General features: G+C 42.1%; 2 protein-coding genes across 2 annotated transcripts; both read right to left on the reverse strand.

The window, feature by feature from the left end:
* Positions 1–14,601: 14,601 nt before the first annotated feature.
* LOC120528503 (tripartite motif-containing protein 16-like) lies at positions 14,602–37,823 on the reverse strand. The gene is made up of 6 exons (XM_039752679.1): positions 37,195–37,823; positions 32,936–33,031; positions 19,698–19,931; positions 18,396–18,555; positions 16,086–16,151; positions 14,602–15,272 (listed from the first exon to the last, which is right to left on the reverse strand). The coding sequence occupies exons 1-6, from the start codon at positions 37,771–37,773 to the stop codon at positions 14,731–14,733; spliced, it is 1,677 nt and encodes a 558-aa protein (XP_039608613.1). The 5' UTR covers positions 37,774–37,823; the 3' UTR covers positions 14,602–14,730.
* Positions 37,824–44,715: 6,892 nt separating this feature from the next.
* LOC120528509 (tripartite motif-containing protein 16-like) lies at positions 44,716–58,221 on the reverse strand. Its single transcript, XM_039752686.1, has 6 exons — positions 57,614–58,221; positions 55,803–55,898; positions 54,571–54,804; positions 52,705–52,864; positions 50,370–50,435; positions 44,716–46,311 (listed from the first exon to the last, which is right to left on the reverse strand). Exons 1-6 carry the CDS (start codon positions 58,190–58,192, stop codon positions 45,770–45,772), a joined length of 1,677 nt encoding a protein of 558 aa, XP_039608620.1. The 5' UTR covers positions 58,193–58,221; the 3' UTR covers positions 44,716–45,769.
* Between the last annotated feature and the right edge of the window lie 85,958 nt (positions 58,222–144,179).

A 144,179-nucleotide genomic window follows, 5' to 3' on the forward strand; every position in this document is an offset into this window, starting at 1 on the left:
GCTATTGGCAGATGGCTGAGAAGCTACCCAATCAGAGCAAGCAGTTAAGCTCCTGTGTGCTGAATGGCTCAGCGACGGAATGGCGAATTTGATTCCGCAGCGTTAACCAGGAAGTCTCGTCTTGCTCATTCAGCATCAACGTGTTTCGCTGTGTAAAGAGTTAACTTTTGTGCTCTTTTGTGTTCATCTTTGTGTGTAGTCAAGCCCTTCATTATGGCTCCAAAACCATCTGCTCCTGCTACTGCTTCAATGAGGCTACGATTCTTTTTATTTAAAAAGTAGGAAAGGAATATAAGATCTACGACGCAGTGTCCTTTTTAACCAGGGTGCAAAACGAGTTGTAAGTGGATGTAATAAGGCAGTAGTCTGGATGGAATCTGCTTTAGGGATTTGGATTGAAGAAGAACAATGGCAGTGCTACACAGTCGCCTGAAGAGGCTCCTTTAGAAGGGCTGTAACGCTCTCCTTTGTTGTGCAGTAAAACGAAACTCATCTTTATCAGACAAGTCATCGTGTCATTATTGGTGAGTAACCATAATTAGTTTTCTACTTACAGTCCTCAGTACATGTACGTATGTTTAGTGTCACTGTACACACATTTACTGTATACTATTTTTCTTGTATTGTACGTATTTATTGCTGGTGGCCTGTCTATCGTAATGGCTGTAACATACGTGATATCTTTAAAATAATATTTAGGTTTTACTGTATATAAACAGTGTGTTTATATACATAATTTCAATGAATCTTACCCTAATATCTAAGAGAATACAAAGGGATTATGCTGTATAACTGTGCGGGGAATATTTATAAAAAATGTGGAAGAGTTTATAAGGGCTTAAAATATATAAAAATAACCATACAAACATTTTCTACTTCGCGGATTTTCACCTATCGCTGGGGGTTTTGGAACGCAACCCCCGCGATCGAGGAGGGATTACTGTACTGATTACAAACCATTAGTCAAACTACTGGGTGCAACGACTGGAATTTCTGGAGTGAGTTGGATGAAGTGATGGACAGAAAGTGGTGATTGGAGCAGATTTCAATGGACATGTTGGTGAAGGGAACAGAGGAGATGTGGAAGTGATGGGTAGGTTTGGTCAGTTGCGGCTCGCGTATAGGCACTGTGGAACAGCAGCACCCCCTATTTCCACTTGAAATACTTGTACACTTGTACAATATATAATCTTTAAGCTTAATGTCAGTAGTCATCCCCCAGTTTATGAAAAAGATACAAAAATCTTTGTATGGAACTTTGCGCTTCACAGTTCCAGCAGCGTGGTGTTTGGCTGTTGTGTGCACAGGAAGCTGCACGCTAGGCTGCGAGGGAGAGATAGAGAGAGAGAGAGAGAAAGAAAGAGAGAGAGAGAGAGAGAGATAGAAAGAGAGAGAGAGAGAGAGAGAGAGAGAGAGAGACAGAGAGAGAGAGAGAGATAGAGAGACAGAGAGAGAGATAAAGAGAGAGAGAGAGAGACAGAGAGAGTGAGAAAGAGAGTGGAGAGAGAGAGAGAGAGAGAGACAGAGAGAGATAAAGAGATAGAGAGAGAGAGAGAGAGAGAGAGAGAGAGAAAGAGAGACAGAGAGACAGAGAGAGTGAGAAAGAGAGTGGAGAGAGACAGAGAGAGTGAGAAAGAGTGGAGAGAGAGAGAGAGTGAAAGAGAGATAGATAAAGTGTGAGAGAGATAGAGAGAGAGAGAGCACCGTCGCTCCTGCAGTGCCGACCCTGGCGTGCTGGTGTGTGTTTTTTTTTTTTTTTACTCCGTGTGTGTTGTGCTTAAAAACCGTGTACCATATTCTTGAATGTGATAAAGTGTAGAATTAGATTATCATCCTGCTTCCAGCTAAATTTGCAACCTTTAAAAAACTGCCTTACTGAAATTCAGTCAACATCAAATGCAGATCAAACCATTGCAGAAGCAACAGGAATTATAAAATACCTGATTGATGATAATTTCAAGTTGTGGTTAGAGCTTTTTCATCAGATTATGCCTCATGTTGAAATAATTTACAACCAAATGCAATCTCGAGAAATGAGTGTGTTTAAAGTTAATGAATATATAACAAATTTCAAAACTGCTATTTTAGAATTAAGAAAGTCAAAGTACTGTGAGAATCCCTCAAAGACACTCATGGCAGAAGCTAAGGAAGTGTGTGACTGTATATGTGTTGATATAATGGACAGATATTCTTCCACTAAACACTTAGTAGCTGCTAAATTGTTCAACAAGAAATGCTTCACCAGTTTTAAGAATGAACATCCAACAGAAGAGATAGTACTGACCACTGAAGCATATCCCATGATTGACAAAGAAAAGCTTGAAACTGAACTAAAAGTATTGTATCGTAGGTCTGATATTCATGAATATTGCAAATTAATTGAGCTGCTGAAATTTATCTTGGAAAATAATCTGGATGATGTTCTTAGTGAAATTGTGAAACTGATAAAAATCCTCCTGACAGTTCTCATGACTACATCAGAGGCAGAACGCTGCTTTTCAACATTGAGAAGAATTAAAACTTTTCTAAGAAGCACTATGAATTCAGAAAGACTAAATGTCCTTGCAGTGCTTTCAATGGAGACTCAGTTGTCATCCAGAGATCAAGGAGAAAATTGTTGATCTTTTCACGCAAATTAAAACAAGAAGAATGGATTTCATTTTTAAATGAACAGATCAAGCTTGAACTGTAACAATTTAGGTTGTAGTAAGTCAAAAAATTTGATTTTGTTCTTTTAGGATTTTATCAAGTTTCTGAATAAATTTTCTTTTTATACATGTTTGTTTCCTTTTACACAATTTCAAAACAAAAGCTAAAAATTTTCTGGACTAGCACCCCCACTAATTTTAGCTACAAGCCGCCACTGGGTATGGTGTCAAGGAGAGGAATGAAGAAGATCAGAGGACAGTGGATTTTGCCAAAAGGATTGACATGGATGTGGTGAATATGTATCTTAAGAAGAGGGAGGAACATAGGGTGACGTACAAGAGTGGAGGAAGATGCACACAGGTAGATTACATCCTATGCAGAAGAGTCCATCTGAAGGAGATTGAAGACTGCAAAGTGCTGGCAGGGTAAAGTGTAGTTAAGCAGCAAAGGATGGTGGTCTGTAGGATGACGTTGGAGATCAAGAAGAGGAAGAGAGTGAGGGCAGAGCCAAGGATCAAATGGTGGAAGTTGAAAAAGGAAGACTGCAAGGTTGAGTTTAGGGAGGAGGTGAGACTGGCACTGGGTGGCAGTGAAGAGTTACCAGACAGCTGGGCAACTACAGCAGATGTAGTAAGGGTGAGCAAGAAGGGTGCTTGGTGTGACATCTGGACAGAGGAAGGAGGAAAAGGAAACCTGGTGGTGGAATGAGGAAGTACAGGAGAGTATACAGAGGAAGAGGATGGCAAAAAAAAGTGTGATAGTCAAATAGATGCAGAAAGTAGACAAGAGTACTGGGAGATAAGACGCAAGGTGAAGAGAGAGGTGGCGAAGGCTAAAGAAAAGGAATATGATGAGTTGTATGAGAGGTTGGACACTAAGGAGGGAGAAAAGGACCGGTGGGCTACACAGGGGCCAAGCTGGGAAAGACGTGCAGCAGATTAGAGTGAAAAAGGATAAAGATGGAAACGTACTCACAAGCGAGGAGAGTGTGTTGCGAAGATGGAAAGAGTACTTTGAGAGGCTGATAAATGAAGAGAACGAGAGAGAGAAGAGGTTGGATGATGTGGAGATAGTGAATCAGGAAGAGCAATGGATTACCAAGGATGAAGTTAAGACAGCGATGAAGAGGATGAAGAATGGAAAAGCTGTTGTTCCAGATGACATACAGTACTTGTGGAAGCATAGAGGTGTTTAGGAGAGAAGGCAGTGAAGTTTTTAACCAGATTGTTTAATGGAATCTTGGAAAGTGAGAGGATGCCTGGGCACCACAGATGTGATGTTTGCTCTGAGGATGTTGATGGAGAAGTTTAGAGGAGGCCAGAGGGAATAGCATTTTGTCTCTGTGGACCTGGAGAAAGCATATGACAGGGTGCCTCGAGAAGAGCTGTGGTATTGAATGAGGAAGTCGGGAGTGGCAGAGAAGTATGTAAGAGTTGTACAGGATATGTACGAGGGAAGTGTGACCGTGGTGAGGTCTACGGTAGGAGTGACAGAGGTGGGATTACATCAGGGATCATCTCTGACCCTTTCTTATTTGCAATGGTGATGAACAGGTTGACAGACAAGATCAGACTGGAGTCCCTGTGGACTGCGATGTTTGCTGATGACATTGTGATCTGTAGTGATAGTAGGGAGCAGGTTGAGGAGACCCTGGAGAGGTGAAGATATGCTCTAGAGAGGAGAGAAATGAAGGTCAGTAGGATCACCAAAACAGAATACATGTGTGTAATTGAGAGGGAGGTCAGTGGAATGATGAGGATGAGGGAGTAGAGTTGGTGAAGGTGGATGAGTTTAAATACTTGGGATCAACAGCACAGAGTAATGGGGATTGTGGAAGTGAAGTGAAGACAGGGTGGAATGGGTGGAGAAGAGTATCAGGAGTGATTTGTAAAAGACGGGTATCGGCAAGAGTGAAAGGGAAGGTCTACAGGATGGTAGTGAGACCAGCTATGTTATTTGGGCTGGAGAGGGTGTCACAGGAGACGGATCTGGAGGTGGCAGAGTTAAAAATGTTAAGATTTCCATTGGGCATGACGAGGATGGACAGGATGAGAAATGAGGACATTAGAGAGTCAGTTCAAGTTGGACGATTGGGAGACAAAGTCAGAGAGGCAAGATTGCGTTGGTTTGGATATACAGGGAGTGCAGAATTATTAGGCAAGTTGTATTTTTGAGGATTAATTTTAATATGGAACAAACACAGTGCTATCAGTCAATCCAAAATGTTAATAAACCTGAAACCTGAATGTTTCACAACGGAAATGTGAGTGTGAACATCATCAGGGGAATACATATGTGCGCACAATTATTAGGCAACTATTAGTGTGCAGATTTATTATGCAACTAAAGGAAATATGAAAATTTTCCCATCTCACTTGTTTATTTTCATCTGTTATAGTGAGAATAATAAACAAACACCTCAAAATTTACAAATAAACATCTCTGACATTTCAAAAAAAATAAATCAATCAATCAATCAATGACCAATATAGCCACCCTTCTTTCCAATAACAGTCATAAGCCTTTCCATTCATGGAGTCTGTCAGTTTCTTGATCTGTTGACGATCAGCTTTTGTGGAGCAGTGACTACAGCCTCCCAGACACTCTTCAGAGAGGTGGATTGTTTTTCTCCCCCGTAAATCTAGCGTTTAAGAAGTGCCCACAAGTTCTCGATAGGGTTTAGGTCAGATGAGGAAGGGGCCATGTCATTATTCCTTCATCTTTAAGGCCTTTACTGGCTGGCCACGCAGTGGAGAACTTCGATGCAAGTGATGGAGCATTGGCCTGCATAAAAATCATGGTCTCTTTCCTGTATCACTGTTTGAAGAAAGTGTCTTCGAAAAACTGGCTTTAGGTTTGGGAGTTGATTTTGAGTTCATCTTCAATGCAAAAAGGTCCAACTAGCTCATCTTTAAAAATACCAGCTCATACGTTGGAGTGGAGCTCTGTGCCCATTACTGATCCACAGGTCCATCCATCTGGTCCATCAAGAGTCACTCTCATCTCATCGGTCCATAAAACCTTTGAAAAAAATCTGTCTTCAGATATTTCTTGGCCCAGTTTTGACGTTTCAACTTATGTTTCTTGTTCAGTGGTGGTTGGGTTTCAGCCCTCCTTACCTTGGCCATGTCTTTGAGCACTGAACACCTTGTACTTCTGGGCACTCCAGGTAAGTTGCAGCTCTGGAATATGAAAGTACTGGAGGATAATGGGTTCCTGGTAGCTTCACGTTTGATTCTTCTCAAATCTTTGGCAGCTAATTTGCGTCTTTTGTTCTCAACACGTTTCTTGCAACCCTGTTGATTATTTGCAACAAAATGTTTGATGGTTCTGTGATCACACACCAATATCTTAGCAATTCCAAAAGTGCTGCATCCCTCTGAAAGACTTTTTACAATTTTTGACTTTTCAGAGTCAGTTAAATCTCTTTTTTGGCCCATTTTGCCTGAGGAAAACTATCTGCCTAATAATTCTGCACACCTTGATATAGGGTGTTGATCTCCTTAGGCCACACCCTCCCTCATTACACAAATACACATCACCTGACGTGCTTAAATCCAATAAGCATTCAAGTTAATACAGCTTGGAGTTGGAATATACGCATTACAAATGATGATACGGTCAAAATACTCACTTGCCTAATAATTGTGCACACAGTGTATGCAGAGGAGAGATGCTGGGTATATTGGGAGAAGAATGTTAAGGATAGAGCTCACAGGCAAGAGGAGATGAGGAAGGCCTGTATTGAGAGAGGACATGCCGGTGGTTTGGGTGTGACAGAAAAAGATGACAAGGACAAGAAGATATGAAAGAAGATGATCCACTGTGGTGTTGGCTAACGATACTAGACAAAAGATGAAGATGCACAATTTCTGATTCACGCTCAGACAAAAGTTCAGATGGTCCAAGTATTTAAAGACCAAGAACAATGACAGACCAAGACAGTTCTGCACTTGAAGTAGCAGTAAAATGAAGACCATAAAGAAATGTGTATCCGCTGAGAGGCTGAGTTTATAAATAGGCTTAGAATTTTGGGCAAAACAGAGTTTCTGAATTAGGTGGAGGAGTGATATGTATGGGGAAAAATAACTAGTCTCCCTCCCAATCTCCACCCCACTCCAGACGTATCTTCCATTGATTAAAACAGAACTGGAAGTCTTCTTGCTTGATGCTCTTCAACAGGCTTGCCGTTTCTGTCTTCACTTCATCCATGGAAGATAAATGTCTTCCCTTCAGGTCACTTTAGATTTTCAGGAACAAGTAAAAATCACAGGGAGATAAATCGGGCGACTAGGGAGGGTGATCGAGGGAGGACGGGAATGTTTTTCTCCGTCAAACTGCTTTACAGAAGAAGCATTGTGTGCAGGAGCGTTGTCTTGTCTTGATTCTCTGATTTTTTTCACCTGACATTGTCGCGGCACCTCATGTAGCGATTATTGTACAAATACCAAGTGGGCTCTTCACAGGATATACCTGGGCAGTTGGCATTTTGAGAGGGCCTGTAGGAGGGGATGATGGAGTTCTAGGATTCAGATCCAGCCGACCTCCAGACGGTTGTCCAGGAAAGCCCCAAGCCCAGTCTGGTTATTATTGTGTCTTACCTCTTATAATAAAAACATACGTTTGACTTGAGTCCGTAACAGCCGGCATCAATTTTGGCTACTTGTAAAAGTCAGCGCTTGTTTTTTTATTGTTCAGTTTTATTCTCGCAGTGACATTCACGTGGTACAACGAATTCGCCTCTCCCTCTCTGAGTTGATGGCATTTATCTCCATTCTTTTCACAAGAGTAGCGCTGTGGCTGACGCCTGTTCAGAACTCTATGTTGTACCGGCAATCAAAGATACGATGCCCCGTGACCGTTACCTGACTATCATGCAGCATTTGTGCTTTGAAAACAAAGACAACCATAAGAACGTCTGGAAAACAACAGATTTGCTGCGATTTTGGACGTCTGGCAACGTTTTGTTGAGAACTGTGTTCTGAGTTACAACCCAAGGCAAAGACTTCCCGAGTCTGTGGTCATAAAGCTTATGGAGCCGTTTCTGGACAACGGCAGAGCCGTAACAACAGACAGCTTCTTCATGACGCTTTCACTCGCTAATTGACTGCAGCTCTCTGCTTGGCATCATAAAGTAAAATGGGACTTCCACCGGCAGCTAAAGTCACTTCAGTACGCGAGCGAGCAAGTCGTCACATTAGTGTTTAAATCTGGCAGCGCCATGCTGACCATGACACAGAATGTGGGACATTTTATCATTTGCAGGCTGAAACAGCCCCTCCTTTAGTAGGTAATGGTCTGCCTGTCAAAATGGACATTCAAGAAGCAATTGGTTTGACAGGAGATGTTGAATTTGATGAAACCAAAGCATTGCCAGGTGGTGTTGGGGTATGCAATACAACATTTTAATGACAAGACACAGTACTTTAATTATAGCAATGAGGAAATGAAAGGTTTTATGCAATTTGTGTTAAATATTTGCATTATTGTTTGGTGGCTCCAAAACAATGGAACTGAGTTTAAAGGGTTAATAAGTCCTTCTCTGCAATTCAGACTTAGGGTGGCAAACTGGACGGGGGTGGTTGGGAATTGCTTTAAAAATACAGATGTAATGAACCCCCTTTAGACCCTCTTAACCTTCCTGTTCACCACTACAACGGAGGTCTCAACTTATTCAAGAAGCAAACGGGGACACCAATGGAGACTTAATATCAGAAACAAAGCCTTCTGGGAAAGATGAAAGCAGTCAGTCTTGATAGACCGACAGCAATGGACATCAACAGGTCAGATTCAAGTGACACCTTAAGGAGACATCAGGACACTTCTGTCACTCTGTGCTCCTACATCACGTGTCAATGGCCCTTAATGCTAAGTCTTTATAGTGCCTTTCAGTACCGCTGCTCCAGTAGGACCACATGATTGTCTGACTTATCAGGTGACATTCAGTGACACTCAGGGGCCACAGCAGTTGTTGTGACATGCAGCTGTGAATCAACAGTGACCCCTGCTGGTCAGACAGGTACTCGCTGATATGAGGGCAGCTACCAAAATCTGAGCTGCAATTGCTGACATTTCTTTTGTGTTTCCAATGGGAGCCCAGGCAGGTGAAGTGACCTGCTCAGGTCACAGGGTGTCAGTGGTGGGATTTGAGCCAACAGCCTCAGGGTTTGATGTCTAAGGCCATAGCTACACACACACGCACACCGTGATGGGTTAGTCACAGTTTAAATCAAACCCAACGATAATGGGGACCCTGACAGACGCACTTTACACAGACTGGTATCAGCTGGCACGCTGCTCTTTTAGGGGTCCTGAGGGAATTGAAAATGAATCCTGGGAATGTGTGTGTGTCTCAAGTGAACCTGACAGTGATGGTGAAGTCAGCTGGCTGACTCATCTCCTTGAGTTTGGGTGATGGTGACAAATCTGAGACCAGAGAGGAGGAGGTGCAGTTTAATGTCTAATGTGACATCAAGTGACTCAGTTAAACACCAAACTGTCAGAATGGGTGACATCTGACTGACCATTAAGTCCTTGTCTTCAATGGAGGGGCACAGAATGTCTGGTGAGTGGACAACCGTCTAGTCCCATCTGTCACTCTCTGCTCCTACATATAGTCACTATTCAAGAGCTCTCCATACTGAGTCTGTATAGCGCCTTTCAGTTGTGCTGATCCAGCAGAGCCACATGCCTGTCCTACTGAACAGGTGACATTCAGTGACACTTGGGGGCCTCAGTAGTTGTTGGGGTGTCAGCCTCAAAGACATGTGGCTGTGAATCAACAGTGACCCCTGCTGGTCAGACTGGTATTTGTAGGTATGACGTGTCACCGACCCTCATTATGAAACACACACCTGATTGGCTACTCAAACCCAATAAAAATGGAGACCCTGACAGCCGCACTCGCCCCGCATTCTCATCCACAAATTCAATCACAGAGGTGCTGACCCCCCAACCCACCAATCCTGTAAAATTAATTTCACTGCAGAGATTAATTTCACTGAGATATATCTGTTTAAATATATATATTGGTTGATATACATTGGTTTAAATATATATATTGGTTAAAATACTCGTACATCAGTTCAGATAGATCCGTTCAGATATATACATTGGTTGGGATGTATGGGCAGGCACAACGCGGCCACCCATGTTTAGCCTCTCCCTTTCACTTCATCATAGCTTCAACACTGTTGTAATTATTGTGCACATTTTATACAAGTAGCATATGTCTGTCTGTCGCGTTTTGTTTCGTAAGCCCTATTTGTTGGGGGTCCTCGATTTCAAAGCACTTTTTTTCCTTTCATTATTTAAAACACTCGCGCAGATACCCGCCTCTTCGCCTCTCTCCGTCCCGCCCCAGCTCATTGTACCCGCCTCACTCGCTCCCTCTTGTCCCACCCATGACAGATTCTTCTCAAAAGCTGAGTTACCAGAAAGCATTAAACGCAATCACAGTACGTCCCATTTGTTCACCTCATGAGACTCTGGTTTATCATTGGTGGAAAGCCGCCCGGTGATTTCTGTTATTCCGCATTGGCAGCATTTCATTAAAGGGCGATCTGCTTCAGCAAGGAACTTAGTCCTGTTTGCTGAAAGGATGTTATGGAGGAAAACACTGGAATAGCGCTGTTTCTTCTGAATGTTTATCAGTGATCAGGGACCAGAATGATCAGAATATTCCTGCTTCACAAATAACTGATGTCTGTTTTTATTGTAAAACTGAGAAAACCACACACACGCGTACACAACACAAACACTCAAACTCACAAATCGTGTGTCGCACACACTACTGATTAAGTGTATCTGTCACGGAAGATCATTTTGTTCACCCAATAAAACTTTAGTTTGTCAAAGTTAGAAAGCAGCGCGGTGATTTCTATTATTCTTTATTAGCAGCATTTAATTTAAAGAAGATTCACGTCAACAAGGGGAAAGAGTCTCTTATTTTGACAAGACGATCTTTTTTTAGGCTTAAACATTTTTGATTGACTTACAAAACAAAATAGTTATTACTTACCCTCTTTGCTTCAAATTGGCCTTTTAAAAAACCTTTTAGATATAATTTGTTTATGACAGTATAAAATAACAAAAGTAGTGCTCAAAATTATAATGTGCATATCTAACAGGAAGAGGTGGTGGCTTAAGAGTAAGATTGCTGACTCGCAGTTAAATGATCACTGGTTTGTGTCCGGGGGCTTCCTTCCTGTTATTTTATTTATTTATTTTTACAAATTACTTTGAGTAGTAAGAAAGGCACTATAAAAACGTAAGGAATTAATAACAATAATATTAATAGTAGTAGTAATATTATAATTATTATACGTGTGAATGCGTGATCAAATTCAGCCGCTGCGTAGCATGAATAGGAGAATACCACGAGTTCATTGAAATAATTACACAGCAAGGTGCACACGGAATACAAACATAATGTGTATATTATTGAAGTAAAGGTTCATATAAATTAATTATATTCAACTTTTTAACAAGTTGAGAGATGTCGACTGGTTAAAATGCACAAAATTATACATGTATTGCTTTATAGTCCACACATAGTTTATGTATATTATAAAATAATGATATAAAAATCCTATAAAATGGTATAGAATCTGCATCTTAGATGTATTTTGTGTCAAATTTCTTCAAATAAGTTTTTAATTAGTTTGCTTTAAAAAATCTTACAGCAAACATGTGAACCGTTGAAAATCGCTAATCTCATTGCTCGACACCCAGTAACACATTACAAAGACATTTAAAATACAGCTCGTTAAAATAAATGTAGCAATCCATTGTCATGCTAAGTGACAGCTTGCTCTTAAACATTTTCACAGGTGGTTTTTCCTGAGAATAAAAAAGGGTGAAAAAATCCACGGGAAAGGTTTGTCGTTGAACTCAAATTTCACCTCCGCCATGTGAGTCATTAAAACTATTGGAATGAAATATAGTTCTATATATAATTAAATAAATACATTTCCTCTCACACCCACCCTTTCACCCCTGTACATTGGAGAGGAATCTCATTTTCACAGCAGGTGCAATTATCCTATAAAACACATAAGAGTTCTGTGCACCGTTTTCATGGGAGATGAAAACTCATCAAATGTATTTTAAAAACTTTTAGTAGCCTGTGTCATTCCTCATCTGCAGTGGTCCATTACAAAATGAACACCAGGGAGTTACAATTGTGCACAGTTTCTTTAATAAGCCTAGCAGACAGTCTTTTATAGCACTTTCATATCGAGTGTGTCTCTTAATCCCTTCTAGCAGAGGAGACACTTACTTACACAGCTTGGTCTTGTGGAAGACGAATGTTCTCTTCGTTCCCTTGTACTAATTCATATCTGAGAAGTACGCTTTAACAAACCATGTAACAGCATGCTTTGTTTTAGCAAACAGAAAAATATTTGATCAAAGGACTCAAGGTCTGACATTCCACACATGAGTCTGCCTTATCACGTTGTCCCTTAGCTTACATCTGAACGCCATAACAAAAGGAGCCAAGAAATCAAGTTGCACAAGGGGCGTTGAAGGGGCTAAAGGTTTGTGTATAATAAATGTGTTGACTGTTACATTTTATAATGATATTAAATCACGCATTCTAGGGGTATAAAACTGGACCCCACCCAACAGACAGGGTTCAGTAAAGCCCTGACGCTGTCATGTACATTTGATTGTCTGCTTTTCTGAAACTCTTCTCACTGTGACTCTGAAAATAAAGCTGCTTTATAACCGCACCTGCTGTCGGGTCTGAGATTTCGTCCACACAGGACAGAGGGACAAAGAGAAGGAGTGAGAGGTGGGCAGACAGGGAAAGTGGAGAAGGGGTGGACAGCAGCAGTAGAAATGACCAGCCAGCTTCACACATAGAGGGACAAGGTCACAGGGAGGAGAGGAGACGGATTAGAAGTCACGGGCACTTGAGGGGCACTTGGAGGGCACAGCGGGTGTTTATCATTACAGCAACTGGACAGGCCAACTGGGGCAAGACGTAACCCACAGGTCTGCAGAGGACATCGAGCCAAGTCAGACTGTCAGAGACACTGTGTGGAATTCTGGGAAGGTAATGTCACCAACTGGTTATGAAGTGCTGGTAACTCACACTGGCATCTCTTACCCAGCTGTCGCAAAATACAGAGCTGGCTGTCAATTGAATTTAGAATAGAATTAATGAAGCATATGGCGCCTTGGTTATATTTTTATTTTTATAATTTTAAGATTTTCCATAAGAAATTAGAGGCCTCAGCCCCCGGCTTGACAAATCTTTCTTTACCTGATTTCAGTCCCACACATTTCAGTCAAGATCTGCGTAAACACAAACAGCAAATCAAGTGGTGGACTAGAGATGTTAATATTCTCAGCGTCACTACGCGACTGTTAAGGTCACTCTGGTCACTTCATGATTCTTTTTATTTCCTCATAAACCAAACAACTGAAATCAGATTTGAATGACAAGCAGCAGCACACAGACAAGGTCCCGCCATGTAGCAGTGTGTGTGTGGACAAGTGGGTATTGGCACAAAAACAGTCATAAGGAGCAAAAAGGACAAACCTGAGGTCACGTCTCATCTGGGGTTGAGACACCAGGACATTACTGAGATTGCTGGTCGCCTCTGCTTCTTCATACCCACCTTTCACTCCTTAGACCCCCTTAACCTTCCTGTTCAACACTACAAAGGTGGTCTCAACTTACTCAGGAAGCAAATGGGGACACTAGTGGAGAATAATGTCAGAAAACAAAGCCTTCTGGGAAAGATGAACACAGCCAGTCTTGATAGACATCAACAGGTCAGAGTCAGGTGACACCTTAAGGAGACATCAGGAGATCAGGACACTTCTGTCACTCTGTGCTCCTACATAACGTGTCAATGGCCCTTAATGCTCAGTCTTTTTAGCGCCTTTCAGTAGCGCTGCTCCAGTAGGACCACATGATTGTCTGACTTATCAGGTGACATTCAGTGACACTCAGGGGCCACAGCAGTTGTTCTGACATGCAGCTATGAATCAACAGTGACCCCTGCTGGTCAGACAGGTACTCGTGGGTCTGACGAGTCTCCACCAATCACTGATATGAGGGCAGCTACCAAAATCTGAGCTGCAATTGCTGACATTTCTTTTGTGTTTCCAATCGGGGGCCCTGGCAGGTGAAGTGACTTGATATGGTCACAGGGTGTCAGCAGTGGGATTTGAACCCATGACCTCAGGGTTTGAAGTCTAATGTCATGACCACACACACACACACCCACACCCCGATGGGTTAGTCACAGTTTAAATCAAACCCAACGATAATGGGGACCCTGACAGACGCACTTTACACAGACTGGTATCAGCTGGCACACCGCTCTTTTAGGGGTCCTGTGGGAATTGAAAATGAATCCTGGGAATGTGTGTGAGTCTCAAGTGAACCTGACAGTGATGGTGAAGTCAGTCGGCTGACTCATCTCCTTGAGTTTGGGTGATGGTGACAAATCTGAGACCAGAGAGGAGGAGGTGCAGTTTAATGTCTGACGTGACATCAAGTGACTCAGTAAAACACCAAACTCGGTCAGTATAGCCATCATGTGACTGAGGGGTGAGTCCTCATCTTCGATGGAGGGTCACAGAATGTCTCGTGAGTGGACAACCGTCCAGTCCCATCTGTCACTCTCTGCTCCTACATATAGTCACTATTCAAGAGCTCTCCATACTGAGTCTGTATAGCGCCTTTCAGTTGTGCTGATCCAGCAGAGCCACACGCCTGTCCTACTTAACAGGTGACATTCAGTGACACTTAGGGGCCTCAGTAGTTGTTAGGGTGTCAGCCTGAAGGACATGTGGCTGTGAATCAACAGTGACCCCTGCTGGTCAGACTGGTATTTGTAGGTCTGAGGTGTCACCGACCCTCACTATGAAACATACACCTGATTGGCTACTCAAGCCCAATAATAATGGAGATCCTGAAAGCCACACTCGCCCCACATTCTCATCCACAAATTTAATCATAGAGGTGCCAAAATCCAGTAAAAGTCACTCTGACCCCAAAAATACAAACACAAAGGTGACCTGAACTTGTGGGGATATCAAGTGACTGGTGGAAGGTACTGGTCAGTGGTCACATGGTGTCAGATGGCTGATTGTGACACTGGATTCAAGACCAACACTAAACCCTGGATAGAGGGGCTCAGTGAAGGAGGTGTTGAACCTGTGCAGGAGGGTCATTGTGTGTGAGACGCTATAAAATGACAGAGAGCCAGCAGGCCAGTCCAGATACACACCTATTCTGCGGCTGTAGGGGGCGCTGATTTCAGTCTGCTTGTTATTGTGACACACAGAGTACTGGAGAAGAGACATCTGCAAAGTCCAGGACTTGTCGTTGTATCCAAGGCTGCACTCCACGCCATCTCCTTTCCTGCTCAGTCCTTTATATGTGACCCCAATCCTCATCACGAATCCACTGCACTCCACCTCCCAGTAACAGCGAGTCCCAGTCAGAGCCTCTCTGCACAGAACTTGAGACCAGTGGTCAAATCTGTCAGGATGATCAGGATATTCAACTATTGTCACCGCACATGTCACCTTTTTGTTCTCTTCAGACAGACAGATGTTTCTGTTTGTTGTGTTGATGTCCAGTGTGAGGGGACAGAAGTCTGAAAGAAGAGAAAAGAAAATGAGTGAGGAAATCTGGGAGTGTGTAACAGGACTGGGGCGGAGCACAACACGGACAATTAACAAGAACCAATCAGGAGCTGCGATAACCAGACACTAATAGTAAAGAGCTCATCTGATTGGACAGAATGTGTGTGGAATTAAAATAAAATTCTGGAATTATGATAAACACCATAAGGTCACCGTCAAGGTCAGAGTTCAAATGGACTGTCCACATGGACTGCTGGCTTTATTAAATGTCACTTTTTATTGTCACAGTCCACCTCTTTAATTTAAAATCAATCCACTGTCACACTTCATCACAAAGTGTGTGTCCTGGAAAGGAGCAGTCGGCTTACTGGCCTTACTGGGATTTCTGTTATTTATCTATCTATCTATTATATAGTGCCTTTCCCTCTATCTATCTATCTATCTATCTATCTATCTATCTATCTATCTATCTATCTATCTATCTATCTATCTATCTATCTATCTATCTATCTATCACACAGATATGTGGTACCAAACATACATACCAAGATGAGAGGTTTGTGAGAGGTGGATATGGCATAGCTAGTAGGATTTCTTTTTTATTTCCCATGAGTCCACTTGACACTTAAAACACTCAAGTCTAACAGACTGCTTTGGTGCCTCGATGTCCTGAATCTCAATATCCCATAATACACCAGTCACAGGACCCCCGTCACTTTCAGCTCATCAGTCCCACCACACTCACATAATGTTTTCGTATCATAAGCCTGGCCTGAGATATTAAAAGTGAAATGATGATAAACTCCATGAATTGACAGACTCACATTGTAAAAACTCCTCTCTGCTCTGAGGTTCAGGAGACTGTAGGGTGAAGATTGGAGCTTCACGACCTGAAAATACAAAGAAAAGAGAAGAATGGAGAACGTTAAGATGGAGTTTTATAATGTTACATTCTTAGACACTTATTACAAATGCAGTGTAGTTGAATAAAACAACAAGACATGCTGATCAAGTTTGTGTACGGAGCCCACCGGTGTGTGGATGATGAAGTGAGTTTTATTTACCAACATTTTGATGTGCCACAGACACATGTGAGGGTCTCTTCTCTGTGGACTTGACCTCTGCTTTAGATACCAACATCTCAGAGCTCCATGATAAGAAACTGACCGAGTTCAGCCTGCCCAGTCCAATCCACCATTGGATCTCAGATCTTCTTCCAGGTAGTAAACAGTGCTGGTGCAGTTGGGCGCACACATGTCTGACCTGTTAACCCTCGTCACCTCACTTTCTGTTCTCCTCTCCTGTGTTGTCAGTTGACCACAGCTCAGCAGTTCTGTTCATGACAGACATTGTTAGGTTCCATTTATGTTCATCAGTGCAGAACTGCTTGAGCTTACAGATTTGTTTAAACACACAGTATCATGATATGTAGACATTATATAGTTTATAATTTATAAAATCTGTTGATGTGTTTCACCTGTGAACTTGTTATATGTACTTAGTGGGGTGTTCAGGTGGTCCTGAAGTGCTCAGGGTTCTAATGCTCTCCTCTCATTTGTTTGTCACATATTGTAGTCTTTCTAGTTTGGTGTCATTTTGCTTGACTTCTCACCACATCCATAATGGCTAACGTGGTACAACACCCTCATAGTACCACCAAAACACAGAAACTAAAATGCTTTGATCAGTAAAACAATTTTTTTAATATCCGGTGGTGAAATGAGTCTGAGTATAGGACACCATACTCACCGGCCACTTTATTAGGTACACCTTACTAGTGCCAGGTTGGACCCCCTTTTGCCTTCAGCAAGGTGTTGCAAACATTCCCCATGGATTTGGCTCCATATTCACATGACATCATGCAGTTTCTACAGATTTGTCAGCTGCAAATCCATTAAAAGAATCTCCCGTTCCACCGCAACCCTAATTGGATTGAGATCTGGTGACTGTGGAGGCCATTTGAGTGCATTGGACTCTTTGCCATGTACAAGATACCAGTTTGAGATGATTTGAGCTTTGTGACATGGTTCATTATCAGGCTGGAATGAGTCATCAGAAGATGGGTACATGCAGTCATAAAGGGATGGACACGGTCAGTAACAATACTGTCCCTTTTAAAGATCCTTCTCTGTAAACCCTAGAGAGTGTTGTGCGTGAATATCCAGGCAGCTCAACAGTTTCTGAAATACTCGCATCGGCCCGTCTGGCATCAACACCCATGCCAGTTCAAAGTCACTTCAGTCCCCTTTCTGCCCCATTCTGATGCTCGGTTTGATCTTCAGCAGGTCGTCTTGACATCGTCTACAGGGTGAAATGCATTGAACTGCTGCCATGTGATTGGCTGATTAGACATTGGCATTACCTAGCAGTTGAACAGGCGTACCTAATAAAGTGGCCAGTGAGCCCGTGGCAGCATGGCTGAAACAGATTAATGTGAATTTTAAAAAGGGAGCCCATCTGACAGAATGGAAAGGACAGAGAAGACAGCAGAAGTTCATTCAGATTTCATGATATGACAAAGCACTGAAGTTGATCTCAGTTCAATTTCATTTATGTCGTCACTGCTTTCAAGTTCGCTTCATTTGTATGCTGAGCTGGCCTGCCAGTTTAACACAACTTCCTGTTCCTTATTTTATGTTGGTCGTCATGCAGAGCACATGAAAAGAATCACAATGTCAAATGAGAAAGAAGCTTTCAAGGGAATTAATAGAAAAAGCATCCTCTATATATATAAAGTAATAAACTGTCTGATGTCTGACATCTGTGCCAGGGCATAATGTCATCCAGTGTCCACCAGAGGGCAGCAATGACTGATGATCAGAGGGAACTAAAGCACAAAAAGAGAAACTGAGATTCATAAATATACAACATGACTAAAACAGATAGACATGCCATTGTAACATCAACCCTGCTATACATTACTTACCTTAAAAATTCAAGAACTCTGTCTAAAATGAGAGTGTGATATCACTAAACAGGTCTCTCACTGTAAGAGACATTAGAAGGCATTCTTAACAGTAAAGGCTTAGAGACAAATGTAAAAGAGCAGGCCTTCTTCATGTATCTCACTTTCCCTGTGATAGTCACTCTGGTCCTCCTAATGGAGTTTAACAAAACATGAAGAGTCACAGTACCTGATGGAGTCCATTTCAGGATGTCCCACTGGCTGATCTTCTTCAGGCTCTTCTTCAGACCTGACAGCTCCTTTAGCAGGTCCTTAGAAGAAACATCAGCAGTGACAGTGAAGCTGAGCGAGTCTCCATTAGCAGGAAGGACACAGCGAGATGAGAAAGTCTGCATGAGGAGAGAAGAGGGGACAAAGAGAAATAAAATGTAACATTAATAAGAAGGACCTCCTCTGAACTAAACATCAGTGTGGTGGACATTCATCTTGGGTTTAGACAGACAGATTACTTTATATTCCTTTTTTTATTTATTTATAAGAGAATGCTTCATTATAATGGACCATTAGATGATTTTGGCCTTGACCTAGAAAAAGCTTTTCTCACAGAAATCCATAAGAGTCGAGTCATCAGACTTTAGATAAGTGGACTGAGGGGCCAACAGACAGGCAGGTGAAGAACTGACTTAGCAGACAAAACAAGGCATTGGGCTCTTTAATGTACTGAGATGAAGTTAATAAGATAGATAGATAGATAGATAGATAGATAGATAGATAGATAGATAGATAGATAGATAGATAGATAGATAGATAGATAGATAGATAGATAGATAGATAGATAGATAGATAGATAGATAGATAGATAGATAGATAGATAGATAGATAGATAGAGTGAAAGGCGCTATATAATAGATAGATACACATACTATTCAGTATAATCTTACAATTGAAGATCTGCCACTAGAAAGTGTGGGACTTGTCAGAAAGACTTGGGAGCCTTTTGTGCGCTCATCACAGTTCTGTAATCTGCCCTGTAGAACACACTTGTGGGACCACATCAGGACTATTGTGTGTTAGAGAAAAGAGAAAACGGCTGAAAAGAAAGTCGAGAAGAAGAAGAGAGACCAGACTGGACTGTGGGGTTTGAGCTGTGAGGAAATGCTGAAGGATGTGAATGTCATCAGTTAAAGGACAGAGACATGAGGAGGTGACATGACAGAAGCGTTTAAAGATACGAAGGAGTTGGTGTTGCCTTTTCTCAGGTGGTGTCATTTAAAATGACTCTTACTAAGAATAAATGTCATACAAATTTTCTTCCTCAAACAAACAACAGTAGATTTAACTCCCTATCATGTAGATGAAGGCAGAAACTTTGAGCCTTTTGCTCAAATTCTGGAAATTTTAAGGCAAATAAAATTGGACAGACTGGTATGTTCTTACCGTTTGTAAAAACTCCTCAGCTCTCTTGATTTTGAAGTTTCTCAGGTCCACACACCCCAGTCTGATCAGACTCCCTGTGAAGTGTCACTCTCACCTGCAGGAAGTGGAGATGGTCCTTGGTCTCTGAAAGCTCCTTCAGCTCAGCTTCTCTCCTCTTCAGCTCCTCAATCTCCTTCTCCAGCTGCTCCATGACTCCTTCAGCCTTCTCTGTTTCTCTCTTTTCTTGTTCTTTGATCCTCTCAGTCAATTTCTTGTGGGCTTCCTCAATGCAGTGAATCAGATCAGTGAAGCTCTTCTCATGTTCCTCCATCTCTCTTTCCATAGAGATCTGATTGCATAAGGGAAAAATATTGAATTGAGTCACCTAATTAAAAACCAGTCAGAAGACATTTTTGTTGGTATTTTAATGGTGTAAAGGAAAGTTTGAATTAGGAGAATGACAGTAGCAGACTGCCTTCCAGTCAGTATATCCCCTTGGCACTCTGGGTAGTATTGAAAATAAAATTAGTATATTCATGTATTAACATAAATAAATATAGGAATATATGTAAGCATTAACCTTAGTGCAAATATTAATGCAAGTTAGGCCTGCTAAAAAAATGGTTAAAATAAAGACTCATGCCATATTTCTTTTTTAATTACAGCTTAGCTCTAGCTACGAATAAAACCTAGCGAGAGGATCCAGGAAGGGAGAACGATGAGATAACGACATTTCAAGGATGGAAGAAGGGAAAACACCTATTGGCTCTCAGCCAACCTAAAATAAGCGAAGCAGAAAAATAAACATAATTGACAGAGAATAAGAATTATTGATAGTTTTAATAAAAGTTAATTAGGCCAGCTGCAAATGGGGAGTCAGGGGAAGCAGTGAATAGGCTGTTTCTAGCGAGGTCACAATGATAAGATATGATTATATAAACTGTAATTTTTGAACTGTTTGGGGCTCAGCTTCATTTGGCCGAATTGGGTTGAGTCCGTGTTGTTCTTTATTGCAATAAAACGATATACTCTGTTTGACCATCCTCTTGACTCCTGAGGACCTTCATTCCGGGTGAAGACCTTTTGGTGCGTCTCTTTGTCAGATTCAGATGACCCCGACTTGTTGAAGAAAAAGGCAGCTGCGACATCCGGTGGCGGTACGGTGCTCTGGAAAGCGAACACAGATGGTAAGCGATATTTCACTAAAACTTATTTGTGTGAAGTTTCAAAGAACGCCCACACCTCAGACGGAGACAGCGGCAGAAAGCCTCTCTAAAAGAACAAGGTAGGACGAGGAGATGGGCATACAGACTTAAATTGAATGTGTGAAGGCTGTACAGCTGATGTAAATGTGATTGTGTGAATGTTATATGCAGTAAGTAATGGAAATTAAGGTTTAAAACGCTCCGAACCCAGAAGTGACGGGGAACTGCACATGTAAAGTTGTGTACTGAAAGCCTATCAAATAGGCAATAACACCCCTTGCTGTGGCTGTAAATGTTCTCCAGTGGAGTGTGAGCAGGAATTAGAACAATCTAGACGAGAACAGGCCATTCAGCCCAACAAAGCTCACCAGTCCTATCCACTTGCTTCCTTCAAGAAAACATCAAGTCGAGTTTTGAAAGTCCCTAACGTCTTACTGTCTACCACACTACTTGGTAACTTATTCCAAGTGTCTATCGTTCTTTGTGTAAAGAAAAACTTCCTAATGTTTGTGTGAAATTTACCCCTTACAAGTTTCAAACTGTGTCTCCGTGTTCTTGATGAACTCATTTTAAAATACAAGTCTCGATCCACTGTACTAATTCCCTTCATAATTTTAAACACTTCAATCATGTCACCTCTTAATCTTCTTTTGCTTAAACTGTAAAGGCTCAGCTCTTTTAATCTTTCCTCATAATTCAACCCCTGTAGACCTGGAATCAGCCTAGTCGCTCTTCTCTGGACCTTTTCTAGTGCTGCTATGTCCTTTTTGTAGCCTGGAGACCAAAACTGCACACCGTACTCCAGATGAGGCCTCACCAGTGCATTATAAAGGTTGAGCAGAACCTCCTTGGACTTGTACTCCACAGATCAAGGCGCTATATAATCTGTTAGCCTTCTTAATGGCTTCTGAACACTGTTGGGAAGTTGATAGCTTGGAGTCCACTATGACTCCTAAATCCTTCTCATAAGGTGTACTCTCGATTTTCCGACCGCCCATTGTGTATTCAAACCTAATATTTTTACTTCCTATGTGTAATACTTTACATTTACTGACATTAAATTTCATCTGCCACAAATCTGCCCAAGCCTGTCTGCTATCCAAGTCCTTCTGTAATGATATAACGGATTCCAAATTATCTGCTAATCCACCTATCTTGGTATCATCTGCAAACTTAACCAGCTTGTTACTTATATTCCTATCTAAATCATTTATATATATTAAAAATAGCAGCGGCCCTAGCACTGACCCCTGTGGTCACCACTCTTAACATCGGCCAGTTCTGATGAGGTTCCTCACACCATCACCCTCTGCTTCCTGTGTCTGAGCCAATTCTGCACCCATCTAAAAACATCACCCTGAACTCCCACTTCTTTTAACTTGATGCCCAACCTCTCATGTGGCACCTTATCAAATGCTTTCTGAAAGTCCAGATAAATAATATCATAAGCTCCACTTTGATCGTATCCTTTTGTTGCCTCCTCATAGAATTCCAACATGTTAGTAAAACACGACCTCCCTCTACTGACCCCATGCTGACTGTCCTGTCCTTGCCAGGTGTTGCTCAATCTTATCCTTAATAATTCCTTCCATTAATTTTCCTGTGATGTTTCATGTTAACCTTACTGGCCTATAGTTGCTCTGATCTGCCCTGTCACTCTTTTTATATAATGGGATGATATTTGCCATTTTCCAGTCCTTCTGAATCTCTCCAGTGCTCAGTGACTTCCTAAAAATATGTGTCAAGGGTTTATATCTGAACTCACTAGCCTCCTTAAGAACACGAGGATAAATATTATCTGGGCCTGGTGATTTGTTTGATTTCATCTTATTTAATCTGAGCAGCACTTCTCCCTCTACAATTTCCAAATCCCTCAGTACCTCCTTAGTAGTCCCTGTTACTGCTCTGAGGTTATCCACTTGCTCACTTGTAAACACCTCAGAAAAATGTAAGTTTAGGGCATCTGCTATTTCATTGTCTGTATCTTTTAATTCCTGATGAACTTGACCTCCTCCTTAACTGTTCTTTTACTACTAAAATACTGAAAGAATCTCTTGGGGTCTTCTTTCGCCTTATCTGCTCTATTCCTCTCCAACTGTCTTTTAGCCTCTCTGATATCCTTCTTAATGGTTGCCCTCATTTTCTCATACGCTCTACAGTTCTCTTTGCAGTAATTAGTCTTATAAGGAAGGCATCAAAGGGTCCAGTCTGAGGGAAAGCTGCAGCAATATTGCGCTGACGAGCCCCTTCTGACTGTGGCCCAGTAAAAGAGTTAGTCTCAGGTGCGACTGGAGACCTATCGTTACCCTCCCGGATTAGAGACGGGGGTCGGCTACATAGGCGAAAAGTCCTGTTCGGATAGCTCTTTCAAGTTCGGTTTAGAGAAAGCTGGTGGAAGGGATCCGCGTGGAGACAGGTGGTGTGAGTGTGCTTGTACTAGGGATAGATAAGAGATAGCATTTTAGCAAGTACCAGGGTTACATGTGGAGCGCATTTAAATGACGCGGCGAGTGAAGCACAAAGGTAGAGAGTGTAGAGCATGTGTGGCACAAAGGTGCAAAGCTAGTGTAGGGCAAAGATAGGGCAATAGGGCAAGCACACTAGGTGCTAAAAGTACGAGTGGGTACGAGTGTGGAATTTAGAGAATGTACAAAGTATATATGTATATATAAATGTGTATAGCTTTTTGTATATAAAATAAAGGACTGTATTGCTTTGAAGAACATAGAGTGATAAGAAGGGAAACCTATGCGCATAAAAAGTGTCTGTATATAAATTTCATACTGTGGGAGGAAAAGTAGAGCAAGAGCTTACATTGGGCATTAAAAGCAAAGAACTATTGATTAAATGTTTGTTGGTAAAGCAATAAAAAAGAGTTACAACATTAGAAAAATAGTGCAGAATATTTAGGTTTGCACCACTAAATAGCAAAAGCAGCCAAGTGAAGTGTAGGCAGACACACATATATTTTAAATGTCCCATCCCAAAAAGGAATGATCGAGTGAGTGACTGCATGAGCGCCATCTTCTTTGAGTGGTAGTAAAAGTGAGAGTGTAAATGAGCTTTGGACCCAAGTAGTGGGTAACAAAAGACGCAGTAAAGTATTCAAGCACATAATGAGTATAAGTGGGAGTTTGTAACAACATATGGAGAGATTTTTTAATCAAGACAGTGTCACTATTAGGAAATATAGTAATTAAATATAAGAAAGCAGGATAGGTGTAAATTGCAAAGATATATATAAATGTATATAAGAAAAAGACAATAGCAGTGCAGTGTTGAAAGAGTTACCTAAATCCGAATATTTGTGTTTCTTGATTTAGACCCTATTGAAACATTATTATAGCCATATTTATAGTTTGATAAGTAAAACAGCCTTTTGAGAAATGTACGAGGAAAAGCACCAACAGAAAAAAATAGTATAGGATTGCACGTTTTTACGACATGTATTCAGAGGAGAATCAAAGAAGTAGAAGTGCGGTTAATGGGAATTAGGGTTTGGTCGAATCACCCCTACATACACGCTCAGTGGAACGAATTGGAGTTTGCATGTTAAGGACAGCAAGAGGAGAAACAAAAAGAAAAGTGCTAAAAGTAAATAGATTTTTACACAGGAGTGGAATAAAACTAAGAATATTACAGATTGTTGAGGAGAAAAAGAAAAAATAGCAGGAGCTACAGATCACCATACAGGAAGAGTCCTGTGTGAATACTGGAAGGTTGAGACTGAGGGGAGAAATACAGTGCAGATTTATTACTCCAAGTACAAGTTGTCGGAAAGTTAGGCATTCATTTTTTTTATGGCACAAGAGCACATAGCCGAGAGGATCTTGCAAATAACTCGTGGTGTGCATACACACTATTGGGACGAGGATTTTTACATAAACGCAACAGGACAGCCGTGTGAACTAACGGAAGGTGCTATGACAGAAATATCAAATTTGGATGAGGTACGGGAAGAGTGGCGCTATATAGATTGGGAAACTGTGATTGGGAGAAACTGGACGGTGAGAACAATAGGAGCTACTTTGAAGGAATTGGTGGAGTCTAACAGACTTCACTTTATTGTAATTCCTTTTGATGGACATTTAGAGCCATATTTACAGGAAGGAATAAATCGTGGCTTTGAGAGAGGACAGGGAATAAGAGGAGAGGTGCTGATAAATCCTGGTGTTGAACTTAGTAGAATAGTGAGAAGTGTAAATTGGTGTCCAAGAAATGCCGTAGGGAGATACGTGCTGCCAGTGGTCACAGTGAGGAAGGTCCTGTGCAAGATCAAACCTAATTTAAATAGAGATCCAAATTTAAGACTGGCAGTAGGAAGCCCATGGGTACAGGGAATTGAAATGGATGCAAGTGAGTTACCCAGGGACATATTGGGGCGTAAGGTTCAAAGGAACTCATTGAAAAATTATCTCAAAAATGGTATAAGAGATCAAGAGGCCTTAAGACCCTCTGGCCCAGGAAAGGCTCATTTCATTTGGGACTGTGTGAAGAAATTATAAAGCACATAAAGAATTATAAGACAAAAGATGCAAGCGCTAAAAGAGTGGGCAAGAGAAAAACAGAAATGAACATAATGCAAATGTGTGTGGGTGAGGCAATGAAAAGAAGCACGACACCAGAGAGGGTGAGTCGGTGGTTTGACAATGAAGAGACAGGGGGTAGGACTCCATCGGCACCACCGCTGGATATGTCATACGAATTCCCATTGTTAGAAGGAAAAGTAGAGTTGTTAAGGACAAGTAAAGGTGCGAGATGAGGAGGTAGAATTGGAAGGAGAAAAGAACGAAACAGGACAGGATGAATTAGAAGAGCGAGAACTCAAACCGGCTCAGAGACAGTGCCAGGCACACTAAAACAGATGACAGCCTTGTGTGGTGAGAGGAGACGGATGCACCATCTAAAGAGGAGCGGCGGGCTAAAAATAAAAAAAGTTTAGGTTACGGGTGGGTAAAAAAGGCCTTATGGGAATATCAAAACACTGGTGAAATACTGAGGAATTGTGAAAAAACTTATTATAGAACTACTGTATAATGAAGGAACTTGAAAATCCAGGATTAGGTTTTACAGGAGAGTGGGACAAATAGAAAGAGTTACTGGCTAAAACTAACGAGAGTGGAAAAAAGTTGCGAGGAGTCACACCCCGAGGGTCGGGACTGACACACGCACTCGTACCAATAGTGAGTATTCTATTGAGAGACTGTGCAGTGATATGACAGCAAAAAAGGGTGAGGCTGAAGGCAAAGATCGTGGACATTGCAGGCACACATATAATAAACCAGTACAAGAATCTGAAGACAATGAGGATTGGAATGAGGACAGGTCAGATAAAACTGTGAGAAATGGGAAAGGGCAAAATAAAAAGGAAGCATGGGGAAGAAATCAGGCTTCAAGAGGAACCCTGTTGCTGGAGGAACCCCCGAGGAGAAAAGAACCAAACGATGAAGCCAAAGGCTTATAGAGGCAGGTCTTTGATCTGAGCCTGGAGGAATTAGATCGAGTGCTTAGTATGGGAAGGTATGCGCCATGGATGACATGTGACGTTACTACTAGCAGAAGGCTTTGAAAGTAAGGATTTGGGCCCCATGATTAATAGAGCACAGACAGTGAAATGGGAGGACACAGCTAATCCATCACTCCAGCATTCCACAGATAATGATTATTTAAAAATCACCCACCCAGCTTGTGTGAAAAGAATTACTAAAGTGGTGATGCTAACTGCCTGCAAGCAGGCACTGACATTTGACACCTTACAGGTTGCACTTAGACAGGAGATGGAGCGTGCAGTCCTGGCTAAGCTGTGGTCATCTCACGACACTGATGTAGGATTAGTACAGTCAGCAAACTTGGTGAAAATGAAAATTAAACCTGGACATCGCCCACCGTGGAAACTGCAGTACTCACTCAAGCCAGATGCTGAGGAGGGCATTCAGGGCACTATAACTGGATTGTTGACAGCAGGTGTGCTAAAAGAGATGAAGAGTGTTTGTAACACCCCAATCTTACCAGTTCTAAAAGCAGACAAATCAAAATGGAGACTTGTTCATGATTTAATAGCAGTGAATGCAATAATTAAGGATTGGCGAGCCAAGGTGCCCAATCCACACACACTCTTGACGAATGTGCCTGAAGAAGCAGAATATTTAACTGTCATTGATTTGTGTTCAGCCTTTTTCAGTATTCCGCTAGCAGGGGATTGTCAGTTTCTATTTGCCTTTACATGCAGAGGAAGACATTATACCTATACTAGGATGTCACAAGGGTTCAAATATTCACCTCATGTATTTAATCAGGCTTTGAAGACAGATTTAGAAGACTTAATGTTGGAAAGTGTGGTGATCCAGTACGTAGATGATATTCCACTTTGTTCTGTTACACAAGAACAATGTCGTGAGGACTTAATACAGTTGTTTCAGAGGTTAGCAAAGGGGGGACATAAAGTCTCAAAGACTAAACAGTGTAGAATATTTAGGGTGCATTATCTCTCGAGGCTGGTGAGCCATCGCCCCCTCGCAATTGGAAAGGATTAGCAAAGCCCCTAAACCAATCACTGTGGGACAAATGATGACTTTTCAGGCATGACTGTATTTAGTTCTGAGTGGATTCCTGACTATATGTTAAAGACGGCCCCTCTGAGGGATTTGATGAAATCTTCAGGATTGCAGAACCTTAGGAATACACTAGATTGGACTATAGATGCGTGTAATGGAAGGATTTTTCTCTGTAAAAAGCAAAGGTAAGATAAAGAGAGGAAAGGAATCAGGAGAGCAGATGGGCGTTGGTCGCTTCAGTGCAAACCTAGCTGCAAAGACTAATGTTTTGGGAGAAACAGCCAGGAATGTTCTAAAGATACAGCCAAGGCTATGTAAGGAGTTGTTTTTCACTTCGAGAAGCTTTTTTCACATGTAAGCATATTACTGTGTCTTCTAGTACTAGGCACTGCTTTAATCAGGGCCAAGTAGAAGATAAACAATACCGTGTCTTGTGGGAAAGGGGGGTGTGTGCTGAAACTGATCACTTCTGCATACACTGCTTCCACGTAGGCCGCTTTTGGACAAGAACACCTAATTAGTATATAAGGGAAGGTTCCGCCCTCAGTTTCTTTGGATGCTCAACCGTGGGGAAAGGTGCACACCTGTTTGGTATTTGGGACCAGGCACGAGTTGATCCTCTGACGAGACTGACATGCGGGCTCCCTCAGTCTACTGGTCTAGGATGATGGCTCTGGGTCTTTTGATATTACTGTATATTACTGTAAGTATAAGTTTGTTTCTTTAAATATATTACTGTAAGCATATATATATATATTTGTTTCTATAATCTATTGTTACTGCATTATACTATTCATATGTATTTATATGTTATAATTGAATAAGTAAATTTTATTGAAGTATCAGACCTCTTCTCTCTGATTTTTGCCCACTTACTCTAAAGAACCCCTTGAACCATTTTTCCAAATCAAAACAATGCGAATGTGGCATTTGATGCTATTAAACGAGAACTTCAGTCTGAAATGACACTTGCCTTGCCAAACTATAATAAACCATTCCTGCTCTATGTCAGAAATCCGTGCTCTGGATTTTTCAAGGGTTGGCAGCAGTTCAATTTGCATACGACAAAGCATCTGCTATTGCAATGGGCTACCCAGTGCTCATTCTGGTGCCCCACAAAATAGTTGAATTAATTAATCGAGGGACTTTTGTCATGACACCTGGCAGACTGATTGCTGCATCTTTACCGTTGACATATCCAGATGTCACCATCCAGAGGTGTGACACATTAAACATTGCTGAATTTGTTCCAGTAGCAGGAGAGCCACGTGATTGCATTGCAGACACACTAACTTTCACGAAGCTACACCCTGATTTGGAGTCTGGCTCTCTCCATGTTCCAGACCATGTTTTTTGTTGATGACTCTTGTTTCATTGACCACGTAGGTCTTCATGCAGGATTTGAAGTTGTGCAATATGTCAGAGGACAGTTCCAAACACTAATTTCACAGAAGTTCAATCAGCCATGCTCAGCACAATTGGCTGAGCTCAAAGCCCTAACTGAGGCATGCAGGTTAGGGGAACAAAAAAGTGTCAATGTTTTGACTGACTCATCTTATGCACATGGTGTTTGTCACTTCTTTGGGGCTATATGGAAACAGAGAGGGTTCAAAAGGAGTGATGGTTCACCCGTCCAACATTATGATCAAATTGTGCAGTTAATAACGGCAATGCTGCTGCCTAAGAGACTTGCTATTGTCAAATGGCAAGCTCACAAAAAAGGCAATGACTATGTGACCAAGGGTAACGACTTTGCAGATGCTGTGGCTCATCAAGCCACCGACTCTGCTGTTGCATTGCTGGCACCATTGGTTATTATTGAGACAAACACCACAGAAAAAGACATAATTGCTATACAGGACAGAGCCGGGATGGCAGAAAAAATGCTCTGGGACCGAAGAGGGTTATGGGAAACCCCAAACAGTTTGCTTGTGGCCCCTGCCTCACTTTTACAAATGCTTATTAGAGATGCGCATGGTCCTGAGCATTGTGCAAGGGGTGAAGTGCTGAATAAGATTAAAAGTTATGGTTTTTGGTCACCTTATTTACAAGCAGCTGTGGATAAATACCTATCAGACTGTGAGGTTTGTGCAAAGAACAATGTCAGAAAAGGAATCACTGCCCCCATAGGGCACATTCCAGTACCTGAAGGCCCACTTAATCACCTTGTGATGGACTATGCAGACATGAATATTACAATTTCTGGGAAAAGGTACCTGCTGGTGATAATAGACAGATTCAGCAGATGGATATAAGCGATCCCCTCAGCTAATCAAAACAGTGTTCCAATTCTTGGCAAGAGAAGTCATACCGAGGTTTGGCATCCCATCAATGATCAGCTCAAATAATGGGTCAGCCTTCATTGAGAAAACAATAAAGAAGGTACTGCAAACGCTGAGAATAAAACAAAGACTTGGATGTGTGTACCACCCCCAATCACAAGAGATGGGGGAGAGAGCAAATGGGATCCTAAAAATAAAATAGCCAAGATCTGCGCAGACACTGGTCTCAATTGGGTAAATGCTTTGCCAATTGCTTTAATGTTGTATCGTTCACAAACTACCAGAGTAATGCATCTAAAATCGCATGAAATGCTTACTGGTCTACCTATGCCTACACCTGTTTGGAGGAAACCCCTTAAGGGTCCTCCATTAGAGCTTGAAATGCAGCATTACATAAAGCAACTAACAACTATCCACAAAGTTATATATTCACAGGAAAAAAACAAAACAGCCTGTTCCGGAAGAACCCGAACACCCCATCAGGCCTGGGGACTAGGTATACTTAAGGGTCTTTCAAAAATGGTGGGACCAAGCCAGACAAGAAGGCCCATTCGAGGTGACACAAGCTACAGCCACAGCTGTCCAAGTGAGAGGCAGTACAACCTGGTATCATTTGAACCACTGCACTCGGGTCCCAAGAGCACCTCATGGACCACAATGAGATGATGACTATGCTTCTGACGAAGGAGGAGAAGCCATATCAGGAGACACCTCCGATGCTACTCCAGGTGCCACCCCAAGTGATGCTCAAATGGAAGACAAAGCCCAGGAGATCAACTAGGCAGTCAAGATGTCGGTCCAGGATACGTCTACCAGAAGAAGTGCCAGCCAGGTGGTGGTTGTGTGGTCCAAGACTTGGACTCCTTGATACCCTACCAGCAAACTGGTCGAGAAAATGTGCTATGGTAATGGCAGTAAAGGAAGTTACTATAGGATACCTGCAGGAAGAAGGAAGGGTTAAACGAGCATATACACCTGATCCAAGAGTATATCTAGATGCAATAGGACAGCCTAGGGGGATTCCTGAAGAGTACAAGGCACAAAGTGAGATTAAAGTAGGATTTGAATCAATTTTTATCTGGGTAACTAAAAATAAGAACCTAGAGTGGATTAACTGCTTGTATTATGACCAACAGAGGTTTATTAACAATACTGATAGTGCTTTAACTGCCCTGGGAGAACAGGTGGATGCCACTAGCAGGATGGCCTGGCAGAATAGACAAGCATTAGACTGGTTATTGGCAGAGAAAGGAGGAGCATGTCAGATGTTCGGGGATGAGTGCTGTACGTTAATTCCAAACAACACAGCCCCGGATGGTTCCTTCACACAGGCAATGAATAAAATAAAGGCACTCAGAAAGAAAGTGTATGAAAACGCTGGAAGAGATGAAGATTTCTGGGATATCCATGGGTTAGGATTCTGGAAGTGTCTACTTATTAAGGCAGGAATTATTTTACAGGCTGTGTTCATGTTGCTATGTTGTGCATTACTGATTACCCGATCTCTTATCACCAAGCTCGCTGCGAAGCAATTGAGCGTAAAGATTTATGAGCCACTGCCTACCTCAAGGCCAGACATCGCTTTTGTTTTGGACGATATTTTATAGAATGAAGCTCAAAAGAGGAGTCCCCCTGGGTGAAGTGCTGGTTACCGCTCTTCAAGGAAGTGAGGTTACCCTCTATGGTGCGCAAAGTACCTGGGTTGAAGAAAAATGTCATTTCTGTGGAGACCTATTTTCCCTAAAAACAAGGAAAAACACCTACTGTATTATGGACAGTTACTTTATTATTCTTAAACCATATATATGTATTACTCTCTTGTAACCTTCATATATTATGTTATATTCTCATGTTGTTCAATTTTAGATGTACTCATGATTAATTATGCATATTTCTGACAGTTCGGATAGGGCCAGGAAGTCTTTTACTCCTCTCTGCTGATTGATGAGGGAGATGTTTGGCTCCTGTGCCACAAGAGGAGGGGTACGGGTGTTGATGGGTTAAGAAGACCTGTAGGCTCCAAGGAAGATTTTAACCAATGTCCCCTACCTTACTTTTGGAATTTTAGGCTAGATGGTGAGGCTTGATTAAGCCTCAAAGGGAGGAAATATATAGAAAATAAAATTAGTATATTCATATATTAACATAAATAAATATAGGAAAATATATAAGCATTAACCTTGTACAAATATTAATTCAAGTTAGGCCTGCTAAACAAATGGTTAAAATAAAGACACATGCCATATTTCGTTTTTAATTACAGCTTAGTTCTAGCTACCAATAAAACCTAGCGAGAGGACCCAGGAAGGGACAACAATGAGATAATGAAAGCTCAAGGATGGAAGAAGGGAAAACACCTATTGGCTCTCAGCCGACCTAAAATAAGCGAAGCAGAAAAATAAAGATAATTGACAGAAAATAAGAATTATTGAGAGTTTTAATGAAAGTTAATTAGGCCAGCTGCAAATGGGGAGTCAGGGGAAGCAGTGAATAGGCTGTTTCTAGCGAGGTCAGAACGATAAGATATGATTATATAAACTGTAATTTTTGAACTGTTTGGGGCTCAGCTTCATTTGGCCGAATTGGGTTGAGTCCGTGTTGTTCTTTATTGCAATAAAACGATATACTCTGTTTGACCATCCTCTTGACTCCTGAGAGCCTTCATTCCGGGTGAAGACCTTTTGGTGCGTCTCTTGCTTCGTCAATTTTCTCTTCATCAGTAGCAGCATCTTCTTAAGGCACTCGCAGGTCTGTATGGAATATGCAGTCTTAATAAGCGACTCTGTAGGATCTATGAGAGCCACTGGCACAAACTACTGGGGGACCGCACAATTGACCAGTGAGGACCCTGGTAGTGTTACACAGGGTGGTCTTTAAAAGAGCTTCTCCTGATCAAGAAGAAAAATGGGTAATGGGAATAAAACTGGTCTGTTGTAATTTAATTGTGTAAAAATAAAAAAAAATATGTATATATATATAAAGCTGGAATAAGAAAAGTCCATTAGGGAATGTTGTGTCGACTGATCCAACTCAGAACATCAGTGTCACCTTCATTATGAGTTATTGTTAAGTGGAGTGAAGTCACCTTTACTGGAGGAATGAGAAACCTGAGGACATGAGGGTCTTGTGGTCTGAATTCCTAACGACTAAAACATGAAATGCTGTCAGCAGTGAAACGCCATGAAGGACACAATAAACCATCTTCTCTCCTTCTTCATCTCCCTGTCCTCACACATCATCACCACAAACTCTCACAACCCTTTAAGTTTTTTTCCTCTCTTTGATATGAAGTATTATCTTAATTCCACTCACCTTCATCTCCTCCACTGTCCTCCTCGTCTCCTTCAGTTTCTTCTCTTTCTCTTCAAGTCTCCTCCTAATTTCACTCTGTGTCGCCCCCAGCTGTTTCTGTTTGGACACACAAGAGGACACACGGGGGTCTCATCAGAATTCTCTTCCACTTTCTGAGCTCCTAGTGTCATTCTTAATGTCATTTGTTTCACATTCCATGACACAACTCACTATTTTGTCACACTTGTCTTCATATTGGCACAGTACATGGCGATTTAATTAAAGAAACATGAATATCACAAAAACATTCAAAAAAAGGTTTAATTTAACAGTTCAATTCAAGGTGGAGTTTGGGCTTGAAGAGAGCTACAAATAAAGGAGACAGTCTGAAGGCTCACTGGTGTACGAGTCAGTCCTTGAGATTTAGAGGACATCACATTGACAACCAGGATATCAGAGCTTCACACATAAAATCTGAAGAAACCTGCAAACCCAGGAGACCTCAGATGGCTAAGAACTGCAATTGTAGGACCAACAAGGCCATTGTGGAGTTGAGACTTGTGAGAACTTTGTCAAGTGTTTGGTCATTTTATGGAGTCAAGTGAGATAACTGAGGCAGAGAAGACACGAGTGAGTTTGAGGAGTTCAGGAAAAAGTGAAATCTCAAGAGGAGTTTATTGAGCTTAGAGAAATCTGACAATAAATCAAATGGAACATGGAAGCATTATGGAAGTATTATGGAATTTTAAAAAGCTGTAATGTGGATGAACAATGTCCGGTGTGGATCTGTGATAAAGCTCACCAGGTCGGTGTGAAGACGTTTCTCAACACCTTTCCATATGAAGTCTTATATCTCTGACTGCTTCTGGAAACGAGCAGTTAAGGGTTCAATAGCAACTACAAGAAGCATTGGTGATAATGGACATCCCTGTCTGGCTCCATATTCTAAACTGAGAGAGTCACAATGGATCTTTTTATACAAACCAAGACTTGTGAACTACAGCACATTAACTTAATTGACACACAAGCCCAGATCTGCACACTTCAATACACAAGTATCCTTATTCAGCTTCATCAAAAGCTTCTTCATCATCTACACACAACAGAACCTTTGAACACTCAGACACTTTAGGGTAAATAAATTAAATTGGACAGCTACTGAACATTTAAAAGTAGACGTTTATCTTGTTTCCTCCGGATACTCCGGTTTCCTCCCACAGTCCAAAGACATGAAGGTTAGGTGCATTGGCGATTCTAAATTGTCCCTAGTATGTGCTTGGAGTGAGTGTGTGTGTGTGTGTGCGTGTGTGTGTGCCCTGTGGTCGGCTGGCACCCCGCCAGGGGTTTGTTTCCTGCCTTGTGCCGTGTGTTGGCTGGGATTGGCTCCTGCAGAGCCCAGTGACCCTGTACTTAGGATATAGTGGGTTGGATAATGGATGGATGGATGTTTATCTTTGGGGAACCTCATTAATTGACTTATTTAAATAAAATGTAAACTATAGGTAACATAAATATTCAAGGAATGAAAACCACATCCTCCAGAGGCGTTGATAAAACAGATCAGACAAAATGTTCAGACCTTAATGGTGAATAACTAATGTGAAGACACCAGAGGAAATTAAGAGTAAGTGCATTTAAAACTGAAGCCAGAAGCACTTTACACAAAAAACTTGTGGGTCTCTGGAACAAACTAAAAGACATGAAGTTGAAGCAGAAACCTTGAGAACCTTTAAGCAGAACCTGGATGAGATATTGGGGCAGCTTAGGTATTAAACAGGCTTGATGGACTGAATGATCTCATCTTGTTTGTCAGACTTTTATATTTTTGTGTTCTGCTATTCATTTTCAGACCTTCTGGGCCATATTCCCTCTTCACAACTGAATTTATCCTCCTTTTATCTGACCTCATTATATGATGATCATGTAGTGTGGATGGTCGATTTCAATCTTCACATAAATTTGGAAATACAAACATTTAACAAATATTCTGCACAAATGCTGGAGTTGGTGGTGTTCTTTCCAAACTATTAAAGGTCAGAGTCCATGTCACAATCATGCGGTGTGATTATTACTGAAGGAATTGACTAAATGACATTATAACTGCTCACTAATTAGGTGCAGAATTACTGAATTACTTAAAATGATAAGTGGGGATGATGAAACAGCATACAGAGATAAGGTGCAATGGCTGTCTGTATGGTGTGAAGACAAAAATCTATCTCTCAATGTCGACAAAACAAAAGAGATAATCGTGAACTTTAGAAAATCACATCCTGCGCACATCCCACTCAGCATCAAGGGTTTAGTTGTGGAGACTGTTAGGACTACCAAGTTACTCAGTGTGCACATAACTGAGGAACTTACATGGATGCATAACACCTCATCACGAATCAAGAAAGCCCAACAGAGACTACACTTCCTGAGGTGGAAAAAACGAGCAAGTCTTCCCCCTTCCATCCTCACTATATTCTACAGACACCATAGATGGTGTTCTGACCAGCTGCATCACAGTATGGTATGGTAACTGCAACATATGCAATACAATACAATTTATTTTTTCTGTAGCTCAAAATCACACGAGAAGTGCCGCAATGGACTTTAACAGGCCCAGTCTCTTGACAGCCCCCCAGCCTTAACTCTCTAAGAATACAAGGAAAAACTCCCAAAAAATAGGGAAAAAATGGAAGAAACCTTGGGAAAGGCAGTTCAAACAGAGACCCCTTACCAGGTAGGTTGAATGTGCAGTGGGTGTCAAAGAAGGGGGTCAATAAAATACAATACATAGAACAGAACAAATCCTCAATAAAGTATAAAAATAACTTTTTTTACAAGTACGGAGTAGAATTTAAAAGTAGATGATATCACATAATATGATTTGGATTTGGTTTAGAGTCCTGGAAACCTCATTCATCAAGCTGCCTCCCCTATTTGGCCATTCCACAGCTGAAACAGCCCTAATCTGATAAAAGGACCCCTCTTTCCCACAATTCCTGTGATCGTCCATCAGGGATGACTTTACCTTAGGTAGTCAAAACAACTTGGCAGGTGGGCCGTGGCACCAAGTGCCACATTTGAGTACCGAGAAGAGAAACACAATAGGTGAGGGTTAGTATTCAATTATAACTATCATGTTACTTATGTTTTAGTGTTATTGACTGACAACAGAGATGCAGTCTGTACAGTAAATCAGCAGCTCTAGTCAGGGCGTGCTAAACTGAAGTAGTGAGTCTTCAGCCGGGATTTAAAAGCTGAGACCGAAGGGGCATCTCTTATAGTAGAATATATCTGACTAAAGTGCCTGTAAAGGATAGTGAAGACAGCAGAGAACATCATTGGGTGGCCTCTCTCTTCACTACAGGACATATTTTACAAACGCAGTGTCCACAAGGCCTTACACCCCTCACATGGACTTTTCACACCTCTGCCATCCATATTGCAGCACCAGAGTCAGATCTGCCAGGCTGCAGGAGTCTTTTTACCCCCAAGCTGTCAGACTCCTTAACACCATGCTGCCCCCGGGATCTTCCACATGGCCTCAACCACCTCTAAAAACAGAACTTTTATACATGCAAGCCACTTTCCTGCAAAGACGAGTTTGGATAGAGGAAAAGAACTGAAAATCTCATACTGACCTTTAAGGATTTTGACATTCTTGATATCCTTCTGCTGTAAAACATTCTGACCTGTCATTGTTTACACGTCTTAAGAAACTATTGTCATACACTGATTATTTCTGTATTATCTGTATCTATTATTTGTTTATTATATTACATATATATTGACTATATTTACTGTATGTATCTAGATTGCAAATACCATACATTGCATCAATGTTCATATTGCTTACTATATGTCAGTATTGCTGCTACTTCTTTGTCTTGTCTTTACACAATGTCTTGCCTTGTTTGTGTTTTAATTTTTAAATTTTAATTCTATTTTTAATTTATTATTTGCAGTTCATGTTGTTACACTGTGAACCCTAAGCTTCGCAATTTCATCTATTTGTATAATTGTATATGGTTGAGATGACAATAAAGTTCACTTTGACTTTGACTGAGAACATCTGTACTACAAAGCCATTTGAAAATCTATGCATATTGAAAGAATTTTAGATCAAATCCCAAACATCAATATTAATTTACGTGTGACTGTAATGTGTCTCTGAAAGAGGTCTGAGGTACTCCCTAAAGGAACTAACAGATTTCTCTGCCAAACTACATTTATATATCATTTAACTCATTTGTTTATCAGGCTTCCATTTAACACTAATCTCCACTCACCTGTTTTTCTTGTCTTTCCACGTCCAGCTCAACCTTTTTGTGACCGTCGTGTTTAGTCACTCCACACATCAAGCAGATACACGTCTCGTCAGTTTTACAAAACATCTCCAGACTTTTCTGATGTTCCACACAGAGTTTCTCCTTCAGATCACTATCTGGATCAGTCAGCTTGTGTCTCTTCCAGGCCGCTATTTCAAAGTGAGGCTGCAGGTGAGTCTGACAGTAGGAGGCTGGGCAGGTTAGACAGGACTTCACTGCTCTGAACTTCTTCCCAGTACAGAAATCACACTCCACGTCTCCAGGTCCAACATAATTCTGAGATGGAGGAGAACTGATTTCTGTCTTCTTTAACTTCTTGATGACTTCATTCAGCAGAGTGTTTCTTTGCAGAGCAGGCCTTGTGGTGAAGGTGTGTCTGCACTGAGGACAGCTGCACTCTTGGCTCTGATCCCAGCAGTCCGTGAGGCACTTCATACAGAAATTGTGACCACAATGCAGTGAAACGGGGTTAGTCAGGGTGTCCAGACACACTGAGCAGGTAAACTCATCCTGTAATCCACAAAGCTGGGCTTCAGCCATCGTCGGTTTGAGAAGAAGCAGGCAGAGAGAATCAGTCAGACAAACAAGGAAGTGACTTATGAAGAAACGAAAGTGAAAGTTTGTCTGTGCTCAGTGAGAAGGAGGAGGAGATTTAAAGAGAAATCTGAGAATTCACAGAGAATATCTGAGGAGACACTGAGGATCAACTGAGTTTTAATCAAACCCCTTCCAATGAAACACCCCAAATAATGTGTTTCTTACATACCACATTTATTCTTCTTATGGTTAGCTGTCAACCCAGTCATTCAAACTGTCAAGCACTGCTTGCTCGTTGTTGAGATGTGACCACCAATCATTACTGACAATGACTATGTCATCAAGATACGTTCCAGTATACGTGGAATGGGGTCGCAGAATCTGATCCTTCATCCACTAATAAGTCGACTGTGTGCCATGCAGACCAAAGGACGGGTCTGGTGAATTCAAACAACCTATCCGTGGTGGTGATTTTGCCTTTTTGCAGCTAAATTCCTCTATGGGTGCCTGACAGTACCCATTTGTGAGATACAGGGTGGAAATATACAAGGCTTGCTCAAGTCCCTCCAGTATGTCATCAAAAGCAACATCAGGTAGGCATAACCCAAGTCTCTCCAGTATGTCATCAATACGCGACTTCAGGTAGGCATCATATCTGGAAATCTTGTTCAGGCATCAAAGATCTATACAAAACCGAATGGAGCCGTCCAGTTTTGGTACCAGAACAAATGGACTGTGCCATTCACATTTACTCTTGTGAACCACACCCAAAAAGAGCATCTGATTCACCTCTTCATGTATCACAGTCCTCGTTACTTCTGGAAAACGATAATTGCACAGCTGTACCTCAGTCACAATCTTGTGTTTAGCAATTTCAGCCCAGCCAGGCACAGAGGTAAAGGCATTCATTCCAGTCAATGACAGTAACCATCAAATCATCATCAATAGGAACCTCAGTCTGAGTGACTGCAGCACCTCTTTAGGATCATGGCACTCCATCATAATGTAGGATTGTCATGGACCTGTTCTGAGAATCCTAACTTTATAGTTCACAAGACTCCTGTGTTCCTCCAGTATTGCAAGACCCAGTCATTTTGCCAGAAACTTTTGTGGGCCAGATGTGATCTAAACAAGAACCCCATCACCCTTTTTGAATTCACAAAGCTTGTGCTTTCTATCATAATTATGTATTTGGGTCTCCTGTTTGTGTTGCTGATCCTCCACATTAATGGATGACAATTTTGAAATATATTCTCAAAGCGAGAGAGAAGTGACCAGATTAACAATTTATTCCCTGTGAGTGTCAGTGCAAACTCCCATCCATTCTTCCTGAAAAATGTAGAACACCCCTCATGGCCTCCTGTGAAATAATAGTTCTAATGGGCTTAAGGGGGTAGGTGTTTGAGGAGGTTAAAGAAACACTTTGTCCCAGGAGGTCCGCTCATCATGAGCCACATCTGGTATAAAGTCTGTTTAATTATAAGTTTCTCACGTAGCTATTTCATGATGCCAGCAGTAAAAGGGTTACCCTGGTCAGGGGATGAACACCACTGACAGGGCCTTAGCAACAGTCTGGGCATTAGCCTTTCGCAGTGTCCACTTTGGGACATCTTGCTGCATAATCAACTAGCACAAGTATATATTGATAATCATTCTTACTCTTGGGAAATGGACCAACAATGTCTAAACCAACTCTCTTGAAAGGGATGTCCAAAATAGGCATTGGTGAATGGGGAGCCCTTGGGGGTCTATGAGCAGAAACATCGTGACAATCAAGGCAAGAATTACAAAACTGCTCCATATCTCTACCCATATTCAACTAATAAAAGCACTTCGAAATGCAATCCCTCATCTTTACTATGCCAAGATGACCCCACCAAGACATTTGTGTGAGCAATTTTCAAAACCATCTCTCTGTGCCCATTTGGAATTATCAACTGCTCAATCAGTCCACCACCCAAAGTGACTGGAAATCACCCCATACAAGAAGCCATTCTTAATTAAAAAGTGCAGAGTTTTCAAACTAGGGCCTTCAATACAATACAGTTTATTTTTTGTATTGCCCAAAATCACACAAGTGGTGCCGCAATGGGCTTTAACAGACCCTGCCTCTTGATAGCCCCCCAGCCTTGACTCTCTAAGACGACAAAAAAAAATCCAAATTCCATCCAACCATCTATCCATTATCCAACCCGCTATATCCTAACTTCAGGGTCACGGGGGTCTGCTGGAGACAATCATAGCCAATACAGGGCGTAAGGCAGGAAACAAACCCCGGGAATGGTGCCAGCCCACCGCAGGCCCCTGTTTCTCATAGTAATAATCATCTGCAATATGGGCTTGTCCAAATGCAAAATATAAGCTGTAGCCGGTTTATTGCAACCATGTAAACACAGATTGTGTGTCACCTGCTGCTTTCCTAGCCAATGGTTCCCCCAAGCCTGAAGCAGCAGCCCATCTGAGGATACTGAAGGTGCAAGCGCCTGTTGCAAAGAGTCCTCCAACTGTCCCAGAAGTTCAGATGAGGGATTATCTCCATCCTCCCTGACCTAATCAAGTTCAGTTTCCAAGCTGGCTACCTGGTCAGCCTTATCAGCGGTAAGCCCCTCTGCTTCGACCAAAGATAAAGGTACTTTACAGGTGGACAAGACCTGCAGGAATAGGGCATTCCTCCTCCCAACTAAGAAAGGCCAGGGTGAAGAGTTAGAAACGGCAGTCCAAACTTTAAAGTTCCTTCCCTTATATTTCAGTGGGAGTAGTACAATATAATACTCTTTGACATCCCCATGAACACAGTGAATATTCACATGCTCTGTGCTTGTGCAGGGTATCTGCTGGAGCACATTGCGTCGGATGATTCAGAGATCACTACCAGAGTCCAACAGGGCCAGGGCCTCATGTTCAGCTAAACCAAGCAAGACCTTAAAGTTACCCTTTTCCAAGAACTTGGCCTGAAGCAGCAGACTTAGGTCAAGCCATTCTACAATGATTGAGCAGGTGGCAGCCCTAGCTAGATGTTCAGATTGGTCACAGCGAAACCATCTGTGGCTTTGGAATTCCCCATATGGCTTGTTTTGCATGGAGTGCTGGCCAAGGAGCTCATAGCCATAGGAAGATGGATTTATTGCTTCAGGAAATCAAAATCAGGGACTCCCTGGTCAGAAAGGGGCCAAAATAGCTGCCCAGGTGTCTCTGTCCCAGTGCATCAATGTGGTCGTGCATTCAAAACAGAATAGGAAACACTCTGGGTCATCTGAAGGAAACATCTTCACAAGAACATCTCTGGGTACATCTCAGAAAGTGGGAGTGCCTTCAGGGGCCTCATCTGGCTCCGGTTGAAGAGGAACATTCTGTTCTTGTTGGTGATCCATCTGTGCAAGACACCACTCCTGGTACCACTTGTGATGTGTGAGTCACAGAGTTGCTCAAGAGAGACAGAGGTGAGGCCAGGCTTCTGAAAAAATTAGCTTTATTGTCGTGAAGACAAGAACATTCTCAAAGCATTTATCCAAACAGGGGCCGTCACTTTAAACACACACAAAATACAAGCAGTGACGACATCATCCTGCATTATCTCCCTTCTCTGATCAAAAGAAAAGATAGCCTTCCTGCCCAAGAGAGGAGGCAGAAAGTGATTTTCATATTTTTTGTTTTTTCTTTATCATGTGTTGTGAAACAATGTGAGTAATTATACTGTGCTAGCTGTGTAAGCCTGCGCTGTAAAAAGCCCGGGGTCCTAGAAACTATTGAAATCGTCAGAAATAAAACTGACATGTAGAGATGTCCAGTAATCAAAAGGGAGTCTCTCTCCTAGGAGGTTTCATTTTGCCAATGTGCTCACCTCACTTCTACTGTATATTAGCAGCTAAGCGAGTGACTCTTCAGAGGTTTTGTTTTGCTGACGTGCTGGCCTTGCTTGTATATCCTCGGAGGAGGAGGCCTTACCCCCAACTCCACCTTTCACTTCCGGGCTGGACAGACAGACATACACACTTCCACGCATAGATGTTTATATATAAGTTGTGTGACATTTTTTCAATGATTACTTCATGGTTGTTTGTTGAAAACAGATGGAAATTTACCCCAGGGAACTCAGTTTCAGGAGTGCTGATAACAACAGCAGGAGAAAATTTGTGGAGGTAAAAAGGATCTGCAAATGCAGTTAAGTGTGTGCCAGAAGAGAGAGACAGCGGTTCATCACAGGGTACCAACGTTTAATGGCACCGCTTGTGGCAGTGATAGGGGGTCTTTTCTGTAAAAATATGAAATATAAGCAACATTTTCTGAATAGAAATTCAGAGTTGCAACAACGTGGACATTTGAAGTTCAGCAATTTAGGAAAAGTCAAGGAAGGACAGTAGCATGACAGCACACTGATGAATATTTTAAATATTTTAAAGCACAACACCAATTTGCATCAGCAATCACACGTTCTAGCATTAAATATCTCTGATGGTACACCACAGGAGTTTAGTTAAACAAAATATGTTACATCAGGTGTCATTATTTAAAACACCTATCCTGACTGCATATGTGATCATTTAATCACTTACTCAATTTAGACTCTTATTTATTTGCATTTATTTCAGTATTTCAGTTTCTGTTCAGATGTTTGTTTTACGCGGCGAGGTATACTTTCTGCACCTTTACTGCTGAGCTTTTCCATGTGTGATAAGGAGAGTGGCGACATGAAAATCATCTCATATTGCAGCTCTGTAAGTCATGTGACTGACCGCTTGTTATGGTGTATAAAATCTGTACATTTTGGTTTAATTTTCCATTATATTTTGTTCAAGAAAAGACAACAGATGAACTACATTTCGGACAAATCAAGGCATATCCTCTTCCCTTACACCTCACTTTTATAACAGTTGTTCATAGCATAGTGCTAAAATGGTTTTACAGCCTGGGAAAGGATGCTGAGCCAATACCTTAGGATGTTGATTACTTTATGGATGGACATCTGGGACAACAATTTGGATTACAGCCTGGGAAAGATGGACATGGTGATGTTTTAGGCACCATCAAAAAACTTTATTATCTGGGGAAAGACAGATTAAAGAGTTTGAGCAAAATTCATCAATCATATTGACAGCCAGCCAATCAGGTGCATGTGTTGTGAAACCGTGGCATGACATTTCATTTGAAAGCAACATCAGAAGAAGAGAAACAATGATGGAGGAAGAGCGATGTCAGAGAAGACACATGTGACCAGTTTTCATCAGCTCATCAGTTAACAGCATTTTCATGAACATTAATCGCTAAATCAAACACCACCCTGGGGCATTCATCCTTGTCATTTGTACATTTTTTTGTAAGCTTTTTCTAAAGACTATATACAGTATATCCAGACTTTCCAATCTACCTATTTTACATTATTCTTTGTTCCAGTGGTATTATTATTATTCTTGTAATAAATATCATGCTGCTTTTAACTTTCTATGCTTTGTCTTAATGTTTATAGAGTGATTGAAGTAATAAGGTAGATTTCAATGAGCACCTGGTGCAGCCGGAGATTTGCCATTACCTTTGTGCTGCGCAGTTTATTAAGGCTAAGGGTGAGAGCTCCACTCAACAGTAGGGAACAGGACATAAAGAAGGTATTCTTGGCTAATAAATGGCCTATAGTCGAGAGTGCTGAGTCTTTGTATGTTTTAATGTATTCATGTAGACCAACAGTAATATATAGGTCTGAGATATCACTTAAACATTGTATGTTGTTCGTGCTGATAATAAGTTAGACTCCTAAAGTGCTGAGAGAGTGACAGGCTGTGTTATTCCTAAAGCACTTGTGTGGTTTAAAGTGCTAGGGGTTAATAAGTGTGTGTGTGTGTCGTTCATGGGGCACTGTTGTGGTTAGGGTCTGTGTGTATGCGTATAGCTATGTATGTGTGTGTTCATCTTAAAGTGCAACAGTAGACCAACCCGATAATGAACTTGACCAGTACACTTACCTTTGAGGGAAAACAGGTAAAGGGTAAGTAGAGGGAAATACTACGATAATACACTGCTTTACCCTCTTGGGCTCTCATTCACGTTAAAAATGGATTTATGTTAGATATAATATCATTTAGGTGCTTCTGTTCAGGTGTTTTAATTCATGTGCTTATCTTTTAGTCTTATAAATCAACCTGACCTTTCCTTTGAATGTATTATGGGGAATGGTCAGCAGGTGTTCTTGACTAAAATCTAAAAGTCTCCATTCCTTGTGAATGTCTTGATTCTCATTTTCTGGTTTCATGCCTGTGTTTAAGAGTTTTAAGATTTCTTTTCATGCCTTTTGCTCGGACAATTCATTTTCCTTCTTTATATAAAGCTTTGTTTAATATGCAGCGTGGCTCTTCGAACTACTAAAGCAAACCCATGTGTGCTCATCACGAGGACATGAAGGACGTGAACTAAAATGGAATTCAATTATCAAAGACAGAGAAGGTGTCCAGAGTGCTCAGCAACTTTTAAATCAGATTCTGACCTAAATATGCCCACCATATTTGTGCTGTGCCCACACTGCTGACCGACATATCCATTACACAACTGCCTGTTGTTCAACCCTGATCTCCAGAAGCCTCCAATGTAAGCTTGAGAGGACTTCAACCAACACAACCATTCAGAAGGCAGGACGGCATGTCTGTCACCCTGCAGAATTTGAATGAAGTGTAACTGTCACGTGGACCAGAGTGATCAGAGAGACCAATGGCTTTATGAAGTCAAAGGCAGTGGGAGTTGACGTAATGGCTGAGGTGAAATAACAGAAGAGGGCAGAAGGGCTTAAGTCAGCAGTAAAGAGCTCATTGTGTGGTGGCCTGTCTTAAAGAATCAAATGCTAGTCATGCATCGGGACATGGACTTCATCAACAAAGAATAAAATCTGGGATCATGGGATGACCATAAGCATGTGAGGAGTTTAACAGGATGAAATCAGACAAGAAGAACCAAATTCAGCTTTCTTTATTTAAGTTGTGTCACAGCAGCACAGACGCACAAGTGGCCCACCCATCTGATTCAATCTGACTGTTTCACGAGGTTGTTGGTCTCTCCCTTTATCCCCTAACACTCTCCTCTATCGCCCTCACTCCTTTTTCACTTCATCCTCTTCCTTTTACCACCTCAGACTCCATGATGATGAACTCCCAGGAGCCACCTGCTGGCGAGGACTGTAATGAAGGGTGCAGGGACTGTCAGCCTTGGGCCTTCATTGAGTTCTTTACACAAAATAATGTCAGGTGTTACACCTTTCAGGAGTCCTGAGGAAATTGCACATTAATCCCAGGAATGTGTGTGTCAAGGGAAAGATAGAAGTGTTCACAAATACTAAATGTGAGTGACACTGAGGACCCTGACAGTGACAGTGAAGTCAGTCAACTGATTCATCTGGTCAGTGTTAGGTGATGGTGACAAATCAGTATGGCCAATGCCTGACTGACTAATGAGACCTTGTCTTCATACATTCACACTGAATTAATTCAAAAGTGACAGATCACATGAGTGACCAACAGAGGGGAAGAAAATGCCCAGTGAGGAGGCAGCACTATGGTCACTTCTGTCACTCTGTGCTCTCCTACATTTGCTCACTGGTCAATGGTCCTTGGTACCTTAGTGTCTATCATGCCTATCAGTACAGCTGTTCCAGCAGGACCACAGGTCTGTAATAACAGGTGACTTTCAGTGATGCGCAGGAGCCATAGCATTGTTAGGGTGTCAGCCTAAAGGACATGTGACCGCTTGTGGTCAGACTGGTATTTGTAGGTCTGAGGTGTCTCTGCGACACAACATGACACATTTATGATTGACTACTCAAAGATTAAATCACACACAAATATAATGGAGACTCTAAACGCTGCACTCGCCCTTCATTCTCATCCCCAAATTCAGCCAGAAGTGCAACCTAAACCACCACCTCCACCAAATCCATCATTTAAAATTAATTTTGACCGCAAACTACAAACACAAAGAGGACCTGCACTTGTAGAAACACTAAGTGAATGGCGGAGAGTACTGGTCAGTGGTCTCCTGGTGTCAGAGGGCAGATTGTTACACTACAGTCATAATCAAGCCCAATCCCTGGATAGAGGGGCTCAGTGAAGGAGGTGTTGAACCTGTGCAGGAGGGTCATTGTGTGTGAGATGCTATAAAAGGACAGAGAGCCATCAGGCCAGTCCAGATACACACCTATTCTGGGGCTGTAGGAGGCACTGATGGCCATCTGCTGGCTATCATGATACACAAAGTACTGGGAATTAAAACACTGCAAACACCAGGACTTGTTGTTGAAACCAAGGCTGCACTCCCGGCCCTCTCCTTTCCTGCTCAGTCCTGTATATGCGACTCCTATCAGCACGTTGTCTCCACTGCACTCCACCTCCCAGTAACAGCGAGTCCCAGTCAGAGCCTTTCTGCACAGAACTTGTGGCCAGCAGTCAAATCTGTCAAGATGATCACGATATTTGGCTTTTGTCCTCCCACATGTCACCTTCTTGTGTCCTTCAGACAGACGGAGGCGTCTGTGTGCCGTGTTGATGTCCAGTGTTAGGGGACAGAAGTCTGAAAGGAGAGAAAAGAAAACGAGTGAGGAAGTCTGGGAGTGTGTAACGGAACTGGGGGCGGAGCACAACACAGACAATTAACAAGATCCAATCAGGAGCTGCGCTGACCAGACACTAATAGTAAAGAGCTCATTTGATTGGACAGAATCTGTGGGGATTTAAAATAAAATTCTGGAATTATGATAAACACCATAAGGTCACTATCAATGTCAGAGTTCAAATGGACTGACCACACGGACCGCTGGCTTTATTAAAATGTCACTTTTTATTGTCACTGTCCACCTCTTTAATTTAAAATCAATCCACTGTCACACTTCATCATGAACTGATTTTCATTTCCTCACAATAAGTCCCTGATCCATGATCTCCTCCGTCCATTCCCAGTCTTTTGTTCTTCCATTTCCAGCGGCCTACTAAACGTTTAGGGGTCACACCCTGCAGGTCAGAGCTACACGGAGCACGAAATTAAAAAATAAAAATAAAATAAGAACTGACTGAGAATAAAATGTTTGTAATGAATTGACATAAACTTGTGACTGATGACTTGATGATTTACTGGGCAGCAAACAAGACGGCCATCGAGTGCTGAGAGACATGAAGTTCATGAAGAAAGTCGTCATGGAGTGAGCTGAAGCGACTCAGTCATTAAAGGAGTTGATTCATTCAGTAGACATTAATTTTAGAATGAAAAGACTTGGGTTCAGAATAATAAGAAATGTGAAAAAGAGGAACTGAACTGTGAATACTCGATTCAGGACAGCATGATGGCCAAGGGGTTGGAGCTGCGGCCTCACAGATTGAGCTTCACGACTTTGAATTTGGTGCCCAATGGTCGTCTTTGTCAGGTCAGCGTGTTCTCCTCGTGTCACTCCTGGTTTTCTTCACACAATCCACAGACGTGCATGTTGGGTGAATTGGTGGCTCTGAATTGGCCTTCTGTGGTTCTGAGCATCTGACTTAACACAATGCAGCTGAACTGGATTAAACCGGTTTGACAATGTTGTGTTAAAAATCACTTCAATATAAACCCACCACAGCCATGATGGTCCTCTGATTTGAATGAATCAGTCCATGAAGACAATCAGCCGCCACTCACTGAGTTACTGATGGAATTTTATTGAATGACACAAATCAGTAAACTTATAAAGTGGGCTGAGGACGAGTCAGGGGGGAAAATGTCTGACATTTTGAAAGTTTGTGTCCTGGAAACGAGCAGTCGGCTTACTGGTATTTCTGTTATTTCAGTAAAAGTTACAAATCACCATTTTTATTTTGTATCACAGACTATCTATCTATCTATCTATTATATAGTGCCTTTCCTCTATCTATCTATCTATCTATCTATCTATCTATCTATCTATCTATTAATTATATAGTGCCTTTCATATTTATGTCGTATTCTGTCTTTCTCGTTGCTCTATCCATCTCTCATATCAGTTTTTTCCAATCTCTTACAGTATGTAGTGACTTTAATATATCGATATTATGTCACCTATCACGTCTGTCTCTCTAATGTTTGTGTCACCAACATGCTCCCCCAGTAGTTTTTGTCCCTTTCCTCTTTTTAAAAAAGAATGCTAATTTTCTGTCAAATAAGTGTAAACTGAGCATAGTGATTGTCATCCGCCATTCTTTATTCCACAGAGCAGACTCTTTACTTTTCATTTCAGATGCACACAATAAAATAAATGGTAATGGCGTGAACACAATTATTAGGACCCTCACCTAATGTTCTCTAACCGACTGTTTTCAGGTGACACCTGCCATCAAGCACTTCCTGTGGCTCTGGATGAGACTTCTACTCCTCTCACTGCCCAGTCTTCTTGAGCTTTGATGGACTTCTTCTCCCCACTGTGACTTCCAGTTCTTCTCATGGATTTTGATTAAGATTCATTTCAGTGCACATGGCAGACACTTCACAACATTCTGATGAACTTTTGACCATATTAGGGTGGTCAATCTTGGATATTTTGGAGGACCCATGACCTGCACACAAGAGAGAGCATTGTGATGTTTGCTCCAGAATGTCTTGATGATCTTCTGATTTTACAATAATGAGCCTCCTCCATGCTTCATGTTTTTCTGCTGCTGTGACTCTCCATAAAGCTCTCATTTAGTTCCATCAGTCCAATAGATCTTCTCCAGCACACTGGTTTATCAACATGCATTTTTGATAAAATTTAATTTTTTATTTTATTTTTTTACATCTGTCTTTCAGAAATGGGGTGCTCTACCATGGAGCCCACTTTCATTCAGTGCTACTTGAAGCTGTTGTACCTTAATCTTGGTGGTCCTGAGAGATTCTTGGTTCTCCACCACTTCAACTATCCTTCTATTCAATTCTCCATCTGCAGCGACATCCAGGGAGTTTGGCTGTGGTCCACTGGAACTTAAACGTCTTGATTTAGCAACATGGCTACAGGAACAAGAAACTCTTTGGAGGTGGTCTTGTAGTCTTCACCTTGACCATGCCTGGCTGTGACCTATCCTCCTCTTCCCCAGTCCACATTCAGTGTGAGACACACAATGACATATCACACCTAAGTGAGGACTTTGCTCCTTTCTATTCAGCTGAGTGACTGGAGATCCCTGAGATTCTCATTAGAGGATTGTTTCTCATCTGGTGATGTCTTTTAACATCTAAGGCCTCCCAAATATTTTCCCTACCATCTTCTTTTGGTTTTATTCCTACAATATATTAAGCCATGAATAAAAAAACAAAGTGTTTGCTCTATGGAGAAAAGAATGGCGGATGCTGAGTGCTGTTGTCAGCTTCAATTTATTTCACATAAAAATTTGATTCTTTTTTAAATTAATCCTTTTGGCAGCATCTTTATATAAATAAACTGTATATGTATATCTGAATTGGAGTGGACATCATACTTTTTTATGTGAAGCACACTGAGCTGCTTTCATTGCATGTTGTGTGCTGCATAAAAAATATATATTATTATCAAAATTGTAAGGACTGGCTGAAGAAGAAAAGCAACAGAAAGCAGAAAACAGAAAACAAAAATAGAAAACAGCAGGAAAAAATAAGACAAAAGAAAAAGGAAAAAGAACAATGGAGGTACGAATTGTGTGAGAGGTGGATATGACGTAGTCGGCAGGATTTCATTTTTATTTTCTGTGAGGTCATTTGACACAGACAAAATACACAACGGGCAGTCGGAAAATCGAAAGTCCTCCTTATGAGAAGGATTTAGGAGTTGTAGTGGATGCTAAGCTATCAACTTCCCGACAGTGTTCAGAAGCCACTAAGAAGGCTAACAGAATGTCAGGTTATATAGCACGATCTGTGGAGTACAAGTCACAGGAGGTTATGCTCAACCTTTATAACACACTGGTGAGGCCTCATCTGGAGTCCTGTGTGCAGTTTGGGTCTCCAGGCTACAAAAAGGACATAGCAGCACTAGAAAAGGTCCAGAGAAGAGCGACTAGGCTGATTCCAGGTCTACAGGGGATGAGTTATGAGGAAAGATTAAAAGAGCTGAGCCTGCACAGTTTAAGGAAAAGAAGATTAAGAGGTGACATGATTGAAGTGTTTAAAATGATGAAGGGAATTAGTACAGTGGATCAAGACTGTGATTTTAAAATGAGTTCATCAAGAACACGGGGACACAGTGGGGACCTTGTGAAGGGTAAATTTCATGCAAACATTAGGAAATTTTACTTCATACAAAGAATGATAGACACTTGGAATAAGCAACCAAATAGTGTTGTAGACAATAAGACGTTAGGGACTTTCAAAACTCGACTTGATGTTATTTTAGAAGAAATAAGTGGACAGAACTGGCGAGCTTTGTTGGGCTGAATGGCCTGTTCTTGTCCAGAGTGTCCTAATGTTCTAATGATACTTAAGAGACTCAAGTCCAACAGACATCTTTGGGGCCTCCCTGACCTGAATCTCAATATCCCATAATGCACCAGACACAGGACCTCCGTCACTTTCAGCTCATCAGTCCCACCACACTCACATAATGTTTTCGTATCATAAGCCTGGCCTGAGATATTAAAAGTGAAATGATGATAAACTCCATGAATTGACAGACTCACATTGTAAAAACTCGTCTCTGCTCTGAGGTTCAGGAGACTGTAGGGTGAAGACTGGAGCTTCACGACCTGAAAATACAAAGAAAAGAAAAGAATGGAGAATGTTAAAGTGGGATGTTATAAAGTTAAATGCTTAAACAATTATTACAAATGCAGTGTAGTTGAATAAAACAACAGGACATGAAGATCAAGTTTGTGTACGGAGCCCACCAGTGTGTGGATGATGAAGTGAGTTTTATTTAATAATATTTTGATGTGCCACAGACACATGTGAGGGTCTTCTCTGTGGACTTGACCTCTGCTTTAGATACCAACATCTCAGAGCTCCATGATAAGAAACTGACTGAGTTCAGCCTGCCCAGTCCAATCCACCATTGGATCTCAGATCTTCTTCCAAGTAGTAATCAGTGTCGGTGCAGTTGGGCGCACACATGTCTGACCTGTTAACCTTCATCACCTCACTTTCTGTTTTCCTCTCCTGTGTTGTCAGTTGACCACAGCTCAGCAGTTCTGTTCATTACAGTCATTGTTAGGTTCCATTTATGTTCTTCAGTGCAGAACTCCTTGAGCTTACAGCTTTGTTTAAACACACAGTATCACGATAAGTAGACATTATATAGTTTATAATTTGTAAAGTCTGTTAATGTGTTTCACCTGCAAACTTGTTATGTGCACTCAGTGGGGTGTTCAGGTGGTCCTGAAGTGCTCAGGGTTCTAATGTACTCCTCGCATTTGTTTAGAAGGGGCCAGAATTGCCTCAGCAGCTCACATATTGTAGTCTTTCTAGTTTGGTGTCATTTTGCTTGACTTCTCACCACATCCATAATGGCTAACATGAAACAACACCCTCGTAATACCACCAAAACACAGAAACTAAAATGCTTTGATCAGTAAAACAATTTTTTTAATATCCGGTGGTGAAATGAGTCTGAGTATAGGACACCATGCTCACCGGCCACTTTATTAGGTACACCTTACTAGTGCCAGGTTGGACCCCCTTTTGCCTTCAGCAAATAACTGGGAACATTCCCCATGGATTTGGCTCCATATTCACATGACATCATGCAGTTTCTACAGATTTGTCAGCTGCACATCCATTAAAAGAATCTCCCGTTCCACCGCATCCTAATTGGATTGAGATCTGGTGACTGTGGAGGCCATTTGAATGCATTGGACTCGTTGTCATGTACAAGAGACAAGTTTGAGATGATTTGAGCTTTGTGACATGGTTCATTATCAGGCTGGAAGGAGCCATCAGAAAATGGGTACAAGCGGTCATAAAGTTATGGACACGGTCAGTAACAATACTGTCCCTTTTAAAGATCCTTCTCTGTAAACCCTAGAGAGTGTTGTGCGTGAATATCCAGGCAGCTCAACAGTTTCTGAAATACTCGCATCGGCCCGTCTGGCATCAACACCTATGCCACATTCAAAGTCACTTAAGTCCCCTTTCTGCCCCATTCTGATGCTCGGTTTGAACTTCAGCAGGTCGTCTTGACAACGTCTACAGGGTGAAATGCATTGAGCTGCTGCCATGTGATTGGCTGATTAGACATTGGCATTACCTAGCAGTTGAACAGGTGTACCTAATAAAGTGGCCAGTGAGCCTGTGGAAGCATGGCTGAAACGGATTAATGTGAATTTTAAAAAGGGAGCCCATCTGACAGAATGGAAAGGACAGAGAGGACAGCAGAAGTTCATTCAGATTTCATGATATGACAAAGCACTGAAGTTGATCTCAGTTCAATTTCATTTATGTCGTCACTGCTTTCAAGTTCACTTCATTTGTATGCTGAGCTGGCCTGCCAGTTTAACACAACTTCCTGTTCCTTATTTTATGTTGGTCGTCATGCAGAGCACATGAAAAGAATCACAATGTCAAATGAGAAAGAAGCTTTTAAGGGAATTAATAGAAAAAGCATCCTCTATATATATAAAGTAATAAACTGTCTGATGTCTGACATCTGTGCCAGGACATAATGTCATCAAGTGTCCACCAGAGGGCAGCAATGACACAAAATCACAAAAAGAGAAACTGAGATTCATAAATATACAACATGACCAAAACAGATAGACGTGCCATTGTACCATCAACCCTGTTTTAAAATGCTATGCATTACTTATCTTAAAAATTCAAGAACTCTGTGTAAAATGAGAGTGTGACATCACTAAACAGGTCTCTCACTGAAGAGACATTATAAGACATTCCTAACAGTAAAGGCTTAGAGACAAATATGTAAGAGCAGGCCTTCTTCATGTATCTCACTGTCCCTGTTACTGTCCAATTTGTCTTCTTAATGGACTTTAGCAATGAAAACAACATGAAGAGTCACAGTACCTGATGGAGTCCATGCCAGGATGTCCCACTGGCTGATCTTCTCCAGGCTCTTCTTCAGACCTGACAGCTCCTTTAGCAGGTCCTTAGAAGAAACATCAGCAGTGACGGTGAAGCTGAGCGAGTCTCCATCAGCAGGAAGGACACAGCAAGATGAGAAAGTCTGCATGAGGAGAGAAGAGGGGACAAGGAGAAATAAAAAGTAACATTAATAAGAAGGACCTCCTCTTAACTAAACATCAGTCTGGTGGACAGTCATCTTGGGTTTGGACAGAGAGGTTACTTTTCATTCAGTTATTATTTATTTATAAGAGAATGTTTCATTATAATGGACCATTAGGTGTCATTGGCCTTGAATTTCAAAAAGCTTTTCACACAGAAATCCACAAGAGTCGAGTCATCAGACTTTAGAAAAGTGGACTGAGGGGGCAACAGACAGGCAGGTGAAGAACTGACTTAGCAGACAAAACAAGGCATTGGGCTCTTAATGTACTGAGATGAAGTTAATTAGATAGATAGATAGATAGATAGATAGATAGATAGATAGATAGATAGATAGATAGATAGATAGATAGATAGAGTAATCTCTCGCTATATCACACTTGGACTTTTGTAGCTTCACTCTATCGCAGATTTTAAATGTAAGCATATCTAAATATATATCAAGGATTTTTCGCTGATTCGCGGATTTCTGCGGACAATGGATCTTTTAATTTATGCTACACGCTTCCTCAGTTTGTTTGCCCAGTTGATTTCATACAAGGGACACTATTGGCGGATGGCTTAGAAGCTACCCAATCATAGCATGTATTACATATTAACTAAAACTCCTCAATGCTATAAGATTTGATTCCCGCGCGGTGCTCGATTGTTTGCTCGTCTCTGCCTCTCTCTCACCCTCTCTGACGTTCTCTACCCCTGACGGAGGAGATGTGAGCAGAGGTGCTGTTTGCACAGAGGCTGTTTGCCTAGTGGATACGGACGCTCCTCTAAGAAATGCCGCTTTATCGCGGTGGTTCGTCATATTTAAAAGCACAAAAGCCACGTATTGATTTTTTGATGGTTTACTTTAATCTCTCTCTCTCTCTCTTTCTCTGACGTTCTCTGCGCCTGACGGAGGAGATGTGAGCAGAGGGCTGTTTGCACAGAGGCTGTTTGCTTAGAAGATACTGACGCTCTTCTAAAAATTGCGGTGCTTTGGAATACTTGAAAGGAAACGTATTGATTTTTTGATTGTTTGCTTTTCTTAGCTAGCGCTCTCTCTCTCTCTCACTCTGAAATTCTCTGCTCCTGATGTGCGCACTCCTTTGAAGAGTATATTTGCATTCTTTTAATTGTGAGAAAGAAGAAAGAAGATATCTGTCTTGTCATGGAGCACAGTTTAAACTTTTGATTAAAGGGTGTTATTTCATGTCTAGAGGGCTCTAATAATGTTAACAGTGTGGGAGAGTTTATAAGGGCTTAAAATATATAAAAATAACCTTACAAACATATGGTTTCTACTTTGCGGATTTTCATCTATCGCGGGGGGTTCTGGAGGAGGTGACATGACAGGAGTGTTTAAAGATACGAAGGAGTTGGTGTCGCCTTTTCTCAGATGGTGTCATTTAAAATGACTCTTACTAAGAATACATTTCATATAAATTTATTTCCTCAAACAAACAACTGCAGATTTACTTCACTATTATTCAGATAAAGACTGAGATTTGAGATTTTAGCATAAATTATGGAACTATTAGTCAAATATGACATTGGATTGAATAATCAGTTCTTGCCTTTTTTTAAAACTCCTCAGCTCTCTTGATTTTGAAGTCTCTCAGGTCCACACACTCCAGTCTGATCAGACTCCCTGTGAATTGTCACTCTCACCTGTAGGAAGTGGAGATGGTCCTTGGTCTCTGAAAGCTCCTTCAGCTCAGCTTCTCTCCTCTTCAGCTCCTCAATCTCCTTCTCCAGTTGCTCCATGACTCCTTCAGCCTTCTCTGTTTCTCTCTTTTCTTGTTCTTTGATCCTCTCAGTCAATTTCTTGTGGCTTTCCTCAATGCAGTGAATCAGATCAGTGAAGCTCTTCTCGTGTTCCCTCATCACTCTTTCCACAGAAAGCTGTTGGGTATGAAAAAAATAATGAATTGAGTCACCTAATTAAAAAAGAAACAGTCACAAGATACTTTTGTTAGTATGTTGATGTTGTAAAGGAGAGTTTGAATTAGTAGAAGGGTGGTAGGAGTATTCCCTGCCTGGTACTCCCTTGGCACTCTGGGTAGCAGCATCTTCTTAGGACACTCGCAGGTCTGAATGGAACATGCAGCCTTAATAAGCGGCACTGTAGGATCTATAAGAGCCATTGGCACAAGCTGCCAGGGGACAGCACTATAGACCTGTGAGGACCCTGGTAGTGTTAGACAGGGTGGTCTTTAAACAACAACATTTATTTATTTATATAGCACATTTTCATACAAAAAAATGTAGCTCAAAGTGCTTTCCAAAATGAATAGAAAAATAGAAGACACAATAAAAAATAAACATAAGTCAACATTAATTAACATAGAATAAGTAAGGTCCGATGGCCAGGGTGGACAGAAAAAACAAAACAAAAAAAAAACTCCAGAGGCTGGAGAAAAAAATAAAATCTGTAGGGGTTCCAGACCACGAGACCGCCCAGTCCTTCTCCTGGTCAAGAAGAAGAAGAAGAAGAATGGGTAATGGGGGAAAAACTGGTCTGATGTAATTTAATTGTGTTAAAATAAGAAATATGCATATATATATAAAGCTGGAATAAGAAAAGTCCATTAGGGAATGTTGTGTCGACTGATCCAACTCAGAACATCAGTGTCAACCTTCATCATGAGTTACTGTTAGGGGGAGTGAAGTCACCTTTACTGGAGGAATGAGAAACCTGAGGACATGAGGGTCTTGTGGTCTGAATTCCTAATGACTAAAACATGAAATGCTGTCAGCAGTGAAACACCATGAAGGACTCAATAAACCATCTTCTCTCCTTCTCCATCTACCGGTCCTCACACGTCATCACCACAAACTCCCACAACCTTTTTAGTTTTTCTCCTCTCTTTGAAATGAAGTATCGTCTTAATTCCACTCACCTTCATCTGGTCCATTGCCCTCCTCGTCTCCCTCAGTTTCTCCTTTTTCTCTTCAAGTCTCCTCCTAAGTTCACTCCGTGTCACCTCCAGCTGTTTCTGTTTGGACACACAAGAGGACACATGGGGGTCTTATCAGAATTCACTTCCACTTTCTGAGTTCTTAGTGTCATTCTGAGTGTCATTTGATTTAGGATATCAGAGCTTCACACAAAAACTGAAGAAACCTGCAAACCCAGGAGACCTCGGATGGCTAAGGACTGCAATTGTAGGACCAACAGGGCCACTGTGGAGTTGAGACTTGTGAGAACTTTGTCAAGTGTTTGGTCATTTTATGGAGTCAAGTGAGATAACTGAGGCCGAGAAGACACGAGTGAGTCTGAGGAGTTCAGGAAAAAGTAAAATCTGAAGAGGAGTTTAATGAGCTCAGAGAAATCTGACAAGAAATCAAATGAGCAACTACAGTAAATACTTACACACAACATTATACAGTTGCACTCAAAGTTATTCAAACTCCATTGCATATTAGATTTTTAAGCACTATTTACAAAATTCCAGCTGTTTGCAATAAACAAATCAAACAAGAACAATTTAAATAGCTCAACACAGCTAACAGTTTAAGTGGTTTCTCCACATTAAGCACAAAAAGACACTTTGAATGAATACTGCAGTGTCAAAATTATTGACTACCCTGAACAGAATCTCCCATAAGGGCAGATGAGGCAGGAAAAGTCAGAAAACATGGAAGCATTATAGAATTTTTAAAAGGCTGTAATGTGGATGAACAATGTCCGGTGTGGATCTGCGATAAAGCTCACCAGGTCAGTATGAAGACGTTTTTTTCAACACCTTTCCATATGAAGTCTTTTATCTCTGACTGCTTCTGGAAATGAACAGTTAAGGGTTCAATAGCAGCTACAAGAGGCATTGGTGATAATGGACATCCCTGTCTGGCTCCATATTCTAAACTGAGAGAGTCACAATGGATCTTTTTATACAAACCAATACTCGTGAACTACAGCACATTAACTTAATTGACACACAAGCGCAGATCCGCACACTTCAGCACACAAGTATCCTCATTCAACTCCATCAAAAGCTTCTTCATCATCTACACAAAACAGAACCTTTGAACACTCAGACACTTTAGGGTAACTAAATTCAATTGGACAGCTGCTGCTAATTTTAAAGTAGATGTTTATCTTTGGTGAACCTCATTAATCGACTTATTTAAAAAAATGTAAACTATAGGTAACATAAATATTCAAGAAATAAAAAGCACATCCTGCAGAGGTGTTGATAAAACAGATCTGACAAAACGTTCACAGCTTAATGGTGAATCACAAACTTGAAGACACCAGAGGAAATTAAGAGTAAGTGCATTTAAAACTGAACCCAGAAGCACTTTACACAAAAACCTGTGGGTCTCTGGACCAAACTAAAAGACATGGAGTTGAAGCAGAAACCTTGAGAACATTTAAGAAGAATCTGGATGAGATACCAGGGCAGCTTAGTTATTAGCTAAACAAACAGGCTTGATGGACTGAATGATCTCGTCTTGTTTGTCAGATTTTTATGTTCTGCTATTCATTTTCAGACCTTCTGGGCCATATTCCCTCTTCACAACTGAATTTATCCTCCTTTTATCTGACCTCATTATATGATGATCATGTAGTGTGGATGGTCGATTTTAATCTGCACATAAATGTGGAAATACAAACATTTAACAAATATTTTGCACAAATGCTGGAGTTGGTGGGGTTCTTTCCAAACTGTTAAAGGTCAGAGTACATTAAACACTAAACTCCACTCACCTGTTTTTCTTGTCTTTCCACCTCCAGCTCAACCTTTTCATGACCATCATGTTCAGTCACTCCACACATCAAGCAGATACACGTCTTGTCAGTTTTACAAAACATCTCCAGACTTTTCTGATGTTCCACACAGAGTTTCGCCTTGAGATCTCTATCTGGATCAGTCAGCTTGTGTCCCTTCCAGGCCGCTACTTCATAGTGAGGCAGCAGGTGAGTCTGACAGTAGGAGGCCATGCAGGTTAGACAGGACTTCACCGCTCTGAACTTCTTCCCAGTACAGAAGTCACACTCCACGTCTCCAGGGCCAGCATAATTCATAGATGGAGGAGGACTGAGTCCCGTGTTCTTTAATTTCTTGACGACTTCATTCAGCAGAGTGTTTCTGTTCAACTCAGGCCTTGTGGTGAAGGTGTGTCTGCACTGAGGACAGCTGCACTCTTGGCTCTGATCCCAGTAGTTGGTTAAGCACTTTATGCAGAAATTGTGACCACAGGGGATGGTGACGGGGTCAGTCAGGGGGTCCAGACACACTGAGCAGGTGAACTCGTCCTGTGATACAAACAGCTGGGCTTCAGCCATCGTCAGTCTGAGAAGAGGCAGTCAGAGAGAATCAGTCAGACAAACAAGTAAGTGACTTGTGAAGAAACGAAAGTGAAATTTTGTCTCTGCTCAGTGAGGAGGAGGAAGAGGAGGAGATTTAAAGAGAAAGCTGAGAGCTGACAGAGAGAACATCTGAGGAGAAACTTAGGATCAAGTGAGATTTAATCAAACCACACAGCAAAATCAAACTTACAGAGTTAATTTTAACACTTCTTCAGAGTTTATATAGGTCCACACCAAATTGGGTTCAATTTACACTTTGTGTAGTCTTATTGATTAGTGAGACATTAAAGTCGATCGCTCAGTGGGTGGTGGAAACTTAAAGCCGACCATCTCTTAGTAATTCAGCTGAACACGGAAAGCGCAGAAGCACCTATAAAAACGGCGAAGATGACTTCAACACTTAACGTAAGTTTTATCTGCTCTCTGCCCATCGAGGGCACGTTTATATGTTGTGTGTCCTGCAGTATGTACAGTTCAGGTTTTCTGGCCAACAGTGTAGACAGTTTCAACTGCTGAAAGTGTTTAGTTAATTTAGAGTTGGTCGGGAAAATACGCGAATTGGAGGACCGCGTTAGGAATCTGATAGCGATTAGGCAAACCGAAAATTGGATCGACTCGGTTTGTTTAGACAATTCGGCTACTTCTGATTCGGCTTCAGTCTCTCCTGGTCCCACTGTAGTCAGAGCTCGGCCGAAATCAGCAGCACCAATTCAGCCACTCGGCGAGTGGGTAACAGTAAGACGGGGGTCTAAGAATCCAAAATTTAGCCCCCCAGCACCCAGGTCACCAATTTGAACCCAGAACAGATTCTCAGCACTCCGCAACACGCCTGTGGAAACTGAGAATAAGAAAGTGCTCATAATTGGCAATTCCATAGTGCGGAATGTTAGAATTCCAAACTCTGTTAAACCAGCAGTTAATGTTAAATGCCTCGCAGAGGCCAAGATTTCTGGCATAGAGGCCGCATTGGACCGTGTCATAGAAGATGGAGTATCTACCTTACTGCTACATGTCGGCACTAATGATATTTATTTACAGCAATCTGAGGTATTAAAGCGGAACTTCATCTCTCTATGCACCAAAGCTAAAACAAAATGTCGGAATTTAATTGTATCTGGTCCCTTACCAAGATTGTATAGAGGGGATGTGATTTATAGCAGATTGCATTCCCTTCACTGCTGGCTAGAAACCTCATGTATAAATGGTGTGTACGCACAGAAATGTTGCGTAAGAAATTTTCCACGTTCAAATCGTGATGTATAAAACCTACACTTGGCGTAAAGCCACGCACTTTTCCACAGTATCTCATACCTTGTCGTACGCAAGTTCTCCGCTCGGTTTTGCAGACTGGCAGCACCCAGCGTCAAAGCAGTGCTACTGTTCTTGTGTGGTTACACCTTATTTTCTTGACACGTGTTTGTAAATACACTGAAACTAACCACATATTGTTTATTATTGTAACGCATCTGATTGTAATTAACTTGTAACAATATAATGGTCCAGGGAATAGCCATAGTATTCCAAATACCAGAACTGCTTTAGCGTTGTTACTCTCACTGCACCTTCTTCTTTCAGCTCCTCCCGTTAGGAGTTGCCACAGCGGATCATCTTTTTCCATATTACTCTCACTGCACCACTCGGAGTATTTATATCACTGTATCTGAGTGTGAATCACAGCAGCAGCTGATCGGAAAGAGAATTATCAGTACACAGCTTTAAGGACACGCTGTCTCAGCCACTGCAAAATGTTTCAAAGCCTTTCCTGTACGGACCTCGCGGTTCAGAAACAGTTTAATCCCAAGAACTTTAAATGCACTCAATCATTGCTCCTTGTAGAACTGTTAGGACTTATAAGTACAATTACCTCACTGTAAACTTGTACTACAGTTATAATATCGCACAACCTGAGCCACTTTATAAAGCGCGTATTTACATATGATGACGAGATCATTTTTAAGATGAAATGCATCAAAATATGTTTATTACGTTATACAGATAAAACTTTAACTTCATTTAAATAATCTATAATCTTCACTGGGACTGTCGTTAAGGATAGAATAATTAAACATGTACTATGAAGATATTTCAATGTTCCTTACTCGTTTTGAAGAATCAGCGCTAAGCTTACAGATGGCTTAACGTCTATTACAGAGCTGATTGTGAGGCGATCGGTTACTTGGGGAAAGAAAAGCAAGGACTGCAGGGGCGGCTACGCCAATATATATTGAATATAAAACAGAAAGAGAAAATAATCACACAGCTAAAAAATGCAGTGACAAATTTCAGCAAAAGTTAAATGCTTGTGTCATGAGCACGAGGCGGCTATGCACTGTCTGCAACGGACGTGGCCATCCACCGTGTATAAGCTACCTTACTGACATTGGCGGGCGAAGGAGCCACCGATTCTTCCTCTGCCCAGTGCCACCACAAGCCTACAGCCGCCCCTGAGTACTGCTGCAATAAATTATTTCATCGAAGTGAAACACATGTTTAATAACGTGCTTTAACTCCTATCATCATGAAAATGACATCACGTATACATCTCAGTATTTTAGTTATTCAGAGAGCTGTAATATCACGAATGTCATGGACTCTGTGTCCAGTTGGAGGAAGAGAGCCGGTTTAAAAAGCAAGTAGTGATTCACACACAGAGCACATACGAGTAGAAGATCAAATACAAAACAAAGCATTTAACGTGCTACTTTAATTACAATGTGATTTGAGAAACTGGTTAATTAAACGATTTTAAGATGAAGTTTATGATGTTCTACTTTAATGACAAAATAAACTATGTGATTAAAGTGGAAATGTCGAGATTGAAGTTGACATTTCGTGCTTCTTCCTCACTGTGTGCCTTTTTTCTCTGTACCCTAATTAACTTTCATATGACACTCAGACGGTCGGCTACAACTCCCTTTTCACGGCGACTTTGATATGTGACTTCTTTTTTTATTTCCGGCACTGTGCGATTTTGTGAACGTGAGCTCTCAAGTTTCTCCAACACGCTATGTCACTCGATCAGTTTCCTTTTATTGATTATACCACAGTTTATTTGAACAAATAGTATGTTTTTCCTTTGCCTCCATTTGGTATTCACTGAAATTCTTATATTTTCCCCCGTGCTTTTCCCATTGTCTTTTCACAGAAGGCTGCGCTTAAGGGCAATTTATATTGATTTGCATATTCAAATAGGCGTAATTCTGGGAGGAGTTGGGGCGTTACATAATGCGCGTGCACGAGCGTTAGTTTTCACGCTGATCTGGATTTATATAGCAGAAGAACTTGGAAGTTGGAGTACGCACAGATTCCTGCATCTGGATTTTTCTGTGCATAAGCACATTTCATCTTTGGTGGTTACGCCATGTTATAGTGCGAGTTCTACGCACAGCGTTATACATGAGGCCCCTGGTGTGCAAATAAAAGCATAGCGTTTGTAAACAATTTGGATAATTTTTGGGAAAGGCCTGGATTTTTCAGAAGAGATGGTCTTCATCCTAACTGGAGGGGATCTTATGTATTATTCCAAAATATGGCAGCAAAACTGCCTGGTTGACTGATCAGAGCACCATCCAGGCCACAGTCATGTGATCTTAAATCACAGGCTGTTCTTTATCCCAACCATTATTTTCCTAAAGCTGTTACCCAAATTCCCTGTCGTGGGGCATCCAGTAAATTTAGTCTTGATACAAACCCTAAATTAATTGATAATCAAAAAATAAGGTGTATAATTAGACCAAGGGATAAAACTAGACCCTCCACCAGGGGCATCTGTAATAGAAATTTAATTCAAATTAAAACAAAAAATATATCACCAGTTCAGAAAGAACCATGAAGTTTTAAATGTTGTGTGATATTTGGCTGGCTTATAATTCCAGCCAATACCCCCAGGCCGCCAGTTGGAGCCCTCCCTGCAGTATGGAGGTGACCCGAAGACCAGCAGGGAATCATGGACGATGTAGTTTTTATCCTCAGCCCTGCTGGATACCTCAGGGGCCGCGAGAGGGTGCTGCAGGGAGGACCAAAGACTCATTTGTGCCCTATGACCCGGAAGTTCGTAATAGGAAGAGTGATGGGCTTCCCGGTTGAAGAAAAGAACTTTTACCTGACCCGGAAGTGATTGAGGATTGCATGGACTGGAGATTGGGAACACTTCCGGGTCAGGGAATATAAAAGGACTATGAGAGCTCCCAGACAGCGAGCTGAGCTGGGTGGAAGGGTGGCAACGCGTCTGGGAGCTGGAGGATTGGTTTATTGTATTAGTTATTGTGAGTTTATATGAGTATAGTGGAGGAGAAGGTGTTTTGTACATTGTGGAGATTAAATAAAGTCAGAATTTGGACTTTAACCTGGTGTCTGGAGTCGTGGACAGGGGTTCAAGGGAGCGAGAGCACCCCCTATCTACCACAGTGGCATAGTCGGCAGGATACTCCAGCGTCTATTGCGGAGGACCTGTATTCAAAATTTCTGTGGGCAGTGAACCCTGAACAGACAACGGCGTCAGGAATCGTCACAGCATTGCCTGAACCTGAAAAAACCAAGTCCAAAATGGGAAAGAGGAAGGGCAAGCAGAGCGAAAATGCCAGCGGAAGAACCTTGTGTGCAGTGGCCGACGCTCGGGAGGAGTCGCGGAGCGGTCTTACAAGTCCGGAGAAACCTCCAGGAACCAATAATCGCTCTGAGGTACGTGCTGGGAACGTTATGGAAAATCCTTTTGTTATAACTCACTTTGTCCCATGCATGTACCTCGGAGAAGATCACCTGGAGGCTCCACGGGGAAAAGAAGACTGTCCTGTCGGAACCTGAGCACAGGGGAAAAGACTTCCGTGTGACGGTAGCCGACGAGGGACACGGCAGCAAACCCGGTGCTTTCTGGGAAGGAGAAGGTCCGCATCCCGCTGTTTGCGCCTTTGAGCCCAAAGTGACGGACTTGGTCTTTCCGAAGGGGAAGGGGGAGGCGAGCGAAGCACCGCTCACCACTCAAAAAGGTAAGGAGGGTCGGGAAATGGCTGTTCGGGATGTCATAAAAAGGAATAAGACAGACCACAGTCCGCTGAAGGAATCGACCCGATCCTCGACCACAGCCAAAGAGGACTCCATGTCCCAGCAGCCTCCGCGAGACCCATCAGAGCACGTGCCAGAAGCGGGCGTGCTCATTGGCTCCCGGCCGGCAGGTAAGACAGAAGAGGAAGTAAGTCTTCTGCCGGCTGAAGTAATTAAACGTGTGGATATACGGGAAACTAATCGAGCCCATAGCAAGTTTTTTACAGGTCCTGACGATCATTGAGAAGATTGTCGGGGAATTGGGAGCAGCAGCCAAAGCGCCGTTGGAGAAGCTGAGGGATTACATGCGGCGGTTTGGTGGAGAGCCTCCCGTATATCTTGATGTGGCGGTATAGGTATGTGAAACCCGTACCGTATATAAAACAAGAGGGACGCAGTGTAAACCGGGCTCACTTTTAATAAATAGCGGGAGCCAGTACACTACGTGCCCTACAAGTGAGGTCGGTACGTTAACCGAGTGGTCGGAGGAAGGCCTAATTGATCTGGGGCAGCTAGACAGTGCTGACTCCCGGAGCGAGACGGCCCTAAAGACGCCGTCATTGGTAAAAGTAAAAGGGTGCAAACAGTAAAAGGGCTCTCTTCTTGCAATAGAGAGACCCAGACTGTACATAAGCCCCAGAGGAAACAGGAGGCTTCTCAAATAAAACAGAGGTCTCCTGACAATGTGGAAAAGGGCCATAAGAGTGCAAAGGCGGTCAGGGAATTCTCCCCAGCGAAGACAGGGGTGGAGCCAGAAGTGCCCAGGTGGTTCGAGTCCCAACGAGAGAGACTACCAAGGGGACCGCGGCTGTGCTATGAATGCCGCAGACCGGGCCACAAGTGGAAATGTTGTCCTAGGAGTGCAGGAGGTCACAATATTTATACTTATACTGTTCCTCCAAGGTTTACACGGGAGTGTCAACTGTATCGACGGGACCCGGTCTTTGGATCACCTTGGGGGAGGATGTCCCTCGGGGGACACGCCGCGAAAAACCAATACCCCCAGGCCACCAGATGGAGCCCTCCCTGCAGTATGAAGGTGCCCCGAAGACCAGTAGGGAATCATGGACGATGTAGTTTTTATCCTCAGCCCTGCTGGATACCTCAGGGGCCGCGAGAGGGTGCTGCAGGGAGGACCGAAGACTCATTTGTGCCCTATGACGAACTTTCGGGTTGAAGAAAAGAACTTTTACCTGACCCGGAAGTGATTGAGGATCACATGTACTGGGGATTGGGAACACTTCCGGGTCAGGGAATATAAAAGGACTATAGTGGTGGAGAGTGTGCTATGTGCACTGTGGAGATTAAATAAAGTCAGAATTTGGACTTTTACCTGGTGTCTGGAGTCATGGACAGGGGTTCAAGGGAGCGAGAGTGCCCCCTATCTACCACAGCTGTTTATTGAACATTCGCTCTCTTGGCACTAAAGCTGTTTTGGTAAATGATATTATATTAAGTACAAAATCTGATCTGTGTCTTCTCACTGAAACCTGGCTTAGTAAATGTGACACTGTTCCCCTAGCTGAGGCGTCACCAGATGGATACTCGTTTCTTCATAAGTCTAGAGATTCTGGTCAAGGAGGAGGCCTTGGAATAATTCATTGTAACAAAATGCAAATCACTTCTAAAAATTTAGGCAACTTTACATCCTTTGAGGCATTCATTTTAAATATTAAAACAGATTCCAACACAATTATAGTGCTAGTCTACAGACCACCAGGGCCATATTCATTGTTCATGACTGAATTTAGCAACCTTCTATCTGATTTGGCTATAAATTATGATCACGTAGTTCTGATGGGGGATTTTAATGTACACATTGATGTGGAAACTGACACTTTTAGCAAATGTTTTACTTATTTGTTAAATTCAGTAGGATTTTGTCAGATTGTCAAAGGTCCAACTCATAATCATAACCACACATTAGATTTAATTATAACTTACAAAGTTGAAATTCAAAATTTAAATATTACTCCATTAAATGTAGTTATTTCCGATCACTTCTTAATTACATTTGATTTAGTTCTGCCCATGCCAACACACTCACAGATTAAAACAAAGACAGTGTGACATCTAGATTGTAATTCTGCTTCAAAATTTATAGATACCTTGAGTAAGTCGAGTGTAATTGTGGAAAACCATTTAGATCAGTTAACATCAAATGTAAACATGGAAAACAATTTAGATCAGCTAATATCACATTATAATGTGACCTTGAGAGATGCTCTGGACACAGTGGCTCCCCTAAAACAAAAGTGATCAAAGCACATAGAAACTCTCCCTGGTTTAATGAAAACACTCGAGCTCTTAAATTAGAGTGTCAAACTGGAGCGCAGATGGAGAACAACAAAGCTACATGTCTTTCAAATTGCATGGACAGAGAGTGTTAATAAATATAAAAAAGCCCTCTTTAAAGCTCGCTCAGAATACTATTCTACATTAATAGATAGCAATAATAAAAATCCTGGGTACTTTTAGAACAGTGGCTAAATTAACAAATGGAATTCAGATCAACAGTGCAAAATACCAACAGATATTAGCAGTACAGACTTTATGAACTTCTTCAATGAGAAAATTAAAAATATAAGATCCCAGATCTCAGCATCACAGTACAAACCAAATACTAGCTTAGCAGACCCTGCCACATTGCATTCAGCACTTTAATAATTTTAATCCTGTAACTGAGCAGGAAGTCTTAACTTTAATTTCTAAAATGAAGCCCACTACTTGTTCCCTAGATCCAGTGCCAACAAAACTAGTAAAAAGTGCAATGGATGTTCTTGCAGCCCTATTCTAACCGTTATCAATAGTTTATTACTGCATGGCACCGTGCCTGATGCACTAAAAGTGTCAGTCATTAAACCTTTACTTAAAAAGTCAGACCTAGACCCACACATACTAAATAATTAGAGGCCTATTTCAAATTTACCATTTCTCTCTAAAATACTAGAAAAGTAGTCGCCAGTCAGCTTCAGTCACACCTTACGCATTACAATTTATTTGAGAAATTCCAGTCTGGTTTCCGCACTGGTCATAGTACAGAAACGGCACTAACACGGGTTGTAAATTACATTCTGATATCTTCTGATGAGGGAAACTCCACTGTAATTATGTTGTTGGACTTAAGTGCAGCATTTGACACCATTGACCATTCTATTTTACTGCACAGGCTAGAAATCGATGTTGGGCTTACAGGCCCTGTGCTCGCTTGGTTTAGTTCTTATTTATCAAATCGATTCCAATATGTACAGAAATGTGCTGACAGTACTCCATCATTATACACAGAAGTTCAATATGGTGTCCCGCAGGGCTCAGTACTCAGACCTTCACTGTTTTCACTTTACATGCTTCCACTGGGATCTCTCATTAGGAAACATAATGTTAATTTTCACTCATATGCAGATGACACCCAGTTATACCTTTCTTTTAGATTAAATGAAGTTTCGCCAATGTTGTCTTTATTTATTTATTTTTTAATTTTTATTAATTTTATTACAATCCATACAAAGCAATCAAGATTTTACAAAAAGAAAAATTGAGTTAAGAACAGATCGATCCCCACCCCTGAGAGAGAGAGCAAGCCAAATAACGTTAAATTTAAGGCTTGTAAACATACCTAATTTAAAAAAAAAATTCTCTGTGCTTTATGAACTTATTTTAAAATATTACTGATTAGATCCTGCCATGTTTTGAAAAAGGTCTGTACAGATCCTCTAACTGAGTATTTGATTTTTTCCAATTTCAAATAATATAACACATCGGTTTCCCACTGACTTAAAAGAGGAGAGTTTGGGTTCTTCCAGTTTATCAGAATAAGTCTGCGTGCCAACAGTGTAGTGAATGCAATCCCAGTTTGTTTGTCTTTCTCCACTTTAAGACCCTCTGGAAGAACCCCAAACACAGCTGTTAATGGGTTAGGAGGGATTGTGAGTCCAAGGCTGTCTGAAAGGTAATTAAAATGTTTGTCCAGAATAATGTTAATTTGGTGCAGGCCCAGAACATGTGACCCAGTGAGGCTGGGACTTGATTGCAACGTTCGCAGGTTGGATCATGTCCTGGAAACATTTTGGAGAGTTTTAGTCGAGACAGATGTGCTCGATTTATAATTTTGAGTTGTATAATTGTATGCTTTGTGCATATGGAGCTTGAGTGAATTGTCTGCATTGCTACTTTCCACTCCTTTTCTGATATATTAATTGAGAGATCTTTTTCCCAGTGTACTCTTGCATCTTTGAAAGGGAGGGACTGTAAAATGATTTATATATTGTAGAGATGGAGTCTAACTCCTTGAAATTGAGCAATAATTTTTCCAGCGTGGTTGAGGGTGCAAGATGAGGAAAATCTGGAAGGTTCTGTTTAACAAAGTTCCTGATTTGAAGATAGTGAAAGAAATGTGTAGCTGGAATGTTAAATTTGGAATGTAATTTTTCATAGGATGCAAAGACGTTGTCTATATAAAGATCTCTAAGCAAGTTAATTCCAAATTTTTTCCAGATATTAAAAACTGCATATGTTTGTGAAGGTTGAAAGAGGTGGTTCTCTTGCAGAGGTGCCACAGATAGAAGCTTCCTCGTCTTAAAATGCTTTCTACATTGGTTCCAGATTCTAAGTGAGTGGAGCACAATTGGGTTATTAGTGTATTGCCGATAGCGTGTGTTTATTGGAGCACAGAGCAGGGAATATAAAGAAGTACTGCAGGATTTTACTTCTATTGCGGTCCAAGCCTGTGTATGTTCTTCTATTTGTGTCCAGGTTCTTATCGCCTGTATATTTGCTGCCCAGTAATAAAACTGGAAGTTATGTAGAGCCTGTTCTATGTATGAGAATTCCCACACCTCTAGTTTTCTTTGTAAAACTAGAATGGAACATTTGGCCAGTCCAGTCTTTTTGCAGCCGGAACTGATCCTTGCTTAGTAAGTGGGTTTCCTGTAAAAATACTATTTTAGCATTTAGACCTGTTAGGTGAGAAAGTACTTTCTTTCTCTTTAATTCGTGATTCAGGCCTTTAACATTCCAGCTTACGAAGATAACTGTCCCATCATGGAGACATTGATTCTGAGTTTTTGATGTCATTTTATAGTCTTAACTGGGAGTGAGACGTCTTTTGGTCTTAATTTCCTATTTCCCCTAGAGTTGTTGCCATATAGCTTATTATTATGTTGGTAGTAATAATTATAAAGATTGTGAGGATAGATTAGGTATAGATCAGGCCTGCTCTCTTTCTCTCCCCCCCAATGTTGTCTTTAATTAGTTGTGTTAGCGAATTAAAGGAGTGGATGAATGAGAACTACTTCTCTTTAAATACAGATAAAACAGAGATGTTAATTGTTGGAGGGAATGACGCTGATCACAGCAGTCATTTAACTCAGTTGGAATCTCAATTAATTTTACTGAATCAGCCCGCAATCTAGGTGTTATCTTTGACTCTAGCATGTCATTTAAAGCACATATTACAAAGTTGTCCTAATCAGGTTTCTTCCATCTTAAAAATGTTAGGAAATTAAGGTGCTTTCTAAATAAACAGGATTCTGAGAAATTAATTCATGCATTTATCTCTAGTAGGACTGACTAATGCAATGCGGTGTTCACTGGATGTTCAAACTGTTCTCTATACAGCCTCCAGTTAATCCAAAATGAGGCTGCAAGAATTATTACAAGAACAAGAAAATATGAACACATAACTCCAATTCTTAAATCTTTACACTGGCTCCCAGTTAAGTTCAGGGCAGATTTCAAAATCCTCCTTTTAACATATAAAGCATTAAATGGCCGAGGTCCGGCTTACTTGTCTGAACTTATCATGACTTACAAACCTGCGCACATTAAGATCTCAAGATGCCGGTCTGCTTATGATTCCAAGGATTAATAAAATAACAGTGGGAGGACGAGGTTTTAGTTACAGGACCCCCTAAACTGTGGAGTGGTCTTCCTGCTTCCATAAGAGATGCCCCTTCAGTCTCAGCTTTTAAATCCCGGCTGAAGACTCACTACTTCAGTTTAGCATATCCTGACTAGAGCTGCTGATTAACTGTACAGACTGCATCTCTGTTGTCAGTCATTAGCACTAAAACATAAGTAACATGATAATTATATTTGAATACTAACCCTCACCTATTCTGTTTCTGTCCTCGGTACTCAAATGTGGATCTTGGTGCCATGGCCCACCTGCCAAGTTGTTTTGCCTGCCTATGGTAAAGTCATCCCTGATGGAGGATCACAGGAATCATGGGAAAGAGGGGTCCTTTCATCGGATTGGCTGGCCCAGCTCTGTTTCAGCCATAGAATGGCCAAATGGGGAGGCAGCTTGATGGATGAGGTCTCCAGGACTCTAAAAATATCCAAATCTTATTATGGAATATCATCTACTGTTAAATTCTGCTCCGTACTTCAAAAATTTTTATTTTTATGCTGTATTGAGGATTTGTTCTGTTCTGTGTATTGTATTGTATTGACCCCCTACTTTTGACACCCACTGCACGCCCAACCTACCTGGAAAGGGGTCTCTCTTTGAACTGCCTTTCCGAGGTTTCTTCCATTTTTCCCTACAAGGTGTTTTTGGGAGTTTTTTCTTGTCTTCTCAGAGAGTCAAGGCTGGGGGGCTGTCAAGAGGCAGGGCCTGTTAAAGCCCATTGTGGCACTTCCTGTGTGATTTTGGGCTATACAACAAATAAACTGTATTGTATTGTATTGTATTTTTTGACACTTTTCAGGTGTTGAAATCAACACTGTAAGGGTTCATTTTTCAACACCAGAAGTGTGTTGAACATCCATTTGGTGTAACCTAAATTCCCAAGACACTCTGCTGGTGTTAAAAAAGTAACTCTTAAGGTGTGGAGTGGCAATATGTTTACACTCAATGAGTGTTCGTATATCCTATTATTTTAGATGCAACATTAAGTTGGTGCACCTCATTTAATTTAGAAGCTAATGTCTCATTAATGGAGAGTTTAATGTACACACATTATATATGAGATTAAAAAAAAACACAGGAATCAAGACTTTTCAAAATGCTTGTTTTATTAATATTTCAAAACCTATAAAATAAAAAAGCAGGTTTCTCATCCAAAGTTATTTAAATATATATAAAAGCCTGGTCTCAGTGGCAATTTACAGGGGATCCCAGTGTTAATTGACATTTTTGTACATGTAGGTTACAGCAGCTATTAATCCTTTGGTGCAAACACTGGTCTGTAACATTGAGCACAGCAAACTATTCTATATACAGGACTAAGTAAAAATAAATAAATACATAAAATAAGTTCTAGTGGTGACCATTTAAAAGGGATAACATTAAATAAATAACTCACCACAAATTCTCGTGTAATCTATTGCCTCATCATACCTACAGTCCACTTTGGGAAAATTACATCCTCCATAAAGAGATAAAATAAATTGTTAGGCCAGCTTCAAATAAAATTAAAAGCAATGAGTCAATTGTGAATACATTTAACAATAACTATCTAAAGAAAATATCTGTACATGCCAATTAAAGCAGCACAAATGGGGGTATTATACAGTTTATTGACTCTCGTCAGACCCCCATATACACTCTGCAAGTCAAATGGCCTGTGAAACCTCATACTATTGGCTTTGATGAGTTCAGCTATGCCACATTCACCCAACACTTCAAATGCATGGAGATGCTCTGAAAAATGCTCAGTGAAAAGTTTATCCACTAAAAAGAATATACAGTATTGTTGTCGATACTAAGTATTTTTCGAATCTGACTGGAAACTGGAAGTTGGTCTTCAATTTTATTGCAAATGACGAGGCCTACTTTGTATTCGGTTCCATCAATTATCACCCAGTTCATGGAGTACATGGTTTTGTGCATGGGATTCTGTTGCATTCCTACTAAATGCTTGCCATCATCAACACTCTCCCAGAAAAATGTTTTCATTGGTCCATACTCAACATGTTTCAAAGGTGATGTTTCCCAAAGATAGCCTATGGATATCAGATGTCTTTTTGCCAAAGATTTGGTGATGTTTTTAAAATTCTTGAGTGTATTTTTGAACACTTTGTTTAGCTTTGAATCACATGATCCACAAATGTACTAAAGGACCGGTCTTAGGTATTGAGGAAAGATAATGGATCATAAAATGATGCTTTGGCAGTAAATTCTTGAGTGGGTTCAATTTTGTGAATAACTTGTGGTGTTCAATTATCAAATACTTCATTAGAATAGTCATGCCTTCAGAGAGACATGGGGAAAATACAAGGTTGACTATTTGAAGTAAGAGAAGAAGCAAATGCCAGTGTTCATCTCCACTGGGCACAATATCACCAAAGACTAACGGCATGTTTTTTAAAAGACGAAGTGCCTGGATTGAGTTCAGCCCTAAGCCATTTCCTTTGTGGTCTAGATTCACTTGTGTGGGACGAGTCTTTTGTTCCAAATAGCCATAATCATAGGCATATGTTCTGGAAACCAATTCACTCCATGACAAAGATATTCAAAGAGTTTCATATTGAGCAACTCCTTCTAGGATGTCATGCATTACTTCAAAAGAGAAATTGTGGTATACATGAAAATATTTCAGACTGTTGAGTGACGATTTTCTTTTGAAGCCATATAGCGATGAGATTTGTGGGTCCGACTCCAATTGAAGGCAGTGGCACTCATAGACTACACAATCACGTAAAACAACCCTTAGGTCACCCTCATTGTAAATAACCTGGGCATCTGCCTTTTCAGTCAAACATAAATGACAGAAATACTGGCCATTAAGATTCAGAGAAGCCAAGGACTGAGTGCATTCCCAAGTTGTCTCCATTCACTTGACACAGAGTGCCATCAATTTTCCCTGTGGAAATTGGCAGTTCAATGCCATCTGTTTTTAGAATACTAATGTCATGGATCAAAAGGCTCCAATATGGGCTGGAACCCAATGTTGATGGAGAGGTTTAAAGGTCAGAAGCAGTTACACTGTGTCCTTGTGGATCTGGAGAAAGCATATGACAGGGTGCCTCGAAAGGAGATGTTGTATCGTATGAGGAAGTCGGGAGTGGCAGAGAAGTATGTAAGAGTTGTACAGGATATGTACGAGAAAAGTGTGACTGTGGTTAGGTCTGCAGTAGGAGTGACGGAGGTGGGATTAAATCAGGGATCGACTCTGAGCCATTTCTTATTTGCAATGGTGATGGACAGGTTGACAGACGAGATTAGACAGGAGTCCCCGTGGACTGTGATGTTTGCTGATGACATCGTGATCTGTAGCAATAGTGATGAAGAGAAATCGTCACAGCAAAAGATGCACCAAAAAGTTTTCACCTGGAATGAAGGATCTAGGAGTCAAGAGGATGGGCAAACAGAGCTGTCATTATCTCATCATCCTCCCTTCCTGGGTTCTTTAGCTAGAGCTAAGCCTTAATTAAAAAGAGAAATATGGCATGTGCCTTTATTTAGCAGGCCTAACTTGTATTAATATTTGCACTAAGGTTAGTGCTTACACTAATTTTATTTTCCATAATAGTAGGGAGCACGTGAAGGAGACCCTGGAGAGGTGGAGATATGCTCTAGAGAGGAGTAGGACCACCAAGACAGAATACATGTGTGTGAATGAGAGGGAGGTCAGCGGAATGGTGAGGATGAGGAGAGCAGAGTTGGCGAAGATGGATGAGTTTAAATACTTGGGATCAAAATCACAGAGTAATGGGGATTGTGGAAGACAGGTGAAGAAGAGAGTGCAGGCAGAGTGGAGAAGAGTGTCAGGAGTGATTTGTGACAGACGGGTATCAGCAAGAGTGACAGGGAAGATCTACAGGATGGTAGTGAGACCAGCTGTGTTATATGGGCTGGAGACGTTGGCACAAAGGACAGAGCTGGAGGTGGCAGAGTTAAAAATGTTAAGATTAGCATTGGGTGTGAAGAGGATGGACAGGATTAGAAATAAGGACATCAGGAGTGTTGGGAGACAAAGTCAGAGAGGCGAGATTGTGTTGGTTTGGACATGAGCAGAGGAGAGATGCTGGGTATACTGGGAAAAGGATGTTAAGGATAGAGCTGCAAGGGAAGAGGAAAAGAGGAAGGCCTAAGTGAAGGATGTGGATGTGGTGAGAGAGGACATGCAGGTGATGGAGGTGACAGAACAAGATGGATGACGAGGACAGGAAGATATGGAAAAAGATGACCCGCTGTGGCAACTGCTAATGGGAGCAGCCAAAAGAAGAAGAAGAGAGAATGAAAAAGTGCTACTAAATGGATATTCATCAGTGTTGAATTGAATTTGGGTGGAAGATTTCTTAGTACAAAATAAAGTGCCCCAACTTTGTGTATCCCATGTTTGGATCCAAGGGGATTTGCCGTTTCAAAATCATCATAATATAATTGGATCTGCAACGCAGTGGAATGTCTGGAAAATAATGGATAAGCCTTGAAGTAACAAAAGTCCTCATAATCATTTGATCTCTGCCTTTCTGAAGATTCCCTAATCAATCTACATACATCTGAATTTTGACACATACATTTTAGTTTCTAATACTGGTACGTAAACAAAGGTGTCTCATTGAGACCTAATCATAACAGCCTGTTTTTTTATTACGTCTCACATCATACCTCATACCAAGTCCATTTTCAGTTGACTCAACTACACCCCATTTATCAATGAAATAATTGGGTTGTCAAAATGTGTAAAACTATTCTCAACTGCTAACCTGATTGGATTATCAAGAGCAATAGCTGACAATAGTTTTTGGTGAGTTTGTGTGTGAACTTCAGAAGTAGGCTCTTCAAGGTCGGAGACAAGTGCTGAAATTAAACTGTTTGCCACATTGCTGAATTGTAATTTGGCCAAAATTGAAGCACACATATCCTTTGTATCTCTTTCAGAAAGGCAGACATCATTGTTCTCCAAACAATCTGTGGGAAAAGCTGGGGTATCACTGACACCATTGTTCTCAAAATCCGAGGCACCTCAGGAATCGCCAACTCCTGTCTGAATAGAACTGAACTGATTACTATGAACATCTTGGGACGACTGTGGTTCTACATAATGCAAACCATTAACCTCAAAATGAACACTGTTTAAATGTTTCCTAAACCCTGAAAAAGTACAAAACCGGCGCCTACAATCGCATGCATACAAATCAACCTGAACTTCAATGAAGGATAGAAACTGCGTGTAACTTGCAAGTGAGATATTAGCTGCTGGCTATTTGCATACAAACTCTTACAGTTAAAACATTTAAACATTGTTTAACAATTTCACACGTAGTTCTCTTACTCTTGGCGACTCGATTGTTAGACCGATGTCAATGTTGTAGACTGTTGTCTGTAGAAAGGTGTAGACATTTGCCAGGGACTCCTCATAGGTTAGGTTAAAGACGTAATGAACGTTGAAAAGTTCATCAATGGCACTCAGGGAGTGCTTGCCCAGAGGGGACTGGGCGGTCTCATGGTCTGGAATCGCTGCAGATTTTATTTTCTTTTTTCTCCAGCCATCTGGAGTTTTCTTTTTGTTTTTTTCTGTCCTCCCTGGCCATCAGACCTTACTCTTATTTTATGTTAATTAATGTTGACTCATTTTATTTTCTTACTGTGTCTTTTATTTTTCTGTTCTTCATTATGTAAAGCACTTTGAGCTACATTTTTTGTATGAAAATGTGCCACATAAATAAATGTTGTTGTTGTTCCTGCACAGCTGATGAGCTGCTTGTCAACAACAACATCAAAATTGTCGATCCTCTTCTTGGTCCGTCCTACTGCAAGTAGGTATGGTTGGTGGCCTTCTCTCACCCTGAGATGTTCTTCAATGCTGGTACAGGATTATAAAAGAATGACAAGTTATATTTTACAGTTGATAAATGCACAGCACTTAAAACAAAAAAGAACAGAATTCTTTAATACATTAAAACAGTTCAAACCATGAATAACAATTTATCAGGGTGAAAATCTGAAAAGTGCTACAGCTAAAATTTAACAGAAAGTAAGTCTGGAGGTTATCTGCAACTACAAGATATGTAGCTGTTTGTAAATTCATGTCATGTCCGAAAGGAAGAAAATCTACAAGAAAAGACAGACAAGTGCAGGCCACTGTGACATGGTTAAAACTGAGATCAGGTTTGCATGCCATCAATAAGTCTAACAAATGAATGCTATATATTGGCCATAGGTGAAAAGCACGAGAACAGCTTCCTTCAGGATCAACCAAATAAATGCATCTCTGACTGTACAACACATTGCAAAGACATTGATCTCGTATTGTAATGTACCTTATGAAAATGTACAAGCCTGTCTTTAGCATCAGTCGGACTGATTTTAACTTTCTTTCTCCCTGCAGACGGCAGTAACAAATGCAACAGCAACAAGAAAGAGGAAATGTCACTGTCCCATTCTGATGGATAATGAGAAGGGGTCAATGTTCAGAAATAGAAATTAGTATGTAGAATAGCTGGGCTTGCCTGCCATTTAAAACCTCAAACTACCACTTAGCACTTTCAGACTGTTGTGTCTCTGCTGCACTGATGTGACTTTGAAGTTCTGCTGTCAAAGTGAGAGACTTTGCTTCTTCAATGACGTTTGGCTTGAATGCCGTCTCCCATTGCTCAAGCAGGATAGACTGGGATAAGCTTTTAAATGTGGAGACAGTCGAGGAGCAGTGGAACAGGTTTAAAAATGTAATGCAGGACAGATACAGACCTAAATTTGGAATTAATAGGAAACTAAAAAAAACTCCACGATGGATTAATAAAGATTTTAAAAAAGAAGTTGCAAAGCAAAAACTGCTGTATAAGGTATATAAGACTAATGACTGCAAAGTGAATCGTAGAGCATATGAGAACATGAGGGCAACCATTAAGAAGGATATCAGAGAGGCTAAAAGACAGTTGGAGAGGAATAGCAGATAAGGCGAAAGAAGACCCCAAGAGATTCTTTAAATAGTAAAAGAACAGATAAGGAGGAGGTCAAGTTCATCAGGAATAGTAAAGGGAATTAAAAGATACAGACAATGAAATAGCAGATGCCCTAAACTTACATTTTTCTGAGGTGTTTACAAGTGAGCAAGTGGATAACCTCAGAGCAGTAACAGGGACTACTAAGGAGGTACTGAGGGATTTGGAAATTATAGAGGGAGAAGTGCTGCTCAGATTAAATAAGATGAAATCAAACAAATCACCAGGACCAGATAATATTTATCCTCGTGTTCTTAAGGAGGCTAGTGAGTACATATATAAACCCTTGACACATATTTTTAGGAAGTCACTGAGCACTGGAGAGATTCCAAAGGACTGGAAAATGGCAAATATCATCCCATTATATAAAAAGGGTGACAGGGCAGATCAAGCAACTATAGGCCAGTAAGCTTAACATGAAACATCACAGGAAAATTAATGGAAGGAATTATTAAGGATAAGATTGAGCAACACATGGCAAGGACAGGAGTTATTCTGAACAGTCAGCATGGGTTCAGAAGAGGGAGGTCGTGTTTTACTAACATGTTGGAATTCTATGAGGAGGCAACAAAAGGATACGATCAAAGTGGAGCTTATGATATTATTTATCTGGACTTTCAGAAAGCATTTGATAAGGTGCCACATGAGAGGTTGGGCATCAAGTTAAAAGAAGTGGGAGTTCAGGGTGATGTTTTAGATGGGTGCAGAATTGGCTCAGACACAGGAAGCAGAGGGTGATGGTGCGAGGAACCTCATCAGAACTGGCCGATGTTAAGAGTGGTGACCAGCAGGGGTCAGTGCTAGGGCGCTGCTATTTTAATATATATAAATGATTTAGATAGGAATATAAGTAACAAGCTGGTTAAGTTTGCAGATGATACCAAGATAGGTGGATTAGCAGATAATTTGGAATCCGTTATATCATCACAGAAGGACTTGGATAGCATACAGGCTTGGGCAGATTTGTGGCAGATGAAATTTAATGTCAGTAAATGTGAAGAATTACACATAGGAAGTAAAAATATTAGGTTTGAATACACAAAGGAGGTCTGAAAATCGAGAGTCCACCTTATGAGAAGGATTTAGAAGTCATAGTGGACTCCAAGCTATCAACTTCCAAACAGTGTTCAGAAGCCATTAAGAAGGCTAACAGAATGTCAGGTTATATAGCGCCTTGATGTGTGGAGTACAAGTCACAGGAGGTTCTGCTCAACCTTTATAACACACTGGTGAGGCCTCATCTTGAGTACTGTGTGCAGTTTTGGTCTCAGGCTACAAAAGGACATAGCAGCACTAGAAAAGGTCCAGAGAAGAGCGACTAGGCTGATTCCAGGACTACAGGTGTTGAATTATGAGGTAAGATTAAAAGAGCTGAGCCTTACAGTTTAAGCAAAAGAAGATTAAGAGGTGACATGATTGAAGTGTTTAAAATTATGAAGGGAATTAGTACAGTGGATCGAGACTTGTATTTTAAAATGAGTTCATCAAGAACACGGGGACACAGTTGGAAACTTGTTAAGGGTAAATTTTGCACAAACATTAGGAAGTTTTTCTTTACACAAAGAACGATAGACACTTGGAATAAGTGACCAAGTAGTGTGGTAGACAGTAAGACGTTAGGGACTTTTAAAACTCGACTTGATGTTTTCTTGGAGGAAACAAGTGGATAGGACTGGCGAGCTTTGTTGGGCTGAATGGCCTGTTCTCGTCCAGAGTGTTCTAATGTTCAACCAAGAAATAAACAGAAAAGGATTTTTATACTTACCAACCCTTTTACATTTTTATGATGTCAGTTGACCTTTCTGGGTTATGAACGAGCTCTTGCCGATGCTTACAGGTTTGCTTCATCTTTTGCCTAACTTCAGTCTCATCAGCTGTGTGAAGGAGGGATGAAATGGCTTCTCTGCATGTATCTCCATCAAGTCGTTCAGTATTCTCTATTCATGTTCAGTGAGCGGGTGTTTCATGATACAGATGGACAATGACGCAAACCATACAGCCAAAGAAACGCAGGAGTTTATTAAAGTAAAGAAGTGGAAAATACTTGAATGGCCAAGTCAGTCACCTGATCGTAACCCAACTGAGCAGGCATTTCACTTGTTGAAGACTAAACTTCAGACAGAAAGGCCCACAAACAAACAGCAACTGAAAGTAAAGCCGCTGAAAGCAGTAAAGGCCTGGCAGAGCATTAAAAAGGAGGAGACCCAGCGTCTGGTGATGTCCAGGAGTTCAAGACTTCAGGCTGGCATTGCCAGCAAAGAGTTTTCAACCAAGTATCAGAAATTAATGTTTTATTTCCAATTATTTAATTTTTCCAATTACTTTTGAGCCCCTGAAATAAAGGGATTGTGTTAAAAAATGCTTTAGTTGCCTCACATTTTTATGTAATTGTTTTATTCAACCCACTGAATTAAAGCTGAAAGTCTGCACTTCAACTGCATCTGAGTTGTTTCATTTCAAATTCATTGTGGTGATGTACAGAATAAAATGAGAAGTAAGTGGTCTCTGTCCAAATATTTATGGACCAACTGTAATTCACCTTCACCGGCATGATGAGACCTCATGGAAGAACTTCAGTCTCAGCTTTGAGAGAGCAGTTGTTTCACAATCTCGGCACAACAGTTTAATATATTGGCTAAAGCAACTTCAGCTGTCATTACATTTTTCAACTTTGTTGTTGCTACATACAATATTTATTTAAGAACATAAATATATCTAATATGGAGGCATATTTTGGTCAGAATTAAATAAATAAGCAAATAAATACATCTATGAATAATTACATTGTAAGGTGTGTTTCATATCTTGTCGGCAACATTGAAATAAGTAAATAGGTACATCATTAATTTAATACACGAAGAAATACATAAGGAAATACAGTGGAACCTCAGATGTTGATTATAAATTCATTCCTAAAGGCTGTTCAGAAACCCATTTGTTTAAAAACTGAAATTATTTTCCTATACCAAATCATGTAAAATGGAGTCATCCATTCCTGAACCTCACGACTGCTTATTTAAACCTTTATAACCGCACTTGATGCATAAAATTGTATACTAGAACAATGAAAATGCATACAATAATAATTCTTTCCATTTCTATAGCACTTTTCTCACTACTCAAAGCGCTCAGCAATTGCAGGTTAAGGGCCCAACAGAGCAGAGTCCCTATTGGCATTTACAGGATTTGAACCGGCAACCTTCCAATTTCCAGGGCAGATCCCTAGCCTCAGAGCCACCACTCCACCGATCTTACACAAAAAGAATAATCACAATAAATACATAAAATATAGATGAAAATGTGACTTCACTTTACCTGTACGGAGAAGAGTTAATGGTGTTAAGTGGAAGATGGTGAGGAAGGCGAGTGTTTTAGGGCGGATATCGACTTTTGCCCACATGAGGCACACAAGGCGCTCAGTACAATCCAGATTGCGTCTCACGGTGCTTTCCACTGCTGCTAGCGGTCAATCACTTCTGATGTAGCAAGAGACGGCCAACATGGCAAGAACGGCCACAGAAAAAGCAACAGATGTTGTATGTTGATCTATGTGTGAACCCATTGCTTTCTGTGCCTTTCAGAGAAAAGTCAAGCAAAATGATGCCTTTTATTGGCTAACTAAAAAGATTACAATATCCAAGCTTTCAAGAAAATAGATATTTTCAGACAATAGATGTTAGTCGTTGCAGTTGGAGACAGCTAACACGCGGTGACAGCACACTGCATACAGCCACAGACGTCTTATGTTAATTTAGGTCAGAATCATTGCTTTGTGTGCTTTTAGAAAACTTAGCTTTTTGGAAAAATATTCATCTCTGAGAGAAAAGAAAAGAAGATCAGCCATATATACTGTATATAAATTCAAGGAGTGGAGACTGTGACTCTCATCTGCAGCACACCTCAGCCCGGGGAACATGCGGTTGCCAGTCCTTCAGCAACCAAGGTTCCACTGTACCTATAATCCTTGTTAAAATGAATCAATAAAACTTAAAATTCATGTCATTTTTATTTATTTATAACCACATAACAATGTGTATTTAATCATATATTCATTTATTTATATGTTCATCTGCATATTTATTTAATTTGGACAAAAATATCCACCCATAATCTACTCTATCAGTTTGCTAAAATAACAAGTAGTCTATCTCCATTTATCAAGGAACTCCATCCATCCATTTTCTGCCACTTATCCGAGATGCCCAGACTTCCCTTTCCCCGGGCACTTCTTTCAGCACTTCTGGGGGAATCCTGAGGCGTTCCCAGGACAGCCGGGAGACATAGTCCCTCCAGTGTGTCCTGCGTCTTCCCCGGGGCCTCCTCCCAGTAGGACATTCCTGGAACACCTCGCCAGGCATGGATCCACGAGGCATCCTGATCAGATGCCCGAGCCACCACATCTGGCTCCTCTCGACATTATAAATCTCACTTATAAACATAAAATTACAATATGCTTGTTATTGTAACAACTTAACGAATGACAATCAATCATTTTTCAGTAATCAGTTTCTTAAAAATAAGTATTTTTCTCACATTAATTTATTTGCCATTCTCGCAGTGTGTTCAGTAATGGCCACAATTAAAGAAAAGGGAAGTACTGCTGCACTGCTGCAAATCAAATCCACTCTTTGGTGGTGTAACGTATACCTACTCCTGAAATAACACTGAGTGCAAAAACATCGTGAAACACTCCAAGTGTCGATATCCTCAAATCAACACCAGAATCAACATTTGTTAACTCGGAAAAAATGAACTCTGAAAAAACCACACTAAACAACACTGAAGATTTTGCTGAGCACTTCACATAGAATACTCCAAATAATGTGTTTCTGATGTACCCAATTTATTCTTCTTATGGTTAGCTGTCAACCCAGTCAGTCAAACTGTCAAGCACTGCTTGCTCGCTGTTGAGATGTGACCACCAGTTATTAATGACAATGGCTAGGTTATCAAGATACGTTCCAGTAGATAGATAGATAGATAGATAGATAGATAGATAATTTATTAATCCCAAGGGGAAATTCACATAATCCAGCAGCAGCATACTGATAAAAAAACTGCAGGTATAACAGACAATAACTTTGTATAATGTTAACGTTTACCCCCCTGGGTGGAATTGAAGAGTCGCATAGTGTGGGGTGTCCTCAGTCTGTCAGTGGAGCAGGACGGTGACAGCAGTCAGTCTGTCTCTGAAGCTGCTCCTCTGTCTGGAGATGATCCTGTTCAGTGGATTCTCCATGATTGACAGGAGTCTGCTCAGCACCCGTCGCTCTGCCATGGATGTCAAACTGTCCAGCTCCGTGCCTACAATAGAGCCTGCCTTCCTCACCATTTTGTCCAGGCGTGAGGCGTCCCTCTTCTTTATACTGTCTCCCCAGCACACCACTGAGTCAAAGAGGGCGCTCGCCACAACTGTCTGATAGAACATCTGCAGCATCTTATTGCAGATGTTGAAGGACGCCAGCCTTCTAAGGAAGTATAGTCGGCTCTGTCCTCTCTTACATAGAGCATCAGTATTGGCAGTCCAGTCCAGTTTATCATCCAGCTGCACTCCCAGATATTTATAGGTCTGCACCCTCTGCACAGTCTCCTCTGATGATCACGGGGTCCATGAGAGGCCTGGGCCTCCTATAATCCACCACCAGCTCCTTTGTTTTGCTGGTGTTCAGGTGTAAGTGGTTTGAGTCGTACCATTTAACAAAGTCCTTGATTAGGTTACTATACTCCTCCTCCTGCCCACTCCTGATGCAGCCCACCATATCAGTGTCGTCAGTGATCTTTTGCACGTGGCAGGACTCCAAGTCGTATTGGAAGTCTGATGTATGTTGGCTGAACAGGACTGGAGAAAGTCCAGTCCACTGCAGCGCTCCTGTTGCTGACCACAATACTGAAGTCTGTCTGTAAGATAGTCCACGATCCATGCCACCAGGTATGAATCTACTCCCATCTCTGTCAGCTTGTCCCTAAAAAGCAGAGGTTGGATGGTGTTGAAGGTGCTAGAGAAGTCCAGAAACATAATTCTAACAGCACCACTGCCTCTGTCCAAGTGGGAGAGGGATCGGTGTAGCATGTAGATGATGGCATCCTTTGCTCCCACCTTCTCCTGGTATGCAAACTGCAGAGGGTCGAGGGAGTGATGGACCTGTGGCCTCAGGTGGTGAAGCAGCAGCCGCTCCATGGTCTTCATCACATGTGATGTCAGAGTGACAGGCCAAAAGTCATTCAGCTCACTAGGACGTGGTACCTCTGGGACTGGGGTGATACAAGATGTTTTCCAAAGCCTCAGGACTCTCCCCTGTTCCAGGCTCAGGTTGAAGATGTGCTGTAGAGGACTCCCCAGCTCCAACACACAGGCCTTCAACAGTATATGTGGAATGGGGTCGCAGAATCTGATCCATCATCCGCTAATAAGTCAATGGTGTGCCATGAAGACCAAAGGGGAGGTCTGGTGAATTCAAACAATCCATCTGTGGTGGTGATCTTGGTCTTTATGTAGCTGAATTCCTGGGTGCCTGCCAGTACCCATTCGTGACATACAGGGTGGAAATATACAAGGCTTGCTCCAGTATGTCATCAATACATGACATCAGGTAGGCATCACATCTGGAAATCTTGTTCGGAGATCTATACAAAACCGAATGGAACCATCCAGTTTTGGTATCAGAACAATTAGACTGTGCCATTCACATTTACTCTTGTGAACCACACTCAAGTAGAGCGTCTGATTCACCTCTTCATGTATCACAGTCCTCGTTACTTCTGGAAAACGATATTTGCACAGCTCTACCTTAGTTACAATCTTGTGTTCAGCAATTTCAGTCCAACCAGGCACAGAGGTAAAGACATCAGAATTCATTCCAGTCAAGGACAGTAACAATCAAATCACCATCAATTGCAACCTCATTAGGATCATGGCACTCCTTCAAAAGATGAACATGTAGGATTGTGCTGGGCCTGTGCTGGCTGAGAATCCTAACTTTATACCAGTATTGCAAGACCCAGTCAATTTGCCAGAAACTTTTGTGGGCCACATGGGATCAAAACAAGAACCCCATTGCCCTTTTTGAATTCACAAAGCTTGTGCTTTGTATCATAATTATGTTTCTGGGTCTCCTGTTGGTTTTGCTGATGCTCCACAGTAATGGATGACAATTTTAAAACATGTTCTCAAAGCGAGAGAGAAGTGACCCGATTAGCAAATTTTGCCCTGTGAGTATCAGTGCACACCCTCATCCATTCTTCCCGAAAAAGGTACAACACCCCTCATGGCCTTCTATGAAATAATAGTTCTAATGGACTTAAGGGGGTAGATGTTTGAGGAGATTTCTGAACAGGGAACAGAAGAAAGGAAACACTTTGTCCCAGGAGGTCGGCTCGTCATGAGCCACATCTGCTTTAAAGTCTGTTTAATTGTAAGGTTCTCAAGTAGCTATTTCATGTTGCTGGTAGTAAAAGGGGTAACATGGTCAGGTAAAATTTCACATGGAATGCCAATACGAGTGAACGCCTCTAATAGAGCCTTAGCAACAGTCTGGGCATTAGCCTTACTCAGTGTCCACTTTGGGATATCTTGTTGCATAACCAACTAGCAAAAGTATATACTGATAAAAAATCCTACTTTTGGGAAGTGGACCAACAATGTCTAACCCAACTCTCTTGAAAGGGATGTCCAAAATAGGCATTGGTGAATGGGGAGCCCTTGGGGGTCTATAAGCGGAAACATCGTGACAATCAAGGCAAGAATCACAAAACTGCTCAATATCTCTAGCCATATTCAGCCAATAAAAGCACTTTTAAATGCTCCATCAGTCCACCACCCAATGTTATTGGAAATCACCCCATACAGGAAGCGATTATTAATTAAAAAGTGCAGAGTTTTGAAATTAGAGCCCTCCTGTTCTTCATAGTAATAATCATCTGCAATATGTACTTGTTCAAATGCAAAATCTCAGCTGCAGTCAGTTCATTGCAACCATGAAAATATGGATTGTGTGTCACCTGCTGCTTTCCTAGCTAATGGTTCCCCCAAGCCTGAAGCAGCAGCCCATCTGAGGATACTGAAGGTGCAAGTGCCTTTTGCAAAGAGTCCTCCAACTGTCCCAGTAGTTGAGATGAGGGATCATCTCCGTCCTCAATGGCCAAATCAAGTTCAGTCTCCAAGCTGGCTACCTTGTCAGCCTTATCAGAGGTAAGCCCCTCTGCTTCTACTAAAGAAAGAGCTACTTTTAAGGCGGACAAGACCTGCAGGAATAGGCCATTCCTCCTCCCAACTAAGAAAGACCAGGGTGAAGAGTAGGAAATGGCAGTGCAAACTTTAAAGTTCCTTCCATTATATTTCAGTGGGAGTAGTACAGTCTCATACTCTTTAACATCCCCATGAACACAGTGAATATTCACATGCTCTGTGCTTGTGCAGGGTATCTGCTGGAGCACATCGCATCGGATGATTCAGAGATCACTACCAGAGTCCAACAGGGCCGGGATGTCATGTTCGGCTAAACCAACCAAGACCTTAAAGTTACCCTTTTCCAAGAACTTGGCCAGAGAGCAGCAGTCTTCGGTCAAGCCATTCTACAGCGACTGAGCAGGTGGCAGGCAACACACCCTAGCTAGATAGTCACATTGGTCACAATGAAACCATCTGTGGTTGGTCCCAGTTAAATTCCCCGTATGGCTTGTTCTGCATCGTGTGCTGATCAGAGGGCCATCCCCAGTGGCAAGGGGATATGCCGGCTTTACAGGAGTCTGAGCCAGACTAGACCTTGGCATGGCTTGTGCTCCTTCCAATCTGCAGGTGAAATACAAAGAGTTTTGAAATTGCTCCAAATCATCTCATCGCAGAGGTCATTGCTTATCCCAGACAACACGGCATCAACAGTGAGCTTTTCCACAATGCTCTCGAAGGTGTCTCCCAGAAGTCAGTTTTGACTAAGTCCTGAACCTGTCCCCAGATAGGGCAATCTGGATTGATTTTCCACGGCCGGAACTTGCGCCAACTGGCCAAGGAGCTCATAGCCATAGGAATATGGATTTATTGCTTCAGGAAATTATAGTCAGGGACTCCCTGGTCAAAAAGGGGCCAAAATAGCTACCCAGGCTCCTCTGTCCCAGTGCCTCAATGAGGCCGTGCATTCAAAGCAGAATAGGAAACACTCTGGGTCATCTGAAGGAAACATCTTCACAAGCACATCTCTGGGTACTTCTCTGAAAGCTGGAGTGCCTTCAGGGGCATCATCTGGCTCCGGTTGAAGAGGCACAGTCTGCACTTGTTGGCGATCCATCTGTGCAAGACACCACTCCTGGTACCACTTGTGATGTGTGAGTCACAGACTCGCACAAGAGAGACGGGGGTGAGGCCAAGTTTCTGGAAAAATCAGCTTTATTGTCTTGAAGACAGGAACATTCTCAAAGGATTTATCCAAATGGGGGCCGTCACTTTAAACACACACAAAATACAAGCAGTGCCGACATCGCCCTGCATTATCTCCCTTCTCCGATCAAAAGAAAAGATAGCCTTCCTGCCCAAGAGAGGAGGCAAAAAGTGATTTTCATATTTTTAGTTTTTTCTTTATCATGTGTTGTGAAGCAATGTGAGTAATTATACTGTGCTAGCTGTGTAAGCCTGTGCTGTAAAAAGCCCGGGCTCCTAGAAACATAATTGAAAGGGCGTCTCTCTCCTCAGAAGTCTCGTTTTGCAACATGCTCACCTCGCTTCTGTATTAGCAGCTAAAAGAGCGACTCTTTCTTCTGAGCTTTCATTTTGCTGACGTTCTGACCTTGCTTGTATATCCTCAGAGGTGGACGCATTACCCCCAACTCCACCTCTCACTTCCAGGCTGGACAGACAGACATACACACTTCCACGCATAGACGTTTACTGTATATATACTGTAAGATGTATGGCATTTCTTCAATGATTACTTCATGGTTGTTTGTTAAAGACAGAAGGAAATTTACCCCAGGGAACCCAGTTTCAGTAGTGCTGATAACAACAGCAGGAGAAAATTTGTGGAGGTAAAAAGGATCTGCAAATGCAATTAAGTGTGTGCCAGAGGAGAGAGACGGCAGTTCACCACAGGGTACCAACGTTTAATGGCACCGCTTGTGGCAGTGATAGGGGGTCTTTTCTGTAAAAAAAATGAAATATCAGTAACATTTTCTGAATAGAAATTCAGAGTTGCAACAACGTGGACATTTGAAGTGCAGCAATTTAGGAAAAGTCAAGGAAGGACAGTAGCATGACAGAACACTGATGAAAATATTAAATATTTTAAAACACACCAATTGGCATCAGCAATCACACCTTCTAGCATTAAATATCTCTGATGGTACAAAATGTTACATCAGGTGGCATTATTTAACACACCTATCCTGACTGCATATGTGAGCATTTATTTCAGTATTTCAGTGTCTGTTCAGATGTTTGTTGCTGGTCATTTTATGAGGCGAGGTACACTTTCTGTGCCTTTACTGCTGAGCTTTCCCATGTGTGTGATATGGAGAGTGGCGACTAGAAGGAGCAGTTTGACCACATGAAAATCATCTCATATCGCAGCTCAGGAAGTCATGTGACTGATCGCTGTACCCTCTTGGGCTCTCATTCAAGTTAAAAATGGATTTCTGTTAGATATAATATAATTTAGGTGCTTCTGTTCAGGTGTTTTAATTCATGTGCTTATCTTTTAGTCTTATAAATCAACCTGACCTTTCCTATGAATGTATTATGGGGAGTGATCAGCAGGTGTACTTGAATAAAATGTAAAAGTCTCTATTTCTTGTGAATGTCTTGATTGTCATTTTCTGGTTTCGTGCTTGTGTTTAAGAGTTTTAAGATTTCATTTCATGCCTTTTGCTTGGAAATTCCATTTTTCTTCTTTGTACAAAGCTCGGTTTAATATGCCGAGTGGCCATAAAAGGAACACTTGAAACAAATGCAGAGAAGGCCATCATCTTCGAACTACTAAAGCAATCCCATGTGTGCTTATCACGAGGACATGAAGGACGTGAACTAAAATGGAATTCAATTATCGGAGACAGAGAAGGTGTCCAGAGTGCTCAGCAACTTTTAAATCAGATTCTACCCTAAATATGCCCACCATATTTGTGCTGTGCCCACACTGCTGACCGACATATCCATTACACAACTGCCTGTTGTTCAACCCTGATCTCCAGAAGCCTCCAATGTAAGCTTGAGAGGACTTCAACCAACACAACCATTCAGAAGGCAGGACGGCATGTCTGTCACCCTGCAGAATTTGAATGAAGTGTAACTGTCACGTGGACCAGAGAGATCAGAGAGAACAATGGCTTTATGAAGTCAAAGGCACTGGGAGTTGACGTAATGGCTGAGGTGAAATAACAGAAGAGGGCAGAAGGGCTTAAGTCAGCAGTAAAGAGCTCATTGTGTGGTGGCCTGTCTTAAAGAATCAAATGCTAGTCATGCATCGGGACATGGACTTCCTCAAGAAAGAATAAAATCTGGGATCATGGGATGACCATAAGCATGTGAGGAGTTTAACAGGATGAAATCAGACAAGAAGAACCAAATTCAGCTTTCTTTATTTAAGTTGTGTCACAGCAGCACAGACGCACACGTGGCCCACCCATCTGATTCAATCTGACTGTTTCACGAGGTTGTTGGTCTCTCACTTTATCCCCTAACACTCTCCTCTATCGCCCTCACTCCTTTTTCACTTCATCCTCTTCCTTTTACCACCTCAGACTCCATGATGATGAACTCCCAGGAGCCACCTGCTGGCGAGGAATGTAATGAAGGGTGCAGGGACTGTCAGCCTTGGGTCTTCATTGAGTTCTTTACACAAAATAATGCCAGGTGTTACACCTTTCAGGAGTCCTGAGGAAATTGCACATTAATCCCAGGAATGTGTGTGTCAAGGGAAAGATAGAAGTGTTCACAAATACTAAATGTGAGTGACACTGAGGACCCTGACAGTGACAGTGAAGTCAGTCAACTGATTCATCTGGTCAGTGTTAGGTGATGGTGACAAATCAGTATGGCCAATGCCTGACTGACTAATGAGACCTTGTCTTCATACATTCACATTGAATTAATTCAAAAGTGACAGATCACATGAGTGACCAACAGAAGGGAAGAAAATGCCCAGTGAGGAGGCAGCACTATGGTCACTTCTGTCACTCTGTGCTCTCCTACATATGCTCACTGGTCAATGGTCCTTGGTACCTTAGTCTCTATCATGCCTATCAGTACAGCTGTTCCAGCAGGACCACAGGTCTGTAATAACAGGTGACTTTCAGTGATGCGCAGGAGCCATAGCATTGTTAGGGTGTCAGCCTAAAGGACATGTGACCGCTTGTGGTCAAACTGGTATTTGTAGGTCTGAGGTGTCTCCGCCACACAACATGACACATTTATGATTGACTACTCAAAGATTAAATCACACACAAATATAATGGAGACTCTAAATGCTGCACTCGCCCTTCATTCTCATCCCCAAATTCAGCCAGAAGTGCAACCTAAACCACCACCTCCACCAAATCCATCATTTAAAATTAATTTTGACCGCAAACTACAAACACAAAGAGGACCTGCACTTGTAGGAACACCAGGTGAATGGCGGAGAGTATTGGTCAGTGGTCTCCTGGTGTCAGAGGGCAGATTGTTACACTACAGTCATAATCAAGCCCAATCCCTGGATAGAGGGGCTCAGTGAAGGAGGTGTTGAACCTGTGCAGGAGGGTCATTGTGTGTGAGACGCTATAAAAGGACAGAGAGCCATCAGGCCAGTCCAGATACACACCTATTCTGGGGCTGTAGGGGGCGCTGATGGCCATCTGCTGGCTATCATGATACACAAAGTACTGGGAATTAAAACACTGCAAACACCAGGACTTGTCGTTGAAACCAAGGCTGCACTCCCGGCCCTCTCCTTTCCTGCTCAGTCCTGTATATGCGACTCCTATCAGCACGTTGTCTCCACTGCACTCCACCTCCCAGTAATGGCGAGTCCCAGTCAGAGCCTCTATACACAGCCCTTGGGGACAGTAGTCAAATCTGTCAGGATGATCAGGATATTTGGCCTCTATCCTCTCGCGTGTCACCTTGTTCCCTTCAGACAGTCGGAGGTCTCTGTGTGCCGTGTTCATGTCAGGTGTGAGGGGACAGAAGTCTGAAAGGAGAGAAAAGAAAACGAGTCAGGAAATCTGGGACTGGGGGCGGAGCACAACACAGACAGTTAGCAAGAACCAATCAGGAGCTGCGCTGATGAGACTCAAATGTGAATCTCTGAAGCTTATGATTATTTTTTCGCTGTTCCTGACACAACCCAAGAAGCTGGTAGCTCCTTATCGCTGCACTGTTAGCCCGCGTTTGTTTAACAAGTGTGTGGATTAGCCGAATGCAGCCTGCTACTCCTCCATTCAGTCAGATTAAGTCATCGCCCTGCCGCAGTTCTCACAGCTCAAGTCAGTGTTGAAGTCTTTATTTGGCATTGAGTTTGTAAGGAATTACACAGGTAATGAAATATCATGATTTGAAATGCATACATTTCACTGTGTGGTTCGTGTCTCCAACAATCTGTGTAAATATGGAATGACAGAGGGAATGCGAGGTGAGAAATGCTGAACACTCGCTCAGCCACATATATTGTAGTAATAATGACATCATTTTGATGTGAAGTGTAGGATGTGTGAAGACTGAAGCTCAAATATCCAAGAAACACTTTCACACAAGGTGTAACAAAACCAAACTGCTCAATTGACAGTCGGTACAAGTAAAAGACGTTCGTATACGAGTGTGTTCAGTCGGTACAAGTAAAAGACGTTCGTATACGAGTGTGTTCAGTCGGTACAAGTAAAAGACGTTCGTATACGAGTGTGTTTGCGCATCACAGTGGTAATGCTGCTCCCTCACAAATCTGCGCACTAACCTACCGCTTTAGCGATCTCGAAGTCAGAGGTTCGAATTGTCTCTGCATTTAGCACTTTGAGTAGTCAGCTGTTATTATTATTATTATTGATTTTGTCATATAACACAAAAATACATTTGAGGCGAGTCTGTAACATCCTGTGTCAATTTATGGTACAACAAAGTGAAAGGCAGGCAAGACAGGCATTTGGAAGGAGTCTCAGTTGTCTGGAATTACTTTAACTGCCATACGGTCACCGTCAAGATCACCTGTCTAGTGGGCTCTTTACAGTGACAAATGTTTTTATTACACTTTTTATTGTCAACGTCAAATTTTTTTACTTTCATCTCAATAAACTTCTGATCCTCATTGTCCTCCTTATATTTAAAGTCTTTTGTTCCATCATTTCCAGTGGTCTACTAAACTTTTAGGGTCTGCCCCACAGGTCGTTAATAAATAGAAGTGTGAAAATACAAACAAAAATTAAAATAAAAATAGGAAGTGCCTGAGAATAACATGTGTAATGAATTATCATAAAACTCATGTCCAAAAGCAGGCCGATTTACTGACCAACAAACAAGGCGGCCATTGAGCGCTGAGAGATGTGTACTTCATCAAGAGAATTGTTATGGAGTAAGCTGAGGCTGCTCAGTCAGTAAAGGAGATGATTAAAATTGGTTCAAAAAAATCAGAAATGGGAAATTAATTTGAGAAACCTCGATTCAGGACAGCATGATGGCCGAGGGGCTGGAGCTGCAGCCTCATAGATTCAGCTTCATGACTTTAAATTCGGCGTCCAATCGTCGTCTTTTTGAAATTGTGTAAGTGCTGTTAGGACTGCAGGCACAGAATTTCGTGGGTCTGATACATATACAGTACGTAGTACCATATCATCTGCATATAGAGATGTTTTCTGTTCCAGTCCTTCTCTGATAATCTTCATCTGATAAGCATTTCGACAGTGACCTGCCAGTGGTTCAATGGCGATTGCAAATAGCAGTGGTGACAAGGGGCATCCTTGTCTGGTACCACGTTCTAGTTTAAAGTAGTCTGAACAAATGCTGGTAATACAAACTGAAGCTTCTGGATTGGTATACAGTAGTTTGATCCATGCACAAATGTTCAGGTCAAACACACATTGCTCTAATGTAGTGAAAAGGTATTTCCATTCAATCATGTCAAATGCTTTTTCTGCATCCAATGATAATAATATTTCTGGGGTTTTTGACTTTGCTGGTGAGTATATTACATTAAACAGGCATCAAAGATTGGAAGATAAGTGTCAACCCTTGATAAATCCAGTTTGCTTTTGTGATATTACCGAATGCAGCACTTTCTCCATCTTTCTATCTATGCTTTTTATCTTAACATTATTATTCAGAAGTGAAATTGGTCTGTATGATGCACATTGTAATCCCAGTCATCGTCTTTGTCAGGTCTTCACGTTCTCCTCCTGTCACTCTGGTTTTCTTCACACATCCCACAGACGTGTGCGTTGGGTTAATTTGCGGCTCTGAATTGGCCTTTTGTGATGATGAGCCCTACCACCCTGAACTGGATTAAACCGGTTTGACAATGTGACGTTAAAAATCACTTCAATGTAAACTCACCACAGCCATGATGGACTGCTGACCCGAGTAAATCAGTCCATGAAGACAATCAGCCACTGCTCACTGATCACTGATTGAATTTTATTGAACGACAAATCAGTAAACTTGTAAAGTGGGCTAAGGAGGGGAAAACGTTCCAGCATGTTCTGGAAATGAGCACTCGGCTTACTGGGATTTCTGTTAATTTCAATAATCGTTAACAATTCTTCATATTCAATATATACTTGTTAATAGCAGTGGATATCATAATTGTTTTATGTAATGATGATTCAGTTGTTTTTACTGTATAAGATGTGTACTATAAAGAAATTATGACTTTTATTGTTATAAGGAAATGACCCAAATAGAAAAGTATATTAAAACAAATGGAAAACAGCAGTAAGTGGCTAGATAAAGGTGTCAAAAAAAAATCAAAAAGAACTCTTGTGACAGAGAGACCTGGTGTAGTTGGCAGGATCTGATTGGATGTCTTTTTTATTTTTTTACTTCCCATGAGTTCATTTGACACTTCAGAAACTCAAGTATAAACAGACTGTTTGGGTGCTACGTGAATCTCTCTATCCCATAATGCACCGGTCTCATCACGTTCATCTTATCAGTTCCAAAACACTCAACAGTTTCTGCTGGTAACATTTTCCTAATATAAGCCTGTCCTGGGATATTTACAGTAAAATGATTTCTATCTGCTGATCTGTTCAATCGAAACCCAAACTCACACTGTAAAAAGTCATCTCTGCTCCGAGGCTCAGGAGGCTGGAGGATGAAAACTGGAGCTTTACCACCTGAACAAAAAAAAAAACAAAAGAGAAGAAGAATGGAAACTGGGAAGAGGGCATTGTGGGAGCTTAACTAAATCCTTAAAACACGTATTTCAGACATGGTGCAGTAAAAACACAACACCAAATGACAAACACAAATGTTTAGAGTAACAACAGCACCACACAAGCAGCTGTTTGCTTTATGAAATTAAAAACAAATATTCTTTTGTAAATTAATTAAAAAAGGATTTCTTGGAAAAAGGTATCAATGCCAATTGAGTGCCATCTCTACATACATAAAATCCAATTTCTGAGAGAGCTGCTTAACAGATTTAGATTGGGGTTTTTTCTAGAATTTGCGTGAACATTCCGGTTGATTAGGTAAGTATCAGAGTTCACTTGTGCTACCAATTTATTTGCGTGAATCCGAGAAAGGCTGTGGGCTGAGGTTTTGGGTCCTCCTCACTCACTCTCTAGCCTCTGGGCGTATCTTATATCCGCTTAGCTAGCGAATGAGAGATTTAGATTGGGGTTTTTTTCTAGAATTTGCTTGATCATTCCGGTTGATTTTGCAACTAAGAATCATAGTTTACTTGCAGGAGTGATATATTCACGCTAATCTGAGACAGAGGCTGCGGGCCGAGTGGAGGGGGAAGTGTAACATCAGGAGAAGGGAGTCGGGCAGGACCATCCTCGCTTTCCTGTTTCGCTTCCATGTGGGCAAAGACACGGAGTACAGCTAGTCATCCTACAAAGGAGAGCAGGTATGACATCTCAAAATGACATCTGAAAATGTTCACTCAAGAGAGAGAGGGGCTAGGAGCAGGCACCGATACAGGGTGTTGTCACACCCACCACATGACAAACCACCTCAGGATGCCAGATGCCAGAAACCCAAGTGCAGACGAAAATAGAAATGGTAAAAGCAACTGCTTCCTAGGAGCGTGTGATAAAAGGCACTAAATATAATAAAAAACATGTTTGACAGCAATTGCTGCTAGATAATTGTTAAAGAGCAGGCCTTCTTCATTCAGCTCCAATCTTATTATCACTCTTGACTTTCTGAAGGACTTTAACAGAAGGCACAACACGACAAGACGCTTCACCTGATGGATTCCAAGTCACAATGTCCCACTGGCTGATCTTCTCCAGTTTCTTTTTCAGACATGACAGCTCCTTTCTCAGGTCATCAGAAGAGAAGCTGGCAGTCACAGTGAGCGAGTCTCCACTAGCAGGAAGGACACAGCGAGATGAGAAAGTCTGTACCAGGAGAGAGGAGGGGGGCGGCAGAAATCAAAGCCAGGCAACTGAGAAGAAGCCTCACTAACAGAACTGCATGGTGGACAATCATTTTGGATTAAATGGGGAACTGATGTATCATTCTGTAAGAGCCAATCATAGAAAGCTAACCTTTAATGTTAAATGTATAAATTGTTTTCTTACTTTCTATAGAATGTCATTATATAGATATGGTATAGTCTTTCATGAGATAGAACTGTCTCAGGTGTTTCTGATTAATCCAGTTAGTGAAATAGTCTTACTGCTGGCATGGGCTATCAGATACGTTTGAAACAGCAGATGGCATACAGCTTTCTGACCGTACTTACGTGATTAACTTGCATGACATGCCTCACATTCAACTGTATGGCCAAACACAGAGAAATGAAGCAAGATTTATAAGCCTTAAACAGCTTTTCTTAAATAAGAATTTTTTTCATTTATCCATCCATTATCCACCACTTATCCGAGATCGGTTGCAGGGGCAGCAGCCTAAGCAGGGAAGCCCAGACCTCCCTCTCCCCAGCCACCTCCTCCAGCTCCTATGGGGGGACCCCGAGGCATTCCCAGGCCAGCTGGGAGGTATAATACATCCAGTGTGTCCTGGGTCTGCCCCGTGGCCTTCTCCCAGTGGGGCATGCCCAGAACACCCCCCAGGGAGGCATCCAGTGGGCATCCTGACCAGATGCCAAAACCACCTAAACTGACTCCTCTCAATGCGAAGGAGCAGCGACTCTACTTCGAGTCTCTCCCGGATAACTGAACCCTTCACCCTATCTCTAAGGGAAAATCCAGCCACCCTGCTGAGAAAACCCATTTCGGCCGCTTGTATCCGCGATCTTGCTCTTTCAGCCACTAGCTCATGGCCATAGGTGAGGGTAGGAACGTAGATTGGTAAGTTGACAGCCTTGTCTTTTAGCTCAGCTCTCTCTTCACCATGACAGACCGTTGCAGAGCCCGCATTTCCGCGGATGCCGCACCGATCTGTCTGTCGACCTCCCGCTCCATTCTTCCCTCACTCGTGAACAAGACCCCGAGATGCTTGAACTCCTCCACTTGAGGCAGTAATGTGTTCCCAACCCAGAGAGAGCATTCCACCCTTTTCTGGCTGAGAACCACAGCCTCGGATTTAGAGGAGATGACTGTCATCCCCGCCGCTTCAGACTCGGCTGCGAACCGCTCCAGTGAGAGCTGGAGGTCACTGTCCGATGGAGCCAACAGAACCACATCATCCGCAAATAGCAGACACCTAGAAATTCTGTCCATATAACTTATGAATAGAATCAGTGACAAAGGGCAGCCCTGGTGGAGTCCAACCTCAACAGGAAACGAGTCCGACTTATTACCGGCAATGTGGACCAAGCTCCTGCTCCTCCTGTACAGGGACTGAATGGCTTGTAACGACGAGCCTTGTACCCCGTACTCTTGGAGCACATCCCACAGGATGCTTCGAGGGACACGGTCGAGTGCCTTCTCCAAATCCACATGTGGACTAGTTGGGCAAACTCCCATGCCCCCTCCAGGATCCTGGCCAGGGTGTAGAGCTGGTCCAATGGTCCACGGCCGGGACAGAATCTGCACTGTTGCTCTTGAATCCGAGATTCGACCATCGATCGAACTCTCTTCTCCAGCACCCCTGAATAGACCTTACAGGGGAGGCTGAGGAACGTGATACCCCTATAGTTGGAGCACATCCTCCAGTCACCCTTCTTTGCTATAACAATTTTTTCTCTATTTCTGTGTGAATTTTAAGACAGATATTTTGTCTGTGGAATTATTTAATCACATGTCACACTGGTGCTTGGATCATCCTATAAGGAAAATAAAAGCTGCCGAACTATGGTCATTTTGGATAAACGCGACTACACATTCATTTACTGATATTTATGACAGAGAATTTCAGTAGAGTGGAGCATAAGAATGTGGTTGGCCTCAACATTCAATAAACGTTTTACACTTGAGAGGCGAGTTGTCAGACTGTCCATAAGGGTACAGCAAGCAGAGAGATTGACTAAGTGCTGAAAACAAGGCATTATGGTGTCAAGAGCTTAAGAAGAATTGAAGTCAATGGAGATAGCAGGGTCAGTGTTGAGAGGTGAACGTAATTAAATATTAAGACTTACACTTGTATGAACTAAGCTGTTGAAAATAAATGTACAATAAAAGGTCTGCAACTTGAAATTATAACCGATGAGAGAGACTTGGTTGTTCTAATGACTGATCACCATCCTCAACCACACAAAGTTGAGAGGGCCACTAGGATGTTGGGTGTTAATGAAATGTTGGGTATATTCTCTACATGGCTAATGTAAATCACATCTCATTCCAGACCAAAGTGCATTAACATGGAGATGCCCATCCACCTTTGCTATTATCATAGCCTCCGCTCATCTTTCCAGAAGATTTTGTAAAATGGCGGCAGGAATTTGCTTTGATTCACTCAAAACAACATTAAAGAGGTCAATCCTGATGCTGGGTAATTACATCGAGCTCAAACTTGGTGTTCCAGGTAATCCCAAAAGGGTTCAGATTGGTTGAGGTGAGGGTCCAGTGTAGGCCAGTCAAGTTCTTCCACATCATTTCTCCATAGACATTACTCTGTCAGGCTGAAACAGGAAAAGGCCTTCAGCACATTGGTCTCCGGACCCTCGCCATAGCAAGCACACTGCCAGATGGTGAAGTGTAATTCATCACTCTAATAAATGTGAGCCCAATTTTGGTAGACCTTACACCACTCAAGCTGGCAACCAGTATTGCTTATGGGTTCATTAAGTTCAAACACTTCTTGTCCTGACGTTGATTCCAAAGCCAGCTTGAAATTCATTAGTAAGCACTGGAAAGCGATGGCGGCTAATTCTGATGGGCTTCAGCACTCATTGCTAACAGATCTTCAGTGTCTTACCACTTTGCACCTGAGCTGTTGTTGTTGCTCCTAGATGTTTCCACTTCACACTAACAGCATTTACAATTGACCAAGGCAAAACTATGACAATATGACTTATTGGTAATGTGACATCTCTTCTGTACACCACATTCTACAGCCAGTGCTACTCTATGGAGATTACAGGCCTGTATGGACCTGCTAGCAATGGGCTGAATGAAGCAGCCTGTGACCAGTTAGTCTATCAAGTAGGAGATGTAAGTTGAAATCCATTTGGTCTCCATATCCAATAAATGGCATCAAAACAGAAGAAAAAGTCCAGAGAAGAGTGATGAGACAGGACTGTGGGGTCTGAGCTGTGAGGAAATGCTGAAGGATTGGAATGTCATTAGTTTAAGGACAGAGACATGAGGAGGTGACGTGACAGAAGTGTTGAAAGATATGAAGGGAGTTGGTGTCATTTTTAATTAGATGTTATATTTTTAAATGTAGGTGAATGAGACAAGTGACCCAGTGGTGCAGAGTGAAACAACTACTCCTGTATGTTTTAGAAGTAATACGTGATTATGAACAGATGATCTACGTTAGCCCAAATGGCTTATTTTATTCATGTTGTAAATCTTGTCAGATCTTTGGAATTTCTCTCTAAATGTTCACAGCTTGGCCCATAAACCCATTTCTGATCAGATACCGAATGAAGTGTCACCTCACCTTCAAGAAGTGAATGTCTTCCTTAATCCTTAAAATCTCCTTCAGCTCAGTGTCTTTACTCTTCAGCTCTTTGATTTCCTTCTCCAGTTCATCTAGGATTCTCTTAGCCTTCTCCATTTCCATCTTTTCTTGTTCTTTGATCCTCACAATCAGTTTCCTTTGGATTTCTTCAATAGAGCAAATCAGATCAGAGAAGCTCTTCTTATGTTCCTGCACTTCATTTTGCACAGAGATCTGGTTGGATGGAAAACAAAAACACTGAATTACATTACCAAATATGAATCACCAGTCACTAAGCACTTTTGTTTGGTAGCTGGATGTTGTAAAAGGATTATTTGGATGGGGTTGCATCACATTATGGTGGATGATAGTTTTTTACCAAAATGGAAAAATCTAGAATAGTGGAAAGGCACTAAGAAATTGTCTCCTAGGGCAATATGTTCCCTTAGTTTGCTGGGTGGCAGCATCACACTGCCAGAGCTCCCATTTGAACACTCCTAGGGCTGTATGGGATAAATAATCTGAACAGGCAGCCATGTTGAGGACAGTTGTAGCTGCTAGAGTGACTTACTTGGGGACACCTCACTGTACTTTAAGGATTCCATCAGACTCAACACAAGTATCTGGGTAACACCTGTAAACAGCTGGAAATTCTCCAGAGTTTAACGTTGGAGAGCCAGAAGAGAGTAGAACAACACTCACCTGGAGCAGAGGAGGAGAGAAGAAGAAGTACAGATATTGGGAAGAACAGCTAATGTGTTGGAAGGTACGCGTGTAAAAACAAAAGTGTCCTTATGGTCCAGAGACTTGTGTGCATTAATTGTGTTCTTGTTTGAGGTCCAAGACAACCCTTTTGGCCATGTCAAACCTGAGAGACGGAGATATGAAACTAGAGTGCCTGGTGGTTGGTAAGAGGACTGCCATGTCATTTGGCATCATGAACACTTTCTTTATTTACTCTTCCACATCCACTTCTCATTGTAAAACTGGAGAGTTTTTAGTCTTTATTAGAAGACTTCATTTGTATTTCATTTATTAACATCTGGCACACACCGTACTTCATGTCAAAACAACTCAAGTCAAGTTGGGGAGCATGCACTGGTACGTTGCATTGCCGCACCCACTACATGATGAAACAACTCGGGATCCCAGTTTGCAACCCCTCAGGCAGACAAGCGGTCCAGTCCCACCCTCCAGAAATGACCCTCTATGTGCCGCAGCCAGGTGTCATGTGGGCAACCCCTTGGCCTGGTCCAGCCACTCGGGTCCCCAACAATGAAGATCTTACGAGCTGGATCACCTTCGGGGAAGCTCGCCACATGGTCGTAGTGCTGTAACTGATGCTCTGTCACAATGCAGGTCATGTGCCTCATTTGGAACTCCATGAACAACACAAAGTCAAACCAACGGTACCCAAGGAGAGACACAGTACCAAAGGAGTCCAGTCTTCATCTCAGGTCACTGGATAGCGTCCAGGTCTCACAACCATATATCAAGACAGGAAGCACCAGGACACTAAAGACCTGGACCTTCGTCCTTTTGTATAGATATGGGGAGCGCCACACCCCCTCTTCCAGTGCCCTCATGACCCCCCATGCTCTCCCAATCTGTCTACAGACTTCATAGGAAGAGTCACCAGAGACATGAAGGTGAGTAAACCTCTCGACACGTTTTTTATTTTAATGGTGATTCTTCAGTCATTTATCCCAAGAACATCTTTTTTGCACACTTCAGTTAGAAAGTTTTCAGGTCTAAAGTTCTTAAAGTGACATCATCACTACTACACATGGCTCTTTCTGCAAACTGGTAATCTCCTTACTGCTCAGCTCCCATATATTGGTTCAAATGGGACAGTCAGACCCCCCCATTCATGAACAGAAAAAGTACATTTAGAAGATGCTCTACAGAGGATTTCCAGGTATATTTTATACCAAACCAACACTGGAGATCACCAGCCTCATCATAATGTGGTGACCTCACAAACCTTCTCTAACGTAAAGAGGATTATTGGATATTAAAGTTCAGCACAATTCGGCCAACTGGTTTAAATGAACCGAATGGCTTTTTGCGTTTCCTCAAATAGTCTCTCCCATTTAGCTTAACTTCTGTTGACTTTGATCTACCATATTTTCAATGCTATGTATATATTAGGGGGCTTTGCCCCCTGCCTGCTTCGCTCGCCAACCCCCCTGCCTGCGTTACGCACCATCCACTTAGCGTCTCTGACGCTCGCGTTTGTGGATTTCACTTTCACCAAACAACAAAGGTTTTAATTCTCGCAGATACACCTCTTCACTGGGAAGAAACACCGTGATGGCAACACAAATTAGATGATCTACAAGTCTCTGACTTAAAAGTTTAAATCCAAACAATATATTCCATCTCTTTTCACTGTTCAGTTATCTCACCAAATAATAATTTCCATTTGTTTGTGCTAAATCAATCTTTACTATCATTTATTAGAGACTTTTGAATTTTCGTTCTTCCATTATCTCTAACCTGCTCTGCATGTATATCGTGCCAACGTTCTTGAATTCTTTACAACGTTCTACTTTGTCATCTACTCTTTTTTATTTCTGGCCCCATGGTTGGTCAAATCTCTTGGCACAAAGTCTCGTCTCGCGGGATGTGAAAGTATCTCTCTGAAAACGTCACTTCTCGTCCCAGGATTTTTTTATATAATGGAGAGATTGTTATTTTGTGTCTCAGTGTATTTATTATTTAATCTGTTTGCTGTACTTTTTTCCCATGTTCCTTTGTTGATGATCCTTTTTCCTATAACATTTTAGATCCCATCTTCTCCTCTTTCTTTTTCATTAGAGGGTGGTCTCAAAATGAATGTCCATTTCAGGTTCAAGAGCTCAAGTCTCAGAGAAGACCGAGTGTAACCATTGATGTGAAGTTTATTGTAGTCAGACACCACCAATAGAAGTGCGCGTTTTTCAAATTATAAAGTATGTGGGATTGACACTCGTGGTGCCGGCCATGATACGATTATGCAACTGGCATGAGAACAACGCAACAGAGACGTCAGAAGAATTAATAAAAACAGCAATCAAGAAGGAAGGCATTAAAGCTCAGAAAGAGTTTGCTAGTTACTTCAGTTACATCACACTCAATCACGTGAGTGTTACTGCTGGGAGGATGAAGAATTAATTTAAATAGGGAGGACATTAGATTAGATCATGTGTCGGCAGAAGTATTAGAACAAAGTCAATGAAGAGACCATCCTTTATGGAAAGAAGACAGGAGGTATGGGAGAGTTTAGAACAGGCCGAGAAACACACGGCAGGCTGTGACAGTGAATGAGAAGGAAATTATTTTAAAAAGATAAGTGAAATAAAATAGGTACTAAGCAATTACTGTAGTTAGGTTAAATGTATATAAAAATTATTATTTAAAATGAGTTAAAGAGTCACTCAAACAGATCTTTAAAATGAAGCCAAATCCAATATGTTGTTGGACATTTTGAAGGAGGAAGAGGAGGTAACTAGCCTGCATCCAACAGGAAAACTGAACTTACACGTGGAGAGATAGTGTGCACTCCTAAAGTGGCACTGGACAATGGGTCATGGTCTGAGTTTAGCACATGGTAGGAGGTACGAGGGACGTATCAGGACATATAAACAGGAATTTTCAAGCTCTGTTCTTATAAAGAGTGCAAGGTTGACATGACTCCTTGGACAAACACATGCATGTTTGAACTTGTCGTTAGTAGGGCTACCTGCTCTTTCCCCCCTTCATGTCAGTTGTAATTCAACATGTCGGAGCAGGAGGTACACAGCAGTGTTATGCAGTAAATTATTATTACATTTTTGACAAATGAAGGAGTCATTCCATCTCAGATTTCATTGAAACTTAAAATTTAGTTTGGGGATGAGTGTCTCTCTCGGTCTAGAGTGCATGATTGATGCAAGTCATTCAGAGAGGGTCTATCATCTCGACGCTGTGCAAGAATGGGTCATCATGCAGTTATAAGACTTCTGTTCTTATGGGATTAAGAAGCTTACTGAGCGGCGGAACAAGGGTGTTGCAGTGGTAGGAGACTACATAGAAATGTAGTGTGTAAGTCGTATCATTGTATTCAATTCATAAATTCCTGTTAATATTTGTATGAACACCCCTCGTACACACTGCCCAGGTACATATAAAGCCCAGAGTTAAAGGTGCCCAACTTTTTACAGGCGCTTGGGCAACTGGGTGGCTCATCTGAGAACTCTGAGGTGATAGACAGGAATAAGAAGTCCCAAAAGGTGACATAAAAACGAGTGCACAAAGAAAGGGAAGTAGTGACAGCAGGGGACTCAAATATTATGGGATCTGAGTCTCATATTGTGCATTGCTTCACTGCTAAACAGGTTGAAAATCTCCTATGATGGGTAGAAGGGTCTTTTGGCAAGAGATTGAATTAATTCTGTTGTCATTATCCCAAACAACGTACATCGGGGCAGACTCTAAGATGCGTGATCCAAGTTTAGGTAGCTGGGCACTAACCTGAGGAGCAGAACTGATACGGTGGGCATCTCGGATATCTTATGCACTTGTCCATGTAGGACCGAGCATATTAGAAGATTTAATGCATGACGTTGACCAAGGAGATGGAATGGGTTACATTTGAACAAGATGGACACTAATGTAAGCTTAACTTTTATTTAAATGAATCAAATCAGTTATTAAGGAAAAGCAACAAACATGTGGAACAGATGTAGTATTGAAAAGTTGACATTGGATTGGATGGGGGATTTCTTGTTTCACCAATATGCAGGAATCTGACCAATAATCCACAAACACAAATGAGCATGAAAGTATAAACCACTCTAGTGGTCAATATTTCAGGACAGTCACTTGTCCTTTCTTGACTGTCACTGCTATTCGTCTGATCAGTTTCTTAAAAGGACGGTGCAATGTTGAGTGACTCGTTGTCTGAAATGAAGGCAGACCCCGGTGGTCTGGATCTGCTGTATTTAGTACTTTAATGCTCTCTCTAGTGCTGAACTGAACTGAAATGCTAAACTGTGCTAAAAAAAGAGTTTGAATGACAAGTTCTTCCTGTGCTGGGTGAAAACATTCTTAACAATTCATCCTGGCAAGAAACACCCCTGGACAATATGCCAGGCCAATAGAGGGCCACATTGTCCAACGTTCACAATTATAAAGGGCCAGTTTAGTGTCACTGACAATTAAACAAACCCACAGAAGACCTGGAGAAAAACCCACAACGGGATGGAGGACACTGAGATCTGCGAGGCAACAGAAGTGACCAGGGGCTCAGCTCCAGCAAACCATCATTAGTCCTAAGTGATTACATTGAAGTCAAAAGGAAGTTTTACAAAAGGAAGAATGATACTGCTTGAATGTTAGTAGTTCACAATGTGAGACAAAAGGCTAGCAGGTCACACAGAACTAAAAATGTGTAAGATGTAGAAAAAATGTCTAAAGAACAGCAATCATGATAATCAGAACTGAACTCACTCAACCAGTGGAACACCTAAACAAGAAAGGTCCATTTATTAACAAACACTGTGCCCACCGATCTCCCTCAGAACATCAGTGCCAACCTGCGGTTTGAGTTAATGTTGGGGTTAGTAAATGATAACAGTGTGATGGAAAATGCTAAGGACACGAGGGCCATACTGCCTGAATCACGGATGAGTAAGACATGAGGACAGTGATCTGCTATGAAGGACACAATAAAACGTCTTCTCTCCATCTCTCTTTTCCTGTCCCCACATGTGGTTACTCTGTAGGCTCTTCTAATTTTTATTTTTTTTCCTTTATTCACATGAACTGTCACCTTAATTCCACTCACCTTCATTTTGTCCACCGCCTTTCTCATCTTCCTCAGTTCCTTCTTGCTTTTATCAAGTCTCCACCCAATGTCACTCAGTGTCGTCCTCAGCTGTCTCTGTTTGGACACACAAGAGGACACGTAACATATTGTCAGTTTCTCTTACCGTCCGAAGATGAACTTACTGATCTCTGATAAACCTGACAGTAAATCAAATGAGCAAACAGGTGGACATATTAAAGAAAGAAAACCACATTATAACTGAAGCCCAGAGAAAATTTAATTCAAGAAATAGGAAGACAACTGAAATTTATTAGCTCAAATTTAAGTGATGAAGATGAGGTCATGAAGGAGGACAGTGACGGCCAAAGTGACGGTTGTGACAGCACCAAGGACTAAACAGGCATCTACGATGGTCAATAAAGATGAGCAAGGCCTGCAAGACCAGCCGGGAGTCAACAGCCAAGAGTGTAAATCAGTCATTGGCCTACAAGCTGGTCATGAAGGAAACACAGAGGGATAAGAGAGCCTGCTACAGACGTGGAGGAGAAGGACATGTCATAAACCAAAAATGTCATTCTACCCGTAGAGTGCATGGTTTGCTCCATTGACTCATATGGTGTGTTACTTTCTTGTTTTAGAGGTGGACATATGGACAGGCTGCTGGTCAGACTTTTGATGGATCCAGTTTTCATTATAGATATCTTGTGGTGCAAGAAAATTCAAAGAGCGAGGAACTAAGATTAGGGGCAGATCAGACAAGGTGGTCTTTTCAGAAGAGCAACCTGTGCCTCACGCCAGTCTCAGTAAGGAGAGGAGTTTGGAAAGTTTAACATGAAGCTCATATTTGTGTGGTCATAAAAAACACTGAATGAGCAGGAGATGAAAACAGAAAAATTACAAGAAGACAACGGCAAACAAACATAACAAATCCAAAGTACTGGAGCAACAAAATCAAATTAAAAGACATCAGTGATACTGAGTCAACACCAAATTTCCAAATATATAGTAATAAACTAAATATAACACCTAAAAATTAGCTGATCAAAAGGCCAAAAAGCAAACAAAACCCCAAAAGCAAATCATTCAAGGATGAAGAAGTAGCCGAACCACCCAAGTCTATAAATGAGTGTCTTTTGGAAATTCAACACAGCGGGATGCAAACCAAGCGAGACATAAAGACGGACTCCTAGACTCGTTCAGTTTGTCCCCAAGACTTCAGAAACCGCGTTGTTCCTGTTGCAAAGAAAGCAGGCGCCTGTTCACCCGACTACAGACCAGTGGCACTCACGTCTGACATCATGAAGGCCTTTGAGAGGTTGGTCTTGGACTATAGGGGTCCTCTTGTGGTAGACCACCTGGTGGAGTGGAGGATGCAATTATCTGTCTGCTCCACAAGGCTTATTCTCACTTGGCAGCACTGTGTTGTGATTTCTCCACTTCCTTCAAGAACACCCAGCCATCCCAGTTAAGGGGTCAGCTCAGAGATACGAAGGTGGATAGCCTGTGGTGTCCTGATGATGGACTGTCTGTCAAGCAGACCCCTTTGTGAGACTCATGGACTATGTGAGCAGCACAAGGAACAGGCCTGTCTTCTTCACTCTCTACCTCTTCGATTATAAGAAAAACAGCAGGTTAGAATCCTAACTAGGAAAAGAAAATCCAAGCACATTTCTCTAATTTTGATGTCACTACACTGGTTACCTGTGTCATTCAGGATTGACTTTAAAATTCTGCTTATGGTTTATAAAGCCTTAAATAATCTCGCCCCATCTTATATATCAGAATGTCTGACACCTTATATTCCAAATCGTAACCTCAGATCTTCAAATGAGTGTCTCCTTAGAATTCCAAGAACAAAACTTAAAAGAAGTGGTGAGGCGGGCAGGCGGCCTTCTGCTGTTATGAACCTCAAATCTGGAATAGCCTGCCGATAGGAATTCACCAGTCTGATACAGTAGAGCAGTTTAAAACACGGCTGAAAACACATTACTGTAACATGGCCTTTCTATAACTTCAATTTAACTTAATTTAACTTAATCCTGATACTCTGTATGTTCAATTCTTCATAGTTATTTATGGTGGCTCTAAAATCCGTACTGACCCCTACTCTCTCTTCTGTTTCTCTTTCCGGTTTCTTTGTGTTGGCGGCCTGCGCCACCTCCACCTACTCAAAGCTTCATGAGGCTCCAACAATGATGGACGGAATAAAAGGCAGAAGTTTACGTGACCATCATCTTCATCAAGTCCTTCAGTGAGAACCCTAAATCCAAAGTGGACTGTTTCATTTATGTTAGGTAGAATGTCCAGAGGGGACTGGGCCGGTGGTCTCATGGTCTGGACCCCCTACAGATTTTATTTTTTCTTCAGCCGTCTGGAGTTTTTCTTTTGTTTTTTCTGTCCCCCCTGGCCATCGGACCTTACTCTTATTCGATGTTAATTAATGTTGACTTATTTTATTTTCTTACTGTGTCTTTTATTTTTCTATTCTTTATTATGTAAAGCACTTTGAGTTACTGTTTGTATGAAAATGTGCTATAGAAATAAATGTTGTTGTTGTTGTTGTAGGTCAGGTCACTTGAAGAAAGGGGATGATACTGAGACTAGGAGTCAGGTGGAGACTTTGGTTTCTTGGTTCAAGGAGAATTGCCTACATCTAAACATCAGTACAACCAAGGAACTGGTGAATGATTTTCACCGCTCCAACTCTGAGATGGATGAGGACCAAGTCTCAGCCTCTTTAATATCATGATGAATTCATTCAGCAGTGTTTATGTGCAGCTCACGCCTCGTAGTCGAGGTCCTTCTGCACTCTCAGCTCTGATCCCAGCAGTCTGTGAGGCACTTCAGACAGAAACTGTGACCACAGAGGATGGTGACAGGGTCACTCATGGGGTCCAGACACACCGAGCTGGTGAATTCGTCCTGTGATACAAACAGCTGGGCTTCAGCCATCATCAGTCTGAGGAGAGGCAGGCAGAGAGAATCCGTCAGATAAACAAAAAAGTGACTTGTGAAGCAATGAAAGTGAAAGTTTGTCTGTACTCAGTGAGGAGGAGGAGGAGATTTAAAGAGAAAGCAGAGAGCAGACAGAGAGAACATCTGAGGAGACCATTGTGAGGAGCAGAGTTGGGTGTCTGTTAATGTAGCTCAGCTTTATCAGATATGTAATGTGACCACCACCAGGTGGTCCTCAGTAGACCAAGATAGGAGCTGTTTGTAGTGAGAGGGGTCTGTGACTGTATGTGTGGGTACAGGAGCTCCACGGTGATGCAGCGTTGCTGCAAGAGGTCAGTGGGGAGGCAAAGTGACTGCTCGTTATGGTCAGCTCAGATGCTCTCCAGATGTTCTCCATTGACATTGACATCGGTGGGTATAAGGAGCGTGGGCAGAGAGCTGAGGGGGTCTCTGCCAGCTGAGGTGGCCTGATGGGGTGAACTGGGTAGTCGTGTAGAGAAAAATGTGTTGGGCTAGAAGAGATGGAGCAGAAACCGATATCTGCATGGATTTAGACTGCACATTTGAACTTATGTGTTTGTGTTTTTGTGGTCCATAAGCACTGCATTTTATGGTGGATTATTTATTTTGGAGCATTGCTGGGGTTTTCAGTCCCGGTTTGACTTTTTGTGTAAAAATAAAAGCACATTTTCACTTTTGCATGAAACCTCCTGCTGTTGTGTGTTCTCATTGCTTGGCTCCTCACGGCCATTACTGTCAATGGTTCTGGTTTCAAGAGGGACAGATGCTGACAACCCTCACCAATACACTGTTGAACTGATCTCTCCATTCCAGCCATGCTTCACCACTAGATTGTATAAAATCTCTTTCCATTAGCAAGTCCTCCTTGGCCATTTGTCTCAAGTAGCCCATAGAGCTCTGCACCAGTCCAATGACGTCCCCTTGAATGAAACCTTCAGAAGTGTTCATCTTCTCCTGCTGAGCTCTTAACCCTTTTATGATTGTCTTTAATCATTCCTTAGGTGTGGACTAAATGGAATGCTCTCGGCCCAGGTGAGTGTGTAATCAATCTCATGGGTTTATTTACCAATAGGACTATATTAAAGTAGATGGAAACATTTCCACTTGGTCTCTTCTTCTCTCAGACTGTACCAAAAAGTCAAATTTAACCTGCAGAATCTACACTGGACTGGGTTATTTTCTCAGTAGGACTATGGACATTCCCAAATGTGTTTTCTCTCAAGTGTAAAATAGCACTTTCCCCAGTTGCACTAAGCTACTCTTACTTCTTCACTTCCAAAACGTCTGCAGCCTGAATGCGGCTTTATGAGGACCTGTTCTTCCAGCTCCGTTGCTGTAGGGAATGCTTAGAACAGCAGATTTTGGACTTTTCTGGGGTTTAACTCCTAGCTGTGCTCACCAACAGACCTGAGGCACATAACAACACCTCCTTAGTCTGTGGCCACCGGGCTTGTGCTGATGTGGAGTGTGCTACTTGGCCTTTGTGCTACCTGCTACAGCTGTTCATTCAGGCCCTATTCCATCTCCTGCTTGGGTTTAATGTGCTTCCATCTCACTTCCTCAGGTGGCTCATATCTATGATGGCTTGGCCTGTGGAGCAATTTTTCAACCTCTCGGCTGCAGCCCACATAAATAAAATAGACTAAATAGGCTGGCTAATCTCACCTCTAAGGCCCTTCAAGAACTCTCAGCTGAGGCTGTCGGTAGAAGAACTGGACTCTGCAACATCGAATGGCCCCGGATGTGTTTTTGGCAGCCCAGTGAGGCACCTTCAGGGTGACAGCACAGAGTTGATGTTGCTACATTTTGAGACTTCTCAATACAATATATCTGACCTGGCCTATAAGATTCTGGATGTGGCCAATCCATTCTTTGATCCTAACTGGACATCAGGACTATTGGAAGAACAAGAGCATCAATAGGATAACCAAAATGACACTATACAACTCGCTTATAATACCGATTGCCCTGTACGGATGCGAAACGTGGACTCTTAGAAGTGCTGAAGAAAGACAACTGCTCGTGTTCGAGATGACAGCGCTCAGAAAGATACTTGGAGTACGCATCATAGACAAGATGAGAAACGAAGACATCAGGAAAGCCCTCAACCAGACAGAAACGATAGTGCAACGAGTGCACGAACGACAACATACTGTAAGTGGCTAGGTCCGGTGATGCGTGTACTCTGGATGGACAAGAACAGGATTGCTAACATCACACTACATGGAAGAGTGGATGGAACCAACAAGAGAGGGCGCCCAAGAATGACATGGGTGTCGACGGCACTCTCAAGATATGACATGGGACTGCAAGATATAACGCGGACGGCCCAAGACAGATCTGTGGCATTTGATGTCTCCTCATGCTAGAGCCCACGTCGACGTGTAATTACAACACTGAGATATGGCAAAAGAAGAAGAAGAAGGACATCAGGACTGAACGCTGACTGGTTTAACGATTTTTATTTACTTTTTTTTTGCCCTGCTTGGTTAAAAGCAACATTTGCTTCTTTAATAACTTTTGGTCATCTTGCTTTGTTTGTGCTACTGTACTTTTAAATGTAGCATAAGCATGTCACCTGTCACCTGCATCATGGTAGACACTTCTGCTACCCCATGTTGCCTTATCATTTCAACTGCCTTATGCTAATGTAGACCTACTTAAATCCATAAATGGTAATTGTTGTTCTAGCAGAACTAAATGGTGGGACTGTGAGAGTTGATTTTTACTTTTAAATATGATTGTCACTAATTGATTGTATTGAATGACTTCTGCTTGTGTTCGCTGTTAGCAACACAAAATCAGACCAGCGGTACCCAATCATTCTCCAAAGAGACACAATACCAACGGAGATCAGTCTTCGTCTCAGGTTAGCGTCCATGTCTCGCAACCAATGTCAATGTCAATGTCAATTTATTTATATAGCAAATATAAAACAACATAGTAATGCTGCGGCCAAAGTGCTTTACAATAATAGAATAAAAGAAAAAACAAAAACAATAATAAACAATAAAACAAATAGCAATAAAATATATGAACATAAAATAAGATAGATAATAAATAGAAATAATGTTATATGATCACAAAGAGGAAACCATCAGTATTACTGAAGGTCACTGAATGCAAGTCAAAAGAAGTGAGTTTTTAATCTCATTTTGAACAGTTCAGTTGTAGACGACTCCTTAATATGATGAGGTAGAGAGCTCCACAGGCGAGGGGCAGCAGCTGCAAAGGCCTTGTCTGACCCCTCTGTTTTACACTCGATAGGGGGGACAACCAGAGACAACTGACCACAAGATCTAAGAGCTCTGGATGGCTGGTGTAAAAAACACAGTTCAGATAAAGAGACAGCAGCGAGTCCATGTAACGATTTAAAAACTAGCAGCAAGATTTTAAAATCAATTTGAAAACTGACAGGCAGCAGTCAGTGTAAAGAAGCTAAAATAGGAGAAACAGAATCAGATTTTCTTACCCCAACCAGAAAGCGAGTGGCAGCATTTTGGACCAGCTGTAACCTGCGTATCAGAGATTTGTTAATCCCAGAATACAGCGAATTGCAATAATCGAGGCAAGAAAAAACAAAAGCATGAGTAGCTTTCTCAAGATCTTTAGAAGATAAAAAAGGCTTGATCTTACCTAATACACAAAGTTGGAAAAAGCAAATCTTGACTACAGAATTTACTTGTTTCTCAAAAGAGAGGTTACTATCAAAGATAACACCAAGATTGTGGACTTGAGGTTTGGAAAAGACAGAGAAAGAGCGACCAATGTGGGCTTTAGCTGATGGACCCACTATAAGCACCTCCATTTTATTTTGATTTAGATCAAGAAAATTATTAGCCATCCTGGATCTTAGTTCAGTCAGACAGTTGTGGAGTTGATTTGTTACAGAGTGCAGATGGGAATATAAACCTGAGTGTTATCAGCATAGCAGTGAAAAGAAATGTTAAATTTCCTAAAAATCGCTCCAATAGGGTATATAGAGAATAAAATAGGACCCAAAATGGATCCCTGAGGAACATCATATTTGAGGGGAGCAGTAGAACTGAACAGTATCTACCAGTTAAATATGACCTGAACCAGTTAAGAGCAGCCCCTTTAAGCCCAACAAGATGTTCAACCAGCAACAGCAGTATCTCATGGTCAATAATGTCAAAGGCAGCAAACAGGTCAAGGAGGACAAGGACTGCCGCATCACCTGAGTCAGTAATAAGAGATATATCGTTGAACACTTTCAGGAGTGCTGTTTCAACACCATGATAACGCCTAAAACCAGATTGGTAGATCTCAAATAAATTATTGGAGTTAAGGTGATCGACCAATTGATTATAAATAATGTTTTCTAGAATTTTAGCCAGAAATGGCAGCTGGGAAATTGGACGAAAGTTGGTTAAAACTCCAGGATCTAATCCTGCCTTTTTTAGATGGGGACAGACTGCAGTATGTTTAAAAAATGAGGGCACAACCCCTCAACTAATAGAATCATTGATAATCGCTAGTAAGGATGGGACCAAAACATCAAAGGCTTCCACTAAGAGACATGGTGGTACAACATCGAGGGGGCTGGAAGCTGGTTTAAGGGTGTCAGTAGTTCTTTTTAGCTGTGAAAGTGAGACTTGATCAAAGGAATCTACAGTAGAACAATGTCATATAGCATATATATAACCATATAGTAAGACAGGAAGCACCAGGACTCTAAAGACTTGGACCTTCATCCTTTTGCGTAGATATCGGGAGCGCCACACACCCCTTTCCAGTGACCTCATGACCCCCCATGCTCTCCCAAACCATCTACTGACTTCATAGGAAAAGTCACCAGAGTCACATGAATGTCACTGCTCTCCACAAACAGAGACACTGCTGATGGCTGTGACCAAGAGGTCATTAAAGGCCTGGATGTTGGTTTTTATCAGGACATTCACAAGCCTGGACACTCAGACTCCTGGCTCAGTCTCTCAAGAGCCCCAATCAGAGCCTCCATTGACTTTGTGAAGATCATAACATCATCACAACAACATCAAAGTCAAAATCCATGAATCTTTCCTCACCAACAGATGCCCCACAGCTGCTGGACCCCACTAGCCTGCACACCATCCAGTCCATGTAAGCATTGAGCACAGTAGGAGAAGAAAACACCCCTGAAAACCCTCAGTTTTTCCAAGTTGTAGGTCCAAAAAAAAAGAGTGGTGGCAAAGAACAAAAATCAATTTCAAACTTTACATGCTCTGACGTTTTAAAGCTAATGAAGATAACGGACTAACTATTCAAAATGGCACAAAGACCGATTCCAGAACTGATGCAAACACAGATCAGGAGTGACACATCTGGTGTGAGGCAAAACCAGCAACCATCCTTCTACAATCAAATATCATCTTTAGACTTTAAATGACATCTTTGTTTTATACATAAATTCAATTTGTATTCAAATAATGACATTCGATCGGACAGCCCCAAATCCTTCCTCCTCCCGATTTTTCACCATGAAACACTAAACCGCACTCACCTGCTTTTCTTCTCTTTTGGCCTCCAGCTCAACCACTTCATGACCTTTGTGTCCAGTCATCACACATATTGCACAGATACATGTCTCATCTGTTCTACAAAATATTTCCAAACGTTTCTTGTGTTTGACACAGAGCTTCTCCTGTAGATTTCCCTTTGGATCAGTCAGCTTGTGGTCTTTGCAGGCTGCTCTTTTCAAGTGAGGCTTGAGGTGAATCTGACAGAAGGAGGCCATGCAAGTCAGACACGTCTTTACTGCTCTGAATTTCTTCCCAGTACACATGTAACACTCCATGACTCCATGGCCATCATAGTTCTGAGATGGAGAAGGACCCATTGCCTTCTGCTTTAAATTCTTGATGTCTTCATTCAGCACCGTGTTTATGTGCAGTTCAGGCCTCGTTGTGAAGGTCTCTCCACACTCAGGACAGCTGCACACTTGGTCTTGATTCCAGAGGTTGTTGAGGCACTTCAGACAGAAACTGTGACCACAACTCAGTGACACGGGGTCAATCAGGGTGTCCAGGCATACTAAGCAGGAATACTCATCATGGCATTTAAACAGTTGGGCTTCAGCCATCGTCTGTGAGAGGGAGAAGCAGACAGAGAAAGTCAGTTTACAAATCAAAGTGAAAGTTGGTTTTTACTTGGTGAGAAGGAGGAGATTTAAGGTGACCCCTGAGATCACACAGGAAGCAAATGTGAAATGTCACTTAGAATGAACAACTAATGTGACACAGGAGCCCAGAGAGTGAAGATCAGGACATGACAACATAACACACAGTAACAGAAGAAGTGCCCAATCCTAGGGTGTAAGCTTCATTCAGTTCCTGATATACTCAGAGATCAGTACACAATTAAAAATGGAATTAATTGAGAATCAAACACAACACCTAAATCAGTATAAATAGATTTGTACTGTGACCCCCAAGCAGAGTTCAGAAAACCAAGACCGGCACTTGTTAAATGGATCTTTTCATACCAGTTGTGCTGGAGCTCTTCACGACACATCTCTGCTCCCAAGTCAGTCCTGTCCTCCACGTTATCTGAGTGGGTACTCTGATCTTGGGGGTACAGCAGCAGTTTGTCAAGTACTGTATAAAGATTCTAGCACAAGTTCTTAAAGTGGGGTCATCCTCTCAGATAGGTTCCCACTAGGGCTCCTCTCAGCATTTTGGAACGAGCTGTCTCTCCTGCTTTATCAAGTGTTTAAATCTGCGGTCTCCTCCACTGAAGCAGCCATTTCCATTAATACAGTCCTGATTTCCTACTTGTTAAATGAAGGCAAAGAGCCCTCTGATTGTTCAAGCTATCACCTCCATGAAATTTTACATACAAGTTATATGTCTTTATTTGTAACTTAGGCAAAACAATGGCATATTAGTGTTACATTAATGAGAAACATCCATGTCCCCAAACCCCCACCAGGACTAAGTCAGTAGTCAGAAAGTGAATTTTACAACAGAGTGCACCAAACAAGTTTAGCTAATGTTTCTCTGCTAAAGTCTCTCTCTCAACCGCCTGCAGGAAAGCCATGCTGCCCAACTGCCAAGCTTTACCTTAACACCTGGTTTGGACGGATGGCAGGTGTTCTGTCCCCCCACTGGTCTGACGTATGGCTGTTTGGAATTGGCTCATAACAGAAGCCTTTAAGTACCACAACGCCCTATTGGCTGTAGGGGTTGGGCAGAAAAACGATAAATTTGCTCACTCCCTCACTCTCTCTCTCTCTCTTACCAAACTGATGAATGGCCATCTCACAGGACAACACAATGAAGAGCACAGCTTGGCAGCCATATTGAGACAGGCATGTGGCCTGTTCTAAAGAAAGCTGACCACAAATGAGGACTTAACTAGAAACATTTTAAGTAATAAGTCTGTGTGCCGCATGAAACTACACATCACCATTTATCAGGTTGTATGGTTGCCAATATTCAAATGTACTTTGCTTATTGTTATTATTTATGAATATTATTAATAATACATTATTTAAATTGTAACTTAACTCCTGCTTGTCTTTTACTATACCTAAACCTTGCCTGAGGTTATAGGTGTAGAAGTTAAGGTGGGGAGAAGTTATAAAGCACAATACCTTAGAAATAGTGGTAATTACGTCTGTGAGATCTGAGGCATTCTGACAAAGGCTACATATTAATAATATAATAGGGGAAAGAAGAGCAATAGAATACTCCACCCAGACAAAGCAAACTCATTTCTTTTGTTAAACCTGGACACCGGGCACACACTTGTTGGCCAAAGCTTTTGGCATGACGTCCTAACTACACTCCACTTTATTCCATCCTGTTTAATTTGCTTCTTGAGCTTCTAGCAGTTGCCCTTTGTAACTCAAGACTTCATTTCTCCCTTTGTTGTACACAATACTCGAAACAAATCCATTTAATGCTGAGGATATCTTAATGTTTCTTGGAAATGCCACCTCTGACCTTTCTGATGCCATGTTATATAACTCCTTCAAAGCCCTGTCTGGGTATAACATTATTGTTTATCCATCCATCCATCCATTATCTAACCCGCTATATCCTACCTACAGGGTCACGGGGTCTGCTGGTGCCAATCCCAGCCAACACAGGGCACAAGGCAGGGTGCCAGCGCACCACAGGGTGCACACGCACACACACACACACACACACCAAGCACACACTAGGGACAATTCTAGAATTCTTCTGGGTATAACATTATTGTTCTGCTCTCTTTTTCTTTACATCCCATCGTGACAATAAATTACTAGCACATTTTAAGGGTGTTAAAAGATTTTTTGTCCTCCTGGTTTCACATGCCTGTATTGTTCAGAATGACCCTTCAGGATGGCTGAGCTCTTTAATAATCCAGTGTGTTATGCATGTCCTGATCAGGAGATGTTAATATTCTGTGCCGATCCTCTGTAGTGTCCTGCAGCCCTGGGCTGAGCAGGTGCCATATCAGGACTTTATACAGACAGTGATGATGAAGTCCACTGTCCACAAATAGAAGTTGGTGAGCATTGATGAAGACATAGCACACACACACACACACACACACACACATTTGTTGTAATACGACATCAATGGTAGCGCTAACTGTTCTTAACCCCTTATCAAGCTGGGTCATTTTTGCTAAATCACTGTAGGTGTGACTGATCAAAAGTTATGCACATTAGAACTCACAGAAAAAAAATGAAAGTTTTTTTGTGAAAATAAAGGCCTCTATAGCTGCAGTAGGTAGGTGGGGACAGAAACACACGATGTACCAACATAATAACTTGTTGACTACTCACATTTCAAATTTGAAAAGAATACCTGTACAAATGACATTTTGACACCAGTTTTTATGCGGGCATGCCCAGGGGCTTTTTAGAGGGACCTCTGGTTTATCCATTATCCACATTTTGTGTAATAACTTTTGAATGCTTCAACCCACAGATATCAATGAGGGCTCTACTGAAAGCTTACACCTAAAGGAATCTATATCTACACACAGTGTCACTCTATTAGTTATGGAAATTCATGTTCCATAATAAAAACAATAAAAAATACACATTTCAATATAATAATAGTCAAAACAAGGCTTATGGGCCAAATATATATATATATATTTTATTTTTTACTTTTTTTTAATAAAATGCACACAAACTATATACATTTTTTTACAAACTGTTACAACACAGCTCAGCGTTTTTCCACGTGCCACTGATTGTAGCAATCGTTAGCAGGCAGAAAGCACAAGGGCGTGGCACATGTCACTCTCTGCCATTAGATGTCTCCTGGTCCGATTGATAACTGTCACACCACGTACATGCATCTATTACTTAATCGAGAGTGTATTTACGTTTATCTGTACGTTTATCCATATTTAAAATGCGAAAAAACTTGGTGAAATCACAATAAACAACCACGCACCAAGTCTGCAAGTTACATATCGACGTGCTCAGCTGCTCATTGGCTGTAAGTTTGGAGTGTCACTCACAGCGTCCAATCAAACTGGTAGATTCTACCAGGGTTTGGAGTTGTGCGTCATCGTTCAGCTGTCTGTGACACTCGTTGGCTATACGAGGTGCCAGTCACCCCCCAGACCCATCGTAATTGGCCAACTTAGGTGTCAATCAGAAGCTAACACTTCCGTGTAACATGCTTTAGCATGGTTATTGCCGACAGAAACAAATTACGTCTGATATGACCAATTGAAATGAAAAAAAATGTCGGAGCTAGTCTCAAGTTAAGAAACATTTTCTGGAGTTTTTGTCCCCTTGAGGATCTATCGTGTGTTTTGGACCTAATCGTTTTACTGGATTATATTCCCTGGAGCCTTACGGACAGAATGAGATCAATATTGCTCGGAAATATTGATGTTTGACTTGCAGAGAGCCTTCAAAGGTATTCAAAGGTAGGAAAAGTCAGCTCTTAAAAGTATTTACTTCTCTGTAAAAAAGGCTTTAGTGTCAGTACTGTGGTTGTTGTGTGTCAAAATGGTTTATATCATCGGTATGACGAGACTTTGAATTTTCATTTGATGTGTAGTATGTCGAGGGGCATGACAGAGGGGCATACACACATGGCTGTGACATGATTGTGACGTCGTCCAATCGTCGTTATGTACCGGGACCGGTACGTGTGCATAGTCAGACACTTCTCCTCGACCCACCCTATAACATTTGTTTTGAATTTAAAGTAGAAACAAGTGAGGGCCTCTGATTTGTAGACATCAAGTGACCCACACAATGTGCTCTCGACTGGTCATTTTTCTCAGATGGCAGATTGTTACACTGGAGGTACACTGAACCCAAAAGGCTGGTTCAGTTGTAGCTGCATACGTCCAGTTTTTGACATGCAGCTCTCCTCCTTGTACCCCCAGGGATAGCGGTGGTGGCTCAAGGACAGAGCAGTGGCCTTAACTCCCTAGTTCAGACAATCCTTCCTTTACAGTGAATTTTTGGGAATACCCAGGAGACACTGGTCAGCAGAGCTACAGATTCAAACTCCTGTAGTGGTTGTATTGTCATCTGCATGTCGTACCAAAAACAGCGAGCAGCACGACATACTCCAGTGTGCTCTGTGGACAGAGAAACAGAAGCATGCCAGGTGAGATGGTGGTGTGGTGGGATGGTGAGCATGCCTGCCTTACATGTTTGATTCTTTTCCAAAATATTTCATTTTAATTAAGTTAATAAGAATAGTTAAGTACAATATTCAAGAGTGTTAAAGGTAATAAAATCAGGAGTTCCTTTTTACCTTCACACCTTGTGACCACACGAGGGCACCAGAGAGCCCCAAACCACAGATCCAGCAATACACAACACGTAAATACAATACAATTTATTTTTGTGTAGCCCAAAATCACACAAGAAGTGCCGCAATGGGCTTTAACAGGCCCTGCCTCTTGACAGCCCCCCAGCCTTGACTCTCTAAGAAGACAAAGAAAAATTCCCAAAAAACCCTAGTAGGGAAAAATAGAATAAATTAAAATAGAAATAAAATAGATTAAAACAAATTACTTTTTATTCTTCTTCCAGACTCTTTCTCAATCCACTCAAAATTACAAGCCCCAATAACACAATAAGTGTTAAATCAAAACAATTCTTCTTCCTTCTCCACCTCCTTAAAGTTTCACCCACTGCCTCCCAACTCTGACTCCCCAAGCCAGGACTCCCTTTAAAGTACCTCCAGTGACGTGGCGTGGCCTGTTCTAAGCACTTCCGGGTGATACACAAACCTAGGGGGTCGTCCCCCGGGATCCCTACAGGGCTGCACTTTCGGACTCCAACTCCCATGCAGCCCTGCGGATGTTCAAACTGGGACTCTACATTAAGAGCACTGCCACCTAGAATGGTGGGGGATGAACTGCTCCCCTAACGGCTTCTGTAGTCTTTAGGTATCCCAGTCAGGACACAGGATAGGAATAATAAGGCCTCCTGGTCAGGTATTGCCCCCAGTTACTCCATCCTTCCATTAGGGCATCCCGGCCAGGTAATGAATCCTCTTCCATCCTGGGAGGGTTGCTAATCCATATTTTGGGACACCTACAACCTTTTTCTAGTGGGTGGTGCTTGGAAACCTGGCTAATAAACTTGTAACGCTGACAAATGCCTTGTGCATGGGAAAGGCGCTATAAAAGTAAAATGTATCATTAATATTATTATCATTATTAAGAACTAATTAGCTATGGAGGTGTCAGGTGTGTAAAAGTGTCTGCTAAGTTTGACGCCTAGTGAAATGTGCCATGTAGGAATATTCTGCTCTACACACTCCGCTTTGCTTACCCCACTGGTGCTCTTGACATGGACCTGGGAGCTCCAGCATCACTGCGTACCACAATTTCTCAGCCATATCAATATTAAGATGTCACACGTCAACACCAGGGTGGCACATTGGCGCAGTGGGTAGTGCTGCCGCCTCATAGTAAGGAGACCTGGGTTCACTTCCCAGGTCCTCCGTGCGTGGCGTTTGCATGTTCTCCCCGTGTCTGAGTGGGTTTCCTCCCATAGTCCAAAGACATGCAGGTTGGGTACATTGGCGATCCTAAATTGTCCCGTGTGTGTGTGTGCCCTGCAGTGGGCTGGCGCTCTGCCTGGGATTTGTTCCTGCCTTGCACCCTGTGTTGGCTGGGATTGGTTCCAGCAGACCCTGTGACATCACGTTAGGATATAGCGGGTTGGGACATGACAGAGTGACTGACATCTACACCAGCTTCTCTTTTACGGCCAGGACTGCCTTACTGGCACAGGATATTCACATTTCACCCTAAGCCTTTTGCTTATTTCATACTCTTTTTCCCTTTAATCTTCATTTTTACCTATCATGTCTATTGTCCTCATTCTCCTCTTTTATTCTCTTATTTACAGCAAAATGAGGTGTCTTAGGAATAGGGGAAGGGAATTAGAAAAAGAGAAATAAGAGAGTGAGTGAAATAGAGAAAGAAAAGAGTGGAAAACAACAAGAACACCAAACAAAAGAAAAAAGGAGAAAGACAAATGAAAGTGGGCCAGCACTTGTGTGACCCCCTTATACACACCGTCACACCGGCAGGTTACCTGAAGTGTCAAAGATACTCACCAGAACAATCGAATCAATACGATCACAAACTCACGTGTTTGAACTCCTCACCACTCAGACCTTCACGAGACTGCAGGATGAAAACTGAACCTTCAGTGCCGGAATTGCAACCTCAGATCCACAGACTGTCCAAAAATCAACCAAACTGTGTGGCCCAAATGGGACACAAAGTGACAAGCAGCTCGTAAAATCCAAAGCAGACTGCTGAACCTCCACTTAATGCACTGGGACATATTGGGTTCAGCTGTGATTAAAGACTTTTTTAGCAGACTCACCAGCTCTCACTTTAGGTCTCGGCTGTTCCTCTTCACCACAGACAGTTGTCTTCAGGTCCTCTCAGTCAGAGAAGTCGGCCATGAAGAGTTCAGCTGGAAAGCCCACCGGGAATGAGCAGACCAGAATATGCTGAGTGTCTTTAAAGGCTTTAGTCATCGTGTGCCCGGGGGTCTCTTTGTGTCTGTTGTGTCCAAACACAACTTGTAACAGAGTTTGACTTTCTAGAGGCTTCAGGCCTACACGAACTGAGGAGCTGGGGGGTTACGGTGGCCGACATTGTCCCTTCTGTCACAGGGCCTGCCTTAACAGTTGTGAGTAGCTGTTTGGTGACGGCCTTGTGATATGACATTCGGTCACCCTTTGGTCATCACCCACGTGTATCTGAACATTACAAAAATGTGATGCGTCTCCCCGTTTCTTTCCTTATTCTCCTGTTTCTGTTGAAGTTCCTCAGGATGGTTCAGTCAGCTCATAATGCTGCTGATTATTAATTATTGTTCTCTTGGTTACATCTGTTTACTCCTGCAATGTTTAATCTGAAAAGTGATCTGCTATTTAAAAGGTTACTTTTGTAAATAAAAAGCATAACACCACCGTAGGGCAGGCAGTGTGGTTTAGGCTTTGGACTTCAAACCCTGAGGTTGTGGGTTCAAATCCTGCTACTGACACCTCTGTGTGACCCTGAGCAAGTCACTTGACCTGCCTGGGCTCCAACTGGAAAAGCCAAAAGACACGTAGCCAATTGTATAATACGAGTTGTAAGTCACCTTGGATGAAGGCATCGGCTAGGCAAGCAGATGTAAAAACACACGTTTGGCAGGAAAAGGAAGGTTTGGATATCTGAAATGTGCCTTCTACTAATGTAGAAAATAAAAATCTAGATTAACATGAAATATCTCTACAGTACTGTATGTGAATGCTTGTTCACTCTGGACCTAAATGTGTCCACACTGCTGACCGATATTTCCATTTCACAATGGTCTGTTTCGTAATCCTAATCTCTAAGAGCAGCCAACATCAGCATGAGATCACCTCAAGCAATGCAATCATCCACATGTCAAGACAACATTATTACTATTATTGCACTGTCCTGTATGTCCTGTACTGTACTATTATTTTTACTACGATTTTATCCTGTCCTGTATGTGCTCCAGGTGCACGATGACCAACTTTTGGCCGCACTCCCCAGTATGACGGAAGTGCTGCTCTTGCACCCGGAAGCACTCTGGGCGCTGTTCTCCAGGGCTCTAGGACTGACCAGGAACCCAGGAAAGAGATGTGCTACTCTCCCGGTCCTTCCTTCCTCCAGCTGTCCTGGCGGGGCAGGGTTCCTGGCCATCTATCACACTGCCTCAACCTCATAGGGAGAAGCGGGCCATCCCACAAGGGCTGTCTCCTGACAAGTTGGGGAGCCGGCATGGTCCAGGTCACAGTTCCACCCTAAAAGAGATGAGCAAGACAAGGGCGGGGAGGCACATCCATGATGCTACTCCATGGCATCATCCATGAGCGTTTACAGACAGCGCCTCAACCTGTGACCACTGATGTTACACTTAAAGCACCGGTGCTTCCCTCCATGTCCCCGTGCCCTCTGGACATGGAAATAGGATGGGTTTCTGTGCTTCGCCTTGTCCCCAGCTAGGCTTGGGGCTTCCCTCTGCATCCACAGAGTGCGGCTCTTGATTGCAGGTGGGCACACGGGCCCAGCTTGCTCCTTGTCAGGAGCTCCAGTCCTCTGTCTCTGGATGCTCCTCCTTTCACTCTGGGACGCAATGACGGTATGGGTCTCCTTATGGGACAAAAAGAAACCCCACGCTGTCTGCGCCCCTGTGGACCTCAGCAAGGCTACCGCCAACTCACCAGCCGGCTCCTCGCACACCCCCCACCGGTCTCGAACCTACAGCATGATCGACTACTTGACCTGCGTCCAATGTAGAAGGCTTGGGTACTCGGTGACCGGAACGAAATGATACCAGCATCTCTTTGCTCAGCCCTCCTCTTTCATTTATGGTACAGGTTCTACTTACCACTCTTGTAGTGTTTTCAGCGGCATGATCGCCTTCTCCTCCAATTCTGGATGGTCTCTTGGAGGCAGCAGATTACCTGCAAAAACGACCGAACAGACTGAAGGACCTCCTCCAGCTCTCATACGGCCGCAAGCACAGACATTAAATCAGCCAGCTGGGGACTTGCATTCTGCTGGCCCTTACCTGCTGAGTAGTATCCATTTGCAGAGCCACAGCACCATACGAGTCACCGCAGTTGTAGACCCGCAGTTACAGACCCGGAAGTGACGTCTCCATCGTTTCAGGACTGACTTTGTAAAATTATTTTTGGAAGGTTTTGGCAGGTCTCGGCAAAGCCCCGAAAGTAACATCAGAACAAGGACCCGCTCAGAAATTAAGCGCTAAAAATGAGAAGGTAAAAAAGTACAGTGGAACCTCGGTTTACGAGTAACTTGGTTTACGAGTGTTTTGCAAGACGAGCAAAAATTTTTAATAAATTTTGACTTGATAAACGAGCGATGTCTTGCAATACGAGTAGTATGGATACATTTTGTCTGCTGAGCGTCATGTGATCCCAACTGAGCTGATGATTCTTCTCTCTCTCTCCTTATCTCGCTCGCTCGCCCAGCGCGTCTCTCTCTCTCTCTCTCTCTCTCTTATCTCGCTCGCCCAGTGCGTCTCTCTCTCTCTCCTTATCTCGCCCGCTCAGCGTGTCGCTCTCTCTCACTCTGGTAATCGTCTCCTATTCTCCGTCTGAGTTTGTGTGCCTCACTCATATAGTCAACATCTGTTTACTACAGCATTGTGACTGTGTGTGTGTGTGTGCGCACTGTGAAGTGCGAGTCCCCGTCTTGCTCCCCAAAACACGAAGCTGAGTCTCAGTACTTTAACACCAGCTTTATTCAGCTTGAAACAGCAACAGCGCTGTTATTTATTGTACCGGGATCTTTATAATGTTCCTTGAATGACCCATTGATGACAGGCGCTTATAGCATGTCTGTGATCTTTTTGGATGCACTTATACGGCGAACTGCTACAGCGCTGGGAGACTGCGATTGCTTTGGGACGCTCTTCCGCATGTCGTCCCATTGGGTGGAATCCCACATGAGTTTAGAAACTCACACCAGCCATGATTCTTTATAAAGGTAAAGTGCAGGTTAATTTGTATTATGTATTTTACTTTATATACTAAGCAAAAAAAGAAACGTCCTGTGACTTTGAACTGTTTTTACTTTCAGTAAACTTAATGTGTAAATATTTGTATGAACACTAAAAGAGTCAACACCATAAGACATAAACTACAAATGTTACACAATGTGTCCCTGAATGAAGGGAGGCTCAAAATCAAAAGTACCAGTCAGTATGTGGTGTGGCCACCAGCTGCTTGAAGTACTGCAGTGCATCTCCGCCTCATGGACTGGACCAGATTTGTCAGTTCTTGCTGTGAGATGTTACCCCACTCTTCCACCAAGGCACCTGCAAGTTCCTGGACATTTCTGGGGGGAATGGCCCTAGCCCTCACCCTGCGATCCAACAGGTCCCAGACGTGCTCAATTCCTTCGACGATAAACACAAATCCGTCCATCACCCCTGGCGAGACAAAACCGTGACTCATCAGTGAAGAGCACTTTTTGCCACTCCTGTCTGGTCCAGCGAAGGTGGGTTTGTGCCCATAGGCGGCGTTGTTGCTGGTGATGTCTGGTAAGGACCTGCCTTACAACAGGCCTACAAGCCCTCAGTCCAGCCTCTCTCAGCCTATTGCGGACAGTCTGAGCACTGATGGAGGGATTGTGTGTTCCTGTTGTGACTCGGGCAGTTGTTGTGGCCATCCTGTACCTGTCACGCAGGTGTGATATTCGGATGTGCCGATCCTGTGCAGGTGTTGTTACACTGCGAGGATGATCAGCTGTCCTTCCTGTCTCCCTGTAGCGCTGTCTTAGGCGTCTCACAGTGCGGACATGGCAATTTATTCAGCAGTCCTCATGCCTCCCTGCAGCAGGCCTAATGCACGTTCACGCAGATGAGCAGGGACCCTGGGCATCTTTCACAGTCGGTAGACGAGTCTCTTTAGTGTCCTGCGTTTTTAGAACTGTGACCTTAAATGCCTACTTTCTGCAAGCTGTTAAGGTCTTAACGACCATTCCACAGGTGCATGTTAATTAATTGATTATGGTTAATTGAACATGCATGGAAAACATTGTTTAAACCCTTTACAATGAAGATCTGGAAAGTTATTTGGATTTTTAAAACATTATTGTTGAAATACACAGTCCTGAAAAAGGGACGTTTCTTTTTCTACTGAGTATATTTTGTATTAATCATTTTTATATGAATAGTTTTGGGTTGTGGAACGAATCATCTGAGTTTCCATTATTTCTTATGGGGAAATTCGCTTTGATATACGAGTGCTTTGGATTGCGTGCACGTTTCCGGAACGAATTATGCTCGCAAACCGAGGTTCCACTGTACATCAAACCAAGTAATAGGCATCATTGTGAAGTTCAGAGGCCGTCATGTCGTGTCATACATTAAACTAAACAATATGGATCGTTTCTGTGAAATACACTATTAACATTTAAATTGTGTTTGGGTCTGTGGGAACTATTTATCATCCATTATCCAACCCGCTATATCCTAACTATAGGGTCACAGGATCTGCTGGAGCCAACACAGAGCGCAAGGCAGGAAACAAACCCCGGGCAGGGCACACACACCAAGGACAACTTAGAATCGCCAATCCACTTAACCTGCATGTCTTTGGACTGTGGGAGGAAACCCACGCAGACACGGGGAGAACATGTATGTCAACAAAATGAAAATCATCAAGATCTGCGTTAATTTAAAATAGTTTTTCATTTACATTCATGAAACGAAATGTAAAATACAATTACAATGTTTACACCACATTAGAGTTTAGTAAGACGTTAATAATAAAAGTAATTGTTTTATTAAAATGTATTATGCATGTGTTCAATATTGTTCTCAACCAATTTAGAATGAACATTTAAGCCAATCTAATATTTTTAAACATGTATATGAAGAAAACGGCAATACATATTCTTCACTGAATTATAATATACTAGGCAACCCGCGGTGTAGCACACGCCGCATATAATTATTTATTGATGAGTGAACGCGGAATCTTTTGAAACAAATGGTGTATTGAAAGCCCTGTGTGGAATGCGTCTGTTCAGTGGAGTGTGTTTTTAAACGTGCGTTGAGATATTTCTGTGCTGGCCAATAAAGAGCATTGCAAGAAGTAGATAGTGCAGTATCGTTTTGAAAAGCAGTGGAGAATTGAATGCGATGACCGTCCATGAGTTTTGCGAGAAGATGTGAGTTTTTGAAAGAGCTGTTGCAATGTGCACATTCAAAGAACGTGTCATGGTAATGTGTTTTTGTATGTTTGTTGAGAAGAAGTAATGTTTTCAATGATTTAGTGCAGTGTTGACACTGAAAGGATTTCGGCAGGGATGTGGAGTGTGTTTATAAATGTGCGTTGAGATATCTTCGCAATCGGAAGGTCTTAGAACAAATGGTGCATTGAAAGTCCTGTGTGGAATGCGTTTGTTCACTGGAGTGTGTTTTTAAATGTGTGTTGAGATATTTCTGTAGTGTGAAGGTCTTGGAGCAAACGTTGCATTGAAATTCCGGTATGAAATGCGCTTGTAAATGTTTTTCAGTAAGAGGATAGTGGGAAGGTGACGGCACATCAGTTTGGAGATGACATAGGTGTGTATTTTGTGCGCACATACCGACATTGTCAACAGATGGCACCAGAAGGTCAGCACGTGTGTTTGTGAGAGGCAAGAGAACTTCGTAGTGCCCATGAGCCAAACGACCGCTAAAGAGCACGGATATGGAGAGACGTTGGCCCGGATTGTAAAGTCGAGGAGAGGCATGAGGATGTTCTCGGAAGTGAATGGTGATAATAGCTGAAAGCATTTGGCACATCACCCCAATTTCTGCCTCGCCACCATAAACCCTGGAAGTATTCATGTAGTCAGCGTATTGTTGAGCAGACTGTATGACTACGCTTCCGTGACTAAGAACAACGGACAGCACATCTTCGAAGTTATCCTAATGTTGGCAAACAAAGGTTACAGCCATGCTGCAAAGTTCAAGAGCAACACTTTCGTTAATAACATTTTTCCAAAAATATCTGACTGATAGAAACAAACAGTTACTTGATGCAGGAATTTGTGTAACATTGAAAGAAGAGTTGTTTCCATGACATACATGTGAAGCGGTGGCCATCTTTGGAAAATAAACAGTCAATGTGGCTCAGAGGTGCATGTGGACCGTAGCACAGACCAACGTGACTCAGGATGTGTTTGGAGAAAGAACGGTCAATGTGACTCACAGGTGCATGTGGACTGTACACATATGAATGCACATATGAACAGGCAGTGCGTATGCCTCGGAGAGGAGGGTGGACGTGGGAGAAAGCGACTCAGGATGTGTTTGATGAGGAGTTGGGGGCGGGCACATGAGCAGGAAGTGTGCATGCCCCGCAGAGGAGGGTTACAGTTGGCGGGCAGGGCTCTGTCTTGCGTGCATCTTGCTTGCCATGGACTTAGATATTAATTGCCTTATATAGAACTGCTCTAGTTTTTGTCAATCTATACTAATAAAAGGCAAAGCCCTCACTCACTCACTCACTCACTCACTCACTCACTCACTCACTCACTGACTCATCACTAATTCTCCAACTTCCCGTGTAGGTAGAAGGCTGAAATTTGGCAGGCTCATTCCTTACAGCTTACTTACAAAAGTTGGGCAGGTTGCATTTCGAAATTCTACATCTAATGGTCATAACTGGAAGGTATTTTTCTCCATTAACTGTAATAGAGTTGAGCTGGAAAGACGTGGGGGGCGGAGTTTCGTGTGACACGTGAACTGACTGTCAACAGTGCGTAGAAAACCAGGAAGACCTCCAAAAAGCGCTTAAGAAAACATGCATTATATAATTGAGAAGGCAGCGAAACAATAAGAAGCGAGCGAGTGACATATACTACCATATTCATGAGTGCTGCTACCTCGGAAAGAAAGCAAAGTGTAAACCTACACTTTAAATTAAGTTCATAGACAGGCTACCGCTGGTGTTTCACATGCCCACAGGTAATGCGGGATACAAGTTTAATGAGAGGACGCAGGATATAAACGAGAGTTTTGATCACTTTGTAACTAAAATTGTAGGTGAAGGGGTGTGCTTATGCAAATTCCGAGAGACTGTGTTTGTGGGGGATTGACAGTTAAGGCGGGTGGGTGAGTCACGTCATCATCTCCCCTCCCATTCATCTGATTTCGCTCTGAGCTGAGTTCCGTGGCTAACGCCGTCTTCCGAAGCAACTTCGTCAGACTGCCACCAAATACTCACAGAAAAATCCACAAGTTAATACACACGCTGTCTCTAGAGTTTCTCCACACTGAATCCTCCAGGCACTACTTACAAAAGGTCACATTGACAATCGTGTTACGTTATTTTTAAAATCTTTCCTTTTCTTAGCACAAGCACAGCTGAGAAGCTTCATGCATGTGCTCCATAACGCTTAAAAATAATGCATTTAATCACACTTTGCATTACAAGCAAGGGGAGCTTTTGTCAATGCATGATTTCCTGGTACACCGATTACATTGATCAGCGCATCCCGATTCATTTTATCCTCGCACCACCTTAGTTTGAGAAGAAGTATGAAAAAATATGAGGTTAACACAGAAAAACAGATCACCAATTCAAGCTTTATGAATAATCGATTCGCCATCAATAATTGTTTTGGTAAAGCCATCCTCCTTCCATTTTATAATTTTTCCGCCATTAGCCATGATTAAATGAACGGTAAATAAAGTAAGAGCAAAGCGTGGGTGACTTATTTAGGCAGGCATATATATGACAGCAACACTCATGACAATGTCAATCATGTTACGTTATTATTAAAATGTTTCCTTTTCTTTTCATTACTTTAACACACTACTTCCACTGCGGGCGCTGGTATTTTGCTATATATATAATATATGAATGACCTCCAAAGAGCGCTGAGACTTTTGATATCATGAACGTGTCTGCAAAAACTGGGGTCTCCTGCCCTGCAAAAGTCGAGCAGCCAGCGCTGGCATAGCTGTGCCGGCCTTTGAGACGCTGACTGCGCTTCTGCCTTAAGTCAAAGTGAGCACTTTTAATTTTTTTCATCCTCCCCTGCGCTATAGCCCAGACAAGTGCAAACACGGACCCCTTTTCTACACCACGGCAAAATAATATTAAGGCGATTCACACTTTCTTTTGCACGTATACGATTATGAGGTTCTCAACCCGGATTATGAAGACACGCACGAGTGGAGGACTGACAGTGCCATCACAGCCGCTTAATGGCGGGACGCCTCACCAGTCTACACAAGACCCACCGACTGTCCCCAAAAGGCGATCATAACGCCAGCGAACACATCTCTATACTATATAAAAGAAAAAGGCAACTTTCCTTTCTTTACACCTTTTCTCCTTTTATCCCAAACCAAAGCCTTTCTCTCTTAACACTGCAGAGGACACAAAACTAATTTTCTTTAAATGCCAGTAAGGCACATTACCAGAGGCACAAATTTGAACGTTCACATAGAAAATGTAATTTCAATGTACCTGTACTTCTTAAAACGTTAATGTTTTACTGTTTAATAACTTATAGACTATAATTTATTATTTTTCCCTTGCACTCAGTGACCAAAGCTATACACACACATATAGACACATACAAACATACACACAAGTATATGTATGTGTATATATATATACACACACACACACACATAATTTGTGTGTGTGTGTGTATGTGTGTGTATATATGATGTAGATAGGTATGTATGTATATATATATATATGTGTGTATATGTAGATATGTATGTGTATATATGTATATATATATATATGTATGTATGTATGTATGTATGTATGTATGTGTGTGTGTGTGTGTGTGTGTGTGTGTGTGTGTGTGTATATGACAGCAGCAATCCAAGCTGTGAGAAAACAGTAAAAAGGAGGCGTGTCAGACGTCGTGGTACATTTTCTGATGCAGCTAGACGAGAACAACTTCGTGACGCTGCCGCCAAATACACAAAACAATTACTTTGACAATCATGTTACATTATTTTTAAAATGTTACCTTTTCTTTTTCATTACTTCTTTAACACATGACATCGCTGCGCTGGTATTTTGCTATATATATATATATATCACAGCGACACTCATAACAGTGACAAAACAATTACATTGGCAATCATGTTACGTTATTTTAAAAATTTTTCCTTTTCTTTTTGGTACCTTCTTTAACACACTACTTCTCCGCTGCGAAGCGCGGGTATTCTGCTAGTAATTATTACAAATGATGCGCCATATGCGAGCGGTGTTTTGTTATTGGACTTTTGTGCTCGTCACGGATTGTCCATAACGAAAACCATGTTCAAGCATAAGGGTGTTCATATGTGCACTTGGCACTAGGACACCCTAGGCCTCAGGTCGATGATCGACTTTGTGGTCGTGTCGTCGGACTTGCAGCCATATGTCTTGGACACTTGGGTGAAGAGAGGGGCGGAGCTGTCAACTGATCACCACCTGGTGGTGAGTTGGCTTCGATGGTGGGGGAAGATGCCAGTCAGACCTGGTAGGCCCAAACGTGTTGTGAGGGTCTGCTGGGAACGGCTGGCAGAGTCCCCTGTCAGAAGTAGCTTCAACTCCCACCTCCGCAGAACTTCAACCACGTCCCGAGGGAGGTGGGGGACATTGAGTCCGAATGGGCCATGTTCCGTGCCTCTATTGTTGAGGCAGCTGACCGGAGCTGTGGCCGCAAGGTGGTCGGTGCCTGTTGTGGCGGCAATCCCGAACCCGTTGGTGGACACCGGCGGTGAGGGATGCCGTCAAGCTGAAGAAGTCCTATAGGACTTTTTTGTCCTGTGGGTCTCTGGAGGCAGCTGATAGGTACCGGCAGGCCAAGCGAACGCTGCTTGGTTGTTGCTGAGGCAAAACTTGGGCATGGGAGGAGTTTGAGAGGCCATGGAGAACGACTTTCGGACGGCTTCGAGGAGATTCTGGTCCACCGTCCGGCGTCTCAGGAGGGGGAAGCAGTGCAGTGTCAACACCGTATATAGTGGGATGGTGCGCTGACCTCACTCGACGTTGTGGGTCGGTGGGAGGAGTACTTCAAGACCTCCTCAATCCCACTAACATGCCTTCCACGAGGAAGCAGAGCCTGGGGACTCTGAGGTGGGCTCTCCCATCTCTGGGACTGAAGTCACCGAGGTGGTCAAAACTCCTTGGTGGCAGGGCCCCGGGGGTGTATGAGATACGCACGGAGTTCCTTAAGGCTCTGGATGTTGTAGGACTGTCTTGGTTGACACGTCTCTGCAACATCGCATGGACATCGGGACAGTGCCTCTGGATTGGCAGACTGGGGTGGTGGTCCCCCTCTTTAAAAAGGGGGACCGGAGGGTGTGTTCCAACTATAGAGGGATCACACTCCTCAGCCTCCCTGGAAAAGTCTATTCGGGGTTCTGGAGAGGAGGGTCCGTCGGATAGTCAACCTCGGATTTAGGAGGAACAGTGTGGTTTCCGTCCCTGGTCGCGAACAGTGGACCAGCTCTTCACCCTTAGCAGAGTCCTGGAGGGTGCATGGGAGTTTGCCCGACCAGTCTACATGTGTTTTGTGGACTTGGAAAAGGCATTCGACCGTGTCCCTCGGGGAATCCTGTGGGGGGTGCTCCGGGAGTATGGGGTACCGGACCCCCTGATAAGAGCTGTTCGGTCTCTGTACAACAGGCGTCAGAGCTTGGTCCGCATTGCCGGCAGTAAGTTGAGCCCGTTTCCAGTGAGAGTTGGACTCCGCCAGGTCTGCCCTTTGTCACCGATTCTGTTCATAACTTTTATGGACAGAATTTCTAGGCACAGCCAGGGTGTTGAAGGGGTCCGGTTTGGTGGACTCAGGATTGGGTCACTGCTTTTTGCAGATGATGTTGTCCTGTTTGCTTCATCAGGCCATGATCTTCAGCTCTCTCTGAATCGGTTCGCAGCTGAGTGTGAAGCGGCTGGGATGAGAATCAGCACCTCCAAATCCGAGACCATGGTCCTCAGCCGGAAAAGGGTGGAGTGCCCTCTCAGGGTTGGGGGAGAGATCCTGGGGTCCTTGTTCACGAGTGAGGGAAGAATGGAGCGTGAGATCGACAGGCGGATCGGTGCAGCATCCACAGTGATGCAGGCTCTGCATCGGTCTGTCATGGTGAAAAAGGAGCTGAGCCGTAAGGCAAAGCTCTCAATTTACTAGTCGATCTACGCTCCTACCCTCACCTATGGTCATGAGCTATGGGTAGTGACCGAAAGAATGAGATCGCGAATACAAGCGGCTGAAATGAGTTTCCTCCGCAGGGTGTCTAGGCTTTCCCTTAAAGATAGGGTGAGAAGCTTAGTCATCTGGGAGGGGCTCAGAGTAGAGCCGCTGCTCCTCCGCATCGAGAGGAGTCAGATGAGGTGGCTCGGACATCTGATCAGGATGCCTCCTGGACACCTCCCTGGTGAGGTGTTCTGGGCACGTCCAACCGGGAGGAGGCCCCAGGGCAGACCCAGGACACGCTGGAGGGACTATGTCTCCCGGCTGGCCTGGGAACGCCTTTGGGATTCTCCCGGAAGATCTGGAAGAAGTGGCCGGGGAGAGGGAAGTCTGGGCCTCTTTGCTTAAGCTGCTACCCCCGCGACCCGACCTCGGATAAGCGGAAGAGGATGGATGGATGGATGGATGCACCATAAAAAGAAAAAAAATAAAAATACTAATAAGAACACAATTTATTTACATAGCACCCTTCCTATGCCCAAAATTCAGAAAGAACAACAGGACCGATATAACATTGGCTACAAATAATATCTCACTAAATAAAGATAAATACGGGATATACAAAACATTCAAATAGAATAAAAGACAATAATGCAGACTAGAATACAACATATAATACTACAAAGAAATCTCAAACAAATAAAATAAATTGTTATAAAAATTCAATCCCCGAGTACCTGGACAGATAGATGAGGTAAACTGAAAGAAGGGGCCGAATGTCAGGTCTGTTTAATGTCCTCCTAAACTAATGAGTTAAAAACAAATGAATGGAGTCAGCTGATGCCATTAACTTCAGAAGGTCAGTCCACAGTAAGGGCGCTATATTAGAATATTAGAACACTCTAGACGAGAACAGGCCATTCAGCCCAACAAAACTCGCCAGTCCTATCCACTTATTTCCTCCAATAAAACATCAAGTCGAGTTTTGAAAGTCCCTAACGTCTTACTGTCTACCACACTAATTGGTCGCTTATTCCAAGTGTCTATCGTTCTTTGTGTAAAGAAAAACTTCCTAATGTTTGTTTGAAATTTACCCTTCACAAGTTTCCAACTGTGTCCCCATGTTCTCGATGAACTCATTTTAAAATAACAGTTGTGAACGCTGGCCCGGACACACACAGACGGACAACATAGTTCCACCCAACACAGGTTTATTTGTACAGTATTTACAATTAGTGCACTCACAAACCCCAGTGCTTCGAGCACCGATTCCCCCAATGTCCAGGCCACACAGTCCTGTGCCTCTCTTTCTCCTGGCCGCCTCCAGTCCTCACTCCAGCTCCGTCCTCTTCCACCCGACTTCCGCTAATGACTGGAGGGAGGCGGTCCCTTTTATAGGAACCCGGATGGGCTCCAGCTGCTTCCCGGCAATCTCCCGCGGACACACCCCAGTGTGGCGGAAGTGCTGGGCTCCCGGGATAATCAGGCACTGGGGCGCCGCCTGGCGGTGGCCACGGGTCCCTACAGGGCTGGGCTTTCAAGCCCTTTACCCGAGGCCCCCAACATAACCAGGACGGACGCCCCCTCACGATCTGGAGGAGATACAAGGCTCCTCTGGTCCTCCTTGGCGTCCCGGCCCAGACCACACAGTCTTGATCCACTGTACTAATTCCCTTCATAATTTTAAACACTTCAGTCATGTCACCTCTTAATCTTCTTTTGCTTAACTGTAAAGGCTCTTTCCTCATAACCCATCCCCTGTAGCCCTGGAATCAGCCTAGTCGCTCTTCTCTGGACCTTTTCTAGTGCTGCTATGTCCTTTTTGTAGCCTGGAGACCCAAACTGCACACAGTACTCAAGATGAGGCCTCACCAGTGCATTATAAAGGTTGAGCAGAGCCTCCTGTGACTTGTACTCCACACATCAAGGCGCTATATAACCTGACATTCTGTTAGCCTTCTTAATGGCTTCTGAACACTGTCTGGACGTTGATAGCTTAGAGTCCACTATGAGTCCTAAATCCTTCTCATAAGGTGGACTCTTGATTTTCTGACCGCCCATTGTGTATTCAAACATCACATTTTAGGGTCTTCTTTCTCCTTATCTGCTATTCCTCTCCAACTATCTTTTAGCCTCTCTGATATCCTTCTTATTGGTAGCCCTCATGTTCTCATACGCGCTACGATTCTCTTTGCAGTCATTAGTCTTATATGCCTTATAAAGCAGTTTTTCCTTTGCAACTTCTTTTTTAAATCTTTATTAATCCACCGTGGAGTTTTTTTAGTTTCCTATTAATTCCACATTTAGGTCTGTAGCTGTCCTGCATTGCATTTCTAAACCTGCTCCACTGCTCCTCGACTGTCTTATCCCAGTCTATCCTACTTAGACTTTGTTGCATCTGCTCAAAATTAGCCCTACTAAATTTCAACTTAACAATTTTAGTCTTTGCATCTGTACTCTTACAAAATACTGAGAATTGTATTACATTCTGGTCATGTGACCCTAGTGGTCCAATCACCTCTACACCCTCAATTCTATCCTGATTATTACAGAATACTAAATCCAGACAGGCTTCACCCCGTGTTGGTTCTTTAACATGCTGTGTTAACAAACAGTCACTGATTACTTCTAAAAACTCCTCTCTTGTGCTCCTCCATCTGCAAGGTTATCCCAGTTAATATTTGGATAATTAAAGTCCCCCATGACTATAATATCCCCCTGTAAACTTGCCTTTTTGATATTACTAAAAAGATGTGTGTTGAAATTACTGTCTGAATTGGGTGGTCTCTAATACACTCCTACAATAAGACCTCTTTCTCTAATATTTTCCAGATGAAGCCACACGTCCTCACTAAGATGGGGCTCATCATCCAACTGAAGATGACTTACATTTAAACTCTGCTTGACATAAACAGCAACCCCACCTCCTTTTCTGTTCTGTCTATCCTTCCTAATAATGTGTATCCCTCTATGTTACACTCATCCCCATCTTTGTTATTTAGCCAGGTTTCCGTTATTGCTATAATATCATAATTATGCTCTGCTACATACGACTCCAACTCACTTACCTTATTATGATATTTCTAGCATTAAGGCAAGCTATTTTTAATGTGTTACTCCTTCTATATTTAAATGTTTGCTTAGAATTTACATTACTACTGTATGTATTTTTATTTCTACACCATTGTTTGTTCTTCCATGTATAGATCTAAATCTGGCCTGTCATAAATTCCTTGCCCCCCCAATCCTCGACTAGCCTACACATACGCCTCCCCAATACTTTGGTGCCACTCCAGTTCAGATGTAACCCATCATGGCTGAGCAGGTCCCTTCTGTTCCAAAAGGAGTCCCAATGCCTCCTAAACCTATACCCTTCTACCCTGCACCAAGATTTCGGTCAGTTCTGCTCCTCAGTTTGGCACCTAACTCTTTGAATTTGGATCGCAGAACTGACAGACTACCCTTATGTATCTCATTTGTTCCAACGTGGACAATGACAACTTGACTCTGGCCAAGAGCCTATCCACCCTTCCAGGGAGGTCCCCCACCTGAGCTCCCAGAAGGCAACACACCGTGCGAGACTCTCTCTCTCTGGAGCACACCTGCACTTCAATCTCCCTAATGATTGAGTCCCCAACTATCACTACCTCTCTCTTTTTGGGAACTGGTTTTGAGGTGGTGCCACCTTGGGGGTGCACACTATCTCTCTGAAGGACACCTGGGCCAGGTCTGCCAATTCTCTATTACGCTAACCCTAACACAGGTCAGTTCAGTGACCCTAACCTTGAGTTGCTGGATCAGCTGGCATCTCCTGCAGATGTGGCCCTCATAGACAAGTGGCTCTTCGAAACCATCATCTAAAAAGTCCAACATCCAACAGGACTTGCATTGCACTGCCCTCATTATTAAAATTGGATTTCGGATTACTAAACTGCCTTAACTTTTTTTTTTCTTTAAAATTAAATTTCTTCTTCTTTCAGCCTACCCTAAACTTAAATGGTAACACTAAGATCTGCTCCAGATATACTTTTCTCTGTCTCTTCTCCTAACTTTGCGCTCCTCTTACTTATTAACTCTTCACTCGCACTGTTTGTATTAATGAACCAATACGCTGTCGTCCACTTAACTGTTCTACCTCTGGACCGCTAAGGACTGTTTAATCGAAAATAAACAAATTAATCAAACTTTCCTACCTTATCTGCTCCTACAGCCCCTTGTGCCCCTCAGAGCACTGCTGAGCCTTCAGCTTTTACTAAGTCAGCCGCGGCCTTTTTTCTTTTTCATTAAACTAAGGACTCGCTGTTACAACGACGCGGTTATTTACTTACAAATGTCGATATCAGTTACTGCTGATTTCTACCCTGACTCCTCGATGCTAATTCAAATACAGATAACAAGAACAGGTACAAGTACAAGGAACTTTTCCCAGCACACTTCCAAACACCCAGCTACTTTTGATCTTGTGCTGGCAAAAGAAAAAACCCTTCTAAAGGGAAAAAAAGCTTTAAAAATTCCCACACGGTTCCTTAGAGGCAACCAAAACACAAGTTTTTAAGAGAAAATGTATTTTTTTTTATTAAAATCTTACACCACAGAACAAAAACTCTCAACAGACTCTAGCGTTTGCAAAGCACACGTCAGCACAAAGCACATGTGATCCAACCAGCCTATATACAGCTGAAGGCCCTGCTATCACCCACAGAGTGCCAGTTAGTGGGGGGCACAGAATGAGAGGACCTTAGTGGGCAGGTCAGTAACAGAATTTGATATTCAGTCCTGTAAGACATGGAGAGCAGTGAAGGTGCAGCAGGATGGCGGTGATGTGCTTGCTGTCGGTGGTTTGTGTCAGGACTCTTGCAGTTGAGTTTTGAATCCTCTGGAGCTGTGATATAAGATTAGAAGTGTCACCTTCCAGTAGTGACTTACAATAATCAATGTGGGATGTGATAAAATCAGGGACAAGATTCTCAGCATTAGAAAAGGAGAGGAATGAGCAAACATAAGGAATGTGACATCGGTGGAAGTAAGAAATGTTTAAGGGACACTCGAATTGCTTGAAAGTTGAAATCTGCTGGAGTAAAGTATTCTTTAGATATTATTGTGAGTAACCTTTTTAGATGTGCGTACTCCAACTTCCACGTTTTTCCACTACATAAATCCCGATCAGCGTGAAAACTAACGCTCGTGCACGCGCATTATGTAACGCCCCAAATCCTCCCAGAATTACGGCTCTTTGAATATGCAAATCAATATAAATCGCCCTTAAGCGCAGCCTTCTGTGAAAAGACAATGAGAAAAGCACGGGGGGAAACATAAGAATTTCAGCGAATACCAAGTGGAGGCAAAGGAAAAACATACTATTTGTTCAAATAAACCGTGGTATAATCAAGAAAAGGAAGTTGATCGAGTGACATAGCGCGTTGGAGAAACTTGAAAGCTCACATTCACAAAATCACACAGTGCCGGAAATAAAAAAGAAGTCACATATCAAAGTCGCCGTGGAAAGAAGAGTTGTAAGCCCACTGTCTGAGTGTCATATGAAAGTTTATTAGGGTACAGAGAAAAAAGGCACACGGTGGGGAAAAAGCACGAAATGTCAACTTCAATCTCGACATTTCCACTTTAATCATGTAGTTTATTTTTTCATTTAGTAGAACATTATAAACTTCATCTTAAAATCATTTCATTAACCAGTTTCTCAAATCACATCGTAATTAAAGTAGCACGTTAAATGCTTTGTTTTGTATTTGATCTTCTATGTGCTCTGTGTGTGTGAATCACTACTTGCTTCTTAAACCGGCTCTCTTCCTCCAACTGGACACAGAATCAATTACATTCGTGATATTACAGCTCTCTGAATAACTCAAATACTGAGATGTATACGTGATGTCATTTTCATGATGATAGGAGTTAAATTCTTCAAAGAGGCGTAATTCTGGGAGGAGTTGGGGCGTAACATAAAGCGCGTGCACGAGCGTTAGTTTTCACGTTGATCGGGATTTATGTAGCGGAAGAACGTGGAAGTTGGAGTACGCACAGATTCCTGCATCTGGATTTTTCTGTGCGTAAGCATATTCCGGCTTTTGTGCTTACGCCATGTTATAGTGCGAGTTCTACGCACGGCGTTATACATGAGGCCCCAGGTGTGAGTGACGTATGATGTCACCAACACTGTGCAACAAGGTAAAGCTCACCATTGTGCACTTGCTGGCTAACCGAGATAATAGATTATGGATTCTTGTGACTAGACCTCCAGTTAAATGAAGAACTCTGAACTTGTATTCACTTTTATACCCTTTTGGCCTGACGACAAGATTCTATGTCTTCATGTATTTTTTGTCTTAGTCATAACGAACTGCTGACCAGACTGCTACTCAACAGCCTCAGAGTCTCGTGTTCAGGCCATGGCATGTGTGTAGTCTGCGTGTCCTTTCTGTGTAATTGTGGCTTGTCCTTTTCCACCTTAAAGTCATTCACTCCTAATCTTCATTAGTTCACTGCTTCCCAGTTTTATTCATGTTTCAATTTCTCTGTCAGTGTTTGTCAGATGGTGACATGTCAGAGGGTCTCACGACAGTCTGTGGAGGCAGACCAGACATTAACATCCCATTGTTTGATTGATTTTTGTGATGGTGTGTGAACCTACATGTCTCGCTAGAAGGAAAAACAAGATTTGTGAGTTGACATCATGTGAATGTTACAGATGTCTGCACACAAAAAGGACAATTCTGGGATGGCCTCATGTTGTGGTGTGAAATATCTGCAGGTTTTTATCTAGATATTTTGCACAAGACAACACTAGATGAACTTAAGCACAGGACACATGAAAGCATATCCTCTTCCTGAATTCCTTATTTTCAAACAGCTCTTCAAACAAAAAGAGGAACACATGCCGATACATCAGGCTATCAATAACTTTATAACCTGAGAAAGGGTGGGCATCTGGGACAACAAGTTGCTAAATGGGTTTACAGCCTGGGAAAGGAAGACATGTTAGTAAGTACTAATTAACATCAAAAACTTTATTGTCTGTGAAAAAGGACGTGCTGAAACTGACAAAAGAGTTTGAGCAAATTCATTCATCATATTGACAGCCAGCCAATCAGGTGCATGTAGCAATCACATTTTGCGAAACTCCCTGGTGAAATTCTATAATAAGTATGCCTCGTCTGAAGGGTGACAAAAGAAGAGAACAGAGGAGGGTGAGAGAAACGTGTGGCCGATTCCATCTGATTGTCAGCAAAGCATCTCATAAACAGCTTCGAGTGCTCAATCAGTGCTGCCCTGTGACATTCATCCTTGACTTAACTTTTTGTGAGCTTTTTCTAAAGATTATATATATCCAGAATTTGCTGTCCAAATGTTCTATTATTTTTTTATTTTAATGGTATTATTATTATTATTCCTGTAATAAATACCCTGCTGTTTTTCACTTTCTCTGCTTTGTCTTCATGTCTAGAGTGACTGAAGTAATAACGTTTATTTCTTTGATCACCTGGTGCACCCAGAGGTTTGCTATTACCTCTGTGCTGTGAGGTTTATTAAGGCTGAGGGTGTGAGTGCCACCCAATAGTAGGGAACAAAACGTCAAGTAAGGCATTCTGGGTTGATAAATGGCCTATAGCCAAGGATGTTGAGCCTTTGTATGTTTGAATATATTCCTAGAAACTAAAGTAATGTGTAGACTGAGATATCATTAAAACATTGTATGTTGTTTGTGCCAATAATAAGTCTCTTGAAGTGCTAAGAGGGTGACAGGCTGTGTTATTCCTAAGGCACTTGTGTGGTTTAAAGTGCTAAAAGTTAAACAGCTGTGTGTGTGTCATTCATAGTGTTCTGTTGAGGGTCTGTGTGTATGTGTGTGTTAATCTTAAGGTGTGACAGTAGACCAACCTGGTAACGAACATGATGAGTACTCTTACCCCTAGGTAAAGGGTAAGTAGAGGGAAATACCATGATCATACAACCCACCACAATTCTCATTCCAAAGCACCACAAACTAAAAGTTAAATATGCTGCCTGAATAAATGAAATCCCACAGCAGGCCTTTACTCTGCTCCCACAACAAGACACAGCATTTACAGAGAAAGTCCCGAAGGTCCACAAAAGTCATTAAAGTAAAAATGTCAAATTAATGAGCACAGATTACAGAGCTAGAAAACAGAAGAGACATGGAAGACTAACAGCTGTGAATATAAGGACGACTTCTAAACCATGAACAAAGGTTAGTGCTCACTGGTGAGATGGACGCCCTCTTATTTCTGGTTTTAAGTCAGTCCTATTAAAGACCCTGTGAAGCCGAGGAAAATGACGACAGCGTTCTCATCTTTCATGCTGCAGACTTTCTTTAAAGATGCTGGTGCAGCTGTTGATGGTGTCACACACAGAAACAACCAGAACTGAAGGACCCCATGGGTGGTGAGGCCAGCTTAGCAGGACACATTTAATAGAAATACTCCATATTGCAGTTGAAATCCAGCATTAAATGGGCAAAAACACCAACACCGATTTCAGAATTAACAATACTTGAAGGAGTTCAGTCCTCGTCCCTGCTTAGATACAGTGTTATCTCTTTTATGGCACATAAGGGACTGAGTTAGAGTAACTGAGGACACCTGCGCTCTGAGCAATTATGGTGTACCTCAGTATCTTAGATACACATTTTAGAAGATGAAGAATATCAACTAATTTAGAAAACTTAATTAAATAATATAAAAGAAAAAAGGACAGAAGAAGCCATGGATGAAGATTAGATCCCAGGGTCCGGTGAGGTCTTTATTGGGAGCTTCATGCCTCACTGCTTGTGGACGGCTAAAAAAAGAGAGTGGTTGCCTAAAGCTGTGGCACCTTGAAGACAGCCTCCAGTTCCTCCACTGAGGACTCCTCCAGATGGTCAAATATGAAAAAGGACAAGGAGCAGTGATGTCCCAGAGCTTTTCATGGTGGGGACTTCCTTAGGTTGTAAAGTTACACTTAAAAAAGCTGCCATTATGAGGAGGGTGGCCATTGTAATATTTTTTCCCACATCGATTCACTAAAGGCGTGGAGTGGACAGGGAGGAACATGACGGGGAACCCATTGACCTCGTGTTCTCTCAGAGCCTGTTTGGCTCTTTTCATGGGATGGCAGACATACCGTGGAGGGACTTTGATATATCGGGGAGTGACGCACCTTATTGGCAAGTGTCACAAAGGAGCGAGGCACCTGCCCCAGTCTATTTATGCACTTCATCGCTTAGGTCACAATTCCACGGAATTCATCACTTAATCAGATATCTTTGAACGTGATTGGTCGCTAACAGGACGTGACAAACGTTGATACCTTAAATAACCACAATTAACCCGTTCCGCTAGGCAGATTGACATTCACATGGCATTCTAAATGTGCTAAAAAGTGTGCCATGTGTGTGAGTACTCCATTCGGAAGCCTTTGTGTGACATTGGTTTTCCTTTTTTTAATCCAGCTGGATCCTTTAACAGGAAAATTCACCTGAGCATAACAACACAGCAATCAGCACAATGTAAAAGATTGCCTTTTTTCTTCTTATACTAAGGCTTGCTTTGCTTTCTTGCTATAAAGGTACTTAAATGCCTTTTGTTAATAATTCAAGCATTCATCGTGGTGAATATTAAAATAACACCTTCAGCCTTTAAGCACAAGCTCAGAAGAGGAACATGAGAGTCAAACACAAACCCAACAGATAATTAAGCTGGGATATTCCTTCTAACAGTACGCCTGCTTCACATGATTGGCTGCACATCGATCTGGGGTTCAAATTCGACTTCCAAAGGAGCCATTCAGCTGAGAAGTTCCAAAGGGTGCAAGGCAGGACTGTACCTTCTAGTTGGTGACCCCCCAAGAAAAGGAGCAATGACTTTGTTGACTACTGTGGTGCTTTACCGTATATATAATACAATGCAATACAATTCATTTTTGTATAGCCCAAAATCACACAGGAAGTGCCGCAATGGGCTTTAAAGACCCTGCCTCTTGACAGCCCCCCAGCCTTGAGTCTCTAAGAAGAAAATGAAAAACTCCCAAAAAAAACCTTGTAGGGAAAAAATTGAAGAAACCTCAGGAAAGGCAGTTCAAAGAGAGACCCTTTCCAGGTAGGTTGGGTGTGCAGTGGGTGTCAAAAGAAGGGGGTCAATACAATACAATACACAGAACAGAACAAATCCTCAATACAGTATAAAAATAAAACTTTTAGAAGTACGGAGCAGAATTTAACAGTAGATGATATCTCATAATATGATTTGGATTTATTTACAGTCCTGGAGACCTCATCAATCAAGCTGCTGCCCCCATTTGGCCATTCTATGACTGAAACTTCGCTCGGCCAGCCAATCCGATGAAAGGACCCCTCTTTCCCATGATTCCAGCGATCCTCCATCAGAGATGACTTTACCATAGGCAGGCAAACAACTTGGTGGGGGGCCGTGGCACCAAGTGCCACATTTGAGTACCGAGAAGAGAAACAGAATAGGTGAGGGTTAGTATTCAAATATAATTATCATGTTACTTATGTTTTAGTGCTAATGACTAACAACAGAGATGCAGTCTGTACAGTAAATCAGCAGCTCTAGTCAGGGTGTGCTAAACTGAAGTAGTGAGTCTTCAGTCGGGATTTAAAAGCTGAGACTGAAGGGGCAACTCTTATAGAAGCAGGCACACCACTCCACAGTTTAGGGGGTCCTAGAACTAAAACCTCGTCCTCCCACTGTTATTTTATTAATCCTTAGAATTCTAAGCAGACCGGCATCTTGAGATCTTAATGTGCGCTCTGGTTTGTAAGTCATGATAAGTTCAGACCAGTAAGCCGGACCTCGGCCATTTAATGCTTTATATGTTAAAAGGAGGATTTTGAAATCTGCCCTGAACTTAACCGGGAGCCAGTGTAAGGATTTAAGAACTGGAGTTATGTGTTTGTATTTTCTTGTTCTTGTAATAATTCTTGCAGCCGTATTTTGGATTAACTGGAGGCTGTATAGAGAACAGTTTGAACAGCCAGTGAACACCGCATTGCAGTAGTCAATCCTACTAGAGATAAATGCATGAATTAATAATAATAATTCATTACATTTATATAGCGCTTTTCTCAGTTTATTTCTCACAATCCTGTTTATTTAGAAAGCGCCTTAATTTCCCAACATTTTTAAGATGGAAGAAACATGTTTTGGACAACTTTGTAATATGACATACTAGAGTCAAAGAGAGTGCTGAGATTGTGGGCAGATTCAGTGAAATTAATGGGGATTCCAACTGAGTTAAATGATGACAGAATATTGTGATCAGTTTCATTTCCTATGACAATTAACATCTCTGTTTTATTTGTATTTAAAGACAAGTAGTTCTCATCCATCCACTCCTTTATTTCACTAACACAACTAATTATAGGCTGATGTGTGCTTTGTGCTGACATGTGCTTTGCAAACAGTAGAGTCTGTTGAGACTTGTTGGTTTGTTCTGTGGTGTGAGATTTAAATAAAAAAAGTACATTTTGCTCTTAAAAACTTGGGTTTTGGTTGTCGCTAAGGAACCGTGTGGGAATTGTTAAAGCTTTTTTCCCTTTAAAAGGTTTTTTTTTCACCCGAAACAAGAGCAAAAGTAGTTGGGTGTTTAGAGGTGTGCTTGGAAAAGTTACTTGTACTTGTACCTGTTCTTGTTATCTGTATTTGAATTAGCATCGAGGAGTCAGGGTAGAAAGCAGCAGTAACTGATATCGACATTTGTAAGTAAATAACAGCGAGTCCTTAGTTTAAAGAAAAAAGAAAAAAAGGCTGCAGCTGACGTCAAAGCAGTAAAAGGTGAAGGCTCAGCAGTGCGCAGGTCAGTGGCCAGCGTTAAGACGCCGATCAGGCACAAGGAGCAGTAGGAGTAGATGAGGTAGTAAAGTTTGATTTATTTCTTTATTTTAGATTAAACAGTCCTTAGCGGTCCAGAGGTAGAACAGTTAAGTGGGCGAAAGCGTAAGGGTTCATTAATACAAACAGTGCGAGTGAAGAGTTAATAAGTAAGAGGAGCGCAAAGTTAGGAGAAGAGACAGAGAAAAGTAAAGTGAACTTCATAGAAAGACAAATAGCAGGCAGCTGAGAGGGAGAACAGAACAGGAGCTTAAGGGGACAGAAGGTGTGAAATATCTGGAGCAGATCTTAGTGTTACCATTTAAGTTAAGGAGCAGCTGAAAGAAGAAGAAATATAATTTTAAGTTAAGGCAGCTTAATAATCCCAAGTCAAATTTGAATAATGAGGCCAGTGTAATGCAAGTCCTGTTGGATGTTGGACTTTTTAGATGATGGTTTGGAAGAGCCAGTTGTCTATGAGGGCCACATCTGCAAGAGATGCCAGCTGATCCGATCAACTATAGGTCAGTAAGCTTAACATGAAACATCACAGGAAAATTAATGGAAGGAATTATTAAGGATCTGCGGTGGGTTGGCACCCTGCCCGGGATTGGTTCCTGCCTTGTGCCCTGTGTTGGCTGGGATTGGCTCCAGCAGACCCCCGTGACCCTGTATTCGGATTCAGCGGGTTAGAAAATGGATGGATGGATGGATTATTAAGGATAAGATTGAGCAACACATGTCAAGGACAGGAGTTAATAGGAACAGTCAGCATGGGTTCAGAAGAGGGAGGTCGTGTTTTACTAACATGCTGGAATTCTATGAGGAGGCAACAAAAGGATACGATCAAAGTGGAGCTTATGATATTATTGATCTGGACTTTCAGAAAGCATTTGATAAGGTGCCACATGAGAGGTTGGGCATCAAGTTAAAAGAAGTGGGAGTTCAGGGTGATGTTTTTAGATGGGTGCAGAATTGGCTCAGACACAGGAAGCAGAGAGTGATGGTGCGAGGAACCTCATCAGAACTGGCCGATGTTAAGAGTGGTGACCAGCAGGGGTCAGTGCAGGGGCTGCTGCTATTTTTAATATCTATAAATGATTTAGATAGGAATATAAGTAACAAGCTGGTTAAGTTTGCAGATGATACCAAGATAGGTGGATTAGCAGATAATTTGGAATCCGTTATATCATTACAGAAGGACTTGGATAGCAGACAGGTTTGGGCAGATTTGTGGCAGATGAAATTTAATGTCAGTAAATGTAAAGTATTACACATAGGGAGTAAAAATATTAGGTTTGAATACACAATGGGTGGTCGGAAAATCGAGAGTCCACCTTATGAGAAGGATTTAGGAGTCATAGTGGACTCCAAGCTATCAACTTCCAGACAGTGTTGAGAAGCCATTAAGAAGGCTAACAGAATGTCAGGTTATATAGCGCCTTGACGTGTGGAGTACAAGTCACAGGAGGTTCTGCTCAACCTTTATAACACACTGGTGAGGCCTCATCTGGAGTACTGTGTGCAGTTTTGGTCTCCAGGCTACAAAAAGGACATAGCAGCACAAGAAAAGGTCCAGAGAAGAGCGACTAGGCTGATTCCAGGGCTACAGGGGATGAGTTTTGAGGAAAGATTAAAAGAGTTGAGCCTTACAGTTTAAACAAATGAAGATTAAGAGGTGACATGATTGAAGTGTTTAAAATTATGAAGGGAATTAGTCCAGTGGATCGAGACTGGTATTTTAAAATGAGCTCATCAAGAACACGGGGACACAGTTGGAAACTTGTTAAGGGTAAATTTCACACAAACATTAGGAAGTTTTTCTTTACACAAAGAACGATAGACACTTGGAATAAGTGACCAAGTAGTGTGGTAGACAGTAAGACGTTAGGGACTTTCAAAACTCGACTTGATGTTTTCTTGGAGGAAACAAGTGGATAGGACTGGCGAGCTTTGTTGGGCTGAATGGCCTGTTCTCGTCTAGAGTGTGCTGATGTTCTCTCCATCATATCTGCTAACTCTCTCCCCTTACCAGTCATACTGCAAACATTCAAAGTTCCTACCCTCAGTTCCACTCTCTTTACTTTCCTCCTCTCCTCCTGCCTCCGGACATGTCTCCCTCTCTTCTTTTCCTTCTTATTCTTCTTCTACTGATTTCTA

Source organism: Polypterus senegalus, chromosome 4 (genome assembly GCF_016835505.1).
Source record: "Polypterus senegalus isolate Bchr_013 chromosome 4, ASM1683550v1, whole genome shotgun sequence".
In the NCBI taxonomy this organism is placed as follows: Eukaryota; Metazoa; Chordata; class Cladistia; order Polypteriformes; family Polypteridae; genus Polypterus; species Polypterus senegalus.

Bases quoted from the DNA above. Each gene is read 5' to 3' on its own strand.
- LOC120528503 (XM_039752679.1), bottom strand. From the start codon at position 37,773: ATGGCTGAAGCCCAGCTTTGTGGATTACAGGATGAGTTTACCTGCTCA. The intron at 19,932-32,935 runs GTGAGTGGAATT...TTATGCAATCAG, and splicing joins GGACAGTGGAGGAGATGAAG to ATCTCTATGGAAAGAGAGAT. The intron at 15,273-16,085 runs GTGAGTCTGTCA...CTCTTCTTTCAG, and splicing joins CAGAGAGGAGTTTTTACAAT to ACTTCTGTCCCCTCACACTG.
- LOC120528509 (XM_039752686.1), bottom strand. From the start codon at position 58,192: ATGGCTGAAGCCCAGCTGTTTGTATCACAGGACGAGTTCACCTGCTCA. The intron at 55,899-57,613 runs GTGAGTGGAGTT...GTGTCCAAACAG, and splicing joins TGGAAAGACAAGAAAAACAG to AAACAGCTGGAGGTGACACG. The intron at 52,865-54,570 runs GTGAGAGTGACA...CTCCTCATGCAG, and splicing joins ACCATCTCCACTTCCTACAG to ACTTTCTCATCTTGCTGTGT.